Raw genomic sequence first — 130331 nt, forward strand, 5'->3', positions numbered from 1 at the left:
CACCTGCTGTGGGACACAGAGGCAGATTGTGGCCTGAAGTTACTAGGCAGAGTTAATATTTGATGGGAAGTAGATCCTTGGACTTCTTTTAAAACTGGAATGGGATGCAATATAACATTGAGCACACAGTGTGCTCCAGGCTCTATGCAGCGCGCCCACAAAATATGCTGCCTCTGCAGGCTCTCATAGGTTCAAGGAATCATTTGAACCCCATCCGTATCATGTTGTTGACATCAACGCAAATCGTTAAGAAAGAAGAGGTGTTAGTAAAGCAGTGGTCCCTTCTGTAACTTACCACGTCTTCAATCACTCCTGTAAGATTTGATGAAAAGTGAAAAGCAAATGTCAACCGAGTCCAGTGATGAGTGATAAAGCAGGGAGCAACGTTTTGCCGCTTTTTCTCCTTGGGTTTCAACATTCAGTAGAGCTTTATGAAATGGAGGCAGTGTCCATTTCTGGAGCTGTGACTAGTTCAGTAAGAATTTGGAGGGGAAGGTCACTCTGGATTGCAGAAAATTACAATCTTCTTTGTTGTCTTATTTCAGTACAGCTAGCTGAGCACCTGCTGAAGCAGCTGACCTTTTCTCTCTAACGACACTGTTTGGGGGATACCCGCCTGACTCACGCTGGCATGTCTGCACACAGTGACCTTTTCCCTTTCCTCCTTCCCCCACACACCAGTTGATTAGACCAGGGTTGAACTGACCCAAACAGGCCCAAGAAAATTCTTTATCTTAACAGTTTTGCAAGGGGAAGGAGAGTGACCCTCTGGGATTGCAGCTGGTATGGGGCGCTTAGAAAGCGGGGACCCATGAGCTGCACCGCATGACAAGCAGAGAGGCTTAAAATAGAAATACAGAAACATGAGTGCGAGTGGGCCAGAGGGGCCACCCCAGTGGCCTCGAGGACTTGGCTGGCTTCTGGATCTGGTTCTCCATCTTTGCTGTGAACTCTGCTAATCCCTCAGGTATCCTTAGAATGCATTTTGGCTTTTCAAAAGTCCGTCTGAAGTGAATTTTTATTACATGCGACCAAAAGGACCTTGACTAAAGTACTGCCAGATTGTTCTAATTACTCATGATCGTGTCCTCAGTGTGTTTGCAAAGTACCACTGAATTCTGGAGCATTCTTCTTTCGTAAACCTTCCTTGGTCATTTTGTGAATTCTCAAAATGGAATCCTAAACTCATGGAGCTAAAAGACACTCCCTCATTTATATAGGGAGGAGTTACTCAGGCCTAGGAAAAGGGGAGGTCTAAGTCCCTGTTAGAACTCAGGCCTTCCGGACCAGGGCCTCCTCTTGCTTCCCAACATCCCTCCAAAGGATAAGCACCATCCCCGCTTGTAACAACTATAATAAACCCAGAAATAGAGGACATTTCTATCAATGAGTAACATAATTAATAAGCTTCAAATGATGGGAGGGCAGTGATTATCAAAAACAGGTCAATGCTGACCACTTCTACATACAAGGCAAGATGTCTGGCCTTTGGCTGGAGCCATAAGTAGGAGTCAATCCCAGCAAAACCCTCAAGTTTACAACTTAGGAGACCCCCACTAAGAGTCACCCTAGGAGGCCACTTACAGATTAGCACCGTGGGCCTTTGCGGGGTCTCTGCTTGGGCAGGGTTGAGAGTGGTTCGGAGTCAGGAGTATGGTACTGTATGGATCTTGGGCAGGTGGGAGTGGCCACGGAGAGTGTTGGAGGGATCGGTATGAGCAGAAGCCTGGAGGGCATCCATGCTCAGGGAGAGAGAAGTTCATCTGCTTGCTTGCCTATCACACAGGGTAGTGAGTATTTCTGCCTTAGTAATTTTATGCAACTAATTTATCCTCAGCCTGTTCCCTCCAAACTGCCTGCTCTGGCACAGTGAGGGTATCTGAACTCCCCTGGAATAATGAAGCCCCTTGCCGAAGAGTGGTAGCGCACTGCTCCCAGGCACCGCTGCGGCACCTACGGGACTATTCGTGAGCACAGGCTGGGGTAGCTGGGCCCCTGGGGCCTATGTTGGGCAGGCAAGGTGCCTAGAAAAAGTGAGTTTGAGTTCAGCTCCTGGCATTTCCTTTGACTTCAGGTATGAGTCCCCCATCTTGAATGTGCCTTCAGGCTCACCCCTAAATGGTCCCAAGCTGGCCCCTGCCTGCACCACAGCAAGAGGCCTCTGCGCCATGCCCCTCGAGGACAGGCCCTCGCCGAACAGTGCCAGCCTCCACACTATGTGTAGCTCTGAGTGGCGGGCCCAGCCTTGTGTGCTCATCAGAACCCAGCGGGCTCCACCCAGACCCTAGATTTCCTCATCTTGACAAACAGCCTTTGTTCCTTCTAATGACAGAGCCCCTGGTTTAGCAAATGTTCGCGAAGTTAGAAGCATTTTAACGCTTACTAAGTGCGAGGCACTATTTACAGTGCAGGGACAGGGGAATAAAACAAACTTGTGAGCCCCCTGCCAGTTCCATTCTACCGAGGAGGTGATAAGAAGCTGGAAGCTTCCATCTATACTGTGTGCTGGGATTTTTTGACTCAAGATTGCCTTTTGAGCCTATGATTTAACACCCTTTCCTTACAAAGCCCTGCAGGAAGTCACTAGGCTTTCCCGACCCATAAAAGAGACCCACAGGCTGAAGGGGGCCCAACGAGGGGTCGCTCTGCCACGGAGCACCGGGCTGACAACAAGGAGTGGGCACCTTGACGTCTGAGGCCATCAAGCAAGTCTAAGTAGGGTAGGCTTAGCAGAGGCCAAGGATCAGTCTGAGCCCCATGGGGCTCTGTGCAGAGTTTCGGGAACTGAATTCTTAGAAACAGAAACACAAAAGCTAGTGTAAAGTCATCACATGCACGTGATATAAAATCCCAGCCTTGGAAGAACCTATTGAGCCGACTCCAAGAGGTAGTCTGCTCGTTCTGAGTTCGACTTTACCGATAATGACCGTAACCGGCACAAGCGAATGCCTACACTGTGCCAGGCGCTGGTAAGGTAAGTGCCTACTTGCCCTTGTATGAGGGGGGCGGAGGCTTCAGAGGTGGAAGAAGCGAGTCCAGGCGGTGAGACTGCCCGCTTCCCCACTGCTCTGCGCCCCCTGTAAATCGTCACGGGCTCTTCTCTCATTGTGCTGCTGTTGCTTCGTGCTGACGAAAGCCTGGCATAGATGCTCTAGGAAAACGGGATCGTGGCTTTAAAATGGAAAACACTCCATCCGTTACCTGAAAGCAGTAGTTAAACTGTCACGTGCATCAGGATCCCCTGGAGAACTTGTTAAGACATGCATTTCTGGGCCTAACCCCGTGTCTGATTTAGTAGGTCTGGGGCAAGGGCTGAGGATTCGCATTTTTAACGCCTTCCTAGATGACGCTATTCTGCTCTGGAGACCAGACGTTTGACTTTGGAGAATCACTGCCTTTAAGTCTTTTCCTGTAAATTGGGAACTGAATGTTTTCATTCCGTTATTGGAAATGCCTGTGCTACACAGAAACGCAATTTGAATCTTTGTTACTCATGATTCACCAAAACAAGCACACGCATCTCTTAGTACTTTCAGATGTCGGAGCCAAGCACCCGCAAACGCCACCCCACTGTCTCAGTCACTGGGCAGGTCTGAGACCATCGAGGCAAGTCTCCCCCTGGGGGTAAGGCCACAGGCTAGTCTCCGCCCCCTTGGTCTTGAGCTCCCACCCCTGCCCCGCCATGCGCTGTGCCTTTGCTGGGGACAGTGCACCTGACATGCTCCCTTAGGGCTGAGACTGAGCTGGCATCCCACCCAAGATGCACAATCCCTGTCTGGTCCATTTTCTTCCAGTTCTTCCCCCAGGTCCTTGATGCCGACTGCCCTCTGAGGTCTTGACCATGACTTTCCTGACCTGTCTCTCTCTCCCTTGCTGCCCTCGTTGTCAAGTCCCTCCCGTAGGACACTGGTACCTGTTCTTCCTTTCTTCCCCTCTTCCCCTTCCTCCTCCCCATTTCTTCCTTCAGCACATATTTCCTGAGGACTCGTTATATGCCTGTTCCAGTTACTGGGGGTACAAGCAGTACCCCTCCTTGCAGCCTAGAAGACAATGGTAATTCATGTGATGAGTGTTACGGGAGAGAGAGCGGGACATCTGTCGGGGGCAGTCTAGGGGGACCCCTCTTTGTGAGCCACAGACTTCCTGATCATCTCCGTCTTCCTCCAGAACATGTGCATTCTGCACGTATCTCTTTCCTCAAGATACTGTTTCTTCCCAGTCCCAACACATGCAGGCCACTCCTCCCCCTTAACCCCACAACTGGACCACGACTTCATGTTGGCACGGTTCACGACTGCCCGCTGCTGGCCAGGGCTGTGTCCATATCCTTGTTCCACATCCCCCATTGCCACATGGGGAGGCTGTGCTCTCAGCTCTGCCACCTGCCCAGCTCCAGAACACTCCTGGCTATCTTTCGCCACGTGTTTGACTCATCACCGCATCATTCCCACCCCAAGAAACCACTGTCCATGATGATGACCCACCCAGCAACCCAGCTTAGAGTTCTTTGGCCTTCCTCGTTCTCAAGAACGTATTTTACTCTTCAGTCACACCCATCACTAGATTTTGTCACCTCCTGTCAACTGCTCTACCTCTGGCTTCTCCTCACATTTTAGCCCACCATAATCCCAAACGGTGCAAGTACAGTTCTAGATTCCTCCCATTGGGATGAGTGAAAAGGGGGCGGGGCGGGGGGGGGGGGGAAGAAACCTAGTAACTATCCCAGAGGGGTATGCCCTCACTATTATAAGAGTTAGGTTTTGTAAACCAGCCTTTCAAAGAGCAATTCCAAAAGCAGTAAGTGACTACTTTCGTTGTAAGGGTTACAAACCTGCGCCTACACGATAAGTTGGGGGTGGGGCAAGAACTGCCCTCACGTGGTGACTTGGATCAAACTTTCCAATGACGATGTCAGATAAGTATTTTAAAATGCTGCAGCTCAAACAACTTGGATGCAGTTGAAGGATAATGTACTTCAAGACACTGTGGCTCTGGATATGACGAAGACGTTGATGTCCAAGATGCATGTAGAGAGTTGGAATAAAATTGTTACTTGAAATGTAAGAATGGGGGGGCAATATTTTGTATTACTGTATCATTGTATATAATGTTATTTTAAATATGCATGTGTAACTAAATAAATTAGATATTATGATTAGACATCTGCCTATTTCATCAACATTCCTAAAAGTTTAAATATCCGGATTGACCCCTTGATTTTTAACAATCTTTTCATTAGGAAAATAGGGATTTGCCTTAAATCTAAGATCACCTATATCATTAATGAACTCCCAAGTTCCTTAATTAGCATTTAACATGCTGACTGATCTAGCTGCCTAGATCTTGGAACACTAGACTTTATTTTTTTTAATTTTTACTTTTAAATATTTATTTTTGAGAGAGAGCACAAGTGGGGGAGGGGCAGAAAGCGAGGAAGACGCAGAATCCGAAGCAGGCTTCGGGTTCCGAGCTGTTAGCACAGAACTACTCGATGTGGGGCTCGAACCCACAAACAGTGAGATCATGACCTGAGCCAAAGTTGGACGCTCCACACTGGAATTTAAACCACACCTACCCCTTTCTATCCTTTGTTCAGTGGGCTTTTACCCCTCTGAGCCCGTGCCTTTGCTCAAGCAACGCCTACAACTTAAAATGCCCTTCTCTAAACTCCACATAAAGAAGTCCTCATTTCTGAAGGCTGGCTCCCTTCCTCCCCTGCCTCCTCCTCTAGAAACCTTCCCTGATGCCCTGTCCGTCTGAGTTGCTCTGAGCACATCCTCACACACCATCCAATGTGGTGTCATGGGGGGGTTGGTTCTGGGCCTGTCTCACCAGATGTGAGGAAGCTGTTCCCAGGAAAGGCCTGGGGTTGACCCCGAGGAGCATGGCTCAGGAGATGCTGGGGGGTGGGGGGCTTGCTCTAAATGAATCAGGCCCAGCTAATGGCCTTCCAGGCCTATGTGCACAGATTCAGAACCAAGTCTTCCTGTGCCTTAGGGGCTAAAGGGGGTCTCTGCTCCTGGCAAGAGGTTGATGTTGAGATACACTCGTCCGGCAATTCATAAAGTCTGACTTACAGACGCCTGAGTGTCCTGAGACCCTTCCAGGAGGTCTACATGGTCAAAATTATGTATCATAATAACACTAAAGACGTTAATCGCCCTTTGCACCGTGTGGATATTTGCACTGATAATGCAGAAACAATGGTGAAACTTCTGGAATCTTAGCAGGAATCTAGACAGTGACACCAAACTACCAGCGGTCATTGTATTCTTCACCACTGTGTGACTTGTCATTTAAAAAAAAAAAAAAAAAGCCAGTTTCCCATAAGAATGTCCTTGACGAAGCAGAAACAATTATTAGTTTTATTAAATCTCAAACACATGTTTTTCTTTTTTTTTTTTTTTTCAAACACATGTTTTTCAATCGCATGTGGGACAAAATGGGAAGTACGCATAAAGCACTTCTGCACGGTGACTATGACCGTGGCCTGCAGGACAAGCACTTAGGCAATCGTGCGACTTGTTAGCAGAACTGGCCGCTGTGGTCATGGAATATGTGAAAGACCAGACAAGCTGGTTATTCAGACTTGGGTGTTTATTTTTTTTTTTTCAAATATTTATTTATTTTGAAAGAGAGAGCACATGTGCACACACACACACACACATGAATAGAGAAGGGGCAGAGAGAGAGGGAGAATCCCAAGTAAGCTCTGTGCCAGCAGCTCAGGGCCTGACCTGGGGCTCGAACTCACAAACCATGAGATCATGACCTGAGCTGAAACCAAGAGTCTGACACCCAACAGACTCAGCCACCCAGGCGCCCCCAGAGACTTGGACATTTAAAAGGCATTTTCTCGGGCTCTGTGCTGACAGCTCAGAGCCTGGAGCCTGTTTCAGATTCTGTGTCTCTCTCTCTGCCCCCTACCCACCCCGCACCCACTCATGCTCTGTCTCTCTCTCAAAAAAATAAATAAACCTTAAAAAAATTTTTTTAATACATAAAAGGCATTTTCTGGAAAATGAATGAAGCAAGCCTTTAGGGCTTTGAGAAGACAACACTGACAGTATTTATTGCCAAGGATAAAATTTGAGTTTTCAAGCAAAATTTAGACTTTTGGAAAACCAATATTAACCACTGTGAACTTGATAGCTCACAATAGAAAGGACATTTCTATTGAGAGCTGACTAACAGATGTGATTAAAAAAAATTTTTAATGGTTTACTTATTTTTGAGAGAGAGAGAGACAGCATGAGTGGGGGAGGGGCAGAGAGAGACGGAGACACAGAATCTGAAACCGGCTCCAGGCTCTGAGCTGCCAGCACGGAGCCCGATGCGGGGCTCGAACTCACAAACCTCGAGATCATGACCTGAACCAAAGTCGGATGCTTAACTGACTGAGCCACCCAGGTACCCCTGACTTTTTTTTTTTTTTTTTTTTTTTTGATCCTGCGTGGTGAAATGTGCCAACATTTGGAAGATCTGGGTAACCCAATGAACCAACATTTTCCAAATGACGAATGCGTGAGGCACAGAAGCATGCATAGGTCAAAGATTCAAAGGGCAAGATCCACCAGGAGAGTGAGAAGGGGTTCTGAGAGGGAAAAGTTTGAGAACTGCCCTACCTGCCCGACCTCTGGCTAGTCGCAGAAGCCGCACCAGGGAGGCCAGAGCTCATCTGCCCCGAGCTACTTGCGTGAAAAAGATCCAATTCCCTGTTGCGCTGCCTCTTTGCTGTGGGATCTTCAGTATTTCCCTCACTTCTCTGGGCCCCTGTAGAAATGGAGATGATTGTTCTTCAGCAGCTGGTGGTGGCAGAGAAGGAAGCTCATCGGTTCGAGAGATATTTGGCAATGCAATGAAAAGGTGCTGCTGATGTATTATGAAGAAGAGGGTGAAGTGCTGGGTTTCTTTAGAGTATTACAGGGAAAGACCCCCTCCAATAATCTTACTTCCAAGGCTGCTCTCAGAGTCCAGACCCAGTACTTTGTGCGGGCCCTCGGTTCCTCATTAGAGGCGTCTCTGATCGTGAGGACTTATTTGAGTTGTGTAATTGCCGGCCCTGGAAAAAGGAGCTTTCCTTCTTCTCTCCCCACTGCGGAGAACTGCTGATCTGATAGCTTCGCCCAGCTCAACAGGAAATGAACATTCTGTCCCGACCGCAGGGCCCAGGGCAATCTCTTCTGCCTGCCTGAGGTCAGCCACAGAGCTGACATGCCAGGCCGCTGGGGAAGGAGGCTCGGAGAGACTGTGTGCCCTCAGCACTGCTTTGACGGGGAGCGGGGGCATTGGGAGCAGCTGGCTGTCCCGCTGACCTCCCTAAAGGCTTTGCAAGGGGAGCCTCCTCTAGAGAATTCACACGAACCTGAATGCACGAGCATCCGGAGATGAGGGAGAGAGATTCTCTCAAGAACAGTTCACTGTATTTTTTTTTTTAATATTTCTTTATTTTTGAGACAGAGAAAGACAGAGCATGAGCAGGGGAGGGGCAGAGAGAGAAGGAGACACAGAATCTGAAGCAGGCTCCGGGCTCTGAGCTGTCAGCACAGAGCCCAACGCGGGGCTCGAACTCACAAACCGCGAGATCATGACCTGAGCCGAAGTCGGACGCTTAACCGACTGAGTCACCCAGGCGCCCCTAGAACAGTTCACTTTAATCTAATTCCCAGAGGCTGTGACACAGAAATATACACCAGAGGACCAGTTTATTGATTTATTAGAAAAATTTCAGGGGCGCCTGGGTGGCTCAGTTGGTTAAGCCTCTGATTCTTGATTTTGGCTCAGGTCATGATCTCACATTTGTGGGTTTCAACCCCACATCTGCTTGGGATTCTCTCTCTCTCTCCCTCCCTCTCTCTGCCCCTCCTCTGCTCTCTCTCTCTCTCTCTTGCTCTCTCTCTCTCAAAATAAATAAATATTAAAAAAAGAAAAAGTTCAGGATACCTGGGTGGCTCAGTCAGGTGAGTGTACGACTTCGGCTCAGGTCATGATCTCAAGGTTCATGAGTTCGAGCCCCACATCTGCTTTCAGTGCAGATCCCACTTTGGACCCTCTGTCCTCATGGCTTCCCCGCCCCCCGCCGCCACCGCTCCCTTGCTTGGGCTCTTTCTCTCTCAAAAATAAAAAAAATAAAAATAAACATTAAAAACTTAAAAAAAAAAAAAAAAAGGAAAAAGTTCAATTGTCAATAAGTAAACTGGAAAGAGCATTTGACAAAACCCTACACCCTTTTGGGCAAACCAGGAATAGAGAACTTTCCTCCACTTGGACGTTTGTCCAAACCCATAGAACGTACGGCACCAAGAGTGACCCCTAACGTAAAGTATGGGCTTTGAGTAATAACGACGTGTCAATGTAAGTTTATCAGTTGTAACAAATAGCCTTCTCTGGTGTGTGTGTGGACAGTTGGAGAGGATGTGCACGTGTAGGAACAGGGCATATGTGGAAAATCTCTGCTCAGTTTCTTAAATCGAAACATAGTTGACATACCACATTGTGTCAATTTAAGGGGCACAGCATATCGATGTGACACATTTATATTGCCACATGACTGCCATCGTAGTGTTAGTTAACACGTCTGTTGTCTCAGAGGTGGTGGGAGCAACTTTTGGCTCAGTTTGGCTGCCATGATGTTGTTCTTTTGTTAAAAACCTTACAAAGGCTTCTCATCTGACCCCGGGGCGGGGCAGGGGGGGGGAAGCCTAAGTCCTTTTTTTTTTTTTTTTAATGTTTATTTATTTATTTTGGAGATAGAGAGCAAGCGGGGGAGGGGCAGAGAGAGGATCCCAAGCAGGCTCCATGCTGTCAGCGCTGAGCCCGACTTAGGGCTCGAACTCATGAACCGTGGGATCATGACCTGAGCTGAAGTCAAGAGTCTGACGCTTAACCAACGGAGTCACCCAGGGGCCCCTCAAAGTCTTTACAATGACCAATGAGACCCTATGGCCTGTTTTCTCTGTGGCGTCATCTCTAATCATCCTCCCCCTGGGTCACTAGCTCTAGCCACTCTGGGCTACACGCACTCTCCTGCCTCAGGCTTCTGCACTTGTGATTCCTTCCACTTGAAATGCTCTCCCTCTAAATATCTGCATGGATCACAGCCTCCCTCCCTCCTTCTCTTCAGGTCTTTGCTCAGATGTCACCTTCTCAGTGGAGCCATTCCTGACCATCTTTTTAAAAATTATATCCTGGGTGCTCGCTTCGGCAGCACATATACTAAAAATTATATCCTGGGACGCCTGGGTGGCTCAGTCACTTAAGCATCTGACACTTGATCTCAGCCTAGGTCTCGATTTCAGGGTCGTGAGTTCAAGTCCCGCGTTGGTCGTGAAGCCTACTTATAAATAAATAAATAAATAAATAAATAAATAAATAAATAAATAAATGAAGTAATCCTCTGTCCATATTTCCTATCTCCTTTCTTAGATTTTGTTTTCTCCTTAGTACCTATCACTAGCTAACGTCTTATTTTATTTATCCTATTTATGGCTTGTTTCCCCCACCACAGAATAAGCTTAGACACCTTGTCAGTTTCGTTCACTCATAACTACTTGTTGAATGCGTGCGTCCGGGAACTGTCCAGCGGGCTACAATGCTTGGATCACAAGATCACGACATGCCTCACCACCGCAAAGCCACGTGGGAAGTCAGAGCTTCTGGGGGTACTGAGTGCGCTGGAACCAGAGCCAAGGTCATCTGCCGACACGGGCGCGTCAGAGACACTCCCTCATGTCAAGACAACTAAAGTCTCAACCAGTATTCCCTCTCCTTTCATCGCCTCCTTGACTCCACCTTTTTATTCTTCCGAGGTTCCTAGCCCCTTTCTGACTGGCACAGGCTTTCTTCAGATATGCTCAACTTGAAGGTCTTAGGAGTCGTATTTTTTCTCTAAGACATCTCACATAGACTCTGCTGTGAGCCATCCCGCTGGTTTTGAACTTTGACTCTCAGAGCCAACCCTGTATCCACGTAGCCATCCTACAAAATGTCAATTACTCAAGCCTCCATCACGGTCGTCCCAGGTCGGGCAGCACAGCGGAGGGAAGCAGAAGGGATGACGGAGACATCACAAAACAGAGGTGCCTCCTTTAATAAGAACAAGTTGTTAACATTCCATTTTTAGGCCTTAGGAAAAGATAAATTTCAAAAAACAATTTTTACTGTTTATTTATTTTTGAGAAAGGAAGAGAGACAGAGCATGAGCAGGGGAGGGGCAGAGAGAGAGGGAGACACAGAATGCAAAGCAGGCTCCAGGCTCCGAGCTGTCAGCACAGAGCCCGACGCGGGGATCGAACTCACGAACCTTGAGATCATGGCCTGAACTGAAGTCGGATGCTTAACCAACTGAGCCACCCAGGCACCCCAATAATTTCAATATTCTTAAATAAGTAGCAGATGTCTTTTTTTTTTAATTTTTTTTTAACGTTTATTTATTTTTGAGACAGAGAGAGACAGAGCATGAACAGGGGAGGAGCAGAAAGAGAGGGAGACACAGAATCTGAAACAGGCTCCAGGCTCTGAGCTGTCAGCACAGAGCCCGACGCGGGGCTCGAACTCACAGACCGTGAGATCATGGCCTGAGCCGAAGTCGGACGCTTAACCGACCAAGCCACCCAGGCGCCCCATTAGTAGCAGATGTCTTTTAAGATTTGCTATGTTGTTCATGGCTCTGGATCCTTTTTCAATCTTTGTAATAATCTCAGAGATTTAAAAAGCACATTTGACATATTTATTATCAAGTCTATAGAAAATTATTGGTACGTCTTATTTCATCAGTTGGCATAATTTTAGGACTTTTTGTTCATCCTCAGTCCATGAGGCCAAAACATCATTTGAACAAGTTTCAGAATTTAAAAAATGAAAAGAATTAGGAGCACCTGGGTGGCTCAGTCAGTGTCTGACTTCGGCTCAGGTCATGATCTTGCGGTCCGTGGGTTCGAGCCCTGTGTCGGGCTCTGTGCTGACATCTCGGAGCCTGAAGCTTGCTTTGGATTCTGGGTCTCCCTCTCTCTCTGCCCCTCTCCCACTCATGCTCTGTCTCTCTTTCTCTCTCTCTCAAAAATAAATAAACATTTAAAAATTTTTTAAATAAATAAAGATTTAAAAGTTTACTGTAATTTTCACTTGTGTCATTAAATAATTTCCTTATTACATAATTAAACAACCAAAATTTTCCCTTGGAATTGATACCTTTTTAAAATTTCTAATAGCACACTATATCTCTTTTTCTTTCATAGATTCCCTTCCTTAGGTTTGTATGTTTAATCATTTTTATCATGTGCCTAATTAATCCAGCAGTTCTCAAACTGTGTAGTTTCAAGACCCAACATATTCACTGGATTAAAAATTAAAACTAAGGGACACCTGGCTGGCTCATTCAGTGGAGTGAGCGACTCTCGATCTCGGGGGTTGTGAGTTCAAGCCCCAGGCTGGGTGCAGAGATAACTTAAAAATAAAATCTTTTTTTAAAAACAATAAAATTAAAATTAAAACTAAGACATGCGAAATAGATTCATTCTTAATTTATTTAAAGACAATAATGAGCCCATTATAAGTGAACATAAAAAACATATTGTTATGAAAAATAAGTGTTTTCTGAAACAAATTTAGTAAGAAAAGGGATGTTTGTGCCTTTAGTGCCAACATTAATACAACATAAAAGCAACTCATATTTTCATGTTTTTAAGAAAACACATACATGGTCGGATCTCACAGAACCCCTGAAAGTGTCAGAAATATTCAGGAGTCCACACTTTGAGGACCATTGAATTGATCTATCAGCTTGTAAGATACAAGCTCTATCAGTCTATCTTGTAAAGTCCTGAGTGTTCTATTGTAATAGATAATAGATAATACGTAATTTCGCTTATTAAACCCAAACACATAAACTTTCCCACGTATTTATTATTTATTTAGCCACTCCCACTCTACAATTTTTATCCAACTCTGTAGAGCAGGATCAATAGCATTTACTGTATTTCATTCTATTTTGAAGACTCTTTTAAATGTTTATTTCAGAGAGAGTTTGGGGGAGGGGCAGAGACAGGTGGGTACAGAGGATCTGAAGCAGGTTCTGTGCTGACAGCAGAGAGCCAGATGCGGGGGTCAAACTCACAAAGTGTGAGATCATGACCTGAGCCGAAGTTGGACACTTATCCGACTGAGGCCCCCAGGCACCCGTATCTTATTTTTTAAGCCATCTCTGCACCCAACGTGGAGCTTGAACTCACAACCCCAAGATCAAGAGTCGCAGGCTCCGCTGACTGAGCCAGCCAGGCGCCCTGCCTGATAGAATTTTTTAACTCCTTTGTCATTCTAGGATAGTAACAGGCTGGCTAACAAGATCCAAGTCGTCATCCGGCTGTCATTATTTCCCTCCCTGCTCTCAGATACTATTTTTCATTCTCTCTGCTGTTTATTTGACACAGGCTCGTACATACAACATTTATCAAGGGAAGATTTAAAGTGAGTTACTTGGTTTGCAACTTTCTTGCATCACCCAGAGATCACTGAATACAGTGACTAAGCATCCAATGAAAACATCTGAAGGTTTTCTAAAACTCTGAAATGCTAGATTTTCTCCCTCTAGCATTGCACTGGGACCAGGGACACAAAACCCAATCAAGTTTTCATATGCATATTTCTCATTGAAACCATTTTTCTGGAGCACTGGCCATCAAATTAAAGATATGATTTTAAGGTGCTATTCCTGGGGGCGCCCGGGTGGCTCAGTCAGTTAAGCGCCCGACTCTTGATTTCGGCTCGGGTCATGATCTCGTGGCTTATGGGCTCAAGCCCAACATCAGGCTCCATTCTGATGGTGCAGAGCCTGCTTGGGATTCTGTCTGACCCTCTCTCTCTCTCTGCCCCTCCCCACTTGTTCTCTCTCGCTCTCTCAAAATACATAAATAAACATTAAACAAGTTTTTTTAAAAAAAGATGCGGGGCGCCTGGGTGGCTCAGTCGGCTGAGCGTCCGACTTCGGCTCAGCTCATGATCTCGCGGTATGTGAGTTCGAGCCCCGCGTCGGGCTCTGTACTGACAGCTCGGAGCCTGGAGCCTGTTTCGGATTCTGTGTCTTTCTCTCTGTTCTTCCCCTGCTCATTCTCTGTCTCTCAAAATAAATAAACATTAAAAAAAAAAAAAAAAAAAAAAACTAATAAAAAAAAGATGCTACTCCTGTTAGTGCTCCATCATTCCTAAGAACCGTTAAACAATCTTCTGAGTCTTCAATTTTGCACTCTGACTACACTATTAAAATACCCATATGTGGGGTCCGCAGCCGCATGACGGCAGGCCTGGGGGGAAATGCGCAATGCGCAATGCGCACGCGTGCTGGGGTCCCCGGCCGGCCGGCCTTGCAGATGGCTGTGGAGGATGACTTCAGGGAACGTAGAGCCAGGAGAAAGCCAAGCGGCTTCGGGGGACACCGGAGCAGTCCTTCAGCAGTGCACACCTCCGCGAATAAAGGGCTCCCTGTCTGGACCTTTACCCACCAAGCAGATGGGGCCCAGGAGTTGGATGAGGAGGAAGGCTTCCTTGGGCAGCTGGCGACCAAGGGGTTTGATGTGTTCAGGAGGATGGGAGTCTGGTCCAGGTGAGCTGCAGACATGTTCCATCACCTCCAGAGCGGACATGGGGCTGCTCTGAGAGGGGCGGCCTCCCACATCACCCAGAGAAAGTGCAGGACCAGAGCCACCACACTTAGGACAGCCAGAGAGCGGGATGAGCTCGAGGTCGAGGCAGACGGCGTGGAGGGGACGGAGGTCACAGCCGGGAATGGTGCAGCCGGGACACATGGGGTCGGCCCCCCAGCCTGCACCCTCTGGTCCAGACTCCCAGACCATCTGGTGCAGGATGGTTGGCCCATTGCTGGGAGAAGGAAATGAGTGGGGCTGCAAATGGTTTGTGCCTTTGTTTGCTAGTTGTTTTGAGACTTGCTTGTCTCATTCCTTCCCTCTCCCCCATTCCCCTGTCCAGCTCCCACCAGAGGGGGAAGAGCTTTAGGATGCTTGGTCTTGGGGTGACGGGAACTGGCTCACCACACCCCCTCGGGCCTTCATCGACTATCTGAGTGATGAGGCCAGGTTCCCCACACGGCGCCTCTTGGGTAAGAGGAAGGACGAGTGGGTGTGGGTGTGGCTGGAGTATCTTCACGCTGGTTGCCGGCGGGCAGGTGGATTTGCGAAGAAGGAACAGCCAGGGAACCAACACTCAGCCTTAGAGAGTTGACACTCCTGCTGAGTCAGGAACGTGAGGTGACCCTGCAAAGGGAAGCGAGATCGCTTGGAGATGTGAACGAAAGTAACTGTAGCATCTTCCTCTTCTCCCCGCCCCCCGGCCCCACCTGAATAGCTCTGGACCCCAGCCCAGAATTTGGAACCTCTTGGAACCTTCCTGCCCCTCAGCCTCCAGCCCTGGAATTTTTCAGGAAGTCTAACCCCTTTGCTAGGCGCTAAGCTTGGGTTCTGCCTCCTCCAGCCTCCTTCCAAACTCTTTATCCCACCCAAGTCCAGGGATGAGTACATCACTATGTAATACCTTACTATTCCACCTGTGGCTTGATCTTGGAATCAGCCTTCCGGGAGCTGAGCTTCAGAGCCCAGCCAGGGTGTAGTTTCTGGGCCCACCCTAGCAGCCTGGTACTTTTTTTTTTAAAGTTTATTTAATTGTTTTAGTAATCTCTGCTCGAACTCACGACCCCGAGATCAAGAGCCACATACTCTTCTGACTGAGCCAGCCAGGCGCCCCGCAGCCTGGTACTTCTGGACAAATAAACAGATGGACGAATGGAGCACAGCAGCACTCTGAAAGTTTCCAAAATAAACTCTTTTTTCTTAATAAAAAAAAAAAAAAAAAAGCCAAGGCAAAACAAACATACTTCTCTGGGAAACAATAGACACGTCATTGACACTGATAGAAATTTTACAGCCTGACACAGAAATTTTCCAAAACATTGTTGTCGACTTGGAGATGTGCCGTCCAGACCTCTGCGGGAGGAAGGATGTGCTGTTTAGTTGGGGAACTACGGTCTGCCTCCAGCTCTCTGCTCCTTCAGGGTCTCAGCCTGACAGCAGCCTAGATCACCTGAGCTCACAGCAGCCGGGGCAGCCCCATCAGGTGACGGGCGAGCTGGGGCATTTTGGCTCAATGCAGGTCGAGTGTGACGTTTTGTTCCAGAGCTTTCTGCTGGGGTGGCCCTGCCTGCATCCCAGTTCCCTCTTCGCCAGTGTTGTTTACAGCCCCTGCCACCACCTGTGTTAATTTCTAATAATCATCTTGCACCCCAACTCAGCGCCTATTTCTGGAGAACCCACCTGGCACACTGTTTTCTCAGGTCAGTAGGTACGTGGTCCATAAGAGGGAGCAAAGATCTAGATCACAATGATACGTTTCTGTTCTTTTTTGAAGTTCTAGTAAATGCTTCATGGCTGAAGATGTTGCATTCTGTTTTAGACCTCACAGGTCTAAAAGCTGTGTAAGTGTTTGATTAAAATTCTTTTGAAATTAAACATTTTTCATTTTCTTTATCATCACATCAATAACGTATTTCTTTTAGGAGTTTTCCTATTTCAGATGCTTTATTTGGAAAACTGACTCATGATGTTCCTTGCATTTTATCTCAGTGACATTTGCAAATATTCTTTGTTTTGCCCGTTGGCATTAACAGGATATTATGGCCATTCCTATGAAATATGTGGTTAGCTGTTTTAACTTCCAATGATTCAAATTGTGAGGACTGTCTGGGTATAACAGTTATGGCAACAGCAAAAATAAGCTACTTGATATCTTGGTTGAAATAATGAAACTGTTTTCCATTCTATCTGTCTGTCTATCTATCTATCATCTATCTACTTTTGAGGGAGAGAGAGAGAGAGAGAGAGAGAGAGAGAGAGAGAGAATCCAAAGCAGGCTCCACACTCAGCCTGGAGCTGGACGCAGGGCTCGATCCCACAACCCTGGGATCATGACCTGAGCCGAAATCAAGAGTTGGATGCTGAACCGAATGAGTCACCTAGGCACTCTGTTTTTCATTTTAGAAAGGCAAATTTTATGGGGTACCTGGGTGGCTCCGTCAGTTAAGCATCCGACTTCGGCTCAGGTCATGATCTCTCAGTTTGTGAGTTCCAGCCCTGCATCGGGCTCTGTGCTGACAGCTCAGAGCCTGGAGCCTGCTTCTGATTCTGTGTTCCTCTCTCACTCTGCCCCGCCCGCTCATTCTCTGTCTCTCTCTCTCTCTGTCATGAATAAATAAACATTAAAAAAAATTTTTTTAAGAGAAATGCAAATTTTATACTGATTCTTGCATGACATGGAAAGATGCTCCTTGACGTTGTGATATTATCAGAATATCATAAAATTCCTAGGCTGAAGTCTATTTTTGGTATAATTTCAGAAGATTTGTGTTTATGATTCAGAAGAATTGTGGTTATGCTATTTCTAAAAGCTTTAAGAAATATATCCAAATCTTGCCATCTCTTCATTTTATGGGATTATTTCCATAATTTATTATAAATTCACGCATATGTAGATATCAAAGCTCTGCACGTGAACTATACACAAGAATTTCAAAGCAGCAGCAGCAGCAAAGTAGAAACAATAGAACCAATGGGGCACCTGGGTGGCTCGGTCGTTGAGTGTGGGACTCTTGATTTCAGCTCGGGTCATGACCTTGCAGTTCGCGAGATGGAGCCCTGGGTCAAGCATCATGGAGCCTCCTGAGGATTCTCTTTCCCTCTCTCTCTGCCCCTCCCCCACTCATGCTCTCTCTCAAAATAAACAAACATTAAAAATCTTTTTTCAGCTCCTAAGATACATATTCCCGAAGAGCTATTTTTTTTTTTTAACTTTATTTAGTTTGAGAGAGACAGAGAGCACGGGTGGGGAAGGGGCAGACACAGAGAGAGAGAGAGAGAGGGAGAGAGAGAGAATCCCAAGCAGACTCTGTGCTGTCAGTGCAGAGCCCGATGCAGGGCTCAAACCCACCAACTGTGAGATCATGACCTGAGCTGAAATCAAGAGTCAGACCCTCAACAGACTGAGCTACCCAGGTGCCTCCTGAAGAGCTTTTTTTTAGGGATTTGGCACGTTAAATCCCATATCCAATTTAAATGTCCATATTTAAAGATTTACAAACAGAGAAGCTTTCAAACAGGTAAAGAGTTATCTCCAGATGAATTTTTGTGTCTCTGTGCAAACTTACTTCATTTGCTTTTAGTTTTTGAAGGCTCCAGACTTCCACAGTGTCTAACATTCACCTGGGCCAGATTTTGAAGTAGGGATAGAATGATGTAGGTGTGCACAGTAGTGAGAGCAGAGATCCAAGACCCTACATGTTCAAGGTTTGAGGAAGGGAGGGGATTCCTCTCAGAATTCCACCTGGAGGTTCTTAGGGTTTCTGGGCAGCCTTCAGGTCAGTTTTCTGGGATGGGCCCGGGGTGGGAAATGTAATTCTGGTGGTAAGGGATGACCTGAGAGCAAATACCCAAACCAAAGGGTATGGTGTGGGGTCTGAGTTTTCTATGACATTTTCTTTAAAAAAAAATGTTTTTTAATTTATTTATTTTGAGAGAGACAGAGAGAGAGAGAGAGAGAGAGAGAGAGAGAGAGAGAATGAGCGGGGGAGGGGCAGAAAGAGAGCGAGAATCCCAAGCAGGCTCCACGCAGCCAGTGCACAGAGCCCGACAGGGGGCTGGAACCCATGAAACAGTCAGATCATGACCTGAGTCAGACGCCCAACCGACTGAGCCACCCAGGCGCCTCTCTACGACATGTTCAAGCTTACTGTTTATAATATGGTCTCGTATGGCATTTCCTTGAGGAAAAGTGGACAAATCAGTTCTTGACACTTGACCTTCAATAAATAATCAGGAGGAAAAGAAAACTCCCTTAAAGCCATTCAAAGGTAAGCCTGAGGTCAAACGGGCAGGATACAGTGGTGGCTGGGGAGCAGGGCTTCTCATTACAGCCCTTGTCTACGTGCATAAACATTTCTCCGGGAAGAGGGTCCTGAGCCGTCATCAGCTTCTCACCGAAGTCAAGGGACCCCAAAAGGTGCAGAACCCCTGCCTGACACCATCTCTTCAGGGACCCCGAGGAGTAAAGGCAGAAGGGTTGGGGGAGACCTGCAGCTTGGCGGTACGACCTCCTCGGGTTTTAGAGGGGACGGGGAAGGCCGAGCTCTAGGAGATGCTCCTTTGCCCCGACCGGTTCCCTGGGGTCTACACTGCACCAGGGACGCCCCGTCCCTCCTGCAGTCAGAGTTCAAGACCCGCTTCCCCGACGCCCGCCTCCCAGCGGGCTCCAGGCTGGGGCGTGGCAGGCTGGAATCTGCTCCCAGGCCCAGCGCGAAGGCTGCAAAGGCTGCGGCGGGTTAACTAGCTGCGGTCCCAGCGGCTCGCACCCTGCTTTCCCGCCTGGGCGAGCGACTGGGGACGCGCCCTCGCGGCGGCGCCACTCCCCCGGGCGCGCGCGCACTCATTTTCCTGGCGGAGGGAGCGGGCTTCGGCGGGCGCTGCGTCCTACAAGACGTGCTGACGTCGCGGAGGGCCGGCAGTCGGCTCGGGAGCGGCCGGCGCGCGCGCGTGTGCGTTAGGCGCCGCAGCGAGGCAGGGAGGCGCGCAGGGACGGTGGTTGTGCCGGTCCTAGGGCGGCGGCTGCCACCGCAGCAGCCCCCCGAGCGGAGGGGGCCGACGCGGCCGGACGAGCTGGGGATGGGGAGGACCGGGTCCCGCACCTCTCCCGGGCGCGTGCGCGGCTCCGGGGGCGCACAGTGACGGCTGCGGCGCCGCTGGCCCGGCAAGCGCCGAGGCCGCTTCGCCAAGGGAACCTTCGGCCGGCGGCGGGCCGGGCCATGAGGAGCGGCCGGGGCCGGGCCAGGCCTCGCTGACCCCGGCCCCGCGCGGAGGCCTCCACCCCGTTTCCGCTCCGGCCTCTCGGCATGAGCGTCCGCCCGGGCCGGGGGCCGCGGCTGCCCCGGTCCGGCGGCCCGCGGGCGCGCTCAGGGCCGGCGGGCCCGCGGTGCTGATCCCGGCCCGCCGCGCTGCGCTGCCCGCCCGCCCGCTGTATGCCCCCGGGGGCGCGGCCATGGAGGTAGTGGGCGACTTCGAGTACAGCAAGAGGGACCTCGTGGGACACGGGGCCTTCGCGGTGGTCTTCCGGGGGCGGCACCGCCAGGTGAGCCCCGTCCGCCGGGGCGAGGCCGGGGTGTGTGGGCCGCGGCACCTCTGCCTGGCTGCGGCCAGGCCGGGTGGTCCCGAAACTTGGCGACGCCGCGGGCGCGGCCCCCCCACCCCCACCCCCACCCCCCGGTTTGGCTCGTCGCCCCGAGGCCTGCCATTGTGCGCGCTGTCAGTGTCGCTGGGTTTGTTTTGGTCGGGCGGGGATTGTTTTGAGGCCGAAGCCGCTAGGCAGCGCTCCACCTACCGACGGGCCGCTCGGCCTCTGATTTCCCCTGTTTGCAGAGAGCCTGGTAACCAGAATGCTCTTAGGGGCTCACCGCCGGGGCCCGGCGGGACACACGCCTTTCCACCTGAACGTGACCCGAATCTGAGTCCTAAAGGAGTGCTCGGTCCCCTCCCCAGCGCGGGGCTCGGGCGTGGAAGCACGCACCTTAGGTTTTTCCGCGCCTTGGGCTGCCAAGGCTTGTCGCCTTTGAGGTCGATAATTGCAGACCCAGCGGAAAACGGGCTTGTTTCCCGTTAGCTCGAGACTTTCTCAAACCCGGGGGTATCGCATTTCCCAGCATTGGTTCGTCTACACCCCATTCGAGCCCCGTACCACCTTCCCTTCTTGGGGTTAGATGGGCGGCTGGAAAAGATGGGCGGACGCTTCTTGTTTCAATCCAAGTAAACATGAAAGCAGGTTCCAAAAAAAAAAAAAAAATTTTTTTTTTTTAAAGCTTTTGCTGTTTCGTAAATAGGGTCACACGAGGTTTTAGAATCTAAAGAATTTGGAAGAGCACCTAGAGAGTGGAAATAATCAAAGGGGCTTGGTAGTTCTGACTGTTGGCAAGAGGCATGTTTAAGTGGGCTGATTTTGTTACTTATCAGATAGAGTAATAAAAACTGCGTTCCTTTCTTAAGAGAAAAAGCTTAAAACTCAAAAAATAATTTCAGCAGGAAGCTGAATCCTGCCAAGCTATCAAATGCCACCTTCCAGTTTATTGTCCGCATTTCTCCATAACTTTAAAGTGGTTGTAAACTGTGTTCTTTGTTTCACTTGTGGTCTTCCTATCTATTATTTTTAGTGGCTGTCTTATAAGGTACTAGTTTGTAATTTATGAAATCATCTTCCTGTTGCTGGAGGTTCAGGGTCCTTCCCATTTACCCTTTCCATTGTCTGTATATGAGTGGGCTAAAAACATCTTTGTGCTTATAGATTATACTTCTGTGAAATAATTTCCAGGAGTAACACTATTTTTCCTTTTCAGAAAACTGACTGGGAGGTGGCTATTAAAAGTATTAATAAAAAGAACTTGTCAAAATCACAAATCCTGCTTGGGAAGGAAATTAAAATCTTGAAGGTATGCTTCTTTATGTGATATTTCATAGTAGGTTAAAACCTATTTTAAATTAGTGCGTGATGACATCCTTTGTCATTTTGGTGGTTGGAGCCAAATTTGAGAATTTTCACCTGTTGCTGTCATTTTTTGAAGCGTTTGGGTACTTGGAAACTGTTTTTAAGAATAGATGTTTGTGTTCTTGGCCAGTGCTTAGAAGGGGTTCTGGGAAGGCTGATTTTAGCTTCTCCTAATTTCTTTTCCTTAGTTACTGTGTTACTGTTTGAGAAGAGGCAGGCCCTTCTTATCCATCATTTAGCTCTTCTGTTGATCCCTTTCGTGCTACATTTAAGTATTTGGGGGAGAAGGGGACTGGGGACAGTTGGAATCTTTTTTCCTTGTAAATTGAAAAGAATTACCTACCTTGCAAGTGGCCTTTTTAGATCACTCACAAGCAGTGTTATTGCAATGAGATGCTTTGAGGAAAAAAATGGTCTCCTAGTCAAATGAGTGTGGAAAATCCTGTCCACTACATACTTCTTGGAGAGTCACTCACAAAGCACTTTGCTCAGTAAAGAAAGTCTGAAAAATTGCTCAATGAAGAAACTAGTTTAGATGTATGTAACTCAGTGTTCCCCAAGCTGATAAGAACATAGACCCCTCACCTAACACTAGCTTTCATCAAAACTACTACCCTCTTAGCTCTTTGAGCTAAGAATTATGCTTCGTTTTCTTTCAGACAAATTATCTGCTCTTTAAAAGCATTTTGGAACTTATGCCTTTAGTGCTGTTAGAGTTGTATACTGAATTTAAAAGACTCCCAGAAAGTCTGCAGTCATACTACCTGTGATATTTATTTTGTAGACAAGAGTACTCCCTGTGTTAAGAGTCTAACAAATGATCGTGGTGAAGAAACATTTAGGGCCCAAGTAAAGTTTGATCAGGCACATTTCGTCTTATTTTTTCGTAAATTGAATTGTTCTAATCCAGTCATCAGAAGTGTAGTATATAGAAATTGTATGTATGTATGTGTATGTGTGTGTATACTTAATATCTATTTGCATATTGAAATGTGTTAGAACGAATATTTTAAATTCTCAATTTCCTTAACAGGAACTTCAGCACGAAAATATTGTAGCCCTCTATGATGTTCAGGTACCTTATTATTATTTTAAAATTTGCATGTCAATAAAGAACTTTTCTGTTTCATACAAATGTAAGTGAATCATAATAGAAATAGAAAACTGCCTTATTCTTGTTAGAAAGGTATATAGTTTGAGTTATATGTTTGTTAATAAATTGTTTAAAGTAGCATAGAGCGATAGGTTAAAATAATGTGCTGCATGAGTATGGTTGTACTATAGGAGTAGTGTTTTAGGTCAGGTAGAGGAATATTGATCCCAGATCTAGCATTTCTGTGATAAATGTAGAAAGGACTGTTGTGGGTTATTAAAAAATTAGAGCTTTTTTCTTATTGCAAAAGCAACATTTGCTAATTGGAGAGGTATTAGAAAATAAGTAAAACCAAGGAAACTGCATACTCATCACCCTGATATATCTGATTATCACAGTAGAGTTACACTTTATTTGGAGGTGGGAAGGCTGGGTTCTCAAGTTATCATCTAAGGCAACATTTCTATACAGACAAAATTACCCTTGGAAATCCTTTTGAAAAGCCCCAATTTGGAGAAAATTACTATTTTGGGGGGGTGGGGCACCAGGGTAAGCAGTTGGCTTATATTTAGGGGCGTATTGGGTTTTAAATACTAAAACCACTCTTCTCTAGCATGGCAGTCGGCTTGTGTGACAGCCCCAGGGATTTGAGATCTACTGAGGGGGCAGGGAGGGCAGCCAGCCGACTCAGCTTCCCCCTGGATTCTCACTTCAAAGCAGACTAGGGTGCATGATTTACGTTATTTCCTTCTTTTGTTTTTCTTAGTCTGGACAGTTGAATTCCAGTAAAGTAGATGGACATGTTATGTGATTCTGCTGTATGTGTTTCTAGCTAAAATTTTTTCTGTATACACTCGCATTACTCAAATTCATTAGTTTTATAAGGTTTTGAGTGGCTGCTATGCACCAGGCATCATTCTAAGTGTAGGAACAAAGCAGTGAGTAAAACAAAGTCCTTGCTTTCAGTGTGCTTAATTTTAGTGGGGTGGAGCGAAATGGACCGTTCTTCAACGTACTTCTTTTTTTGTGTATAGTCATTTTTCATGCAGCCATGAAATACTACGAAGTATTTAAACCCATGTTACAAGATGTGTCATTTTTTTTCCATTACAGGAAAGTGCTATGGGGATAATAGTGAAGTTCTGGACATATCTTAGATTATTTATGTTCAGTTTCTAGAATTGGAATTACCAGGGTAATTTTAAAGTTCTTGGTGTTAGAGTGTGATTACTCTCCAAAAAAATTGCAATTTAAATTTCACATACAGACTGTTGTGAGTGACTGTGGGGTGTATTTTATTACCTATTGAAATAGGTGTGACTCATTCCTTCAGCCGAGATAGAGCAGCATAGAAAGGAGAAAAAACTTGAGTCAAAACTCAACTTCTCTCACAATCCCTAGTTGAAATGTCGATTCTCCTCGGAGCTGTTTGTGTAGCCTGTCTTGGTCTTTGGAGACAGAGGGCACCAAGTGGTACAAGTCAGTGCCTGGTACAAAAATTGTTAAATAATATTAACTCTTAATATCCCATTTTTTGAGAAGCACAGAAGACCCTGTCAATTGCAGAGTAGAATTTCTTTTCAGAAGAGTGTACTTAAACTTCATTCCATTAGAAAAATATTTTTAAGTACTAGCTTTGGTTGTAGAATGAGATACTTAAGGGGAACATGTACTCAAAAACCTGAATTATCAAACAATCAGGAATATGAAGGTGACTGCATTAAAAATGTTTATATTTTATCCACTGTATATTACTGGAAATACATAAAGTTAAGACCTCTCAGTCAAGTAAGTATATTCTTGAGCATTTGACTAATGAGCGAACAGAGTCTTGATCTACTATTTTAGGTTTGCCCCCTTATAAATTTAGTTGTTTACTGTATGTTTATGGAGACAGTAGTACAGTAATTTTACCAACTTGAACATTATTTTTCCTGGCCATCAGGTTTGGAGATGTAAAATTTATGGATACATTTTTATAAATTGAGAACTTTGACATTGTTTCTAACAAATCTGGTTTCAGTTTAGATGACATTTAAAAAGCAACATATTTTCCCATTATAAAATTAATATATCCCCCTAGTTAAAATAATCATTATGAACATGAGTAAGTTCTAAAAGAAATGGCAATTCTCAGAGACACCACTGTTACATTTCTTTAGAGTCTTCAGAATACATTTATTCCTCTTTAACCATTTATAATTAGATTTTTAACCTTTTAATTGTGAGAGATTTACTAATAGAAGAGCATTTGTACATGAATGCAGCTTGTTTCATTGGACTTAATGTATTTTGGATACAGGTTCATGTCACTACAGTATTATAGGGCTAAATGATAATTTACTTAAAACCCAGTTGTGGCCATTTGGGTTGTTTGGTATTTTTTCCTGTTAGAAACAGTGCTGGAGAGAAAGTTGTGTACATATCTTTGCTCATTTGTATGAGTGTTCTTGTAGAATGAATTCCTTGTCGTGGAATTGTTTGGCCAAAGATACTACTGCATTGCCTTCCAAAAGGTTATACCAATGGCCTGTTTTTTTCCTTTTTTGACAATCTCATGGGAAGACAGTAGCTTAAGTTTTACTTTTTATTTCTTAAATCATTAGTGCATTGACCATCTTTTTTTTTCTTTAAAATTTTTTTTAATGCTTATTTATTTTTGAGAGAGAGATGGAGCATGAGCGGGGGAGGGGCAGAGAACGAGGGAGACCCAGAATCCAAAGCAGGCTCCAGGCTCTGAGCTGTCAGCACAGAGCCCTATGCCAGGCTTGACCTCATGAACTGTGAGATCATGACCTGAGCCGAAGTAGGACGCTTCACTGACTGAGCCACCCAGGCGCCCCAGTGCATTGACCATCTTTTTTTTTTTTTTTTTTTTTTTTTTAATTTTTTTTTTTAACGTTTATTTATTTTTGAGACAGAGAGAGACAGAGCATGAACAGGGGAGGAGCAGAGAGAGAGGGAGACACAGAATCCGAAACAGGCTCCAGGCTCTGAGCTGTCAACACAGAGCCTGACGCGGGGCTCGAACTCATGGACCGTGAGATCATGACCTGAGCCGAAGTCGGACGCTTAACCGACCAAGCCACCCAGGCGCCCCAACCATCTTAATGTTTTATTTGCCTTTTTATATTTCTTCTGTGGCTTTCCTGTTGCTGTTCTGTGATGCTTCTGTTGTGTTCATCTTTCTTACTGATTTCTTTGTAATTGGTATTTCTTGAGTCAGTTAATGAGGTATGCGGGAGTTAGTGGTGAACAAAACAGCAATGGCCCTCGTCCTTGTAGAGCTCACAGTATAGTGGGGAAGAGGACGTGAAGCTAATAGCCACTTACTCTAAGCGTGCCCAGTGCAGTGAGAGAGAACCGTTGAAGACCTTTGAGAGGACACCACATGGGGGCTACCCACTTTATGGGCTGGGGAAGACTTGGTGAAGAGATGATGTTTAAGCTGACTTGACAGAAGAGTGGGAGCCAGCCAGGCTGGGGCAGGTGGGAGAAGAGCAGGGAAGTGTCCCAAGCAGATGAAGCCTTCCGTGGAGAGCAGGCAGGAGGGTGAGAGCTTGAGGAGCCAGGGGAAGTGGCGAGGGGAGTGCGGGAGTGAGGGGAGGGCGGCGGCAGGCGATGCTGGCGAGGTTGGCAGGGGCCACCTCTGTTCTGAGGGCAGCGCAGGGCCATTGAAGAGTTTTAAGAGCAGGAGAGTGATACGTCTGTTTTTCAAAAGATACAGATCTTTGAAGCTTCTGGGCAAGAGGTAAGTATTGTCAGTTAGGAGTACTTTACCTGTATGATGGTCAATTGACTGGATAAAGATCCACCACTAGGTAATTTTTAGCGTAGTGGGAAAAGAGGATTCATTTAATAAATGGTGCTGGCAAAACCGAGTATCTGAGAAAGAGTAACGTTGGATCCCTGTTCTCATCATGTTCCATAACAATTTCCAAATGAATGAAAGGCTTCAATATATAAAATACCCAATAAGGACCTTAGCATAATACATAGATGACCGTATATAACCCAAGAGTTAGAAAGATTTTTTAAATCGAGATAAGAAACTCTGAAGCTGTAGAAATAGGGATATAGGGGTGCCTGGGTGACTCAGTCGGTTCACCCTCTGACCTGGTTTCGGCTCAGGTCATGACCTCAACGGTTTTGGGCGTTCGAGTCACACTCCGCTTCTGTGCTGGCAGCACGGAGCCTGCTTGGGATTCTCTCTCCCTCTGTCTCTGTTCCTCCCCTGCTCACACTGTCACCGTCTCTCTTTCTCTCTCTCTCTCAGTAAATAAATAAATAAATAAATAAATAAATAAATAAATAAATAAATAGGGAAGTAGGCACATAAAATCTTTAAAAACTTCTTTTTATGGCCAATAATACCATGAACAAATTGATAGCCATAAAAAGGAACAAACTTGATACATGCCACAGCATATGATATATTAAACATGCTTGTGGGGTGTCCCGATTGGGTGGGGGCCAGTGGTGCAGGCGGTGAAAGAATTCACCCAAGGCAGAACTACGGTGATAGAAGTTTATCGAATACAGCGCAAGGGAGCAGTGGGCAGGACGGCGAAGGAGAGACGCTGTCTCTCGCTGTCTTCGAGGATGCAGTGGTGGGGGGCTGTAGTTAGTTATAGTGAGGGAGTACGGGGACAGAGGAAGTTTTCCCTTTTTTGGTAACCGTGCCCAGTCGTGAGTAGCTCATTGGCCACTTAGGGCCTGTGGCCATTTTGAGGTGGGTCGCTTGATGAGCCTGTTTGCGTTCAGCTCGGTGGTCACCGTGGTCACTGCCTTGCTCAAGTTTCCATTGCTCAAGCTGTTGCCCAAAAGTGGCCTCTACCATGTTGAGAAAAAGAAGCCAGCCACACACAGCTACTGTTTGATTCTGTTTTGTGAGTTCCAAGAGGAGACTAGGGTGGTAGAAATCGGGGATAATACAGCAGAGGGTGCCTCTGGGGAGGTGGGGGTTGACCGCAAGGAGGATGAAGGAACTTTCTGGGGCGATGGAAATGATCTGTAGCTCGTCTGGAAGTGCAGTTACGTGAATGTATCCATTTGTCACAGCACATTGAACTGTACCCTGAAATCTCTGTGTATTAATGTGTGTACATTAGACCATAACATAATTCAAGAAAAGGCAATTGACAGATACCAGTTTGAGAAAGTATTTACAACACAACAGATAATAGGCTAATATCTGAAACATATAAATCCTCTCACAAACTGGTAAGGAAAAGATAAGCCAAAGAGACAAATTGGATATAAATTGTTGGTTCTCATAAGAGAAATAAAAATGGCTAATGTATGAAATGATACTCACGGACAAGCAGTCAGGGAAACGTAAATTAAAGTAACAGTGAGGTGCCACTTCTCACTCACCCCTTTGGCAAAATTAAAAAGTGCATTAATTCTTCCTGGTGGAATTGGGGAGGAGGTGTAAAATATGCTCATAGATCACTGGTAGAAACGTGAATCGTAAGAACATTTTTTGGCATGCTATCTGACAATATTTTGTCACCCTGTAAGAATATTCTCGACGTTGCAATCAGAATAATCCTGGTGATGTAAGTCAGGGCTTGTTAGTCCTCTGCTCAGACGGGGATTCTGCAGCGGCTCCCTGTTTTTATCAGAGTGGAAGCCGAAGTCCTTATTTGCACAGCATAACCGCGTTCTCTCTCACCCCGTCTGTCTTGTGCTTCTCTGTGCTTGCTGCCGCTTCTGATGGCTCCTGTTGCAGACCATTCTCGGGGCCCTTGTCCCTTTTTTCCTTCTCCCCAGGACCTTTCTTCCCAGATACACTGTATGGCAGATATTTCTACATGTCTGTAGTATATATAGGTATATTCCCAACCTTCTTTAGGTCTTTACCCAAACACTATGTTTTCAAAAGCTTTCTTTAGCCACCCTCAGTAAAATGAACAATCCCCTCCCCAACACTGTCTCCCCGCCCTACTGTTACAAACAGTGAGGACTTTCGCAGTTTGGAGACTTATGGGCAAATCAGGTTTAGATTAGGTGGGTGCTTTGTTATCATTTCCTGAGTTTGTAACCCGGGGCCCAAGGGTACAAGAGCGCCTGGCTCCCGGGGTCCCAAACAGACCAGGTTTGGACAAAGTCCGAAGGCAGAGAGAGGAGCGTAGGTGAAACAAGAAAGGGATTTTGATTTTCAGTGAGGCCACTACCGGGAAGACGGCGGACCAGGGTCTCAAAGACTGTCTCCAAAGTGCTGAAAATACGTCTAGGTTTACCTAAGGAAAATATGGGGCAAAGGTCACTGGGTACCTGCAGGTGGGCAGTAAAGGTCAGGTCAATCCTTGTCTTAGGGTCAATCACAGGGGGTCTTGGTGGGGTTGGGACCCCGACCCTCTTGCTTTGCCCTCCAGGGCTTTTGCCTGAGTTAAGAAGAAGAACTTTATCAATTAGAAAGTACCCACTGAGGTCTGAATGGAGGTAGTACCAGCAACCTCCTCCTTGGATTTCATTAATTGCTAGAGTGGCTCACAGGACTCAGAAAAGCATTTGACTTACTAGGGTATTGGTTTATTATAAAAGGATGTAAAAGAACATAACTCAGAAACAGCCAGACGGAAGCATAGGGTGAGGTATGTGGGGAGAGCTTTCACTCCCCACATGCCTCTGAGCTCCATCCTTTTGGAGTTTTACGGAGGCTGTGTTACGTAGCTGCACTTGATTAAATCAGTGGCCGCTGGCGATTTAACTCCGTCTCTAGCCCCTCCTCTCCCTTCCCTGGAGGTGGGATGGGGTGAGGAGGGGTTGGGCTGAAATTTCCAACTCTCTGATCCAACTGTTGGCTTCTCTGGCAAACCAGGCCCTATCCTTAGGGGACTTTCCAAAGGTCACCTCAAGAACTAACAAAAGATCCTTCCATATCTGATCCCTTAGCAGATCACAAGGATTTTCTTTTCTTTATGAGATAACCCATAGGAGTCACCTGAGGCATGGAGAATAAATCAGGAAAAGTAGCAGAGAAGTGGTGAGGGATGGGTTTTAGGAGCCAAGGATTTTTATTGAATCTTTCTCTTGCTATTTACTTAATTCTTTTGTTACTTTCTGTTTCTCCCCTTCTGATCCTGAGCATCTGAATTCTGCTGGAGAAAACACCTAGTCATGCTGTCTGATTTTTAAATTCTCTTTATTGTTTTCTAAATTACAAAAGTAATAGGGCCTGGGTGGAAAAACTATTTAAATAGTCTAGTTGTGTATTAAGTAATGAAGAGATGCCCTCTTCTGATACCTCCCCTTATTTCTTTTTCCAGAAAAAAAAACCTCCACTGTTGTGCATCCTTCAAAAGACTTTATTTTTTATTTGTTAACATCACCCCTTTGGTAAAGGAGGGATGATAATCCAACTCTTCTTACTTACAGGATGCAATGAGGCTGTCTGGTCCCATGTAACCCCAAGGAGAAATAATTCTGAGGATTGTGTTTTTACTCGAACAAATTGCTTCCCAAATTGTTTATTTCATCTACATTTTTGTATACTGGCATAGAGTTCTTCTTAAGAATACCTTCCCCCCCCCCCCCCCTTTAGGGATTTTCTATCTTATTAAAGAGTTTGAGTAGGGGAATGATAAAATGAAATTTATTATACTTAATTTTGTGGATGGAAGTTCTGGGGAGGAGTTGAGGGTGATTAGTTTCCTGATTTTAGAAAAGGAGGACAGATGTGTATTCAACTTTGGGAAACCCTCTGTGGTCTGGCTCACAGGTCTGTTGGCCTCACTTCTCAGCCTTTCTGTCCCTTTAAGTATCTCTTCAAGTTCTTCCCTGGTGCCCCAGTACCATCAGAGTTTCAGTTTGTCTGTTGAAGACTTGATTGTTTTTTCAGTTCTCTTTTCCTTTTGCTGACTCTTTCCTGGCTCTTAGAGCTAAGTGCTTCACTTGAAAGGTGTGCACTGTTTTGTACTGGAGGCCCTTAAGGAGGGGAGTGTTCAGGAGAGAATGATAGAACCAGTGGAGATTCTCACTGCTTTAAAGGTGGGCAAAAGAAGGTTTGCCTGAGAAATCAAGGATGTTAAAATATTTCTTTTGATATCTTTACATTGAGTTAGCAGTTTAGTCTCCCCTAAGGAATTACTAGTTCTCTTTTGTCTTCAGTAGTTAGGATATGGTGCCATTATCTGATTAAGCAATACTGATTTGAGATAATATTTTTGTAACTCCTACTCAAGAAGAAGAAAATTGTGTTGAAAGTTACTGGTTTAATTATATCTCAGTATTTTGGGGGATGATAGGGTATTTTGGTCTGGATTTGATCAGGTGAGATGGCTAAACCTAAGGCTGATTCACCATAGAGATGATTTCACTCGTAGAGTAGATTTTTGTTTTTACTTATGATAAAAGGAAATAAGTATTTCTTACAGATTTGCTTTTCTACCCTGCTGGAGGCTGACTGGTCTCTACTTCCTTCCTGATCATGGGAGTGCTGCTGTTCTGGGAAACCAAGTGTCTGTTCTAGGCTTGCAGCCTGGCTCTCCACGCCCGCCACCCTGCTCGGGCAGGACTGTGGTTCCTGGTTCCCCAGCAGAGAGCAGAAAGCACTGCTGTTTTTCTGAACTCCCATGTGCCTCTATGTGTGTGTGTTTGGGGGCGAGGGGGTTGCTCAAAGAATTGGGCACTAGGGGTTTGAATTTTTTGTCTAGTCCTGAGAATTAAGTGAAGTAAATCATCCCAAGTCCCTGAGTTTTTTGCAGAAAATAATTTAATTCAGATCTTGCCTGGGGCATCCAGACCCTTGGTGAACACGGTGGAACCACTTTGTGGCAGCCCCTTCTGTTCCTTGTTGCACAGAAGTGCTCTAGACCAGAAGTGCTGCGACACCAGTTTGTTATTTCTAATCTGTGTGAACTGATCCTTTATTTATAAAAGCCAATAAAAATGAATTTTTGTCAAAATGAAATAAAAAAGGACCTATGAACAGATGTCCAAAGTTTTTATTATTAGGATTAGCAGACATAAAATTATTTTATAGCTTTAAGACTTTTAAAATTTCTTTTAATTTCTATAATTATCTCATTGTGGGCTCATACCAAATAATTCACTGCTTGGCACTGGTCCTTGAACAATGCTCTGAGGGACACTGCCTTACATCTCCCTTTGTTCTCTGATAGAACCCCTTATTCTTTTTCTTTTTTTCTTTTTTCACATAGAACTCCTCATTCTTGAATTTAGGAGCTTAGTGAAGCCAAGTGCTGTTGGGAAAGGTTGTATCTTAAATCACACTTGAGCACTGTCTCAAGTTAGGGTATAGGAAGCACAATTTAAAATTTCATTAATGGGGCACTAAACGGATGTCAGTTTAGCATCCGACTTAGGCTCTGGTCATGATCTCACGGTTCATGAGTTCGAGCCCCACATCTGTGCTGACAGCACAGAGCCTGCTTGGGATTCTCTGTCCCCTCTCTCTGCCCCTCCCTGACTCATGCTTTCTCTTTCTCTCAAAATAAATAAACATTTTTCATTAACCTTGAAATATTGTTATTGAAGAATCAGGACGTCAGTGTTTGAATTACCCAAGCAACAGATCTGGAGCTATGTGAAATTTGAGAAACTTAGTAAAATTTCTTAATTCCTTAAAAATCAATCTGTTACTAAGATATGTGAGGAGAAATAATTGTCTTTTCTTTGCCACCAATTCCCAGATAATGTGATTGCCTCCATAAAAAGACTAACCAGGGGCACCTGGGTGGCTCAGTCGGTTGAGTGTCTGACTTTGGCTCAGGTCATAATCTCACGGTCTGTGAGTTCCAGCCCCGCATTGGGCTCTGTGCTGACAGCTCGGAGCCTGGAGCCTGGAGCCTGCTCCGGATTCTGTGTCCCCCTCTCTCTCTGACCTTCCCCATTCGTGCTCTGTCTCTCTCTGTCTCAAAAATAAATAAACATTAAAAAAAAAAAAAGAAATAAAATAAAAAGACTAACCATCCTGGGTCATGTATTCCAGAAATCAGATTGTGCAGTTAGTGTTGCTAGATAGGATTTTTGAGTCACTGCTTAAATCATAAACTTTTCAAAGTAGAAGCACTTCCCTGAGGACCAGAGAATCTTACCTTTTCTTTTTTTTTCTCACAAATTTACCATAGCTTTGACCAAAGGATGAATCTTTCTTTAGTTCTTTCCATAAGCAGAATTGAACTTCATGACTACGTTAGTGTTATCAAAACTTGACTTGACTTTGAGGCTGGGATGCTTAAATTACTGTGCTGGGGATTTAAAATTTCACTTACTGATAGATTTAGATTTTGTGAATTTGGGCTTCATTCTTTCCCTACTCTAAATTATATTTAATGTTTACTTTTTAGGAATTACCCAACTCTGTCTTTCTGGTGATGGAGGTAGGTAGTAATATGTGCTGTTTAATTTACTTTTGATTCCTTTTGATTAATATGTACTTTAAAATTGACAGTAGATTATTTTTACTTGAAATTTTGAATTAAACTCCATTTAGTGATTTATATTCTACTTTATAAGGAATATAAAATTTTTTGATTCCATAGTGCTTATGTTTTTCAGACTAGATTTACATTGTACACAAAGTATTTTTAATTGAAATTAACTGGTTGCAGATTGAATTAATCTTGAATCGGTTCCCTTATTTTAATTATTTTTTCTTCTATGTATCAGTACTGCAATGGTGGAGACCTGGCAGATTATTTGCAAGGTAATTTTTGTCTGTCTGTCAGTGTTCAGTGAAGATAGTACTGTGTGTGGTCTGTTGGATCCTGAGAGTTACTTCTGAAGTAATGCTGACCCTGTTCTCTGCACTTGTATAGAAACAGTCAATAAATGTTTGTGTACTTGTTTAAGTGTGGTCACTTTGCCAACCGGTTGTCATTTGTTGTGGTCTTATTCCTAAACTTTATTTGCTTCTAGGTACTTACTTTATGTGTGCCTCTTTCTGACAGTGTTTGAGAGACGAGTCCTCTCCCCGAGAGAGAAAAAAACAAATATGTAGGTTCCTTTCTTCAAAAGACTCTGCTGAGTTGCCATCAGTGGGCCTTTAGTTCCTTCTGTTTCTTTAAAAAAAAAAAAATGATGAAAACATGTATCTAAGAATGTGTTTGTTAATGAGAATCTTTCTTGTAAATTAAAAAGTTACAAAGGATTAAAGGTAACACTGAAATTATTTCGTGGCACAGAGGTGAGATTTTAGTACTAGATGGTGCTAGAAATTCTGCGTCCAGAATGTATGTACATAGGATAAAAGGTGTTCAGATCAATTGTGTCTCTCACAAGTAATTCCTAAATGGTGTTAGATGAGGCCGGCATCTACTTGTTCACTCCTTAAAATGCAAGGGAAATATGAAAAAAACAAACAAAAAAAAACCAAAAAAAAAAAAAAACAGTGAAAGGTTGATAATACCCCAACCTCTAAATAGATCAGGGGAGTTGATGGCGAAGTCACCGACATCAGTAGATACACTTGCAAAGGGTATAGACAGTTTACAAGAGCATACTAAAAATGTTCCATTTCACCTAGTAATCAAGGAGTGCAATGGCAAATTTAAAAGTCTTTAAAGTATAAAACATTGCTCACTTTCAAAAGCTGCGTGGAGATTACTAGAAACAACACTGGGAGTGTTGCCACAGGCCACGACCGGTTGGTTGGTGCGGGGTGAAGTGGCCCTGGGCCTAAGGCTCCGGAGCATCTCCTTCCTGGCCTGGACCGGGTGTGCAGGGGACAGCGACGACCCCGGGGCCGGGTGACACTGCGGATGTCACATGGGCTCTTCCGCCGGGCACAGCGGGCGAACGACAGCAAAGCTTCAACCTGACCCGGAAGATGGGGGCGGGAGAGGAGCCGAGACCCTCCTTGTCTCTGCGCCACGCCCCCCCCTCCCCGCCCTGTTAGTCCCGCGTGTTGTGTTCCTGCCCCAAGAGGAGACCACCGGGGCTCCGAGGCTGCTGCTTCTCTGGCTTCCCTCACACAGAGGTGCTACCCCGGGGGTGGGGTGGGGATGGGGGTGGTCTCCGGGGGCGGGGAGGGGGGGGGCCTACCCTGCCCTCCAGTGCTGTGGGCCCTTCCCATCAGCCTAGGGAGAGGGCTGTGCCTCTTCTAAAGCCAGCACACCTTAGGGAAGGCCCCGAGAGAGACTGGATTTGGAAGTTCCTTTTAGGGCTAGGTGATTGCTGGGAAGGGTCAGGGGGAGGAGGGAGGGAAGAAACTGGTATAAATGCCCCCCCCCCCCATTAAAAAGATTATAGTTGAAGATCCAGTGTGAGCCCTTCTGTAGTCCTCTCCTGGCTTTCCCCCTTGAAGACAATGGTTATCTGGAATTTGGTAGTTTATTCCACGTGCAGTTTGTGTTTTTGCCAAGATTCTTTTTTTCTTAATCCTCATTTGGTGTTTTATGTAAATATCCTCATTTGGTTATATATGTATATGTCAAATGTCACTTACTAATAGGACACATGAGACAGGCACTTTGGGTCACCACTGGTGGAAAGTTCAAGCTAGAAAACACCCTGCTTCTACATCCTTCTCAGTCAATGACTGTCTAGTTCCTTGATGTTCTCAGTGATCCAGATAAACGCACCTTTCCCCTGGGGTCAGATTGAGTGGCACCCTATCAGTTTAGTGCCCTCATTGGAGTATCGGTTTCCCTCACCGACAGAAGTCCTACTCGCTGATACAGGCACTGTTACTGGGGTAGGTCGCCTTGACAGCAGTTTTGTCCCTTATGTTGAACTCCATATTTGATATTCCGGAGCAGCAGTGTTAGAACAGGAGGCCCCAGAGTGAGGGGTGTATGAGCCTGAATGTCGGAGTCAGACAGGCAAGCCGCTCCTCACATCCCTTAATTGCTGTGATTTTGGTCGAGTCACTTAGCCTCCTTCTGGTGCCTCTCTGCTGTAGTTCTTACGGGAGTCCCTTGTCATTTGAAAACACTTGTAAAGGCATATAAGAGAAATCTGGACCTCAAGGAATTTTCGAGAGTTAAACTGTCCAGTATGGTAGCCACCAATCACGTGGGACTATTGAGCCAGCCTGAAGATGTGCTGTAAATGTGAATATATTGATTTTCGAACGCGTCAAGGAAGAAAATGACTGTATCTCATTAAGTATGTTGATTATAAGTTGAAATCATATTTTGGATGTTTACTTTCACCTGTTTCTTTTTACTTTTTAAAATGTGGCTACTAGAAAATGTAGAAGTTATGTATGTGGCTCACCTACTGTTTCTGTTGGGAGAGCGCTGGTCTAGAAGATCTAATGCCATTACTTCACGACACGATCATGATCATTTAATCCTTCTATTTGCTTTGTTAAGGAAAATGCTATTAACGTTTTCAAAAGCTAGAACACGGATTCTACTGATCGCAAGTTTAAAACAAATTTTAAGTTAATTATCAAGTTGTACTTCAACGTGAATTCCAGCAGAATATTGAGTGTGGCAGGAGTGGCTGAGCCTGCTCCCTCCGGGCTGACTTGCTCAAGCATTTATTTTTTTGGAAGAGTGTCGATGTTGGCCATGCCTTTAAAATAGTAAGTTTTTAACATGGGAAATACAGTTTATAGGATCGTGATGAGAAATATGCATTCCACGTTTGTAAAAATATGAATATTTACTACAGCGTGTGTTCAGAAACAGCTTATGTTAGATCATTAATCCCCTTCCCCCACCCACCCACACACAAGAACAGCGTTAGAATTTGGACTCTGAAGCAAATAAATTTTAAGTGTATTCAATTGTATGTCATGGGGCAAAAATACAAGTTCTAAGCATCTGCAATCATTTGAAGTAACAAAATGTTTCTAATCCCTAAAATGAAAATGTAAATGAATGAAACAGAAAACAAATACTGCCCATTTTAATTTTTGCAACGTAACTTAAGTAGGCATTACAAAAATAAAGCTCCACGCTCCCATCATTGGTTTGACCCACCCATTGAGATCCGGAAGAATACCCTCCATATTTTTAGCAGTGTTTATCTCTAAGGGATGGCATATGGGAGATATCACTTTTTATATGTTTTAGTGTATTTAGATTTCTTTCTTTTTTGACAGCATCAAAGAATAAAAATGGGGGATAGGTTAAGAACAGCCCTCACAGAAAAAAGTATTTGATAATTTTTTAAACCAAGAGGATATATTTTATTTGAGGGTGTTAAGGGCATAAAATGTCATTATAACGTCATTGAAATGATTTTAAAACTATAATATTTCATTTCCAAATGTAATGTTATTTTTATCTTCTTAATTGCATATGGAAAGGTCATGTGGAACACATTCTAGAGATGTAAGGCAGAAGTATGTTCACAGAGGATTTAGTAGACAGGGTCGTGGATGTTAAATCCTAATGTAGATTCCAGGAATCACACTTGGGACTTTTAGAGATCCACAGGAATAAAAAGTCTGTATTTGTGTACTGACTATGTTTGAGTACTTACTCTGTGCCAGGCTTTTTCTAAAGTCTTCATTATTAAAGGTGCTGTCTTGTTTGATGGTCACAACAGCCCCAGGTGGTTAGTCTGATTTTGGCTTTCTATAGATGAGGAAGTAGGCACAGAAGGTTCATCTTCCAGGGTCACACAGCAAGTAGGAGGAGGAGCTGGGATTTGAGCAAAGGCAGCCTGAGTCCAAACCCAGCTGTTAACCATTCCATGCTCCAGCATACACACAGACACACTTCAGGATTTCCTGAATGATGACCGCCCTCCAATAGTGTTCATTCTGTCTCTTTACAGTAGTGAAAGATACTGTGGTAGGTCAGGAGTGTTGCAGGGCAGGGGTGAGGAGGGGAGGGAGATGTGGGAACACGGATCCCTGCCTGACACCTGCAAGTGGTGGTGAGGTCCAGGTCTTATTCAAGGATTTCACCTGTCTTTAATTTGTGTTCTTGTTCATTGTTGGGAGTACATATGGACCTTTATCCCAGATATTTGGCTAGTAAGAAAGGGAACTTGACTTTTTGTCTTCTTAAGGGGAAGTACCTGTTGTGTGTGCAGTAATGTGGACACCTTCACAGTAAAAATGGGAAAGGAAGAACACCAGTGAAATGAAACGCAAATGTAAATCAGTTCTCTTTACTACAGATCGTGTAAAATGTTTGAGGTGTCTGATGTCTTTTCATAGACTTAAATTGTTAGAGTAAAAGGAAGAAAAAAAACCCTGGTTCTTTAGTCCCTCTACATTCTTAACTCGATTCTGTTGATAGAAGGTGCAGATGGTATTTGAGTTTGTGCTTAAATATTTATGCAATTCCTTTTCTACCAGCTAAGGGAACTCTCAGCGAAGATACTATTAGAGTGTTTCTGCATCAGATTGCAGCTGCCATGCGAATTCTGCACAGCAAAGGAATAATCCACAGGGATCTCAAACCACAGAACATCTTGCTGTCATACGCCAATCGCAGAAAGTCCAACGTCAGTGGTATTCGCATCAAAATAGGTAAATGGCCACATAGCGTTTTATGCAAAAGGACGTTTTTGAGACTTCGTAGTTTTGGATGATTTCAGTTCAACTTTGCAGAATGACGGGTTTTGTTGATGCACTTTGGGCATTTTTATTGGGTTCAGTGAGGTGCATTTGGATATGGGAAACTTTACATTACTGGTAGCATATGCTGAATCTTAGGACCCAGGGGCCCATGGATTCCCAGCAGCAAACCCTATCCTGCTTTTCATCAGAGGGAAGCTGATGTGTTACAGTCCTGGCAGCAATGGAATGGCACTGGTTCTTTACAACTCATGGGATTTTAACGCAAGGGATCAAAGAGACCGTTTAACTCAGCCTTTCCTTTTTGGCTCTTGTATGTCACAATTATTTCAAGCAGTTTGTAATAATAGGCATTTTTTCTTTTTTTTTCTTTTTTTTGGTAATAGTAGGTATTTTTCAAGCTTTTCTTTTTGTACAAAAAAGTACAAATATATATATATATATATATATATAATTTTTTTTTTCTTACCAGTGTTTAAAGAAATTTCTGATTTCACATGTGTTACATATGGATCTGGAGAAGGCAAAAAAAAAAAAAAAAAACCCAGTTCAAATTCTATACCTGGTGTCATATTTAGTGAGAGTTGCCTTAATGAATCATCTGTTACAATTAGCACTTTGTCTTGCAAAGCTTGGTGTTCCCTCCTTGTTTCAGGACTGGCAGGGCAGTGACTTGTTCGGCTGGTGGCCAACACTGTTTTTTAGCCTGTGGAAATTGAGGTAGCAACTTTTCTCTTTGGCAGACAGGCTTATTCAATAAGCCGCAAATCTCTCACAATTCCTTGTGCCCTCTTGTATCTTGAAGATACGATCTGTGTCAAGCATGAGTAAAAGTATCGTTTGTTTTTCTCCTTTTTATTTTGTGACACAGCGGATTTTGGGTTTGCTCGTTACCTGCATAGTAACATGATGGCCGCAACCCTGTGCGGGTCCCCAATGTACATGGTGAGTGAGGGTTTTTTTTGTCCTGACATGGCGCCATTAGCCCTGGGATTTAAGTATAATGGTAGTTTCCAAGTAAGATGGGATTTTATGTATGGTCTGACTTGTCGTTTGTAATTGCTAATAAATACTAACATTGATTATGTTACTGATAATGCTATAAGTCATCTTTTGCTTTAGCACAGTGGACCGGGGGTGCCCGGGTGGGCCAGTCAGTTAAGCATCCGACTTGGGCTTGGGTCGTTATCTTGTAGTTTGAGCCCCGCGTCGGGCTCTGTGCTGACAGCTCAGAGCCTGGAGCCTGCTTTGGATTCTGTGTCTCCCTCTCTGCCCCTCCCCTGTTCATGCTCACACTCTCTCGCTCGCTCGCTCGCTCTCAAAGATAAACATTAAAAAAAATTATTAACATAGTGGACCATAAAAGTCACTTTTACCCACTAGTTTAAATTAAAAAAGAAATTAGTTATTATGGTAGGAATTTCCTATTAGATTACACTGAAAATAAAAATTGATTAAGCATGGTCATGTTACACTTGATGTGTAATATTTGGGAAAACTTGAAAAAAAAAAACACAACCTTTTGGGGGCATTTCTTCATTTATAGGATGAACATGCTCATCTTTTGCATGTTATTTCTCTTGACAAGATCCCTGTGTCAGAAGGTTTTTCAGGGCGCTGGGTGGCTCAGTCAGTTAAGCATCTGATTCTTGATTTCAGCTCAGGTCATGATCTCACGGTTCATGGGTTTGAGCCCCAGTGAAGAGTCTGCTTGGGATTCTCTCTCTCTTCCTCTCGCCCCTCCCCTCTCCTCAAAATAAATAAATAAATAAATAAACAAACAAATAAATAAATAAATAAACGGTATTTCAATTAGTGTTACACTTAAAGCTGAAAATTCTTAGTTCTCCCCTTTATCTTTTCATATGGATGTTGTCAGGTCTGATAGGGGAAGGCTATGAAACTTCTGAACTAATGTGAAGCATCAGGCCTGGAAATAGCTTAATTCTGGGCCTTCAGAATTTTGCAAAGTACATCAGTGTGCCTATCTTAATTCAAAATTTAAAATGGGTTTGTGTTCAATGAGGATTTCCTCTAATCTAAATCAACTCTGAGATTAAGGAACTAGTAATCAAAGTTAAAATCTTTTTTAAATTAGATTGACTTTCTTGATCATAATTTTACTGCTTATCCAATAAACTTTATCATTTAATGTCACTTAAAAGTGAGTTTGTACTTCTTGAGTATGAAATGCGTTCAGGCTTGAACCATAGCCTTGAGGATGGAGAGAGTGCTTGGGCCAGTTCTTGAAGGGAGTCGACTCAGTGAGAAGCATACTAGGCACGACAAATAAAAATGGTACACGTGGAAAAGGAAGTTTCACTGCTTTAGGTATATTTGACATTTCTATTTAACATTTGTCCAGATTGATGGTATTTTTAAAAAGCAACATCTAGTGAGAGGTGGGAACAGAGCTGTGCAAAGCAAAAGAGAAAACGTCTTTGCTTTTTAGACAGTCCTTTAACCGTGTTTTCATGATAGTTTGTATATTGTTTTAAAAGCTTTCAAATGACAGGAAAAAACTTGTGTCCCTATTGTCCACATTTAACAAAGTTAACATTTGGCCCTGTTTGTCTTGATCTTTTTTTTTTTTTTTCCTAGAAAGAAGGAAAATAGTTCAGAAACAGTCCAAGTCCTTTATATCTTTCCCTCTTTCCATTTTCCACTCTCCTATCCCAGAAGTAGCCTCTGTCTTGTAGTTGGTGTGTGTTTTTATTACAAACTTAATGCTCTTACTGTATTGCTGTCCATGGTAATATATAGAAGTGTTTGTTTCTATAAATTGCTTCTTTTCATGCCACATTGTTTTTGCGATTTACCAGGAAATCCCAATGTATGAATGTGGTTTAAGTTCACTGCAGGATCGTCTGATCAGGGAAATGTCACAATGTGATCTTATTTCAGTAGTTCTGTTAGGAGCATGACCTTTACCAGTTAATTAATTTATGCATATTAATTATATAAATAACATAATGCATGTGTGTGGAATGTTTCTATCCCCAGGCTCCTGAGGTTATTATGTCTCAACATTATGATGCTAAGGCAGACCTGTGGAGCATAGGAACGGTGATATATCAATGCCTAGTTGGAAAGCCACCTTTTCAGGTAGCCTGACTTCTTACTTATGTGCTTAATTTGGGGATCTTCTCATTTTGCAGTTGCCTCTGACTTCTAAAACGGGGAATACTTTGAAAGCAGTGTTTTGGGTTCCCTTGTGACTTAGTTTGATTTTCTTACAGGCAGAAACTGCTACAGTGAGCTAGAATGTCTTTTGCTTTTCATTTTTTTTTTTTTTTTTTTTTTTTTTTTACCTGCTTTCCCTTTGTACCTGGCCTGAGCATAAAGCCTGTTGTATGTTTACAAGCTGATGAAAACTAGCCAGGGTCCGGACTAACAGCCTGGTGGGAAATGGGGGTGAACAGTGATGTCAGCGCTTCCTGTTTGGCTTGGTTTGGGGGTCCTGCACTCCCAGGTGAGGGCTGGGCCTGGTCTGGGAAGGTAACTGGAAACTGTCTTCAGCTCTCTATTGCCACCACTGCTGGGTGAGAGAGAGTTAGTTGTTCAGCCTTTATGGAAATTATTTTGGGTTTTTCTTCCCACCCCACCCCCATATCCTGTCAAAAAGAGGCCCTCTAGAACTCATCATGACGACCCCTCCTGAGTTCATAATTGCCCAGTTTCAAAGAGGTTTTTTGAATCTGAAAACTGCAGCAAAGTAAAATTATATGTCCAAAATGGTGTTGAATAGTGACACAGCCAGTTTAGACACTTAACTTTCTCAGTCTGGTTTCTCACGTACGGGCAGCTTCACTAAGCCAGCAGCTCTTGTTCTGAGGGTCCTTCCTGTTGCTGTGGAGGGACTAAAAGTTAGAGGTAGGTATACTTTGTTCTCTCCCTTGAACCCCTGACAGTCCTAAGGTAAAATATACCTTGATTTTTACACAACAAAACTGTACCTGTTTGATAATGTAACCTCCAGAATAGTGACTCTTAACTTTTTCTAAGTTTCAGGCTCCTCTAGGGGGCTGAACTCAGAAAAGAGACATTATGCCTGGATATGCAGAATTTGCACCCAATTTTAGAGGTTTTTAGGTTCCTAGTGCCCATCTGTGGTTCCTTTAGCAATCCATGACTTTCAGGTTCAGAGTCTATGTTCTTTGGCAAGAATATGAGTATGGATCACATGATCTGAAATTTTTGCCCCCATTATTTAGGAAATAAAACCTTTTTTTTTTTTTTTTTTTAACAGGCCAATAGTCCTCAAGACTTAAGGATGTTTTATGAAAAAAATAGGAGCTTAATGCCTAGGTATGTGTTTCGGTTACACTGGGTTTTATTGTCTGTGAATACAATGTCAAGTGAACTCTGTGCTTTATGTGTTTCCATGCGCTTGTGTGCTTTATCTTTTTCTTATTGGATTTTGGGAGGCTGGATTATTTCTCACTTGCATTTGTTTAAGCCATGCCCTCTTCCAGACAGAATTGGAGGTGGCTCCTTTTCTAACAGAGAACTCTAGCAGATATTAGTGCCAAGCTAAAGTGGTGTTAAACTCCAGGCTGCCCTTGTGAAGTGCTTTATCGCTGCCCACATTCAAACAAATAATATTGAGAAGCACAGTGCAGGGATCTTCCCAGACGGATGCTTTTTCTCAAAGACAGTTGCTTAGTGCTTTGGTTTTTGTTTCTGTTTTTCTCCTGTAAGAAATGTGGTTTTACGGCAATCATCTTCATATGAAATGTAGTATTTGTGAAAGTGCATTTGCCTTTTCCTTTATCATAATGAAGGCCAAGGTCATATAGCGAGTATGTATAAACTCATCACTTAGATCCTTTTTTTTTTTTCCTTTTTCCCAGTATTCCCAGAGAAACATCACCTTATTTGGCTAATCTCCTCTTGGGTTTGCTTCAGAGAAACCAAAAAGACAGAATGGACTTTGGTAAGTAATATTTTCAAATTTTGTATTTCTGTGTATCCTAAAAAGATTTTGAGAAGATGCTATGGAATTTTCAGAAGAAAATTAAAGTCAATTTCTTTCTTTCTCTTTGTCTTTTTTCTTTCACTTATTTTATAAATATTTTTTGAGCGCTTGCTATGTTCTAGGTACAGGAAATAGAGTAATAAAGAAAATCCCTGTCCTCATGTAGCATATATTCTCTTGGGGGGAGGCAGACAGATGATAAACCATAATTATAAACCATATAGAAGGTGATAAGTGCTGTGGAGAAAAAGAAGGAAGAGAACGGTGTTGGGGAAGGGATGGAGATTTGAAATAAGGCAGCCAATGAAGCCCTTTCTGAGAAAGTGGCCTTTGAATAAAGACTTGATTGATGGATGGCAGGATAGTGAGCTAGTGGGCCGTGGGCGGTGTGCATATCTGTGGGAAGAGCTTTCCAGGCGGAGTGAACAGCCAGTACAAATGCCTGGAGCTGGGAGTGTGGCTTGTAGACTGGAGGAACAGTCAGAAGGCCAGTTAAAGACTGGGGCTTTCGCTCAGTGTGCTGGGGAGGGTTTGAGCAGAGGAGTAATGGGATCTGACTGATGTTTTCAAGTGGCTCGTTCTGGTTGCTTGTTTTGAACTCTGGTGAAGGGTGTGGAGGTAGCCCGAGGACCGACGAGGGAGGCCAGTCTGGAGACGGCAGTTGCTCACTTAGGCTGGGATAATAACAGCAGAAGTGGTGAGGAGTCCGTTGACTACTGGATCTTTTTGGAGGTAGAAGCAGCAGTGTTTACAGATGAATTGGGTGTGCGGTGTGAGAGAGAGAGAGAGGACTCCAAGAGGACTCCAGGGTTTCTGGCCTGAGCACGTGAAGGAATGGAGTTGTTGGTTACAGACACAGGAGCAGGATATGGGGCAAATCAGGACTTGGGGTTGACCGTGTTAAAGTGAAGATACGCATTTGTGTAACTGTAGACGTCAGAAGGCACTTGGCATTCAGAGGACAGGTCTAGGCTGAGGGTATACTTGGGAGAAGGTCTGGGAGGAAGGAGAAGAGAAACACTCCATAATCCTGGTCGAAAAGTCGCTGGCCTCAAAGATGGAGTTTAGGGAGACAGGGAGGGGCAGCTCCGTGTTAGTGACCCTTGTGAACATGTGCTCTGTGGCCGCTTGGTTCTCACCGTGGTCTTAGGAGAGCAGCTGTGGGTGCTCCATGGAGGCTATGATTTTAGATTTTTAGACTTTTAAAAAAAAAATTTTTTTTTAATGTTTATTTTTGACAGAGAGAGAGAGAGAGAGAAGAGAGAATGAGTGGGGGAGGGGCAGAAAGAGAGAGAGACGCAGAATCCAAAGCAGGCCCCAGGCTCTGAGCTGTCAGCACAGAGCCTGACCTGGGGCTTGAACGCACAGACCGCGAGATCATGACCCGAGCTGAAGTCGGACGCTCAACCGACTGAGCCCCTAGCTTTTTAGACTCTTAAGGCAAAGCTTCTACCATTGATTTTGAGCCTTTCTTCTTTTATAATCTAATCACTGAAGCTAAAACTTTAAGTATTTTAAGTTAACACAGTCTATTTTCAAATAATATTTTACCACCTCTTGTGTGATGAAAGAACTTGGAAAGCTTAACACTGTAGGCATTATCCAGTTCTTGAAGCTTTTGAAAGGAAATTTTTCCCTGAAATTGTTTGGGTCTCAGGTTCTCTTTGGGGCACAGTTTGTTAACTTGTTCTTATCAATGTAAACATGTAAAAGATTGTCTTTTCAATCTTGTTCTTAGCAGTCATGTGTAAAAACAGCATGACTCAAATTTAAATGTCAGACCAGAAAAGCCATAAAACATGTTCAGTGAAAATGCTTATTAAATTAACCTTGACCTTGATGTTTTTAGGGAAAAAAAAGTGTTTGATTTTTCCTGTAATAATTAGTCGTAATAGTAATAGCGATTTGCAAAAACTTATTCCAGAATTTTGGTCTGTTAATGTGTATTGTGGAAGTCTACAAAGTCTTCTTGATAAGACAGACCAGGGTTTGAAATCTAGTCTCTAAACTTACTAGCTCTTTGACATTAGAGAAGATACATGGCCTTTATGTGCTTTAATTTCCTTATCCATACAGGAAGGTAATGCCTTGCATTAAGTTTGTGTGGATTCAATGACCTGCTATGTGAAACATTGTCCTAGCATATGTTCTTAGTAGACAGTGGCTCTAATAGTTTCCATATAGGGGAAGAGAAGAAATAGCTTGAATATGTATTAAAGTTTTGTGAAGTTGGAGTTAAATATCAGCAATCTACTTGGTAGATATTTTTATCTTTCAGATGGAGAAGTGAAATTGAGAGTTGCTCTATAACCATGAGAAATGTGGGTCAATAGTGAAACAATATGTTCATGGATAATAGTTTTAAAATTATAGATTATAGGGGCGCCTGGTGGCTCATTCAGTTAAGCGTCCAACTCGTGATTTCAGCCCAGGTCATGATCTCACAGTGAGATCAAGCCCCGTGTCAGGCTCCGTGCTGACAGCTGACAGCTTGGAGCCTGCTTGGGATTCTCTCTCTCCTCTCTCTGCTCCTCCCCTGCTTGTGCTCTCTCAGTCCCTCAAAATAAATAAATCAACTTAAAAAAAACGATAGATTATATTAATATTTATATACTTTCCATACCATGACAATTGATTTGGAATGCGGTTTCGGAGTGTTTGCATTCAGTTTTTTTTTTTAATCTTTTCTATTTCATCCCTATTATGTCCATTGTAAAAATCAGCATAAAAAATCTTATGTGGCAAACTATAATTTATATATATGTATATTAATGATTGTTCTGAAAGTGATCTCAGGTAGGGGCATCTGGGTGGCTCAGTTGGTTATGCGCCTGACTTCGGCTCAGGTCATGATCTCGTATTTCGTGGGTTCCAGCCCCGCGTCGGGCTCTGTGCTGACAGCTCGGAGCCTGGAGCCTGCTTCTGATTCTGGGTCTCCCTCTCTTTCTGCCCCTGCGCCACTCACACTCTGTCTCTCTCAAAAATAAATAAACATTTTTTAAAAATCTTAAAAACGAACTCAGAAAACTCACGTTTTCCTTCAAAAGCTTCCACATTTGCTTGGCAAGTCTCGTAACTGATAATTTACTCTGAGTGGCTTTTGGCGATGCTTTGCAGCAGGACTCATGGGACCCGTCAGAGTAGAAGGAAGATACGTTAGATCCTGAGTTAAGCTTCTCCTGGTCTTGTATTGCCTCTTTTCGACCTCCATGCTGGTACCGTGCTGCTCTCCTTGTCTGCTCTGTGAGATGTAATAGCACACAGGTCTGGGACTTCATGACAGATGAGATTTTCTTTGTGGGTTTTTAAAGAAATAATGAAACACTCTAAACACGTACAAAAATAAAATAACTAAACTGAAATAACAAACTGCCGTGTACTCACCTGCTTATTTATCTTTATCTAATTAGCAGGCTTGTGTCGGTTTTGTCCTTGGCGGATAGCCAGAGAAATTAAATCAAACCTAGAGTTTTTAAAAAAATATGAAGCCAGCTGCAGGAATCTCTCTTCTGAGATAGAAGGATAGGATTTGTTGCATAAATCAGCTGCCTGGATTGCCTCTTGGGACAGTTTACAACAGCCGTGCTTCGTACACATGCTTAGGAAGGAAAGGCCTGCTCACAGCCGTCCGTGGGGATGCTGCTTGAGGACAGCATGTGTCAGGAAACGTGTCTGCTTCGGTAGCTCAGGGCTTCCCGTGTTGGTAGTGGGTGTTTTGAGAATTCAAATTACTCTTCTTAATTTTTCACTGATTAAGAGTTACTTATAATCTGATCATTTTTATAGATGAGTTATAAAAATAATATGCTTTTACACTGAAAGAGATAGAGGCTACATGAAGAAGTTAATGATAATTATGATCGAAGAGACACTCTGTTAAATTCTTTGACAAAGGTTTAACCTGTCTGCTAGTCAGCATCAGTTTAAAGGCTGTATTCTCCTATTTCCCTACAGAAGCATTTTTCAACCATCCTTTTCTTGAGCAAGTTCCGGTGAAAAAATGTGAGTACCCATTTTTTTGCATTTTTACTTGAAGAGTAAATGCAGACTTAAGGAAAAAGTAGTGTTTTGTGTTACAAAATTAATTTCATTGTGCTTCTCAAGATTTCATTGAGCTTTTCTTAAATACCCATAGCTGTATTTATTTAATCACAGTTGTTTGTCCCAAATCTGGGTGGAAACAGTTTTAGTAGTTGCTGCATTTTCAGTTTTATCCATGGGAGGTGTAATAAGTTGGTGAGTGTGAATTTGGGGTCAACATGAAGGTGTAGTAGGGTTTTTTTGGTTTTTTTGTTTTTTAATTATTTATTTATTAAAAAAAAATTTTAACGTTTATTTATTTTTGAGACAGAGAAAGACAGAGCATGAATGGGGGAGGTTCAGAGAGGAGACACAGAATCTGAAACAGGCTCCAGGCTCTGAGCTGTCAGCACAGAGCCCGACGCGGGGCTCGAACTCACAGACCATGAGATCATGACCTGAGCCGAAGTCGGACGCTTAACCGACTGAGCCACCCAGGCGCCCCTACATTTATTTATTTTTGAGAAACAGAGAGATAAAGCGTGAGCGGGGGAGGGGCAGAGAGAGAGAGAAGGAGACACAGAATCTGGAGCAGGCTCTGGGCTCTGAGCAAGCTGTCAGCACAGAGCCCGATGCGGGGCTCGAACCTGCAAACTGTGAGGTCATGAAGTGAGCTGAAGTTGGACGCTCAGCCGACCGAGCCACCCAGACGCCCCGAAGCTGTAGTGGTTTTGACAGGTTTTCTGTTAGACAAGCCGTGTAACTGCCGTACAGAGTGACGTCTGTCTTCATCCGTGTCTCTTCCCCCAGCCTGCCCGGTCCCGGTGCCCGTGTATGCTGGCTCTGTGTCCGGCAGCTCCTGTGGCAGCTCCCCGTCTTGTCGTTTTGCCTCTCCCCCGGTAAGCTTTGCTTTCATTAACGGTAATTTTCAGTTAGTGCTGTTGCATCTGTCCACACCTAAGCCTACAGGTACGCTGTGGATGACCTTTTTATGTGTCGTGTTTACTGGGGCAACTGAGGTTTGGGGAAAGAGCATTATTGTTGAGTCAAATAGAGCTAGATGTGGATCTCTGCCCTTATGTAGCTATGTAAGCTGCAGCAAGGAATGTCAGCTCTCTGGGCCACTTGCCTCTGAACAGCGGGTACAGTACTCTCACCTCGTGCCTTAGGGGGTTGGAAAAAATGATCATTGCAAAGGGTACCTATTATAGGTAGATAGGTAATGTTTATTTTATCTGAGTGTCATGACACCAGCTGGGGAGTTACTGTATCTAGGATTTCCAGTGGCGGTGAGTGCACTTTCCGCGGACCCGGACCCCCACAGTGGCGGCTGCCAGCCCTTCAAGACCTGCTCCCCACTGGCCTCCTCTTCCTCCTGGGCCCCCTGGCCATTTCTCCCACGGTTGTCTTTCCTCCAACCTAAGTGCTTCTTCTAGACCCTGAGAGCTTCTGCTCACTACATCTTCCTACTCCACTCTCCCAGGGTTTTACTTTGCCCTTTTCTGACCCTTGCCCCAAATCTCTGTTGCAGTGTGGGTTGTGACCTTGAGGCTTTTCCATAAGCTGAAGGTCCAAGGGCTCTTGTGTCAGCTATTGTGAATATTTTCCAGATTAGCCTGGCAGACATGAATTTCTTGAATTCTGCTGGCAGAGCGTGGGGCAGTTGTAAAAGGAGATGATTGTGTAATTAGTGGGTTCCACTCAGAGGTTTAAGAGCATGGGGCTTGGGACTTCTATACTCCTTACTTGCCACAGTTAACCAGGACAAATGACTTAAACTCTCTTAGCCACGTTTCTCATATGTAAAGTGAGTGTAATTTACCTATTTCGTAGAGTTTTTTAAGGATAAATGAGCAAACACACTTTTACTACACTGTCTGGTACATAGTAAATACTCTGTGGCAACTAATGTTATTATTCTTTTCAAGGAAAACCTAATAGCCCCTTAGCTAGAGCAGATGCCAAGCAGCCGATCTCAAAAAGATGAGTCCTAAAACTGACAAAAAAACCTTTCTGCATAACCCTGCAGACGTAAGCCAAGTAGAAAAAGCAGATGGGCTAATAAGACTTACATTATATTTCCATGAATTGAAAAAACCTCGAGTGGGTGGGGGGAACCCAAGAGGAAAAAAAGAAGACTGTTGTGTATTTCCTACTTCAGTCGGGAGTATAAGAAAACACTGCTTTGGAGTGACTGGGGAGAAGTGTGGAGGAAGTACTGACATGGAAAGACAGCTGGCGTTATTTGGAGCTGGTCACAGCTGCTGCTTGCTCACCCTTCACTTTGGGCAGGTCAGTTCCAGGGCTGAGCCGTGGCTCCCTCATCTGTAGCGCAGGCTTCATTGCGCTTTGCCTCAAGAGCAGGCGTAGTGAGTAGTTGATAAACTGTAGCTATTATTATGAAGTCTGCATTTGATACAGTGTGATACATAATGTGAAAAGCAAAGTTTAGGCTTGAGAAAGGAACCGCAAGGAAGAATCTGATTATGGGAGAGATGTGGGAGAGTAAGAATAAAGGAGCCTGTTTGTGGAACGACCAGGGAATGAGAGAGAGGGGTTCCAGTAGGAGGGACATTGAATTGGAAATTGCTTTGACTGGAGAGAGCAAGTTGGGTTTTTTGGTTTTTTGTTTTTTTTTTTAGGGGGGTGGCATTGAAAGGGAGAGCCTACAGAGCTAGCTTGGCTGTTAGGGAAGAGATGGAGTGTTAACAGCAGTGAGGACACACAGGAGGGAGAGAAGAGGCATATTTAGATCCTACAAACTGTGGTGGAAAAAACATTTAGAAGGCCTTTATTAGAAGCTAATGCTTGAAGTGAAAGTAAAAAGGAAAGCTGGGGAATAAAAGGAAATCAAGAGTGTTTCTGTATAATTTCCAGATAGCGAGATCAGAAAATGGGATGGTTTAGGGAACCTGGACGGCTCGGTTGGTGGAGCATGCGAGTCTTAATCTCTGAGTTGTGAGTTCAAGGCCTCCTTTGGGTGTGGAGCCTGCTTAGAAAAAGAGAAAAAAGAAAGAAAGAAAATGGGATGGTTTAACAAGCCTTGCTTTGAATGTAATCTGACAAAAGTAAGATTATTTCCTACGTGCATCCTTCCTACGGCTGGAGTTGATTCTCATACTCAGGGCTGATACACACAGACATGTACACACAACATTCTCTTTTTCACCTTCTCACACAAATATCCAGCTGCTGCTTTACTCTAGAGAAATCTTTTTTTTTAATGTTTATTTGAGAGAGAGTGCTTGCGTGCGAGTGGGGGAGGGGCAGAGAGAGAGAGGGAAAGAGAGAGTCCCAAGCTGTCAGCGCAGAGCCCGACATGGGGCTCAATCTCATTACAGCGAGATCACGACCCAAGCCGATATAAGGAGTCGGATGCTTGACTGACTGAGCCCCCCAGGCGCCCCCCAGGGAAACCTCAGAAAGGCAGAAAAACAAAAAACAAAATGAATAATTGGTCTTTCAGTTACAATGCTGACTATGGGTTAAGTGTTATTTAGGTGATATTTCTTGAGTGTTTATTGGTTTCATAATATTTATTAAATGTCTACTTTGTGTAAGGTTCTGGTTGATACTAATGGAGGAGACAGTCAGGTCCCTTACATTAAGGAGCTTTTAGTTTAGTTGTGTGGAGAGGAGGCCGGGAAATGGGTCACTGTTAGAAGCGTGTGTGTGTGTCTCTTTACTGCGTGTGGGAACACGAATGAGGAGCATCACGTCAGAGCAGCAACTGAGAAGGGCTGCTGGGGAGGGCAGGGAGCGGCTGCATTTTGGAGAAAGACGTAGCAAGGTGCAGTAGTGAAAGAATGGTTTCGTAAGTAGAGGAGTCCCTGTTCGTGAAGTCACGGAAGCACGGCCCACTGAAGGAACTCTGTAGGCCCCCCTCCCCCCCATACCCACTTTAATTTAAATTTGTTAGAACGAAGTGAAACTTAAAACTTTGTTCCTTAGTCACGTTCAGTAGCCATCGATAGCTAGTAGATCTGTAACATGCTGGACAGCTCAGATGTAGACCGTCTCCCTCATCGCCGGAAGTGCTGTGGACAAGGCTTCCCTGAGCAGTCCAGACTGGTGGATGCCGAGAGCGGTGGTGGCGAGGGGAGGTGGACGTAGTGCTAGAGAGGCAGGGAGATGCTGCGTCTTGACAGGGTGTGGCTGCGGTGAGCCTTCTGAACGGAGGTGTGATGCGACCCGCTGTGTGCTTTAGCCAGATTCTCCTAAAAGCAGGGTGGAGGACTGGATTTGAGACTGGTAGAGAGTAGAGTGGTCTCTCTGGTAGAGGAAGGAGAACAACCGCAGACTGTTGCACCTTTCTTGGTTTTTTTTTGTTTTTTGTTTTTTGTTTTTTTTCCTGAGAATGAGGGCCTGAGCTAAGGGGAAGGTGGGACCAGGTAAGAGAAAGGTAGTCTGCAGAGCTTGGAATTGCTTGAACTGGGGACTGAACGGATGGATGATGAAGTCGCTGGGTGTGGGAGTGTGTGTGTGTGGGGGGGTGCTCTGGAGAGTAAAGGTGGTGAGTTGGTCCATCGCTCACTGGAGATATCCAGGCTGCAGAGGTGAGGTGGTACTTGAAGGCAGGAGGGTGAGAGTGGTCACTGGGTGAGGCTAAGCATGTGAGGAGTAGAGGGTCCAGACTGGCACCTTGGGGAACTCCAGACTCTACTCGTCTCCTTTAAGGGACAGATGAGAAGCGGGTGTCCACAAAACAGATGGAGAAGTAGGGGGAAAAGCAGGGTCACTGAATGAAGGGGTAGAGGGGCGCCTGGGTGGCTCAGTCGGTTGAGCGACCGACTTCGGCTCAGGTCATGATCTCACAGTTTGTGAGTTCAAGCCCCACGTCGGGCTCTTCGCTGACAGCTCAGAGCCTGGAGCCTGCTTCGGATTCTGTGTCTCCCTCTCTCTCTGCCCCTCCCCCACCTATGCTGTGTCTCTCTCTGTCTCTCAAAAATAAATAAATGAAAAAAAAATTTTTTTTTAAATAAAAAAAAATGAAGGGGTAGAGTGTCAAGAATGGTCTGCAGGGCAAGTGTAACGTAGCTCGGATAAATTAAGGAAGAGAGCGAGAGTTCACATGACTTGGCAATGGGGAGGTCATGATGAGCCTAATAAAGACCATTTTATTGGACAGTTGAAGGTAGAAAGTGGATTATGGTGGGTTGAGGGATACATACGAGGTGAGGAATGAGTCCATGAAGATTGATAATTTCAAGAGATACTGTTAAAAAGTAGTCAGAGAAGATGGTAATTAAGCAGGCTGCAGGGATTTGAGACGTGACAAAATGAAACGTGTTCATGTGCAGAGAGGAAAAGGGAGAGGGTGAGTGTCGGGCAGAGGGGAGTTGGTCTTGGTCTCTGAGGAGGTGAGGAGGTGGAGGGGAATAGAATTAGAGCACAGGTGGAGAAGCGAGGAGATCTCTTCCACTCAGATGTTGTGGGTGCAGATAATATTACAAATGCAGGGAAGAAAGTGAGAAAGTTCCCGCCTAAACCATTGGAAAGAAATTATGGAGTTAAATACTTAGAATCACATCTCAACTTGACCGCTTTTTAGTTGTATGATCTTGGGCAAATTTCCTAAACTTCTGAGTTGTGTGTGTGTGTGTGTGTGTGTGTGTGTGTGTGTGTGTGTGTGTACATGTATATCTCTATATCTCTATATTATATATAAATGGGTTTCAGAACATGATTGGAGTTAAGTAACACATGGAAAGCTCTTAACAGTGTCTAGCCCACAGTGACGATCAGTAGTGTAAGTCTCTACGTTGTCCCTTCTCTTTATTACCTTGACACATAAGGTCTCTCTAAAAAGTGATGCGATTGTATGTCATGTGTTTGTCTCTCTCTCTCTGTCTCTCTGTCTCTCTCTCTCACGCACACACATGCACACAGTAGGAGATTTGAGACAGCTTTCATTGCACAGTGACATTCAAAGAGCCCTTGCAGTGAATTGGTTTAAGACATGGGTTTAAGTTTAAAGGACATTGTGGTATTTTTCCTTTTCTTACATAGAAACAGAGGTTAAACAGGGTAATAGGGGACTTAACACAATAAGTTAGGAAGTTCATTGTTTTAGGAAACCATTGTATCATCAAGACATTTAATTAGAGGTATCACTAGAGTCCTTGAACTAGGCAACTGCTAAAAGGTATATAGCTGCTTACATCTAAGTCTTTGCTTAAATGTATCTGATAGGCTTTTCTTCCTTTCTTTTCCTACCCCCAACAAAAGAGAAACCAAAGGAATGTAGCCACCACCTGTAAGGCTTTCCAAATCTTTCTGTGAGTGTAAGTGAACCTCTAGGCTTGAATGCAGTTATCCTTATTGATTTCTTTACTTTTTGACGTAACATGCTCTCTTGCTTTCCTGTTTATAATGTTTTCTTCATCATAGGTTTAAAACTTTTTCAAGTCGTGCAGGATGTCATTAACCTAGAGTCTCTGCGTTTTAGTCATTAAGTGAACAGTTATTAAGTGTCTGCTTTGCTAGGCCAAGAGCCGAAACTGGGGATGTTGAGATGATAAACACGCACCTCGGAAATTGCAGGAGAAGCAGACATGTACATGATAAGTGGTATGATATATTTTTAAGTATCATTTTTGGAGAACATTTGAGAAGTCTTTATGCAAAGACACTTTAAAACTGTGCTTTTCTAAGGGAGAGATTTTCCAAAGAGAGGTTTTTTTGCAATTTTAGGCTGGAATTGAACTTTAGGCCCACTTTTATGAAGACAGTATTCCTTAGTCTTGTGGCTGTTCTGACGTGCATTGTATTATTAGGCCAGTTTTAATTTTCTGTTGTTCATTTTAGTCCCTTCCAGATATGCAGCATATTCAGGAAGAGAACTTATCCTCCCCACCGTTGGGTCCTCCCAACTGTCTGCAAGTGTCCAAAGATTCTGCCAGCACTAGTAGCAAGAACTCTTCCTGTGATACGGATGACTTTGTTTTGGTTCCACACAGCATCTCGTCAGACCACTCATGTGAGAACCTTTTCTGCTTGTACACGTTACATACTTCTTACTTGGCTAGACTCACATTTATTTTCAACCTTTATATCACGCTCTCTTGTGTAGGGGGCCCTTTCAAACGGTCACGTTATTTAGTGGCTGGAATTCCCAGAGTTATGTACCCACCTTCCTAAAATCTGCTCAGGCACCTCCCATAAAGCAGTAACTTTGGATTCTGAAGGTAGATGGAAAGTTTACAGGAGACGGTAGAAACAAATAGAAAAGCCAGCAGACCAAGGGAAAGTAAATCTAAGGAAAGGAACGAAAGGAACTCCTCTTTTGCAAGACAGCCTGAGAGTCAAGGGAGTCTAAAGTCAATCTGGATGCCCTTCGGAAGATCCTGGCGTAAGGTCGGGGATGAGTTTTGTAAATGTATAGGAAGAATTTTTATAAAGGAAGCAGAATCCAAGTTGGCTAAATATAGTCAGGGCTCTAATGGAATAATTAAGGGCACCAGAAAACCTACAAAAAAGAGACTTAGACAAAACAAAAAGGGAACAATAGTCTGGTTGTGAAGGACCTGGATCAGAAAAACTAGAAATTGGATTACTTTGCTACTTAAATAGTCTCAGGTTGACTGTGTGTGGGAACAGGTGGTTGGAGAAGTTGGTATCCAGAGGTCTCTTTAATCATTTGTCAAATACTGATTTAACAGCTGCTGTGTCAGGCACCATGCTAGCTGCTGTGAAGACCGCCAGAGCAAGCGCACTTTAGCATTTATTTTATGGACACCGCAGCAGGAGTAGATGACAATTTACGATCAGTGCTCTCCCACCTCAGAGTTCCCTTTCAAAGATCGTCCAGCATACATTGGGGGTTTTATTTTATTTTATTTTTTTAAAGTAAATAAACCTTAAACATGATGAAATATTTCAAACAGGAAGTAACACAGCAGATACTCCAATCACCACCATGCTAATTTTATTTATGTCAACATTTTGCCGTTTTGTTTTAGATGTCCTTTTTTAAAGATAAAAATGCTGTAGGTACAGCTAAAGTCCTTGTCCTTATTCTAGTCTTGCCATAGGTAAATTCTTTGTGTCGATTTTTTTTTTATACTTCCACATATGCCAGGATCTGTAAATAACATACGGTATTCTTGTGTTTATACAGTTTTTAAGTAAATAGTATAAAGAAGCTTTCTATAGTTTGTTTTTTTATGCATGGTTTTGCTACAAAGCTAGATATATATATATATATCTAGGTGTGTGTCTAGTTCATTTTAATATCTGAATCTCACGGTACAACTAAACCACCATTTGTCTATTTCTGTGCTGATGGTTACCTGGATTATTTATGTCTTTTCCCTATTCAGAATGTATTATAACAGATGTCCTTGGATCAGAGTTCCTTCCACATGGATACTTCAGAAATTTTCAACCTCAAATCTACAAAATATTGGTTCACACAAGTTGTAGCCAGTCAATAGCCTCTGCCATGCTGCCCCTAATGGTATAATGGTACCTTCTAAAGAAAAGTCTTTACCTGGAATTCATTTTTGTAGATGGAATAAAGTAGGGATCCCATTATTGAATATTCTGTCCTTTCTCTACTGATAGGCAATTCCAGATTTGTCATAATCAGGTTTATATAAAGGATTAAGGGTTTTTTTTTAAGGTTTTCTGTCCCATTGGTCTATTTGTCTATATTATAAATCATTTTTAAATTTCATTTATTTAATTAAAAAAAAATTTTTTTTTAACGTTTATTTATTTTTGACACAGAGAGAGACAGAGCATGAACGGGGGAGGGTCAGAGAGAGAGAGGGAGACACAGAATCTGAAGCAGGCTCCAGGCTCTGAGCTTTCAGCACAGAGCCCAACGCGGGGCTTGAACTCACGGACCGCGAGATCATGACCTGAGCCGAAGTCGGACGCTTAACCGACTGAGCCACCCAGGCGCCCCACATTTATTTAATTTTTAAATAAATCATTTTTAAATTCATGCGTGTGTGTGTGTGTGTGAGGTAGCGGGGAGAGATTGTGGAGAGGGGTGATGATAGCATTCTTGTATTCTTTGGAATCACTTTGGCTATTCTTGGCCCCCTTTATGCCCATGTAGTTTAAATTTGGCTTGACAAATCCTACAAAAAACCATTTGGGGATTTTTATGGGAATTGTGTTGATTTTATAACACCTATTGAGAGGCAGTAAATGATCTTTACAATATTGAATTGTCAAATCAAGAGTATGTGTTTCTCCTTAACATGTTTTGATACATATTTATATTTTCCTACATAAAGGGCCTTCACATCTTTTGTTTTATTCTGGTTACCTTTGTTTTTTGTGCTTGTGTGAATATATGAAAACCTTTTTTTTCAAAACTGCTTCTGTTGAAGTCTTTGTGCCTCTAAACCTCAGAGGTCATTTCTTGGTCTTCATCTTTTTGATGTACTTACAGCGTGTGTTATAGTTGGCCACACCCTTCTTTTCAATTGCTAAAAATTTGTTATTTTGAAACGTACATATATTTTTTTCAAAGATTTCATTTTTTTAGAGTAGTTTTAGGTTTATAAGAAAATTGAGAGGAAGATGCAGGTTTCCCCCACACCTCCTGCCTACCTCACCAGAACAGTACATTTGTCACTGAGGATGAGCCTACGTTGACATATCACAGTCACCCAAAGTCCACAGTCTACTTAGAATTCATTCTTGTTGTACATCCTGTGGATTTGGAGAAAGGTGTAATGGCACGTTTCCATCATTATAATATACAGAGCATTTCTACTGCCCTAAAAATCTTCCATGCTCCTCACGTACTCCTTGGAAACCATTAATCCCTTTGTCTGTATAGTTTTATATCACAGTTTATCCATTTACCTTTTGAAGGATATTTTAGTTGCTTCCAAGCTTTGACAATGAAGAATAAAACTACTATAAACATCCGTGTGCATGTTTTTGTGTGAACATAAGTGTGCAACTCCTTTGGATAAATACCAAAGAGCATGACTCCTGGCTGGTATGGTAAGATCACGTTCCGTTTTGTCAGAAAACACCAAACTGTCTTCCAAAGTGGCTGCGCCATTTTGCATTCCTATCAGCAGTAAATGGGAGTTCCTGTTGCCTCATTACCCCCACTACCATTTAGTGCTGTCAGTGTTCCAGGATTGTGCTGTTCTGATAGGTGTGCAGTGGTGTCTTGTTTTAATTTGCACTTCTCTGATGACGTGGTGTGCAGCATCTTTTCGTATGCTTATTCACTATCCATATATCTTCTTTGGTGAGGTGTCTCTTAAGATCTTTGGTCCCTTTTTGTTATCTTTTTGTTGAACTTTGGTTTGGTTTGGTTTTTTGTTTTGTTTTTGTTTTTCATTTTACTGATGGAATTTATTTATTTATTTATTTAATTTTCAAATTTACACCCAAGTTCATTAGCATATAGTGTAATAATGATTTCAGGAGTAGATTGCAGTGATTCGTCCCCTATGTATGACACCCAGTGCTCATCCCAACAAGTGTCTTCCTTAATGCCCCTTCCCCATTTAGCCCATCCCCCCACCCACAACCCCTTCTGCAACCCTTAGTTTGTTCTGTGTATTTAAGAGTCTCTTATTTTCTCTCCTTCCTTGTTTTTGTATTAGTTTTGCTTCCCTTCCCTTATGTTCATCTGTTTTGTATCTTAAATTCCTCATATGAGTGAAGTCCTATGATATTTGTCTTTCTCTGACTAATTTCGCTTAGCACAATACCCTCTAGTTCCATCCACGTAGTTGCAAATGGCAAGATTTCATTCTTTTTGATTGCCAAGTGATACTCCATTGTATATATATATACACCACATCTTCTTTATGCATTCATCCGTCGGTGGACATTTGGGCTCTTTCCATACTTTGGCTATTGTCGATAGTGTTGCTGTGAAAGGGGGTACATGTGCCCCTTTGAAACAACACACCTGTATCCTTTCGATAAATACCTAGTAGTGCAATTGCTGGATCGTAGGGTAGTTCTAGTTTTAATTTTTTGAGGAACCTCCATTCTGTTTTCCAGACTGGCTGCACCAGTTTGCATTCCCATTTCTATTGAGCTTTAAGAGCTCTTTGTATGTTTGGGATAACAGTCCTTTATCAGATGTGTCTTTTGCAAATATTTTTGTCCAGTCTATGGGTATCTTTCATTTTCTTGATGTTGTCTTTCACAGTGGTTGTTTTCAATTTCGATAAGTTAAAATTAATCATTAAATTTAATGATTAGTTAAATTATTTAAATCAATTTATTTCTTTCATGGATTGTGTTTCATGTTGGTATCATGACACCCAAGGTCCTCTAGGTTTTCTCCTATGTTATCTTCTACAATATTTGTAGTTTTTTGTTTTACATTTAGGTCTGTGGCCCATTTTGAGTTAATTTTGTTTGAAAGATGTAAGGTCTATATCTAGATTCTTTTTTTTGTTCTGTGGATGTCTGATTGTTCTAGCACCATTTGTTGAAGACTGTTTCTGCTCCATTGTATTGTCTTTTCTCTTCTGTCAAAGATCAGTTGATTATATTTATGGGGTCTATTTCTGGTCTCCCTATTCTGTTCCGTTGATCTGTTTGTTCTTTTACTAATACAACAGCGTCTTGATTAGTGTAGTTTTATAGTAAGTCTTGAAGTTGGGTAGCGTCAGTCCTCCAACTTTGTTCTTCTCATTCAGTATTGTGTTGGCTATTACGGGTCTTTTGCCTTTTCCATTTAAACTTTAGAATTAGTTCGTCAATGTCCACAAAACAACTTGCTGGGATTTTGACTGGGATTGTATTGAATCTATAGATCAAGTTGGGAAGAACTGACATGTGGACAATATTAAGTCTTCCTAACATAGAGTATCTCTCCATCTATTTAGTTCTTCTTTGATTTTATTCATTCATCAGAGTTTTGTAGTTTTCCTCATACAGATCTTGTATGTATTTTATTAGATTTATACTAAATATTTTCATTTTATGGGGGGCCGATGGAAATGGTGGTGTGCTGGGGTGCCTGGGTGGCGCAGTTGGTTGAGCGTCCAACTTTGGCTCAGGTCATCATCTCGTGGTTGACTTGTTCGAGCCCCACGTCGGGCTCTGTGCTGACAGCTCGGAGCCTGGAGCCTGCTTCCGATTCTGTGTCTTCCTCTCTCTCTCTCTCTGCCCCTCCCCTGCTCATGCTCTGTCTCTCTCTGTTTCAAAAATAAATAAACATTAAAAAACATTTTTTTTAAATGCTGGTGTGCTTTCAATTTCAAATTTTAGTTGTTTATTACCGAGATAGAGGAAAGCAATTTATTTTTTTTAATATTAACCTTGTATCCTGCAGCTTTGCTTTAATCACTTATTAGTTTGGGAGAGTGTGTGTGTGTTGTCAATTCTTTGAGTTTGTTTTTTTTTTACATAAATAATCATGTCACCTGCAAGCAATAGTTTTATGTCTACCTTACCCAGCTGTATACATTTCATTTCCTTTTCTTGACTTATTGCATTAACAGGGACTTCCAGTGCAGTGTTGAAGGAGTGGTAAAAAAGGACATCTTTCACAGATTATATGAAACTGTAATAACCACAGTCCACAAAAAATCAGTGGGGGGAAAAAAAGAAAAAGGATGTCCTTATCTTCTTACCTGATCTTAGTGGGAAAGCTTGGAATTTCTCACCATGTAGTATGATGTTAGCAGTAGCTTTTTGTAGATTTTTTTTTATCAAGTTGAAACAGTTCTCCTCCATTCCTAGTTTACCAAGAGTTTTTATTATGAATGGTTATTGGATTTTGTCAAATGCTTTTTCTGTGATTTTCCTTTTTAGTCTATTAATGTGATTACATTAATTTTAGAATGTTGAGCCAGCCTTGCATACCTGGGATAAATTCCATTTGGTTATGGTGTATATTTCTTTTTATACATTGTTGGATTCAATTTGCTAATGTTTTGTTGGAGATTTTTCTGGGTACTGATGGCCTTATAGAATGAATTAGGAAATACTGTCTCTGCTTCTATCCTCTGAAAGGAGATTGAAGATAAAGATTTGGTATAATTTCTTCCTTAAATGTTTGGTAAGAGTTCACCAGAGAACTCATGTGGGCCTGATGCTTTCTGGTTTGGAAGGTTATTAATTACTGACTCAATTTCTTTAATAGAAATAGGCCTTTATTCAAATTGCGTGTTTCTTCCTGAGTGAGTTTTGGCAGATCGTGTCTTTCACAGAATTGGTCCATTTCGTCTAGGCTGTCAAGTTTGTGGACATAGAGTTGTGCATAGTATCCCTTTATTATCCTTTTAATTTCAGTGGGATCTCTAGTGGTGTCCCTTCTTTCATTAGTGATATTAGTCATTTGTATCCTCTCTCTGTTTCTTAGTTATCCTAGAAGCTTATTGATTGTTGTGTTTTCAAATTCATTTAGTTCAAAATATTTTTAAATTTCTCTCGAGATTTCTTCTTTGACCAATTTGTTTTTAGAAGTGTGTTTTTAATCCCCCTGTTTTTTGGGATTTTCCAATTATCTTTCTGTTACTGATTGTTAGTTTATTTCTCTTATGGTCTGAGAATAGACATTGCCTGATTTCTGTTTTTTTAAATTTGTTAAGGTATGTTTTATGGCCCAGAATGTAGTCTATCTTGCTGAATGTTCCATGTGAGTTTAAAAACAATATGTACTCTGCTGTTGTCGGATGAAGTTGTCTGTAGATGCCAATTATATCTAGGTGATTGGCGGCGTTATTGAGTTCAACTATGTCCTTATTGATTTTCTGCCTGCTGGAGCTGTCCTTTAAAAAACATTTTTTTTAAGTTTATTTGTTTATTTTGAGAGAGAGCATGAGCAAGGAAAGAGCAGAGAAAGAGAGAGAATCTCAAGCAGGCTCTGACGCTGTCAGTGCAGAGCCTGATGCAGGACTCAAACTCACGAAACTATGAGATCATGACCTGAGCTGGAATCAAGAGTCTGATGCTTGGGGCGCCTGGGTGGCTCAGTCAGTTAAGCGTCCAGCTTCGGCTCAGGTCATGATCTCACGGTTTGTGGGCTCGAGCCCTGCGTCAGGCTCTGTGCTGACAGCTCAGAGCCTGGAGCCTGCTTCGGATTCTGAGTCTCCCTCTCTCTCTGCCCCTCCCCTACTCATGCCCTGTCTGTCTGTCTGTCTGTCTGTCTCTCTCTCAAAAATAAACATTAAAAAAAAAAAAAAGGTCAGGTGCTTAACCAGCTGAGCCACCCAGGTGCCCCTGGATCTGTCCATTTTTGAGGGAGGGGTGTTGAAGTCTCCCAACTATGATAGTGGTTTCACCTATTTCTCCTTGTAAGTTTTTGCCTTACATAGTTTGATGCTCTGTTGTTATGGGCATGCGTACCTGTTGAGTAAGAATTATTATGTCTTCTTGGAGGATCTATGTTTATGTAAACATAAATGTATCACTGTGTAATGCCCTTTTTTATTCCTGATAACTTTGAAGTCTGCTGTGTTGGAGATTAAAGCTATTCCTGCTTTCTTTTGATTAGCGTTAGCATGGTCTATTTTTGTCTACCCATCTACTTTTTTAATCTATGTGTGTTTATATTTAAAGTGAGTTTCTTGTAGACAACATATAATGGGGTTGTGTATTTTAATCCAGTCTGAAATCTGTCTTTTAATAGGTGTATTTAGCCCATTGACATTAAAAGGGTTATTGATATAGATTAATATCTAACATATTTGTTAACTGTTTTCTATTCATCATCCTTGTTCTTTGTTCTATTTTTGTCTTCCACTCTTTCTGCCTTTCGTGGGTTTAATTTTTTTTTTTTTAATGTTTATTTATTTTTGAGAGAGACAGAGACAGAATGTGAGTGGGCTAGGGGCAGAGAGAGAGGGAGACACAGAAGCAGAAGCAGGCTCCAGGCTCTGAGCTGTCAGCACAGAGCCCGACGCGGGGCTCGAACTCACGAGCTGTGAGATCATGACCTGAGCTGAAGTCGGACGCTCAACTGACTGAGCCACCCAGGCGCCCCTGCCTTTTGTGGGTTTAATTGAGCATTTATTACTCTATTTTTCTTTCCTTAGCATATCAATTATACTTTTTACTTTTTTTTAGTGGTTGTCCTAGAGTTTGCAATATACGTTTGTAACTAATCCAGGCCCACTTTCAAATAAACTGTATCACTTCATGGGTAATGTGAAGTACCTTATAATAATAAAATCCTCATTCCTTCCTGCCATCCCTTGTATCATTGCTGTCATTCATTCCAGTTAAATATAAGCATATGTAAGCATATACATATATACATAAGACATAAACATTTAGCATACATAACTGAATATGCTGATGCTATTATTTTGTCAGCAAATCCCCTCAATTTTTATTTGGGAAAGTCTTTATTTTTCTTTCACTTTTTTAAAAAGTTTATTTATTTATTTTGAGAGAGAAAGAGAGCAAGCGTGAACTAGGGAGGAGCAAAGAGAGAGGAGATAGAGAATCCCAAGCAGGCTCCATGCTGACAGCATGGAGCCTGACTTGGGGCTTGATCCCACGAACCATGAGATCATGACCTGAGTCAGAATCAAGAGTGAGCCACCCAGGAACCCCTTTCCTTCACTTTTGAAGAATAATTTTGCAGGGTACAGAATTCTAAGTTGGTGGTTTACTTCTCTCAACACTTTAAGTCACTTGACTCTCTTCTTGCATGATTACTGAGAAGTCAATGTGATTCTTTTTATTTTTATTTGTTTTTTATTTTTTTAAATTTACATCCAAATTAGTTAGCATATAGTGCAACAATGATTTCAGGAGTAGATTCCTTAGTGTCCCTTACCCATTGAACCCATCCTCCCACCCATGATCCCTCCAGTAACCCTCAATTTGTTCTCCATATTTATGAGTTTCTTCTGTTTTGTCCCCCTCCATGTTTTTATATTATTTTTCTTTCCCTTCCCTTATGTTCACCTGTTCTGTGTCTTAAAGTCCTCATATGAGTGAAGTCCTATGATTTTTGTCTTTGTCTGACCAATTTCACCTAGCATAATACCCTCCGGTTCCATCCACGTAGTTGCAAATGGCAAGATTTCATCCTTTTTGATTGCTGAATAATACTCCATTGTGTGTGTGTGTGTGTGTGTGTGTGCGCGCGCGTGTGTGTGTATATGTATATGTGTGTGTGTACTCCATTGTGTGTGTGTATATGTGTGTGTATATGTATATGTATATGTGTATACACACATACACCACAGCTTCTTTATCCTTTCATCCATCAATGGACATTTGGGCTCTTTCCATACTTTGCCTATTGTCAATAGTGCTGCTAGAAACATGGGGGTGCATGTGTCCCTTCGAAACAGCACACCTGGGGGCGCCTGGGTGGCGCAGTCGGTTAAGCGTCCGACTTCAGCCAGGTCACGATCTCGCGGTCTGTGAGTTCGAGCCCCGCGTCAGGCTCTGGGCTGATGGCTCGGAGCCTGGAGCCTGCTTCCGATTCTGTGTCTCCCTCTCTCTCTGCCCCTCCCCCATTCATGCTCTGTCTCTCTCTGTCCCAAAAATAAATAAAAAACGTTGAAAAAAATTTAAAAAAAAAAAAAAAAAAAAAAAAAAAAAGCGAAACAGCACACCTGTATCCCGTGGATAAATGCCTAGTAGTGCAATTGCTGGGATGTAGGGTAGTTCTATTTTTAGTTTTTTGAGGAACCTCCAGACTGTCTTCCAGAGTGGCTGCACCAGCTTGCATTCCCATCAATGTGATTCTTATCTTTGTTTGTAAGTATGGCTTTTTCTTTAGCTTCTTGCAGAATTCTTTTTTCTTTACTTTTGATTTTCTGTAATTTGAAAATGATATGCCTAGGTGTAGTTGTTTTGGGCATTTATCCTGCTTGGAGTTCTTTGAGCTTCCTGAATCTGACATTCATTTAGGGAAATTCTGAATCATTATCGTTTGAGATATTTCTCTCTGTTTCTTTTGTTCTTTCTTCTCTTTCTGGTAATCCCATTACACATGTTACACCTGTTGTAGTTGTCCCACAGACTTTGGATATTCTGTTGATTTTTTTAAAAGTCTTTGTTCTATTCTGTTTGTTTTTCAGTTTTTGAGGATTCTGTCCATATGTTGTTCTTTCCTCAGCTGTGTCCAGTGCACTAATAAGCCTATCACAGGCAATCTTCATTTCCATTACAGTGCTTTTTAATCTCTAGTGTTTCTTTTTGGTTCTTTGTTAGTATGTCCATCTTTTTTTTATGTTGCTTATGTGTTTTCGCATGCTGTCTACCTTTTCCATTAGGGCCTTTAGCATATTAATCATAGTTTTAAATTTCCAGTCTGATAGTTCTTTTCTTTTTAAAGATATTTTAAAATGTTTTTTATTTAGTTTGAGAGAGAGAGAGAGAGAGATAAAGAGGGTGGAGGGGCAGAGAGAGAGAATCCCAATCAGGCTTCATGCTGTCAGCGCAGAGCCCGATGTGGGGCTCGATGCCACCAACGGTGAGATCATGACCTGAGCGGAAATCAAGAGTCAGACACTTAATCAACTGAGTCACCCAGGTGCCCCTCCAGCCTGATACTTCTAACATCCCTGCCAAGTCTGGTTCTGATGCTTGCTCTGTCTCTTCAAACTGTGTTTTGTTTGGTTTGTTTTTTTTTGCCTTTTGGTTGGTATGCCTTGTGACTTTTTCTTGATAGTCCTACATGATGTACTGGGTAAAAGGAACTGCTGTAAGTAGGCCTTTCAGTAAGTAGGAGGGGAAGTAAGTAGTAGGCCTGTATGTAGAGGTGTTCTGTAGCCCTGTGATTAGGTCTCAGTCTTTCAGTGAGCCTAGGTCTCTGCTCTGTGGGCATAAGTGTTTCCCAGTTTCTTTTTCTTCCTGCCTTAGGTGGGACCGGATGGCCGTAGGGGCCTGGAGTTGGGCATTTCCCTGCCCCCAGGTCCGCTAGGCTCTGCTTAAGTGGTTTCCCCTGAGGGCAGGCCTTGTTCCGAACAGAATGCTCAGACCTATTTAAAAATGGTCTCTCTTCCATTATCTCAGCAGAAGCAGGAGGGGATTTTTCTCTGGTATTTGCTGTGAGCTTCTGACTTCCTGGAGGTAAATCTGGCAATATTGTGAGCCTCCCTATGACTAGATCCTCCTGGAGTTTTTAACTCTTGAGAGTTGTCCACAGTGATCCTCTAGCAAATTATCAGTCATGGTTCATGTTTTGCCACCCCAGCTCTATTTCCTCAAGAATTCTGCTGGTGAATCTTCTCTCAGATAAGCCACAAGTCCCTGTGTTTGCCTGTCTGTCTCTCTAATCCTAGGGCATCGGTTTGCCCTTTGTCCTTCTCTCTCTTTTGGATCCAAGAAGAATTTTTTTTTAATGTTTATTTATTTTTGAGAGAGAGAGACAGAGACAGAGACAGAGTGAGAGTGGGGGAGGGGCAGAGAGAGAGGGAGACACAGAATCCAAAGCAGGCTCCAGGCTCTGAGCTGTCAGCCCAGAGCCCAAGGGTGGGGGGGTGGCTCGAACATATAAACGGTGAGATCATGACCTGAGCTGAAGTTGGACGCTTAACTGATTGAACCACCCCACCCAGGCGCCCACCAAGAAGAATTGTTGATTGTTCAGTCTGTTCAACTTTTTACTTGTTGGGTTGGAATGGCAACTTCCAGGCTTCTTACATGTGAGACTGGGAAGCGGAAGTCCTCATATAAGATTTTTAAAACATCTATGTGATTTAAATAAATAAATAAATAAATAAATAAATAAATAAATAACATGTATACGATTTAAAAGTAATAACACAAGACAAATACCTGAGTACAGTCCTCTGATTTTCCTATCTCTTGTTAGATTTTACATTTTTTTGTCTTATTGCTCTAATTTTATGGAAATTTCCTTGATGTTTTCTTTCACTGAGTTTTTCATTTATGTTCTCATGTTTTAATTTTCAGAAGCTTCCCTCCTCCCTTTGAGAATTGTTCTTATTTCAGGGTGCAATATTTTGTTTTATCCGAGGACATTAATTATGTATACATCTTTTAACCTTTCCCTGGAAAATATTTCTTTTTTTTTTTTATCTCCCCCAGGTTGTTTGGGAATCTGTTTTTCAGATTGGATTTCCCTCCTTGGATGTTTGGTGGTTGTTGTGTACTCATAATTAAGAGTGGAAAATTAGAACATTGTTTGAAAGCTTTGTAAGTGGTGGGTCTTAGGGACACGATATGGCTGAGTCCTTGACTTGCCTTGGAATGCTTCCCTTTTGGAGGGCCATTCACATCTCCCAGAGAAGACTCCCTGATACAATATGGGGGAACCTCTGCTGGCTAAGGATTCTGTCTTCTTGGGTCTCCTAAATCAAATGAGGCTTATATCAACTTTATAGCTTCTAAGTTTTTGTGGCTGTTGACTTTTCTTTTTGCCCTTGTGAGTTTAGGCTCTTCTCTTTTCTCTCCCTCCCCAATGTGGTATCAAGATAACGATATAATTACTAAAATCTTTTTATGGGAGGTGCCTGGCTGGCTCCATGGGTAGAGATTGTGACTCTTAATCTCAGGGTCAAGAGTTCAAGCCCCACATGGGGCATGAAGACTACTTAACAAAAGAAAACAGAACAAAACAAAAACTCTTTCTGTGGGTCTTTTTGTCCTTAGGATAATCTCATTAGGGATGTCCAATCAAATTACTGAGCTTTAAAGTCACTTGAAAGAATTCCCTTCTGGTGACAATACAGATATGTTGATATATGGTTATGAATGGCAAAACATTATCGTGGTTTGCTTTTGATTTCTAGGGATATTTTTTCTTTTGATTTTATTTTGTTTCATAATTATGTATGGTTCCAAACTCAAAGCTACAAAATGAAGTGCACTTAGTGAAAAGTAGCTTCTATCTCTACCCCATCTGCCCTGTTCCCTCCCACGTGGGCAGCTATTTTCTTTAAAATAGATACCTTGCTTCCTCACTTCTCTTTATTCTCTTACCGTGATTTATTTTCCTTTATATTTCTTATCATGCCTGACACTATTACCTTCTTTCACTGATAGAATGTAAGCTCAAGAGAGCAGGGACTTGAGATGTGCTAAAGTAAATACATTTCTCAAATCTTATTTAGGGCCATTCAAAGGGATATTTGTGTTGATTTTTCCCCCCTTTTGAGTATAGATTAGCTGTGTACTTTTTAAAAAATTGTATTATTTGCTGTGTCATATCAACACATTAATTATGCCTTTACAGCCATTTATTTATTTATTTATTTATTTATTTATTTATTTAAAGTTTATTTCTTTTGAGAGAGGAAGAATGTGTGAGTGGTGGAGGGGTAGAGAGAGGAGGAGAGAGAGAGAATCTCCTCACTGTCAGTGCAGAGCCTGACTCAGGGCTTGAACTCACAAACCATGAGATCATGACCTGAGCTGAAATCAAGAGTCGGATGCTTAACCAGCTGAGCCACCCAGGCGCCCCACGTTTACGGCCATTTAAAATCACACAGGCAATGTGATAGAGTGGACATACCAGTGACAAGGAGTGAGGGGCCCCTGCATCTGAGCCCAGCTCTGTTCCCACATACAGATGATGTAGGAGTAGGTGACGACGGCCTGTGGCATGTGCTGCCGTGTCTGAGAGGCCCCAGCTTCCACGTCTCGCTCAACAACCATTCAGGACACAGGAGTGTTTGTTATGCAGGAGGATGGGGGTGCTTCAACTCTGGTGTGAACTAGACTTTGTTTGCAGTCCGTTGTGCTAGAAGGTGACATGTGTGTTCTGAAAATTACCACAGTCTGAAAAAATTGCTCAGTAAAAACCGCCGAGTTTATGGGCAAATTGGAATTGGAGGCATAATACTCCAGACATTGGTGAGTGAGATGTTAAAAAGAACACGATCGAAACGTTAGCACAGTTTTCCCGTGCGTGTTAGATGGTGGACAAATACATAACACTGAAATAAATATGACACTTTACCTCGTAAAGACCGGATTGTTTCTAGAAACGGGCGTTGAAGCGCCGCGGGCTGTGAATTCAGCTGGGTGCAGCGTCTTCGGTGTTTCTCCTCGAGGTTTTTACCTGCTTTTACTCATGGAGGAAGCTGCAACATAAGCAAGTGATCATTTTGTGTCGTGCTCAGATTTTTCCTAATGATCATGTTGGAACAAGTTACGTCTCGTGAGCAGATGGTAGAGCAGAACTGACTGTATTTTCCTCTCTCTCCCTTAGATGACATGCCAATGGGAGCTGCTGGCAAGCGTGCTTCAAACGAGTTCTTGGTGTGTGCAGGGTATGTTTACGTATATTAAATGAAAAGATTGCTCTCGTTTTGAGTTTTGTGAGGAAAGTTAGGGGACTTTGACTGTGTTCCTGATTCTTAAAATTTAGTTTCACAATGTGTCGTTTTTGGTAAACAAAGTTTAAATTGTGGCAAAACACGTGAAATCTGTCATCTTGGCCGTATTTAAGCTTACAGTGTAGTAGCGTTAAGTACATTCACGATGTGGTGCAACCACTCTCCGGAACTTTTGCGTCTTGCAAAAGTCAAACCCAGTACTCATCATGTAATAGCCTTCCCCATTTCTCCCATCCCTAGGCACTGGTAACTACCATTCTGCTCTCTGTTTCTATGGATGTGACTATTTTATAGACCTCAAAAAAGTAGGATATACAACACGTGTCTTTTTGTGACTGGCTTCATTCAGTCATCATAATATCCTCAAGGTTCATCCATGTTAAAGCATGTGTCAGAATTTCCTTTTTAAGGCTGAATCATATTCCATTCTACACACATACCGTATTTTCTTTATCCATTCTTCTCTCAACGGACAATTGTATTTCTTCTACCCCTTGGCTATTGTGAATACTTCTGCTATAAATGTGAATGTGCAGATACCTGTTTGAGACCCTGCTTTCAGTTATGTTGGATATATACGCAACAGTGGGGTTGCTGGATTCATATCATATTAGAAGTGTTTGTGGAGCTGCCGTACTGTTTTCCTCCGCGGTTGTACCATTTTACATTCCTACCAACAGTGTACAAGGGTTCTGGTTTCTCTACATCTTCAGTAGCACTTGTTACTTCTTTTTTTGGGTGTGAGGTAATAGCTCATTGTGGTTTTGATTTGCAATTCTGTTAATGATTAGTGGTTTTGAGTGTCTTTTCATATACTTGTTGGCCATTTGTATGTCATTGGTTGTTGAGTTGTAGGAGTTCTTTATATATTTTGGATATTAACCCTTTATCAGATATATGATTTACAGATATTTTCTCCCATTCCAAAGATTGTTTTTCCAGTCCTTTGAGCATAGAAGTTTTAGAATTTTATGTAGTCTCATTTGTCTATTTTGTGTGTGTGTGTGTGTGTGTGTGTGTGTGTGTGTGTGTGTGTGTTTGGTGTCATATTCAAGAAATCATTGCCTAATCCAATGTCATGAAGCTTTTCTCCTATGTTTTCTTCTAGGAGTTATTGTATTGTATTTTAGAGACCAAGCAGGAGAGAAGGGTGGGGCGGGGGGCGGGGGGGCAGAGAGAGACTCTTAAGCAGGCTCCATGCTCAGTGTGGATCCCAACATGGGGCTCGATCCCACAACCCTGGGATTGTGACCTTCGCCGAAATTAAGAGTCAGGTGCTCAACTGACTGAGCCACCCAGGTGCCCCACTGAATGTATTAGTTCTAAAGGTTTTTTGTGTGTGAAATCTTTAGGATGTTCTACATTGAAGATCATGTTTCCATGAACAAAAATAATTTTACTTTTTCCATTCAAATTTGAATGCCTTATATTTCTTTTTTTGTGCCTAATTGCTCTGGCTAAGAGTTGAATAGAAATGATGAGAGCAGGCATCCTTGTCTTGTTCCTGATCATAGAGAAAAGGCTTTCAGTCTTTAACCATTGAGTATGATGTTAATTGTGGGCTTTTTATATATGGTATTTATTATGTTGAGGTAATTTTTTTCAATTCCTAGTTTGTAATGCTTTTTTAAAAATTGTTTTTGTTTAGAGAGAGAGAGCACACGAGCTGGGGAGAGGAGCAGAGGGACGGAGAGAGAGAGAATCTTAAGCAGGCTCCACGTTTAGCATGGAGCCCAGTGAGGGGCTCAATCTTAGGACCCTGGGATCATGACCTGAGCTGGAAGAGTCAGATACTCGACCAGCTGAGCCCCCCAGGCACCCCTGTTGAATGCATTTTGTCATGAAAGGATGTTGGGATTTTGTCAAATGCTTTTTCTGCATAAATTGAGATAGTCCTGTGGTTTCTGTCCTTTCTATTGATGTAGGTGTGTTATAAATCACATTTGGTCATGATTTATGATCCTTTTAATGTGTTGTTGAATTTGGTTTGCTAATATTTTGTTAAGGATTTTTGCATCAAATTTCATAGGGGAAGTTGTGCTGTAGTTTTTTTGTTTTTGTTTTTGTAGTATCTGCGTGTGGTTTGGTATTAGGATAATGCTGAACTCATGGAATGAGTTTGGGAGTATTTCCTCCTCTTCAATATTTTGGAAGAGTTTGAGATGTTGATGTTCTTTCTTTCTTTCTTTCTTTCTTTCTTTCTTTCTTTCATTTATTTAATTTTTGAGAGAGAGACTGAATGAAAGTGTGGGAGGGGCAGAGAGAAGGAGACACAGAATCAGAAGCAGGCTCCAGGCTCTGACCTGTCAGCACAGAGCCCCATGGGGGGCTCGAACTCACAAACCATGAGATCATGACCTGAGCCGAAGTCCAACGTTTAACCAACTGAGCCACCCGTGCACCCCTGATGTTCTTTAAATGTTGGGTAGAATTCACCAGTGAAAGTCTTAGGCTTTTTTTGGTGTTGGAAGGTTTTTGATTACTGATCAAGTCTCCTTAGTTATGGGTCTGTTCAGATTTTCTCGTTCTTTATCATCCAGTCTTGGTAGCCTGTGTGTGTGTAGAAATTTATACATTTCTTCAGGTTATCCAGCTTGTTGACAAGTATTTTGCAATTTCTTAAGATTTGTTTTGTGACCTAATGTGTGGTCTATCCTGGAGAGCGTTTCGTGTATCCCTGAGAAGAACGGATGTTCTTCTGTTGGTGGGAGGAGTGCTTGGTGTATGTCAACAAGATCCAGTTGGTCTAGAGTGTCGTTCAAGCCCTGGTTCTTTATTGATCTTTTATCTGGTTGTTCTATCCATTATTGAAAGTGGGGGTACAGCTATTATTATGGAATTATCTATTTCTCCCTTCAATTCTGTCAGTATTTGCTTGATCTATTTGGGAGAGCTGATGTTTGGTGCATAAATATTTATGATTGTTATATTTTTCTGGTTAAGTGACTCTTTAATCATTATACATTATGTCCTTTTTTGTATCTTGTAACAGTGTTTGACTGAAAGTCTTTTTTGTCTGATATTATAGCTGTGCCTGCTCTCTTCTGGTTACCATTTGCATGGGATATTCTTTCACTTTCAGCCTAATAGGGGAAGATAGATTACTGTCATTTTGTTACTTTTATGTATGTCTTGAGGCTTTTTGGTCCCTCATTTCCTCTCTTGCTACCTTTCTTTGTGTTTTGTTCTTGTTGTAGTGACATGCTTCAGTTCACATTTCCTATCGTGTGTATTCTATAGATATATTCTTTGTGATTACTATTGGGACTACATGAAATATCCTAACAGTTACAACAATCTCATTTAACTGATAACTTCAGTTGCCTACAAAAACTCTACTCCTGGGGCGCCTGGGTGACTCAGTTCGTTAAGTGTCCGACTTCAGCTCAGGTCATGATCCCACAGTCTGTGAGTTCGAGCCCCGCATCAGGCTCTGTGCTGACAGCTCGGAGCCTGGAGCCTGCTTCGGATTCTGTGTCTCCCTCTCTCTCTGCCCCTCCCCTGCTCTCTCTCTCTCTCTCTCTCTCTCTTTCTCTCTCTCACACTCTCTCTCTCTCTCTCTCAAAAATAAATAAACATTAAAAAAATATTTAAAAAAACCCTCCTAATGGAGAGTATGGGAGTACACTACCCCCCATTTATGTTATTGATGTCACAAATGGCATCTTTATATGTTCCTTTTTCTTGTAAATTTTTTTAATGTTTTTGAGAGAGAGAGAGAGAGCACGAGTAGGGGAGGGGCAGAGAGGAAGACAGAATATGAAGCAGATTCCAGGCTCTGAGCTGTCAGCGCAGAGCCGGATGTGGGGCTCAAACCCACAATCTGTGAGATCATGAGCTGAGCCAAAGTCAGACATTTAGTCAACTGAGCCACTCAGGCACCCCATGTGTTTCTAATAATATCATAGATTTATGGGCTTTGGGGTACTTTTGTCTCTTACATTGTATAGAAGAATTGGGGCATGCTGATCTTAAAGGAGAGGGGAAAATAGTGATAGCAGGACTACATAATGGCTCTGAAAGCTTCTCTTCTGTCATCGGTCTGTTTCCCTCTGGTGTGAGAACAGCATGTCCTAACTGGGAGCTGTTCTTTCAACCTACCTCCCAGGATTTGTGGCAGGAGTGCCCACACCAGGGAGTATAGAAATGGGTCCAGAGAGAGGTAGTGAGTATTTTGGAAACAAAAAACAAAAAAAAACACTCTACCATAAGATATTAAGTGCAGGTGAAAACAGAAATTACTAAAAATACATTGAAATTATGCTGTATGCAAAAATAAAATGGTTTGATGCAGGTATAAGACATATTGTTTGTGAAGTCGTTAAAACTTTGCACCTCCGTATCCCAAACTGTCATCTCATATGCCAGTCTATGCAATGTTGGTAGTAGTAGGTCTCATTCTTCCTCAGAGCCTCACTTTTGTTGAAAGTAGTTTGAAATATTTAACCTAAGTCTTTCCGGGAAAATTTCTGACCCCTAGATAAAAATGACTCATTTCCGTAAAATAGAAGTGTATTGTATTTTGGGCAGCCTGCTTAGTCTTTCTAGTATTCCATGCAGGTCAAACGTGACTTTGCACATAGAGAGTCCTCTGAACTGCTTTACTTAGTGGGGGTGGGGAGGCTGTGCTGGAGACTCAGGGCATGCATAGACCTTCCCTCTCCTCATCCTGGGCTTAGGGAGTCAAGTAATGGTTAAATATTGATATTAATATAAAGCTAGACAGAAATTTGGCTTCAGTGGTCTTAGCTAGCTGGTGCTCTGGGGATTTCTCCTGGGAAGACTTTGTAGACTGAGCAGGTCTGCTTGAAGGTTCTGTCCAGAGACTGTCGGAGACCACATTTCCAGAACACCTGTCATGGCTGCTTATCTCCTCATATGCTGGGAGAGGATTGCTTAGGATTCCCTGAGAGAGGTGCTTTGAATTATGTATGAAGTTGCTCAATTTATATCATAGGGCACTCTTACTCAGCTTCTAATTTCCCTTTGGTGAAAAGATATTAGAACTTGACGATGTATATGTTAAAAGAAATTCCCAGATGTACTTGCTTCACTAAGTCTTTACTAACTCATTGAATTGAGACAGTAGGAAGACGACATTTGTTCATTCACATTCTGATCTGATGGCCGTGCTGGCTGTTGTCTTACTGAGGAACTTAGGCTCTCAGGCTTGTGCGAGCTCTGGGTTGCAGGCACCACAGTTGGTTAATGAAGTCTTATAAACCTGTTTAGTTTCCACTAGTAGAAGTTTTTGGTTTTGTTTTGTTTCATTTTCAGGTTGTAGGTAAACTTCACAATCAGATATATAGATATTAAAAACACACATTATTGTATTTAAAAGATACTTAACATTATGCTTGACACTAATGTATGTGTCAACTGTACTTCAAGATGGATGGATGGATGGATGGATGGATAAATGAATACACGACAATGAGAATTACCTAAATGGAAAAATAGAGTGAGCTTATAGACAAAAAGCTAGAAACAACAGTCCTGACTGTAGCGTGGTTCACACTAAAGGTTTAGTTTTCTTGCAAGATGAGAAGTCAAAATAAATAGCTGTTGTCTTCGTTTCTTTGGCTCAAGGAAGTTGTCTCCAATTCTTTTGGCCTGTTGTTCATAGTTCAAAGGTAGTTGCTGAAGCTCCGGCAAGCATACCCACAGTCCAGGCAGGAGGAAGGAGGAAGAGTGGATCGAAGACTTCCACTTACATCTCATTGACCAGGAAAGATATATGACTACTCATGGCTGCAAAGGAGTCTGGGATGTGTCATAATTTCACTGAGCAAATTGCCATCTTCCATAAAATTTGAGTTCTGCTAGTCAGAAAGAGTGGGTGAATGGATATTGGAGAAAGCAACTAACATCTCTATTAGAGATGAGATTTTATTTAAATATGAAATGCTCTAATATTTCAAAAGCTCTAAAGTGACACTTTAGATGAATATCATATTGTTTGTTAGATAAGTATACAGTCTCTTGATATCTGTAATATTGTAATTTGAGAAAAAGTATTAGATTCATGTGGCTTTTTTGGACTTATAGGAGGACAGAAAAATGAAATAAATCACCTTTTAAGGCCCGGCATTGTCCCTGATGTGTCAAGACAGGTTGCAAATTGAATTGAAAGTCATCCAAGGACATCCTGTTTCTGAATTTATGAAAATCAAGGGGAGAGGCTGTTACAGAAACCCAGTACTAACACCTCACCATGTGGGCCTCAGATCAATAATGTGCTTTGAGAGTTGTACAGTGTTATTTGCAATCTTTTTAAAAGTCAGAAGTTCTTTGGGAATGCTTACTGCATTCATAACTTTTGTAAACATTCCTGTCATCTTTGCTCATGAACTTCCTGTTCTTTCACCCAGCATATTTTCCTAGAAATATTTTTTTTCTCTCACATAATAAAGAATAGCAGAATGTGAGCAGATGAAACTGAGTTTTGCCAACCTACGGACATTTCCTATTGTCGTAGAGGAATGTTTTTCCAGTTTTTGTTAGAATTCTTCGTCCTCAATAAGCATCTGAATGTCTGGAGAGTCTTTTAAATGACTAATGTGATTTTCTGTGCCTTATTTTTTGAGATGATCATTTTTTATTCACATAGAAGCGATCGTTTGGCCCCTTCTAGAATCTTCTCTAAATATCACCAATGTGTCAAATGAAAGAAAAACAGGCTTACTTGGATCTCTTGCCTTTTTCAATAAATTACGGTTGCAGGCAGTGCCAGCCTACCGTGTCCCCTCACAGTGAGACAGCACCAATTCCGGTCCCTACTCAGATAAGGAATTATCAGCGCATAGAGCAGAATCTTACATCTACTGCCAGCTCTGGCACAAATCTGCACGGTTCTCCAAGGTAAGCTAGTGTTCTCTTTTCTTCCTTTTCTTTTAAAAAATGTGTTGTTATTATTCAAAGATCTGTTACTTTCCGGGGCGCCTGGCCGGCTCAACTGGTGGAGCATGCGACTCTTGATCCGGGGGTTGTCAGTTCAAGCCTCATGCTGGGTGTGAAGATTACTTAAAATTAAAATCTTTAAAAAAAAAAAAATTGTATCCTTAGAAATAGGAAAGAGACTGCATCCATAAATTGGTACAAAATGTTTTTGAAAATAATCAAAATCAAAAAGACCTCTTGGATGTTATAAAATATAACTGAAATAGATAAAAATAAATGTTGGAAGACAAAGTTGAGGCCGTATCTGAAATAGGTGAATCAAATAAAGCAGGTGGAAACTATGAATAAAATATATTCTTCAGGGGTGCCTGGGTGGCTCAGTTGCTTAAATGTCTCTTTCTCTCTCTCTCTTTTTTTAATGTTTATTTTTGAGAGAGGGCAAGCGTGAGCCTGGCGGGGCAGAGAGAGAGAGACAGAGGATCTGAAGTGGGCTCTGTGCTGACAGTGGTGAGCCTGATGCAGGGCTCGGACTCAGGAGCCACCAGATCATGACCTGAGCCAAAGTCGGATGCTCAACCAGCTGAGCTACCCAGGCACCCCAGATGTCTGTCTCTTGATCTCAGTTCAGATCTTGATCTCAGGGTCATGAGTTCAAGCCCCACACTGGGCTCCACACTGGGCATGGAGCTTACTTAAAAACAAAAAAAAAGAAAAAATCTTCAAGTGTTAATTAATGTAGGCATTCCAGAAAGAACAAGTAAAATGGTGAAGAAGAAAATTCCAGGAAATAATCAAGAGAAAGTTTTCCAGGATTGGAGAACACAAGATTTTAGGTTAAAAGGGCCCACCTAGTGTAGAGCTCAGTGAATGGAAGAAGATTCGTAGGATGTAAACTGAGAAAACTTCTACAAAGAGCATTTTGGCAGTATCTGTGAAGATTATTAACGGATGTATCTTTTGAACCCAGCACTCTAACTTCTGGCAATTCATTCTATGGATATACAGTCCTTGCCTGTGTATGAAATTACATATACACAGGTCGTTAATTGTTACAATAGCAAAGGATGAGAAGTAAGCCAAGTTCCCACCAGTAAGTGACTGCTGTAAGGTCCACCTGTGACAACAGAGCACCTTCCATAAAAAGAGGAAGGAAGCTCTCTGTGCACTAAGGTAGAAACATTTCCAAGGTATTTTATAAAATGAAAAAAGCAAAGTGATAACAGGATTAGCAGTGGTTTTCAAAGTGTGGTTCATGTGTGGCTTCCTTCCAGAAGGTCCATGAGGTCAAACCTGTTTTCATGATACTGGGACATCGTTTGCTTTCTCTCACTGTGTGGACATGCACTGATAGTGCAAAAGCAATGACGTGCAAATTGCTGGTGCCTTAAAATGCATCACGGTGGTGGCACCCAACCACACTGTGAGTTTTTGTATATTTTACCAGCAGCACTGTGGTACCAAGGAATGTCTTTAATGAAGCCTCCAAAGTTATTATTTCTCTTTGGCAATCGCCACCTCGAGTGGCATGTGGGCATAAAGCACTGATGCAGCAGATTGGAGGAGTTCTCTTAAGGAGAAGCTCTCGCGTGATTCAGTTGCAAGCTGAACCATAGCCCCTTTTTCACGGAGCGCCGTGTTTTCGTGAAAGAGCAACTGACAGACTCCAGCTGTGGGCGTCTGGCGGCTCGTGAGCCAAGTCTGCCACCACCTGGAAAATAAGTATCGTGAAACGTGAGCTCTTGAGCAAAAATTAGAGTTTTTGAAAACTCTTGATTCACTGCTGTGATCTTGACAGCTTCTGCTATGCCTTGACAGCCACTTCTGTTAAGGTTTGTGGTGATATTTTGGTACGAATGTGACTTTTTGATGCCCTGTGATGTGGTCGACATTTGGAATATCAACCAACATTTTTCAAGTGACCGAATGTTTAAAAACCGTGCATAGATAAAATATCCAGTCCAGGGGCTCCTGGGTGGCTTAGTTGGTTGAGCGTCCAACTTCGGCTCAGGTCGTGATCTCGTGGTTCGTGAGTTCGAGCTCCGTGTCGGGCTCAAAAAAACAAGGTCCAGTCCAAGTACAAGGGACTTTGCAAAAGATTAGAGTCTAATGTAATGGAGTACAAGATTTCATTGAAGTAGTTTCAGATTCTACATTGCAGCTAATCTTTTTTAAATGTCCATTTGCTGAGTTTTGGTATAGTATCAAAGATGAGCATCACAATTATTTGAAAAGGCTACCAAAATATTCCTCCTTTTTTTGAGGAGGAAGGCTGTATAAGGCTGTATTTTCTTCACGTACATCCCCTCATATGTACTGTGTTACATTAAAGATTGAATGCAAAAACAAGTATGAGAATCCAACTGTCTTCTATTGAGCCAGACATAAGAGATCTGAAAAAATGTAAAACAATGCCATGCTTCTCATGAATGTATTTTATTTGGAAGATATAATTAATTTTCATAACCTTATGTTACATGTCATAAGTTTGTTACTTTTAATGAATTACTAGTTACAAAATTTTTTCAGTTTTAACTTCTCATACAGTAAATATCAATAGGTATAAGTTGCATGAACAAAAACTCTGGGATATTCAGTAATTTTTAGGAGTATAAAGGGAACCTCAAACCAAAAAAATTGAAAATAGTTAAATCAAGATGGAAGTAAGATTTTATTTTCAGTCTGTTTGCTTGTGTGTAAATTAAGGAATTCTGGAAGGATATGTTAGAAACTGGAAATAATGGTAACCTTTGGAGTAGGATTGAGGAAATGTTGAGGATCAGGCAGACAGGGTACAGGATGGGAGGGAGACTTCGCGCCATGTAATTTTATACATTTTACATTTGTTCCATGTGACCACACCATATATTTTAAAAAATTCTGGGTAGCTCGGTTGGTTAAGCGTCTGACTCTTGGTTCCAGCTCAGGTCATGATCTCACAGTTTCATGAGTCCGAGCCCCACGTCGGGCTCTGTGCTGACGGCGTGGAACCTACTTGAGACTCTCTCTCTGCCCCTCCCCCACTTGCTCTGTCTCCGTCTCTCTCAAAAAAACAAACTTTTAAAAAAGAAAATTCTATTCCATGGCAGATTGTCAGGAAGTTTTAGGGAAAAAAAACAAAACAAAACAAAACAAAACAAGACAGAAATAGAGTCCTAGAACCTGCCAGAGAGGGCACAATTTTGTTTTTCTTTTCAGATCTGCAGCGGTACGAAGGTCTAACACCAGCCCTATGGGCTTCCTCCGGCTGGGATCCTGCTCCCCGGCACCAGCAGACACAGTGCAGACAGTTGGACGGAGACTCTCCACTGGGTCTTCCAGACCTTATTCACCTTCCCCTTTGGGTAAGGAGAGCAAAGCTGTGTTTTCAACTTTTTTTATTCGCTGTGACAAATCTGACGGGACGCTCTTTACGCCAGTCGTGATGGTGGCTCGCGACGACAGTGACTCTCAGCTGATGGGGAGCCATATCCTTCCCCCAGCTGCACCCTACACCTGGCCCCCGCCTGAGCATCTCTGTGTAAATTTGTTAGGACCGCTACTGGAAATGTAATAATAAATGAATCTCAAAGGTAAAAAGTCTCTCCATTGGGTTTGGGCTGTAAACACACAACATCGGAAACCCTAGAGGAAAGTACATGAAACGCCTGCCCACTTAGCCCTCCGATTTACAGGATTAGAAGACAATAGTGTACCTTGCGTGCCGGCTCGTGTTCTCCAGAGGCCTCCCGGCTCTGGGAGGAAGATGGTAGCGGCTTCGTTATGGATCTCTCCACCTCTCGTGGAAACCGTACGCAGGGCAAGGGGAATGCTAGAACGAGCAGGGACGCAGCAGCAGCAACAAACCAAAAAACGAACCTTAAACCACGGTTTCGGGGGAATCGAGAGAGAAAGTGCTCCGACTTCAGAATATAAGCAAGAGGGGCCAAAGCCGCTGAGATGGCAGAGTGCGCGAGAGACCTCACCGGTGTGGTGGGGAGGGGAGGGGCAGGGGATGCCCAGAGGGCCCGGCAACAGGTCTTAAGGCCTCATGGTGTAGATCCCAAACTTGCCCCCGCCCCTGCCCCGCAAGGTGTATGAATGCATTTATATCTTTTTTACTTCTAAAAGAAGAGGGCCCCACCCTCAGGCAAAGCTGCTGGAGTGAGAGTGAGGGCACGTGAGGAAATTTCAGGAGGAGGCGGAGTGAGAAGGATGGAAGTGGTGCCCAGGAGCCCTGATTCCAAAAAACGCAAAACCATAATGATAATGTTTTTAAAAATTTATTTCTCCACCTCACCTGCAATGGTTTTGAAGCTGTTTCTTAGCTGAAAAATCTTCCCCAGACAAAATCCTGGCCCTCCTTCACCCCCTCGGCAGCGCTTGGGGGCCCTTCAGGGTCTCCAGAGACGAGGTCCAAGCCTTATGCTTGCACTCAAGGAAAAGGCCCTTCCTCGGGACCTAAGTGTCGCCTGCCCACCTAGCTACCGGGTCAGTGCCTTTTTGTTTTTATAGACCCATGTCTCCTGTCTGCTTAAACTCCCTGGGCCTTCTCAGCGCTTCCTCCTGTTAGTTTGGGTTCTCAGAGGTGGATGCAGAGAAGGTAGCTGCAGGGACGTGCCAGAGTGACTCGGGAGATACCTGTGATGGAACGGGGGTCGGGGGCAGCAGGAATCTGGGGGAGCCCCTTCAGATCACCTTGCAGATCTGACTCCTGGGAGGGGGAGAGGAAGCTAGGAGGCGTGGGCGGGGGCGTCTTGACTAGGGTGAGCTCTCGGAACCTTTTAGCCAGGCCCAAGGGGCGTCCCCAGACACTGCATTGTCCAGGTTCCCTGACCTGCTGGAATGGCCTGAATTAGTGCCTCGCCCACATGCGGTGGTTGTCTGGGAGCAGCCCTGGGGAACTGGCCTTGTCAGGAGCCTCAGGGATGGGGTGGGTGCAGAGGGACAGCAGCTGGGCTGTGAGTCAGCTGCGCCCCCTGCGGCCCCACCCGCCTCAAACACTGCAAGCTCTTGGTACTTCTCTGTCTTAAGTGACCTACCTGTTACAGGCTTTAATTTGTTTACGTGGCTTCCTTCCCTGGCGATCTTGTTTCAAGGCAGAGTATATGGTAGCGTGCCCAGCACCCAGCACATGGGTCGCTCAGTAAGTGTCAGCAGAAATAAATCTCTGCCTAATCAAATTTTGTGAACTATGATGTACTGTGCAATTTGTGCGTGTGTTACCTGTTTCCGTCCTTCGTTGGTTTTGAATCCTTTCTCCTTTTCCCCATTTGCCCGTTCGTAGTTGGTACCATTCCTGAGCAATTTAGTCAGTGCTGCTGTGGGCATCCTCAGGGTCACGAATCCAGGAGTAGAAACTCATCAGGTAGGAAATATATTTGCTGTACTAATAATTTTAATCCTGTTGTAAGTGGATTTGTGTTATGTTTCTCTAGTCTTATCAAAAGAATAGAACGGGCATGAAATATTTTATCTGTTATCCTACTGTTTAGAATCTTGGTCTAATATGTTTTAGCGTTATCATCCAATCCACAAAGTATTTCTCTTTGGGTAGATGATTCTTTTATGAAAGTAAGTCTTAGAAACTAAGTAACTGAGCTAAATTTTGGTCATTGTCACAAAGATCATGAAAGTCAATCTAGAAAATGAAATTTCATTGTTTTGATTACTACTATTCTTGATAAGAGCTACCTGAGATAAACAGGAAATAGAGATGTTTATTTGCTTTATTATATAATATGTATATGCCCGAAAAGATGTGTGTAAATCACACTTTTGTAAGTCAAGTTTTATTGTATGTGCATTTGAAGAGTTGGCCAATTAAAGGAATCCTGTGGTACTTAGAATCTCACTCTTTTCTTAGTTTTTCATATTTTGTGTTTCCCTAAAAATAAGTCTTAGGTAACTTTCTCCAAATCATAACATTTTGCTGTTAATTTTATTTACTTGCGTGTATATATGTGTACATACGTACACGTGGGTACGTATACGTGCATATACACACACACACTAGGAGTGGGCAGCAGCAGCAAAAGCTCTAATTTCTTTTTGCGAAGATGATGGTTATGGGTCACCAAGGAGATTTATAGATCCTTAGCATTATTGGTGGTAGTGTGGCTTGCAAGAAGCGCCAAAGAATTTGTAACTGAAGCTCCAGGCTTACGTAGCAGACCTTAAATTGGCCACAACAAGGTTTGTGTGGGGAATTCTCTTGCTGCTGCCAACTGTTTACCATATCAAAACCCTATTTCGGGGCACCTGGCCGGCTCAGGGGCTTGAGCATCTGACTCTTGATTTCAGCTCAGGTCATGATCTCATGGTTCGTGGGATCAAGCCCCACATCAGGCCCTATTCTGACAGCCTGGAGCCTGCTTGACATTCTCTCTCTTCTCTCTCTCTGCCCTTCCCCTGCTCATGCTCATATGTGTGTGCTCGCTCTCTCAAAGAAAACCCCAAAAAGATCCTATTGATATGGTGTGCTCTTGATAAGGTGTGCCCTCAAGAGGCAAGAATCTGTGGACAAGTGTTTTCTTTGTAGAGAATATGGACTCTTTAGGTTATAAGTGAATTTCACTAATGAAACTGATAAAAAATGAATTATCCATAAAAAAATGAATTAGCTTGTTATTTTTAGACAAGTAAAATAAAATCCTAGAAAACTGTATTATCTAATTTTATATATAGATTTCCCCATATCTAAAGGGTTATTCTGGGTTGCTTTGAAAAGTTTCTTTTAGCTGCTACGTGAGAAAAGAGAATAATTACATTGGTATCCCCAAAGTATATATTCATATAAAGAGTAGAAATCATTTTGTTCAATATAGGTTTTTGTAGTTTTCATTAACTTTAACAATTTATGATATAGTTCTCTTTTGTGCTAATCAGACTATACATTCATCTGAGTTATTTGCTAGCTGCTGATAAAAACAGCTAACATACCCATCATCAACTTCTGTCTCCTGAGAATCCCAATGACTGTGGGCTTGTTACTGTTTTGTAAAAGATGCTTGAAAATAGTCTCTTGCCAAATAAACAGTTTTTTAAATAGCTCCTGAAAAATATGACATTTGTTAGAATTCTCACTTTAAGAATTGTCTTCTTAACCGTTAAGTTTTGCCCCACGCTTTGGGTGAACATTGGCTGCGTTCTTGGCAGGTTCTCCAGTGCCACAGGCCCAGTCACCACAGTCTCTCCTGTTGGGTGCTAGATTGCAGAGCGCCCCTACCCTCACTGACATCTACCAGAACAAGCAGAAACTCAGAAAGCAGCACTCGGACCCTGTGTGCCCATCCCACACTGGGGTTGGGTACAGCTACTCACCTCAGCCCAGTCGGCCTGGTGGCCTTGGAACCTCTCCCACCAAGCACATGGGGTCCTCTCCTCGGAGTTCAGACTGGCTCTTTAAAACTCCTTTACCAACAATCATTGGCTCTCCTACTAAGGTATGTTTGTTAAACTCTTTTGTCAGTGTTAGGACTTTGTTAAATTAGCGTTTGTTAAATGGAGCATCGAGTGCCGGATGTTGAGCCAAGGTTCAACAGTAGACCACAAGAGAAATTGAAATAGAGAATTCCATTCCTCTGTCTTGGCAGACGTACCTGGCATGCCTCGAGAGGCCACACGGGGACGTCAAGGCAGGTGCAGACGGAGAGAGACAGGACCTGGGGCACATGCCTTTATTAGGGTTCATGGATCGAGTTCTTTGGGGTTCCTGGGCTAAATTGGTCAATTCAAACCAAAAGAATGAGATTCTGGTAAGCTCCACAGGAGTCTTATCTATGGGACATATAAGGGGAAAGCCTGGGGGAGACTTTTGACGACCAGGGCTGTCGGAGGAGTCCTATCCAGAACTTACATTTCCTTGTGACTGTGCAAACCGCTGTCTAGGCCACAAGCTTACATGAGGGGCTCAAGGTCATTTAAGGTCCTGCAGGCCATATGGCCACACAAATTGAATGCAGAGGCAGCAATACTGTGGAGTAGCCCAGTTGAACTCTTGACAGTAGGTCATGAGCTAGTGTATAGTATAGTTAAGTACAGTAGTCCTTACCCCCAGGGGATATGTTCCAAGACCCTCAGTGGACAGCTGAAACCACAGATAGTACTAAACCCTATATACACTATTTTTTTCTTATGTACACATACTTACGATAAAGTTAAATTTATAAATTAGGCACAATAAGAGATTAATAATAGCTAATAACAAAAGAGAACAGTTACATATGCTGCAATAAGAGTTATATGAATGTGATATCTCTCTCTCTCTCTCTCTCTCTCTCTCTCTCTCTCTCTCTCAGAATACCATACTGTGGTCACTACAGTGAGATGTGATGATGTGAGATGATAAAATGCCTGTGTGTTGAGATGAAGTGAGGTCAGTGATATAGTGCTATGATGCAGTGTTAGGCTACTGCTGACCTTCTGATGATACCTCAACAGGAGGATCATCTATTCCAGACCAAGGTTGACCGCGGAAAACGAAACCACAGATAGGGAGACTCCTGTACACTAGGGAAAAGCTTCGTGGTGAAAACAACTGCAATTTAATGAACACTTGCTGGGTGCCAGGCACAGTCTTAGTTTAGGCACAGTCTAAAGCCACTTTACTTCCCGAATGCTTTATACACATGATCCTACTTAATCCCAGAGAAAGGAAATTGAGGGTACAGGGTATGAACCAACTGTCCAGGAGTGGAAGAGCCAGTGTGTGAACCTGGGTCTGACTTGTGCTTCTGAGCGCCGCACCGCGCAGCCTGACAACCCTGAATGCTGCCCGCATGGTAGTAACTCGCTTCCACATGTTTCTTCCTCAGACCACAGCTCCTTTCAAAATACCTAAAACACAAGCGTCTTCCAACCTGCTAGCCTTGGTTACTCGTCATGGGCCTTCTGAAGGGCAGTCTAAAGATGGGAGTGACCCACGGGAATGCTCTCATTGTCTCTTAGTACAAGGAAGTGAGAGGCAGAAGTCTGAGCAGCAGAACAAGGCAGTGTTTGGCAGGTAAAAGACAGCATTTCCTTCCAGCCTTTGATATGAAAACTGTAATGGTACATATATTTCTGGTATAAAGACAACCAGACCAAATTGGGTTAGTAGCTGGTTTATGCCACACGGTTGACAATATGAACTGTGTACCCTTAGAATCTCTGAAAACCTACAGGTGCTTCCTGCAACTGTGAATACAGAGCTCTCACTGAATTTCCTGAATGTTCTATCTCTGCTTTTTGTTTATTTCAGTTATTGAAGTTCATCTCTGCCTTGAATTGTTTGGTATCTATTTTTTGTCTCCTTCTTCTCTGACTTCCCATTAACCCTTTTGTGGCTTGGCTTAAATCCCCCTTATTATTTAAATGTCTGGATTTTTAAAGGATACTTTTCCGTTATTAACACCATTCTTCTTTTTAGGTCTGTCAGTACTGGGAAATTATCAGATCAACAAGTAAAGATGCCTTTAGGTGGACATCAGGGCAGCACGGACAGCTTAAATACAGAACGACCAATGGATATAGGTAAGACAAATGTGGTTTCTTTTTAGGCAGGTAATTTGTGAGTGCATGCGTTGGTTTCCTGTAATTGCTGCCACAGATTACCACAAGCGTGTAGCTTAAAACAACATAAATGTGTTATCGTACATTTCTGGAGGTCAGAGGTCTGCAGTGGGTCTTACTGGGCTAAAATCAGTGTGTTGACAAGGCTGCATTTCTTCCGGAGGCTCTAGGGGAGAATGCATGTCCTTGCCTTTTCCAGCATCTAGAGACTGCCCTCAGTCCTTGCTTGGATCCCTTCCCATTGGGGACCAGTCTAGACTCTGACCTTCTGCCTCCCTATTCTACCTTTAATGGATGCTTGTGATTACATTGGACCCACTGGATAATCCAGGATAATCCCTTTATTCTAAGGCCAGCCGATTAGCAATTTCGGTTCTGTCTGCAACTTTAATTACCCTTTGCCATTTAACGTAACCTACTTATGGTTTCCAGGCATTAGGACTTGGCCATCTTTGGCTGTGTAGGAGGCCAAGAGAAAGTAATGATTTCACCTGTCTGCTTCTGTTGACTCTTCATGAACCTACTGACCCAGATTTCTTCACCCACTCCTGTCATTTCATCTTCTTTCTCAGCACAACAAGATAGGGGCTCGTTAGGTATCTTGATGATCAACAGGTAGGAGTTAGAAGGAATTCTGGCCCAAGATTGGGTTATGTTGGTAGGATAATACTGGCCAAAGTGAGCTTAAATACACATATGCTCTTGAGCATTTCTTCTACTGTGAGTAGATCCTATAAAAAACGTAGGTCACTGAGATCCCCTGGCCTTTTCATAGTTGTTTCAGGGACTGTTGTGTCCACAGACTCACCTCTAGATTACTTGGACTGCTTGTCAAAAAAATAAAAACAAAGGGCAGGTTGCAGACCATAACCCAGACTTTTTAATTACATTTTCTGGGAATGGATTCTAGGATTCTGTATTTTTAATGAGCTCCCCACGTGATTATTATATACACTTAAATTTGAGAATCACTGTTGTAATCTCTTTGTTCTGGTTTTCTCTAGAATTTTTTTATTGACTCTCCCATTAGGAGAAGGAAATATTTCCAAAGAAGGAAATATCTGGATCATCAGATATCTGATTGAACATGGTTTCTAATCCAAAGAGAATGCTCCACTCTTTTCTTGCTTGCATGGTTTCTGAAGAGAAGTCCGATGTAATTCTTACCTTGTTCCTCTATAGGTGAGGTGTTTTTTCTTTGGCTTCTTTCAAGATTTTTTGCTTTGTCTTGATTCTCTGTAGTTTGAATATGATAGGTCTAGGTGTCATTTTTTTGGTACTCATCTTGGTGTTCTCTGAGCTCCCTGGGATCTGTGGTTTGGTCTGTCATTACTGCTTCATATATTTCTTCTATTCCTTTCCCTTTTTCTTCCCCTCTGATATTCTCATCATGTGTATGTTATACTTTTGTGGTTGTCCTACAGTTCTTGAATATTCTGTTTTTGTTTTGTTGTTCATTCTTCTTTGTATTTGCTTTCCAATTTTGGAAGTTCATATTGACGTATCTTTAAGCTAACCGATTCTCTCCTCAGCCATGTCCATCTACTGATGAGCTCATCAAATGCATTATTCATTTCTGTTTTGATGATTTTGATGTATAATGTGTCCTTTTGATTCTTTTGTAGAGTTTCCATAAACTCTCTGCTTATATTATCCATCTATTCTTACATGTTGTTTGCTTTTTCCATTAGAGTCCTTAGCATATTAATCACAGTTATTTTAAACTTCTAATCTGATCATTCTAATCTGCTATTTGTGAGTCTGGTTCTGATGGTTACCCTGTCTCATCAAACTAGTTTTAGCTTTTAGCTTCTCTTTTAATTTTTGTGTGTGTGAAAGCCTGACATGATATATTGGATGAAAGGAATTGAGTTAAATAGTATGAGGTTTTTCATTTTTCTGGCTAGGAGTTAGGCTATGCTTAGTGTTTCCTGTACCTGTAGGTGTCAGGCTAAACTTTTCTCTGCTGTTTTTGAGTTTCCCTAGATACCCTTCCTTAAATAACATCCGACCCTTGGCTAACTGTATATTTTCTCCTAAGAGTTTTATATCTTAGCTCTTACATTTAGATCTGTGATCTGCTTTGACCTATTTCTTGTCAAATAGGTCTTGTCAAATAGGATGATGTGATGTAGGAGTCCAACTTCATTCTTTTGTGTGTGGATATTCAGTGGTTCCTGCACTATTTATTGAAAACATTATTCTCTCTTCCATTGAATTGTTTTGCCAGCCTTGTAAAAAAAATCTATTGACTATAAATGAATTTATTTCTGGACTCTTTATTATATCAATCTATATGTCTGTTATTATGCTGGTACCATACTGCCTTGATTACTATAGCTTTATAGTAACCAAGGAAATGTGAGTCCTCCCCCTTTGTTCTTTTCCAAGATTGTTTTGGTTATCCTGGGTCCTTGAGTTTCCAATATGAATATTAGCATCCCCTGCTAAGATGAAATTTTTCCCTTGATTCACATGCTTTAACATATGAAAATCAATTAAGGTAATACATAACACTCAATATGCTAGGAATAGAAGTGAGTTTACTCACCTGATAAACCCACAACTAACATCATACTTAATGGTGAAAGACTGAATGCTTTTCCCCCAAGATCAAGAACAAGACAAAGATATTTGCTGTCATCACTTCCATTTACATCGCATCAGTGGCTTTTGCCAGGGCAACTTGGCAAAAATGACTACAACAATACAACAAACAAACAAAACACCCAGCTTGGAAAGGAAGAAATAAAATCACCTCTATTCACAGATGGCGTGATCCTGTATATAGAAAATCCCAAGTAATCCACTAAAAAACTATTTGAACTAATAAATAAATTCGGTAGCATGACAGGGTATAAGACCAATATCCAAAAATCCACTGTATTTCTTAGACACTGGCAAGAAACAATCTGAAAATGACATTAAAAAAACAATTCTATGTAAGATACCATCAGAAATAAAACACTTAGGGGGCTCCTGGGTGGCTCAGTTGGTTGAGAGTCCGACTTCAGCTCAGGTCACAATCTCACAGTTGGTGGGTTCGAGCCCCGCATCAGGCTCTGTGCTGACTGCTTGCTCAGAGCCTGGAGCCTGCTTCGGATTCTGTGTCTCCTCCTCTCTCTGCCCCTCCCCCGCTCACGCTTTGTCTCACTCTGTTTCTCAAAAATAAATAAATGCAAAAAAAAATTTTTTTTAAATACTTAGAAATAAATTGAATAAAAGGATAAAACTTTTATTCTGAAAGTTACAAAGCACTGATAAAATAAATTAAAGAAGACCTAAATATGGAAAGAAACCCATGTTTACAGATCAGAAGACTTACTCCCCAATTGATCTATAGATTGAATGAAACCCCTGTATGTGACAGGTCATTTTTCTCTTGCTGCTCCCAAAGTTGTCTCCTCATCTTCAGTTTTTGCTGTTTTACTCTGATGTATCTGGGTGTGGATTTCTTTGACTTTATCTTACTTTGAGTCTGTTGAGCTTCTTGGATATACAGATTCATGTTTTTCTTCAAACCTGAGAAATTTTCAGCCACTATTTACTTGGATTTTTTTTTTTTTTTTTTTTTTTTTTTGTCTCTCCTCTCCTCCTGGTGCTTCCATCATGCATATAATACACATTATGCATAGGTACCCATAATGGTGTCTCATAGCTCTTTGAGATTCTTTTCTCTTTTCTCCTGATGCTTCAGATTGCACAGTCTCTGTAGGTTTATCTTCAAGCTCATGGATTTTTTTCTTCTGCCAATTCAGATCTGCTGTTGAACCCCTGTAGTGAATTTTTAATTTCACTTATTCTTTTTAACTCCTGAATTTGCATTTGGGGTTTTTCTTAATAATTTCTCTTTGTATTGATATTATTTATTTGAGGAGACATTAATGTCATACTTTAAATTTTTTTTCTTGGGGCGTGTGTGGCTCAGTTGGTTAAGCGTCCGACTCTTGATTTTGGCTCAGGTCATGATCTCACAGTCATGAGATCAAGCCCTGCGTTGGGCCCTGTGCTGGGTATGGAGCCTGCTTAAGATTCTCAATCTCTGTCATCCTCTGCCCCTCCCCAGTTTGCACATGCTCTCTCTCAAAAACATTTTTTTTCTTGAGTATAGTTGACATACAATGTTACATTAGTTTTGGATATACAACATAGCAATTCAACATCTCTATACATTACGCTCTGGTCACCATAAGTGTAACTACCATCGGTCACCATAAATGCTATTACAATATCATTGACTCTCTTCCTTATGCTGTACCTTTTATTCCCATGACTTACTCATTCCGTAACTGGAAGCCTGTATCTCCCACTCCCCTTCACCCATTTTGCCTTTCCCCCTACCCTCCCCTTCTGGCAACCATCAGTTTGTTCTTTGTATTTGTAGGTCTGATTCTTCCTTTTTGTTTATTCGTTTTGTTTTTCGGGTTCCACATATGAATAAGATCATTTGGTGTTGTCTTTCTCTGTCTGACTTGTTTCATTTAGGCAAAATACCCTCCAGGTACATCCATGTTGTCACAGATGGCAAGATGCCAATCCTTTTTTATGGATGCATAGCATTCCACTGTATAGATAACACACACACACACCATTGTCTTTATCTAGCCATCTGTTGATGGACACTTATGTTGCTTCCATATCTTTGCTATTATAAATAATGCTACAGTAAACATAGGGGTGCATATATCTTTTTGGTTTAAAAAAATTTTTTTTAATATTTATTTATCTTTGAGAGAGAGTGAGCATGGACAGGGGAGGGGCAGAGAGAGAGGGAGACAGGGAATCTGAAGCAGTTTCCGCACTGTCAGCACAAAGCCCCACGTGGGGCTCCATCCCACGAACTGTGAGGTCATGACCTGAGCCAAAGTTGGACACTCAACTAAGCCACCCAGGTGGCCCACATAAATCTTTTTGAATGAGTGTTTTCATTTTGCTTGGGAAAATACCTAGGGGTGGAATTATTGGACCATAGGGTAATTGTATTTTTAATTTTTTGAGGAATCTTCATACCGTTTTCCACAGTGGCTGCACCAGTTGACATTTCCACCAGCAGGGCGTGAGGGTGCCTTTTTCTCCACGTCCTCACCAACACTTGTTATTTCTTGCATTTTTTTTTTTTTTTATTTTAGCCATTCTGACAAGTGTAAAGTTTTCCTTTACTTTTTAAAGTATGGTTTCCTTTAGTTATTTGAAGATGTTTAAAAGTGCTCCTTGGAAGTCGGCTAATTTTGACATTTGAGCCCTCTCAAGGGCAGTTTCTGTTTATTTTTCTTCATGTGTGTGGTCACTCTTTTTTTTTTTTAATTGTTTCTTAACGTTTATTTATTTTTGAGAGACAGAAAGAGTACGAGTGGGGGAGGGACAGAGAGAAAGAGGGAGAGGGAGACAGAACCCGAAGCAGGCTCCAGGCTCTGAGCTGTCAGCATAGAGTCCAACGTGGGGCTCAAACCCACAAACCGCAAGGTCATGACCTGAGCCAAAGTCGGACGCCCAACCGACTGAGCTTCCCAGGCGCCCTATGTGTGGTCACTCTTTACTGTTTATTTGCACATATCACATTTTTATTGTTGAAAACCAGACATTTTATATAATAGTTCTGTAGCAGTTCTGAATTCTGACTCCTCCAGTCCCTTACCCTTTGGCTTGTTGTTTTGGGCTTAATGTGTTTAGTCTTGTCTGGACTCTTCCCGTGAAATCTGTAGGCCTGGTAGTGTGAACCCTCTGGCGTCGGTCTTCGGAGAGCAAGCTTTGGCCATGTGTACACTTGCCCTGGGATGACGGTGGCTTTGACGGGGCTCTCTTCCACTCTTTCTTTGGTCTCTCAGGCTCTCCCTCTGTCGGTACCACAGCCAACTGGTGGGCCCTGCGGCTTGCCCTCCGAGGGCTCTATTTTTGACAAATTGTGGTGGATGTGAATTGTTCCGGTCTTGTCTGATTAAATCCTGGCCCTTTTGCAGAAGGAGTCTTTGAAGCCAGTCTTCTTTCAGCCTCGTTCTGACCACAGGAGGGCTCTTCTTAGCTGTCTCCCTCCCTGGTTCTCTCTATTAACCTTCTAGATGGTCTGTTTGGCAGCTTGTTGCTCTCATGGAGCCAGCAGCCTCCTCATTTGTTTATCACCAAAATCTTCATTGTTTTTGACAGTGCACTCAGAGAACTTTCTCGTGATCTGTTTCAAATAAAGTCCATTTCCTTGGGGAGGATTTCAGAATTCTTCGTTCCGTGTCTCCACCACCGTGGAAAATCCTGGGCACCCTTCTCTAGAGCTGGGTATGAGGATGCTGGCCCATTTCTTTCAGAGTGACTCCCTTGCTTTGTGACCTGGGTGCTGGGTGGGCTGGAAGCCTCTGGTCTTTTTGGCTTGCCTCTCTCTACAGGCCCGAGACCTCTGCTCGACAAGTGAACCGAGGTGAGGGCAGTAAAGCTCTAGCATTTCATCTACGCGCCCCGGTTCCACCCTCGGAGTGGGGGCTGGGTGGAGACACGGGTTCTTACCGAGATGTGGTAGATATTCTCGAATAAATGTTTCATTTCCTGCATGCCCTCAGGACATTTTGCAGCCGCTTTGAGCGGTTGTTTTTTGAGAAGTAATTTCCACCAGTTACGGTCGTGTCACCGAGGAGCAGGTCTGCGATGCCCCTCACACACAGCCCCTTCTGGGAGTGATTGCTCTGTGGGCTCTCTGCCAAAAGTCAGTCACTGGTTGTTGGGACCGTTTTTGGAAATAGCTCTTTTGAAAGAGCATATTATGTCTCGTTCTCCTTCACAAATAGATTTAAATTTGTAGGTTGTGTAAGTTCTACATGAATATACGTTCTGATTTCGGTCCGAGTTAGTGGATGTGAGACAGGTTTTTCTCCTTAAACAATATTTAGGCAGAAAATGCATATTTGATTATTTTTATTCTCTTTTTCTTTTCCATCTTCCACATGAACTTTATTGTCAGCATTTGAAATTGCACATTTCTCTAATCATGAAATTTCCTTTTCTGAAAATAAAAACATAAGCCCTTAAGAAACAATAGGATCATTGGCCCTTAAAATATACCCATGATTATCTTTAAATACATGTATACCCAATAAAATAAAATCATAACAATGTTACAGAAAGAGAGTATCTGTGTCGTTTCGTACATCTCCTGTGACAATAGGTGCTATTTAATTGATTCCCACTTACTGTTCCCTTACTCCCTAGAAGATTTTCATGAACTCTCTGTTCTGTTAATTAGATGCTTCAAGTTTGTCATGCTCTGTTGTGGATCACGGACACTGATGGCAATTTTTTTCTGTGTCTGGTTCAGTGTTTCTACTTTTAAATTTGTGATTTGCCTCCATCCCGTGACCTCAGAAATGTAATGTTTTCGAGATGCTTGGATGTGAAAAAGCTTTGGATGACTTCTGTTCATTCGCCTTAGTTTGGTGGAGAGGGACTTTTCTCCTCATCTTCCTTTAGCCCACGCTAAGCCCATCAGGCCCCTCCGACGTTGGACCCACCTCACACCCCCCTGACAGACACACGGCTGCAGTTCCAAGGCGTGTGCTTCGACTCCACTCTCTCCCTCTTTTCAAGCTCTTACTCTGTGGAGACTCCTGTTCTTCCTTCAGCTCTACCTCACATTTTTATTCTAAGTACTTGGTTTCCACTTTTTCAAATGACCCTCAACAGGCATGACTGCAGGTCACATACTCTGGAAGTTCACGGAAGTGACTCTGCATCCAAGGCTTTGGGGTAAAGAAGATTCACAGCTGTGAAGAGATTACTATAAAACACTATTAGTGGAGACCTACGTTGCATTTCTGATTTTAAGAGTAATAAATGCTTATTGAAAAAAAAAACCCTGATATAAAAGTACAGGTCTCCCTATAATCCCAGCCCCCAAAAGAAACACTATCAAAACGATGTAACATCTTGTGACCTTTTCACCGTAGCCCCCGCAGGAGCTTGTGGTGTGGTACTGGCACCTCCCATAGGAACAGCAGCAAGTTCCAGGGCTGTCCTGTTCACTGTAGGATCTCCTCCACACAGTGCCACGGCCCCCACTTGTACCCATATGGTCCTTCGAACGAGAACAACCTCAGGTGAAGCATCGTCTTATTATGATTTTGGCTAGTGTTGGGAGCACAGTGTTCTGTTGATGGCTTAATGGTGTGACTGAGCAAGTCCCTTGACCTCTCTGGACTTCAGTTTCTTTACCAATGACATGGAGATCATCATTGTCTTTACCTTAAAGGGTTGTAAGGTATGAATGGGACCTTATTTGTGGGAGGGGGAGACTTGATAAAATAAAAGTACTGTATATTTACAACTGCGATATTATAGCGATACGATCGAAGTGTGACTTCTCCATGATGAAGCAGCTATGCCTATATGGTGCTTCTTAGCTTATATTAAAGGCTTAATTTAGTACGGTTAGTACATTTTTTGAAATGGTAGATGGTTGTTTGTCTTTGCTTTGTCCTTTTAGAAACCTGAGTCTTACCTTTTTTGTACCTTGGGCCCCAGTCTTTGCACTGAATCCTGTCTGCATTGAGATAGGTCAATAGATTGGTTTTATCATCCTCCATACTCTACACGTAGGTCGTTAATACCCTAAATGAAGAAAGCACTTAGATCGGACTTGAAATGAGTTCTCATTTGACATCATCTTCTATATTGGACCGTGGGTTCTCTGAGTTCTCTTACACTGAGTAAGTGACCGATCACCATGTCAGCAGATCCGTAAGCAAAGGATTGTAAACAGATAACGAGAGAGGAGGTAGAGCCAACGATCTTGTTCTTCGGATTATTAGAAGTATTAAGTAATAATAAAATACAATTTGCAGAAAGTAACGTTTTTTACCTGTTAACTAAGCCAACACTAAAAGACTGACGCCCAGCGTTGCTGAAGGTTGGCGGGATCGGTGCGCTGCCTCACAGCTACTGCCGTAGGAGGCCGTGAGGCGGTTGTCCCCAAGGCTGTAAAAGCGGGGGTCACATTTGCTCTGTGGAAATCCCATTCCTGTTTACACCAGCACTTGGGAGTATTGATCACAAACGAGCCTTTCAGAGGAAGGAAACGCTTTGGATTCCATTATAGTGTTATTTGTGATACAAAAATCAGAAATGGTATCAATCTTCCGATAATCGTTACCTATAAAAATTTAGTGAACTGCTCTGCACCGACCGCGTGTTGCAGTAAAGACTACGGAGCAACAGGGAGAGATGTGCATGTCACAGATTAGTTTAAAACGAGCCATGATGATGTCTATGGAATGTGCGTATAAAAGAAGAACGGAGGGGAACTTGGAAAACTAAAACCCAGGGGGTCGGTGCCTTTTCTTTTAACATTTCCTTTGTTCCTTGGATGGTGGGAGCAGGCGCTCACTGCGGGCCCTGCGCCGCATGTCCTGTTCTCTTGCAGCGGGCTCCAGCGGCTCCGGAGGCTCCCTGTGCTCCGCCAGCGGCCGCGCGTGCGTGGGCTCCCCGCCAGGGCCGTGCTCGGGGTCCTCCCCTCCGGGAGCGGAGGCGGCTCCCGGCCTGAGATACATGCCTTATGGTGCTTCACCCCCCAGCCTAGAGGGGCTCATCACCTTTGAAGCCCCTGAACTGCCAGAGGAGACACTGATGGAGGTAGAGAAGAGACCCCTGTGGCGTGTCGCTGTAATGTCGAGAGCATGGAAGAAGGTTCTAGCAATGAGGAAAGGGCAGAATACACAAAAGTTCTGAAGCTTTTTCTTCTCTTTAACTCACCTTGTCCTTTTCTCCTTGAAAAACATTGCTGATGTGTTTTTAGAGTAACGTTAACAGTGACACTCATCCAGAACAAGCATTGGTTGAGAGGAAGTGACACATGGAGATTTTTTTTTTAATCTGAAGTTTATTTGCTAGTTATGGGATTTGTAAAGCACAGTCTTTGTCCTGAAACCGTAACTTTTTATTCTCACCGCTTGCTTTTCTTCGTAAGATAAAAGCAATACACTTAGGCTTATGAAATAATAAAGCATAATGCCAGATTAGTCGCACTGCCAAGCAAATGCTCACATTTGTAGACCAGCACCCTCCCTCGGTGGAGCCAGTTCCACAGGGAAAAACGCAGCCTAATCTGAAGCATGCTGAACACACGTTCAGAACGACAGAAGTTAATTTTGCGACTCCAAAGACTGTGCCAGTTCAGTTCCTCAGACTCGACTCCAGGACAGCACCCAGTGGCCTACACTGTGTCCTCAGTCCCTGATTACAATGCTAACTTAGCTAGCATTTCAAATTAAAATGATCAGTTCTCCGGGCCGACAGAGAACAAATTCTCTCTCCATGCTGGACCTCCAACTAACGTTTTTATTTTGCATGAATGAGAATTAAATATTTCACATAAAAGTTATAAAATGTTGCATGCAAAATTTAGTAGTGATTTTGGAGTAGTTCTAGTCGTGATTTTGAAAATATGTACAATGCAGTCCTAAGATTGGGAAAGCAGTTTTCAGAGTTTTTTCAGTTTCCATCAAATTAGACACAAATTGTGTTCTAATACATTTTCCAGTGTATTGGAATGTACAGTCCAATATGCTGTCAGAGAGCAGAGAGACTTTCAAAAGTTAATTGGTTTATTCTCCTTTTTCTAGGAAAATGATTCTCCTTTTTTCATCATAGAAGGAGAATGAGAAGCTTAGTCTTATTTGAGCTTTCAAAAAACATTTATAGCTAAAAGCACATCTCAAAACAACATTAATTTAGGGTGCCTGGGTTGCTCAGCCTTGGCTAAAGTCATGATCTCAGGGTTTGTGAGTTCAAGCCCTGCATTGGGTGAGCACGAGCCTTGCTTTGGGTGAGCCTCACTTCTCTCCCTTTCCTTCTCTCTCTCTCTCATTTTCTCTCTCTGCCCCTCATGGGACTCTCTCTCTCTCTCTCTCTGTCTGTCTCTCTCTCTCTCCCTCTCCCTCCCCCTCCCTCCCTCTCTGCCCCTGGTTCACTTGGGCCCTCTCAAAAAAAAAAACAAAAAAACAAAAACCCACATTACTTTTAGAATGCTCATTTTTTAAAGCATGCTATTATGTCTGTACTCCCCTCTTTAAGTGAACAGCTCACAGAAATTTAGAGCTTTGGTATTAGGAGTGACTGTGAACTGAAAACTCACCAGAAATTAAAATAAAACATCTCTGGAACTCTAGGTCAGTAGAATTTACTAAACTAGCAAGAAGGGTGGTTTAGTGTAAAGAATATCCTTAAAATCCTGATGCTTATTTGGTCATGTTTTTGTCTCAAGTATGTTGATTTAATTGTTTAGTTTTGGGGTTGTGCTTGTCTTTGTTTTGTTTTTCTGGTAAAACACAGTGACCTCATTCCTTTGACACTTAATTTTGGGGCTGCTCTCATACATACACACAAACACATGCGCATACCCACATTTGGTTTCACCTGTGTTTATTTTCTTACTAGTCTTCTGGAATTTAAAAATCTTCGTCTGTTTTGCTCATTCTGATATTCATAAGTATAGAAAAACATTAGCGCCGGCCATGGCTTATATACAGGAAAGAGTACACGCCTCCTCTTCACTGAAAGTTTCTAAGACAAATTGGCTTTGCCACAGCGAGAACACACAGACGCCTTACGCCACCTCAGTGTGATGCTGATGTTCACCGAGTGCGTGCTGGACCTGACAGCCGCGCGGGGAGGAGACCCGGAGCTGTGCGCGTCCGCTGTCTCATCCGCCGTCTCCTTGTACCAGATCCAGGAGAGCGTGGTCGTGGACCAGATCAGCCAACTAAGCAAAGACTGGGGGTAGGTGCTCCCCAGCCATTCACTTCCAGATCCTCCATGCTTTCTGTAAATTCACGTCTGAGACGGAGACCTTGTCGCACGCCGAGATCACATCCCATCTCAGGGCTTCAAGGGAGCCCCGAGTTGTTCCGTTGTGCGAGATCTCACTACATGAGCCAAGACTTGAAGATTCCGTAACCCTAGCGTTGCCTTCTCTTTGTGTCTTACCCTGTCGAAGGTATTTGGCGATAAAGGGATCGTACTGATTTTTCTTTGAGGAGACCTGTTGTATTCAAAGCACACACACATCTTTTTCATGAACCTTCTTCCTCCCAGAGTTACTTGTGCATTAAAATATATCCAGGAGAACGATACTCCTTTAGAAATGCTGTTTTAATGGTGACCTGACGAGTAGAGAGCTGAGTCTGGCATGTGGGTCCCAGGATAACACTCTGCTGTCTTCTGGGCACAGGCGGGTGGAGCAGCTGGTGTTGTACATGAAGGCGGCACAGCTTCTAGCCGCGTCGCTGCATCTCGCCAAAGCCCAGGTCAAGTCCGGGAAACTGAGCCCATCCACGGCCGTGAAACAAGGTATGGGTGGGTGTGACGGTCCTCGAGCTGCTCCTTTCCCCTTTGCACTGAGAGTTTGGGATGAGTAATCCCTGTGTTGGTAAATATTCGTAGGGGTGCCTGGGTGGCTCAGTCGGTTGAGCATCAGACTCATGATTTCAGCTCAGGTCATGATGTCACGGTTTATGGGATCGAGCCCCAAGTCAGGCTCTGTGCTGACAGCTCAGAGCCTGCTTGGGATTCTCCCTCCCCCTCTCCCCTCCCCTCTCTCTCTCTCTCCCCCTCTCCCTCTCTCCCTCCCTCCCTCTCTCTCTCTCTCCCCCCCCTCCCCCCACCCCTCCCTCTCTCTCTCTCTCTCTCAAAATAAATAGATAATAATTTTTAAAAAACATTTAAAGATTCTTAACTGGGGAAAGATTCTGATTTTTCTGTTTTTTGTTTTTGCCATTTAATTCATACAGGGACAGTTGGAAGTGCTTTTCTGAACCGGAAGAGAACACATGAAAGAATCTGATTTCTGGTCTTTTTTGTTTTTTAATGTTTATTTTTGAGAGTGGGGGGAGGGGCAGAGAGGGGGTGGAAAACACAGAATCTGAAGCAGGCTCCAGGGTCTGCGCTGTCAGCACAGAGCCCGACGTGGGGTTCAAACGCATGAACTGTGGGATCATGACCGGGGTCGAAGTTGGACGCTTAATCGACTGAGCCACCCACCCCAACCCCGGTCATTTTTGTCAGTGATCATTTAATGTCACTTTCCTTAAATCAGCAGGAAAGGTGCACGTCACTGTGACTTTACTTGTGGAGGAAAAATAAAATTCTCATCTCAACTTCTTTTCAGTTGTCAAGAATTTGAATGAACGATACAAATTCTGCATCACCATGTGCAAGAAACTTACGGAAGAGCTGACTCGCTTCTTCTCTGACAAACAGAGATTTATTGATGAAATCAGCAGCGTGACTGCAGAGAAACTCATCTATAATTGTGCTGTAGAAATGGTAACCCTTTCTACGGTTTAACATTATTTAAGAGTATCTTTTGAGTTGAATACCTGCTTGACCTTATCGTTTTAAAAAGAGTTTGTGCCCTTGACTGCTCCCAAGTCCCAAACACGGTGATAGCCTCTTACTAAAGGAGGACTTGGACTTCATGAGCACAGGTGACACATTGAATAACGTTGGTTACCGCATTTGGTGAAGTGTTATTGTACCTCCTAAAAATTGCTAACCTTAGGCATGATCTAATCTTCTTATACTTTGCATCTAAACGCTTTGGCTGGATCTGTTTCTGCATTTTGTGCTGTCTAAGAAATTCTGGCATAATAAAACATTAGGAAAAATACCGCTCTGTTTACCAGTCCTCAAAAGTCCACGTGCCCAGATTCCACTTACTGACCTTACTGAAGTATAGACACAAAGTAAAATCTGCCTTTCAAATTATTTGGGTCTACTATTGGAAATAATTTGTTTCTATCTCATGGGGGAAAAGTTGCTCTGAAGTAGTGATGAAATTAGAGACTGTTAGTTAAGTAGTTTAGTGGGGGAAAAAATTATTGAGCAATCTTATTTTTGCCACATTAACATAATAAATCTACCTCCTCCCCCCAGAATATGTCTACTTTGAATTGTACGGTTATGTTACCCTTGGCCTTATTCCGCAAGCCATTATCAAAAGTCAAATGAAAATGACTTTGGAGTATAAACTGTTGATAAGCAGAACATACATTATTTTGCCCTAAACTATTGATATGAATAATAGGCATTGCATCACTCTATACCGGTTTGAGACTTCATATGATAAATTATTTTTAAAACTTGGGGCCAAGAAAAATGTCCTCTCCTGAGGAGTTTGGCTGTTCTTCCTTTTCTGATAACAAGAGCAGCGTAACTTGAATAAGTCCCTCCTTTTGCCCCGGCTGCACAGCAAACTTCGTGTCATTAGCACCATGTTTAGTTATTTCTTCATCCTTTTCAGAATGGATTTTCTGTACCCATTTTATTTGTTTTATTGTAAGTGGCTCTCAAGTATTTTTTGAAAGAAACAGATATCGGCAAGTACACATCAGGATACTGGGTTACTGGCAGTCCCGGCTTTTAATGACTGAAGAGAATGTTAAAGAACAAAATTCAGCCAAGTAAAATTGAAGATCTAATTGGCTTTTGTGAAATGATTCATGCATCAGGCAGCATTTCATCTAGCAAGTAGAGGAGAGCTTTACTGAGCTAAATAAAACAAAGGTGTTTGAAGGGAGAAGGGGGTAGTAAAAAAGAGGAAAGGAATTCGTTAGCAAGGAATGCGTTGTTTAGGCAAAGTTGCCCTTCTAAGGGAAACTGAAGTGGGGAAGGAAGGGGTCAATCAGTAAATTTCCTAGTGCTGACCAGGAAATGCCATGTTGACTGGTTCGAGGTTACATACCTGGGGTATTGGAACTGCAGTCAGGTGAGGTATTATGTCCTGGCTTACTGACTTGGCCTAAGTGGTGCCATTTTGGGCCTGTCGTCTACTTTTTAACAAGGAAATCAGAATACCATTGAGAAGACTTCTCAAATAGTCATGACCTGTGCATAATACTACAGTCTCCTCTTTCTGGAAAGCCCCTGCCCACCTTTCTCATCACCTCTACTCCTTTATGACTCAGCCTACACACCACTTCCTGGAGGCTTTCCCTAATCTCCGCGTGCCACGGGGCGGTTAGATGTGCCCGGTATGTGTTCCGTCCCATCTCGGGGCTTCCTCCTACACAGCCACGTGTCTCGTGGAATGAGCAAGCCATGTTGTCAGGCCTGTGTGTCCCTCCAGACTGTGAGTTCTCCTTCGTGGTATGTGCAGCGCTTGGCACTTGTAAACACCCCTGAGTGAATGGGCGACTACGCCAGAAAGTTCTTTGGCTAAAGGAAGCTATTAAATGACTTTTACCACCATTTAATTATCTTATTATAACAAAATCTACCTTAATGAAATGTCAGGTTGCCCTAGTGTCAGAGTATATGTTTACAATAAACTTTTTAGTGTAGCCGTAGAAGAGCCAATTTAGAAGTATAAATGTTGAGTCATGAATCTCTCTGAGTACGGGATTATGTTTGAAGGCGAAGTAACTTTCATCGAGAAGCTCCTTTACGCTGCTCATCTGATGAGTCTTATGAGTAAGTTTTGTATAGTTTGGTAGATTATATCATCTCGTCAAAATGTGTTAGATATCGTTTAAAGCTGCATTGCCCAGATGGATGTGTATTTTCGTGGAAAAGTTGAGAATCTCCTTGCTCTTGCTGACTTGGCTTCAGGTTCAGTCTGCAGCCCTGGATGAGATGTTTCAGCAGACAGAAGATATTGTTTATCGCTATCATAAGGCAGCCCTTCTTTTGGAAGGCCTAACGAAGATCCTCCAGGACCCTGCAGATATTGAAAACGTACATAAATGTAAGTGGACTTGGAAAGTGGTGTGTTATTGATTGCAGCGGAGTTGCCTCCTACGGGTGCAGCAGGAAGAGCTTGGAGTTTGGAGTCGTACTGCCTGGGTTTGAATCTTGGCTTTCCAACTTTGGGCAAGTCATTGATTCTTACTGCGGTCTGCTGCTGCTTCTAAAAGATGAGAGAGTTGTTTGAGGAACGGAGATCGTGCTTATAATGTAATGATTGATGGCTTTTGATTTTTATACCGCATTACCGTGTTGGAAGATGTGTGTTTGTGTATGTAGAGAACTCCGTTTTTGTTAAATAATAATACATGCAACTATTTTAAGCCCTGTGGGCTTCAGCGCAGAGCCTGCTTCGGATCCTGTCTCTCCCCCCTCTCTGCCCCTCCCCCACTAGTGCTCTCTCTCCTCTCAAAAATTGTGAAAGAAAAAAAAAAAAAAAAGAACTTTATGAAGATCCTACGTACCCCAGATCTGGTATAGACAACAGAGTGGAGATTTAGAGAGTGCCAGGATGATGATACCATTTGTGGAGTATAAGCCCTGGTGTTTGAGGAGGGGCTTGGGAGCATATGTGGTCACACCACATTTTGAAGAGCCTCAAGGGGACTGCAATTCTAAAATTATGTGCAGTTGTGAGCAAGCTAGCTATTAAAACCTAAATTTTCTTTATTTGACGTGCTAACCTACATTTTGCTCCTGTGCATCACTGAGCTAGACATGATATCTAAACAATTATCAGGCAGAAAGAAGAAAAAATCTTCAGAATGGTTCACTTTGGGGCAAAGATAGAACAGAGACAAGGATGTAGGTGGAAAGTGGTTTTGTTTTTGTTTTTGTTTTTGTTTTTGTTTTTGTTTTTTTTTCATTTGTTCTGCCCTTGGTTTTGAAAACAGAAATGACTTTTGCTCTGAATTTACTTTATTTCTAGATAAAACTAGTATTGAGAGAAGATTGTCAGCACTCTGCTGTAGCACCGCGACCCTGTGAGCGGCAGCCGGTCCGGCCCCTGGACCAGTGGTGGAATTGAGGAGAGAAGTTTGGGATGACAGCTCGGGTTCTGGTTCCCCATCTCCAGGAAACCGTAGTTTCTCACCTGGTGACTACCAAAGAGCAAGGAGTGACTTCACAAAGGAAGAACAATCCAAAACTACATACTTGTAGGAAATCTGCCTTATCGGAGACGACACCCCTTCCCCTTTTCTTTGTAGAAGCAGCAGCAAGAGTATTCCACTTGGCTCTCAGTTCGAACCTGGTAAATAAACGTACCTTAGAAATAGAACTATCAGTGCAGTTATTCTTAAAGACGATTAAGAGGGGAACAAAATGAGTGGCTCTTTACTCGTTCATCAGAGCAATGTGTGAAATCCCATGTATTTACTGAGGTATAAAAGTAAAAAGAAAAAAAAAAATCTACATCTCATCCGGGCAGTTTGATATCTGGGGTAGGTTTGTCTAAATCTGAGCACGCATCCTTAAACAGCTCAGGAGGAAATAGCTTAAGAACCAGCTGAAAGAAGGCTCTTGGAAGAAATTGTGAAATCTTCCATCTGATCTAATATGGACACATGTTACTCTTCCAAAATCTTTCATATTGCACTAATTTATTAAAACAACTGTGCATTGGATTTTGCAATTTAAAACTAACTGAGGCACAATGGACTCGTTTAAAATATTTTACTTGATTATATTCTATACACACACCCTTTCCAGAATTCACATGTAATGTCTAGTGGACTTTTAAACGGTAAAAACTTGTGTTCATGTGGACCGTTGCATTTTTTTAACCTGTTCATCCACACGTAACAGATTTTCTCAGTGGTATTTTTGAGTTGCTGGTCGTTTGCCTTTGGTTTTATTTTTTACCGTGCATGCAGAATGTGCATTGACGCCTGTGATCTCTACGTTTACTAAAGGCTAGGTTTATTTGGGCAGTATTAGAAAGAGTATCAATCGGGAGACTCTCAAGAATTTTAGCCGGGCCACAACAAAGTTGGCGACCTAAAGGCTTGTTAGTGATGTGGAGTTTCTACGTGAAGTTAGTGGAAAATGAGGTTTGTTTTCTCTTAGGAAAATGGGCAGCTCTCTCTCCAGCCTAATGTGTATTTTTCACGTTAATCCTGGCAGTTCACCAGATAGCTAGTCACCAGATAGCTAGACGTGGAGAATGCGGGCAGTTAACATCCTTCCAGGAAACGTTCCTACGTCGTGTATTGTTTGATTTCTTTTACTCACCTGCTTGAATACTTGAATAAACATTCTCCACTTTTAATCCTTATATCTTTATCCTTTTAGATAATATAATCTGAACTCTGACAAATTGCACAGAAGCTCTTTGGCATTAATCTAACTTTAACGTACTGATAAAGACAAACAAAAACATGGTTTTTCTTTTACTTTGACGAAGTAATGTAATTTTTACCTTATTTATCTGTATGAAATTCCAGCACTTAATTTGAACATTTATTTATATGATGTTTGTATTTTTAGGTCTTTAATACAGTGTTTCTACCTCCCGTTTGTAACTGCATATGCATTATTCTTGAAACTAGGTAAAACTCACTGAATTGTTGTGTAATAGCCTTTTTATTATTGCCTGTACAGATGTATATTGAGGTAAAATAAAAGTGACAAAGTGTTTCTGGGGCCAAGCTGGGTCCGTATTACGTGGCTTGTCAAGCCAGCTCCTTCCTCAGTGAGTTTGGAGGCTTGGTCGCTCATATCCTTTGTCCTGCCCCAAGATTTCCGATGCTCGGGGACTGTCAACGCAGGCTGCCAGGCATGTAGACTACGTGATGAGGACTCCTGCGCCTCCCTGCGGGGGTGACGAGCACTGGTATTAGGGACACTCTAGTTTGTGTAATTTCTTCAAGCATACCGAGCAGTTTCATTCACCTTCTCGTAGTTATCAGCCGCGTTCTCTCAGTAGATCGTCCAAGGGGCTGGGTTCCTTCTGGCCCCTCCACCCTGTCCTTTATTTTTTTATTTTTTTTATTTTTTTCTTTAAACAGGATGAAACAGGTTCTCAGCAAGTAAGTGATGTGTCTGAAGTCAGGTAACTAGTGAGGTAGTTAAGCCATGCTTTGTGACTTCCAAGTTCATTCTTCCTCCTCTTGTATAATAAAGGTCCGTCTTGTGATAGATGCTGTGTGTGAAACCGTGAAGTCTGAACAGCAAAGAACAAACTGTAAACTCATGAATAACGGTTCTGATTCTACTTCCATTTTCAAGGCCGGTTGTTTTCAGAGATCTTGCCTTGATTATAGCAATAATAAATGCTTTATGTTTCCACGAGTATTTTTTAATTCCGTATCATCTGTTTCATACGCTAGAAATGGGCCAGTCTGCACACCCATGGGTTGACACCCGTATTGAAGGCATAACGTGGGAAGTTACTGAGCACACGCATGTAAACAGAGGCCTGCTCGGTGAATTTGCTAACCAGCTCTTCCCGCTGGAAGAGTTTGCCTTTATAACGGCACCTCTGTCCTGGACCTAACGGTTCCCACAGTCCACGCGCCCTTATCCCCACCCAGAGGAACAGTCGAGGCAGCAATGGTCTTGTTTCTGCCGGAGCCCTGGAGAGGAGCTTCCTGGCAGGGCTGGGTCCTCCTCAGTCTCCACAGGGCCACAAGGGAGAAGCTGAGCGGGGACATAGTGGACATGAAGCCATTGACTCAGGTATCTAGGAAGGCCTTGAGGTGACAGAAGTGATTGCAGGACGACCTCCCACGCGTGGAGTCTCTACAGACCGTCTTAAATCCTTTCTGAGATAAAGTGCGGTGTGTGGCTCCAGGAGGGTTGCCTGCTGGTGTCGGCGACAGCGAGGATCTGCTCGGGGAGCGTGATGTCCTCCCTCCACCGAGAGGTGCGTTTTCGAAGCGTCTGTGCCCATCTCCACGCGGCCCTGAGACGGTTCACCTCTGGGGCCCGGACCCGTGAATCTTCAGCCACGGAAGCTCTCGGGACCTGCTCGCGTCTCTTCCTTGTTTATCAAAGCCCTTGTGAGACGACTGCCTGTGGGAGAGTGTCAAGACGGTGTTTTCCTTACCAGAGTCAGAGGTAACCGCCTCAGAACCGATCCACCTAGAAAAGCGTGGCCCTGGGGCGCCTGGGTGGCGCAGTCGGTTAAGCGTCCGACTTCAGCCAGGTCACGATCTCGCGGTCCGTGAGTTCGAGCCCCGTGTCAGGCTCTGGGCTGATGGCTCGGAGCCTGGAGCCTGTTTCCCATTCTGTGTCTCCCTCTCTCTCTGCCCCTCCCCCGTTCATGCTCTGTCTCTCTCTGTCCCAAAAATAAATAAAAAGCGTTGAAAAAAAAAAAAAAAAAAAAAAAAAGAAAAGCGTGGCCCTCCGGGAAACTGACAATCAGCCCCGAAAATCTCCGCTTTTGCGGAGGGGGCAGAGCCAAACAGGAAGGGTCAGTGTGAATTCAGGGACCAGACTGTGGTAGAGACAGGAACGGGGGCCGGGAGCCTGCTGTCCCCGCCGCTGCAGGCACACTGACCCCGCGGAGGCCGCACAGACCAGGGCCCTGGGCGCGCATGTCTGCCCCCTGCAAGCGGAACTCACCTATGGGCTCCCCCTTTTCACGGAGGGTCTCTTAGCCCAGTTTTCAACGGGCCATGTGGATTTTGTCGTTCAGTGTGTTCCCAGGGTGCCTCCGGGAGTGGATCTGAGCCGAGGAGGCTGCTTCCTGGAGCCCCGCACCTGCTCCTTCCCTTGGCACAGAGGCTCCTTTGATGTCTGCACTCGGGAGACAGGCGGTGGGCCTCTCCTGGGCGAGGCTGCCTGGCGCACGGTCGTGGACCGCCCCACGCTGCGTGCCCTCCTCTGAGACGGTCCTGACCTTCCCAGAGTTTGCTTCCATCACTAGGAGAGGCCAGCCGAGCACTTGTTTGCTGAAAGCTTCACTCTGCCTCCTCGGCGTGGTGGTCCCCCGGGTCCCAGACTCCAGCTGCCCCGTGCAGAGCTGTGTGTCCAGAGGGCAAGGGCGCAGAGCTCAGAGAGTGGGGTGCGGATGAGACAGGTTAGTGAGCACGAAGTTCGAGCCGTTCCGGGGACGTGCGTATCCTCAGCGAAGCTCGCTGTTGGACTGGCGGCGCTCCACGGCTCCCCGCTGTGTTGTTTTGGGGAGGGGTGGAGAACAGCCTGTGTTTGTTTGGGGCAAGGCCTGGATTTAGGGCTCCCTGGAACCACGTTTGCTCTAGCCGGACAGCTTCTGAAAGGACTTGCCTCCTTCCCTGGCTGGCCCGCCCGGCAAGCTGCGTTCAGACATCCTTTATTTACCCTTTTCGGTCAATCTGGCAGTTACGGTGAAGTGTTTGTATCGAGCTAACATTTATGTGATCGGCATATCAACCCTTACTTGCCTCATTTTACCGACGGAGAAACAGACTTGGAGAGTAATCCCCGCTCCGAAAGAAAAGCCCTGAGGCCAGGTAGTGGCGGACGGAAGCAGGGGTTTGGACTGCTGGGCTGGGGAGCCTGGCTGTGGGGGAGCCCTCCTCCCCCTGTGATGTGCTTAGCGCCCCAAACCTGCTCACCCGCACGTCCTTGTAACACCTCTCTGGTGATGTCCAGGAAGAGGGGGGAAAAGTAGAGTTCTGTGCCATTTGGACCCGTCTTCTGCCTAGCAGAAGGCAGCCGATTTCGAGAACGGGTGGAGTCAACAGCTCTGTGCAGCCCCTCTTGGGCCTGGGGCTGGAGCCCGAGAACAGTGGGTTTCAGAAACCACCCTTGAACCTCCCAGTGAAAGGGCGCCTATGACGTATCAATAAACTTGAGCATTTGATTGACCCACTTTGCAGTTTCCCTGTTTGGTCTTACCTGTGCCGGTGAGCTCGAACCGCAGGTGCAGCACCAGGTGGGAGAAACCTCAATCCGGGTTTGTCCAGGGGACCCCACCCCCACCCCGACACGCACACAGCCCTGGCCGAGTCCTGGGACCAGTTCTTTTGTTGATGGAAGCAGAAACCCTTTCCCCAGGAACTCCTTGGTCTGCCCCCACTGCGGCCAAGCGGCCCCACGCCCTCACCTGGGCCCCGTCCAGCGTGGAGTTCACACTACGCCAGCCCCTCCACCAGGAGGAGCGTAGCCCACAGGGTTTTCTCTTGTTTGTCTCAAACCGCCAAGGCCCCAACCCATTTTCTCACCTTCCTGTCCTGCCCTCCCCATCTCGGTGATGAGGGTCCTGTGCCCCTGGGGCAGGGCTCCCCTCACTCCCCTCCCCGCAAGGAGAGGCTGGGGAGGAAGACAGGCTATTTTTCAGTTCCAGCTAGCGGGTTTCTGTAAAGATGACGGGTAAATGGATTGCACGCTCTAGAAATACGCCCAGTGATGGTTCCTTTAGGAACCCGCATAAGGAGCAGAAGGTGCGGGCAGCCGAGCTGGTATGGAATGTCTTAAACTGAGAGTGGAAAGTAGACACAGTTTCTAGTGGAAACCCAGAATATTTTGAGCGTGAGGTTTTTCTTCTTAATCCCCTTTACTATGAAGACAAAACAGCCCTGTGTCATTTTTTTTTTTTTAAGTTTGGTTATTTTTGATAGGGAGGGAGGGAGGGGCAGAGAGAGAACCTCAAGCAGGCTTCACACTGTCAGCACAGAGCCAGACACGGGGCTTGAACTCACCAACCGTGAAATCCGCCCTGATCTGAAATCAAGAGTCGGACGCTTAACCCACTGAGCCACCCAGGCGCCCCAGCCCTGTGTTGTTTTTTAAACAAGGTTCTTTAAGTCTAGGAAAACTCCAAGAAGCAAATCACAACTAGGGAAAGTATTTGCCGTAAATACAACAGATGAAGGGAGGTGACGGTGAGGGAAAGGCTAGTAGAAAATCAGGAAATTCCCTTTCCTCCTGATCCACCCCCCACCCCTCCGCACCGTCCCCAGTCAGAGGCCTGATGGGAGCAGCAGAACAGATGAGCCGCAGGCCGAGCAGGCCAAGGCTCCCAACAGATGTTCTGAGTCACCCAGCTCAGGAGAGGGAAATGGACCCACGAGGCCTTGGGGTCCTCTCCCCCAGACGCGTGTTTCTGTGTCTCCTTCCCACGTGCCCTGACTATGACACGGGCCTCGCTTTCCTCGCCTGTGAGGCAGAGATGGTGAGAGAACTTGCCTCTCAAGCTTATCATGAGGATTAAACAAAATCATACGTGCAGTGCTCACACCCTTTCCTGACACATGGTGAGCCCTGAATAAACACCAGGTGGCGGGATCAGTGGCAGTCACAGCAGGATTAGAGCCAGGGCCGAGGCCCGAGGGCCTGGCTGTATCTTCCCCACTGACCACTGGGACACGGGGCAGGACTCACTTCTGTCCTCCCCCCCCACCACTTGTGTGCTGTACTCTTTCTCACATCTGGGTTTTTTTTTTTTTTTTTGGAGACCCGAGCTCTTCTTTCCACGGAGAATGCACCGGAACAACATTGCTTAGACAGGGGCTCCTGGGTGGCTCGGTCGGTTAAGCATCCAACTCTTGCTTTCAGCTCAGGTCATGATCTCACGGTTGGTTAGTTCAAGCCTCCCCCCACCCCCACCCCGTTGGGCTCTGTGCTGGCAGCACGGAGCCTTCTGGGGATTCTCTCTCTCCTCTGTCTCTCGCTGCCCCTCCCGACTCTCTCTCTCTCTCTCTCAAAATACATAAATAAACTTAAAAAACAAAACAAAAAACCACATCGCTTAGGCAAGCCGATCGGAGCGCACATCGACGTTAGCTCGCTAACAAGTCGGCAGCTGACCAAGTCATGTCGGTTCAGAAAGGATAGGAAAACCGGTGTATGTGGGGGAAACAGGATGCTTGTTACATAAGCAGCTTATTGTAAAGACCACCGTTTCCTTTCACGTGGTCATAGAAACATCATACGTTCCTCCATAACATGCTAACTGAGGAAATCTGGGACAGGGCGGCCCGAGATACCAGGTGTTCACGCACTTTCTGTACAGGACTAAAGGGTATTTCTGGCTTCGGGGGCTAAGCAGTCTCTTGCAGCTAGCGGCCCCCTGCCATTGGACGCCGAAAAGCAGCCGTAGACTGCGCACGGGCGAACATGGCTATGTTCCAGTAAAAACTTTATATGCAATTTTCGAGTGTCAAGTCCTACTCCTTTTTTTTTTTTTTTTTTTTTTTTACTTTTTCTATCCATTTAAAAATGTAAAACCCTTGGGGCGCCTGGGTGCTCAGTCAGTTAAGCATCCAACTTCAGCCCAGGTCATGATCTCACAGTTCATGAGTTCGAGCCCCACGTCAGGCTCTGTGCTGTCGGCTCAGGGCCTGGAGCCTGCTTCGGATTCTGTGTCTCCCTCTCTCTCTGCTCCTCCCCTGATCACGCTGTCTCTCAAAAAATAAAACCTTACCAAAAAAAGATTAAAAAAAGAAACCTGCTAAAACAGTTTTTGTGGGGAAGGTGCCCTTTGCGCAATGGCACTTAGCGTGCATTTAATAAATGGTGGTAGTTTTGCTTTTACTACTAAAAATATGCAATGCTATGCTCTCTTGGGCGGGGCTGGAGGTCCTGTTCCAGAAACAGCTGCCTGGAGTTGTTCTAAATGCTAAAGTTAGCATCCATTCCCGGACCCATGCCAGGGAGCCTCTCCGTGGGCCTCAGCTCTCAGCATGGAGCATGGGCACGCCGACTTCACAAAACCAAGCCCCAGTTTCTTGTTGTAGGGCTGATCCTGAAAGGTTTCAGCTCTATTTTCTTGATGTGTTTAAAATGTGAAATAAATGTGTGCACGTAAATTAAAACAAATAATTCCCTATGAAATCATGAGTCTATGGATCTCCGTGGCCCACAGCTCAGCAGGGCCACCTCAGGCCTTCTCTGGCCTTGGAGAAGGAACTTGTGACAGAGTCAGATTCCCCCTCTCCCACTGGTCCCCCATGAGGCCTTCCATGGCTGTCTCCTTCCCTCAGCCCAGGCTGAGGTTCCCCCCATCTCCACCATGTGTCCCGACCCCAGCAGACAGAGGGTGCTCACGCACAGGAATGAGGCTTCCTGGGTGCCTACGGGGGCCCTGGGATGGGTCTGGGTTCCCCACTTCACCTAGAGAGAGAGAGAGAGAGAGAGGAAGAGAGACAAGGGAGTCCTGGTAGAGTGGACAGTAAGGTAACACCTTGCCAAGGGTCATGGACCCCTTTGAGAGCCCCAGGAAAACCTCAGAGAAGGTACACAAGCTCGCAAGGACAAAGCTCAGAGAACTCTCTTGGTACTTTCCAGAAGCCCAGCTCCCTTGCTAAGGGAGGCAGTGAGGTGAGTCCTCAGCATATTCGCCCCTCCCCCGACCAGGAAACTCTTGCCCCAAAGAGTCTCTCAATCTCTTCCTGGTTCTGGCCCCAAAAGAGAGACAGAGAGTCCTGGGGTGTGGGGGTGGGGGGCTGCCCTTACTTCTCCCTCTGACTTCTTTTTTCTTTAAAACAATTTTTTTTTTTGCATGTTTATTTATTTTTGAGAGAGAGAGAGAAACAGTGAGGGAGACAGAGAATCTGAAGCAGGCTCCAGGCTCCGAGCTGTCAGCACAGAGCCCGATGCGGGGCTTAAACCCACAAACCGTGAGATCCTGACCTGAGCCAAAGTCGGACGCTCAACCGACAGCCACACAGGTGCCCCTCCTCCCTCTGACTTCTGCCCCTCACCTCTATCTCAGCCAGGCAGTGGAGGCTCGTGTGTGAGATCAGCCCCGGATGGGCCTTTGTAGGTACGAAAGACCAGGCCCCCAGCCAACCAGGATATAGAAGACAAAGGCCCAAATTGTTCTATCATTGGATTTAGGGGTAAAGGCCTAGAATTTAGGGAACAAGGGTCTGACGTAAGGCATGGAGGGTCTAGGGAAGGAGTTCCCTCTGCTGTGAGATGTTTCCTATGTCAGAAGCTGACGGATACATTTCAAGGAACTATTTTGAGAGGGAGAGAGAGAATCCCAAGCAGATTCCATGCTGTTGGCACAGAGCCAGACGTGGGGCTGGATTCCACAAGAGATCATGACCTAAGCATAAACCAAGAGTCAGATGCTTAATCGACTGAGCCACCCAGGCGCCCCTGAAATTATTGTATTTATATTCTTATTTATTCTTCTACTCACCTCTCTAAAATGTCAGCTTTCGAAAGCCAGGAATCTTCCTGTCTTGTTAATTGTGTCCCTAGGACAGTGCCCGGCCAATAGCAGACACCCAGCGAGTATTTGTGATGATAATCGTGCTGCTGGCCGATCTATATGCATTCCATGTGCCAGCCACGGTCGTAAGAATCTTACGTACATGAACTGATGTCAACCTCAGAGCCGGCACCGTGATCAAACTGCACTACAGAGACGTTACTCAACTTGCTGATTTCTCCCAGGCGGTAAGTGCCTGAGTCAGGACCTATCTCAGGCAGGCTTCCTCCCTTGCACCCCGTCCCCAAATGCAAAGAGAGCCTGATGAGTCTGCTTATGTGTGCATACCGTTTTACGCACGTCTGTGCACATGTGAGCAAGGAGGGGACTCCATCCCATGATGGAACGTAGGCTCACAGGCACCATCACTGTGTGACCGCAGGTCAGAGCATGTGTGGAAAATGAAGGGGGGCGGTATGTTGAGGTGGGTCATCTTACAGCCTATAAAGGGTTTTTTTTTTGTTTTTTTTTGTTTTTTTTTTTAATTTTTTTTTCAACGTTTTTTATTTATTTTTGGGACAGAGAGAGACAGAGCATGAACGGGGGAGGGGCAGAGAGAGAGGGAGACACAGAATCGGAAACAGGCTCCAGGCTCCGAGCCATCAGCCCAGAGCCCGACGCGGGGCTCGAACTCACAGACCGCGAGATCGTGACCTGGCTGAAGTCGGACGCTTAACCGACTGCGCCACCCAGGCGCCCCCAGCCTATAAAGGGTTTTAAGTAGAGGGTGTGGCTGATTAAATTGGCAGGTTGGAAAAAAGATCGGAGGGGGCACCAATGGATACAGGGACACCAACTGAAACTTATTCAAATGAGAATTGAAATCAACATGACGTAGAGACGAATACGACGGAGGCGTGTGTCAGGTAGGGTTCTCCTTCGCTAGAAATAGTGTGTGCGTTAGTTTTTGCTGTGTCACAAATCACCCTAAAACTTAATGGCTTAAAACAATGAACATGTACGACTTCTCAAAATTCTTCAGTCCAGTTGGGTAGTTCTTCTGATCTGGTTCAGCATGGCTGTTGCTCTGTGGTTCAGGATGGCCTCACTTGTGTTTGTAGGTTTGCTTGATCTTTAGCTGGGGTAGCAGGGATGATTTGGCCATCTGTCAGTCATCATCTGGAAGGCTAGCTCAGCCCCGTTTATGTCACAGTATCCCATGGACCTGAGACACCAAGCTGCAGGGTTCTTGCACTCTTCAAGCCCCTACTCAGCCATATTTGGGGTTTTTTTGTTTATTTAAAAAAAATGTTTTACATTTATTTATTTTTGAGAGACAGAGCACAAGTGGGGAGGGACAGAGAGAGAGGGAGACACAGAATCCGAAGCAGGCTCCAGGCTCTGAGCTGTCAGCACAGAGCCCGATGCGGGGCTCGAACTCACAAACCGTGAGATCATGACCTGAGCCGAACTGGGATCCTTAACCGAATGAGCCACCCGGGCGCCCCTGAACCATATTTGTTAATGTCGCATTGGTCAAGTCCAGATTCAAGGGCGGAGAAATAGACTTTGCAATGACATATCGCAAAACCACGTGAACACGGCTATGGGAAGAATTCCTGTGGCCATTTTTGTAAGCTACCACAAGCAGAAACGACTCTGGCTGATTTAAGCAAAAAGGAATTTGGAAAAAAAAAAAAAAGTGACTGGGAAAAGAATTTGGGGAAGGCCTGCAGAACCGGGAACAAAATCAGAAATCAGGTCACGCAGAACTGGTATAGGAAGGACATCATTGCATTGCCTTAATCCTGCATCCACTGCTGCTCTGGGAGTTTGATCTTGTGACAGCCGCTGCTGCTGGTGTCAGAGAGGAAGACCCCGGAGGCCCCCACTTTGCTCCTCCTTTAAGATCTTGTGTGGTTCTGTCGCATTGGTGGAGCTCTATCCCGTGCAAGACCCTGTTTGCGGGGTGGACAGAGCCTTAAGCAACATGCCTGGCCATCTTTGAATGGCTGGAGAAGAGGGGTCTGAGCTAAGGGTATACGTGAACACGTGGGTGGTGGTGAATGGCTTTGCTGAGTGGTCAGGGTCAAGAAGAAGCAAGATTGAGAAACTGGAGTTGAGATCTGGGGACCAGGCATGTGGATGACCTGGGAAGTGGGCACACAGTGTTGTATTTCATACCAATGGCCACCAGAGGGGGCACTAGGCAAACCAGGTAGACAGGATGTCTTGTCCTGGGAAGGTCTACCAGCCTGTCCATGGCCCACAACAAGTAGGCCATGGTGACAGAGTTGGAGGCCATCCACCGGCCTCGAAGGCTATATTTGCTAATGTGCAACCTACCAGCAGCAGAGGCCAATGCCGACCTCACTGTGCTACCGCTCTCTCGTGAGACCAGCCAGACTGGTCCCGATACATTCCATAAAGGCTGGTCCTCAGATGGTCCTGCAGAAGCCAGCAGCCAGGGTCTAGGGGTCCCATACTCAGCAGCACATCCTTGCACTGACTCTCTTCCTTCCCTGTCTCACTCAGGCTCCTCTGGAACCACACACCCCAGCGAAGTCCCTGGATGCACGACGAGCCTTTATCTCCGACTCTGCTTTTTGGGATACCCAGGCCAACACTGTGCTTGGAACGTCCCCCAAAGATAGAGGGCCAAGGGCTACTCAGCAGTCCCTCCAGCACGACCTGTGGGAGAACTTTTATACATACCTCCTGAAGCCGGGGGAACATTCTAGAAGGGTGTCTGATACCTGAAAAGTCACATGGCCAAGAGTTCATAACTGGCCATCGGCTGTCAAACACTTTGTAGGGCCCAAGGATGTGTGGGAGTGTCTCAAAGGAGTTGTGTCGGCCGGGGGCCTGATAGGAAGAGCTGGGGGCCTGCGTTGGTTGATGTGAAGGGGACCCTGGTGGAAAAACTGGAGGTTTTCCATCACAGGCTCAGACCAGGGGGAAGAGTACAGCTAGTCACTGGACAGATGGAGTCTCCTGTGTCAGGCGAAGCCAGGACAGCAGACCCTGGGGTAGAGAGAGTACAGGAAGGCTCTCCAAAATCTACCACTTGAAAGAGAAAGTTTTCGACATCTGCCACAGCCAGAGGAACCCTCCCTCCGACTGTGCAGACGAGAAAGCTTTCCCTGACCGCTTCCCCATCTTCACTCCTCAACCCTGGTGAGGCCGGAGGTCACCAAGACATGGAGGAGAAAGAGGATGAGCGAGGTGAGGATGAGCGAGGTGGGACAGCTGAGAAGTGACCCGTTTCCCCCCAGGGCGTCTGTAGTTGAGGGGCAGCGGGCGTGCCCAGCTCAGAATGACCATCGACCACAAACAACGAAGAGGACGTGAGGATCGCTCCGGCCTGACATTTTCCTGACCGGCTGGACTTGGATAGTTAGGCAAGATCAGAGGGCACGGGAATGTGGTGGAACTCGCCCCGGAAAGACCTAGCCCCACAGATCGGCGGGGAAAGAGGAAGAGTGGGTTTTCAGCAGCACAGCATGAGACCGCCCCCCCGTCCACTGTGTGGACCACCTGCTGGGTGGCCTCCCATCTGCTGGAAGAAACGTGGTGGGAATGTGGGATCCCGGACCCCTCGCGCCCTGCCAGTGGCGACGTGAACTGGTGCAGCCACTGTGAAACACAATATGGCAGCTGCTCAAAAAATGAAACATAGACTCGCTGGACGGTCCAGGAATTCCACTTCTGGGTACGCACCCCAACGAATTAAAAGCAGAGACATGAAAAGATGATTTCTAGGCCGGTGTTCGCAGCAGCATTAATCACAGTGGCTAAAGCATGGAAGTGCCCCACGCGTCCAGCGACGGATGAATGGGTACAGTGGTACGTTGGAGTGTGTTCAATCTTAAAGGGGAAGGAAACTGACACCTGCTAAGACATGGCTAAACCTTGAGCACAACATGCTGGCTGGAATCACCCAGTCACGAAAGGACAGATACTACATTATTCCACCGGGGACGGAGTGTCAGATCTGCGGGACGAAGAGTTCTGGAGATGGAGGGGGGTGACGGTGACACAACAGAGCCACAGAATGTACCCTTGAAATGGTTAAGATGATAAATTTTATGTCCGGCGTATTTACCGGTTGCACCCCCCCCCCCCCCACCGCCCCGCCGGGGGTGCGTGTACCTGGAGAACTAGGGTGTTTGTTTGTCTGAGCTGGTCCCAGACAGGCACCATCAGTTGTGAGAACAAAACTTACCTTTTCCTATTGTCCTAGTTTTCACAGTAAAAGTAAATAGGTAAAAGTCTGAAGGAGGCGCGTGATAGTGGGAGGCAACATTGGAGCGGAAGGGAGGCCAGTGCAGTGAGATCCAAGAACAGAGAGGCCCTGGGGCTGAGCGGTAAGTGACCACAGTGAGGGGGACGGAGCCAGATCCCCATGCAGTGGCCCAGGGTTTTGGAAATGGGACTGCACAGGAGCGGGGGAGTGGATTTGTGAGGGAGAGAAGACTGATGTGGTCTGGAACCCCCCATGAGGGGTCCAGAGGAGCCCTGCCCACTCCTGGAGCCTGAGGTCAGGGACTCAGGAGGAAAAACTGCCCCCGGGGAGGACCCCAGAGGCCACATTCCTTGTCCTTAGGGGCAAACCGGATTTCCAGTTCAGCCAGGGAGGAGCGGAGCTGTGCTTTCCAGAAGGTCCCGGGGAGGGGTCTGGACAGATGGGGGGCAGGGGGCTGGGCAGGTGCAGGGTGGTGGAGGGGCCAGGCCAGGGGCGCGGATACTGGCCGTGATGGAGGCTGGTGGATATTTTCTCTCTTCCTTCCCTCCTCTTCCTCCTCCTCCGGTTTTCAGGAGGAGAGACGAGGGCAGTGTGTAGACAAGCAGAACAGAGAGAGGTAGATGGAGAGGGAGGAACGGGGTCCCTGATGCAGGCTTGAAGCTGGTCCCTATATCTCCCCCCGCCCCCACTCCCTGGATGAAGGTGGTTTGCCTTGGGTTGTACTTTGCAGCACAGCCTGGTCAACACGTGTCCTTCTAAACATTCTATGGCTCCCTATTGCTCCCGGCCCTGCAGAGCTCACCAAACCGCTCTGGGCTCCCTGAAAAGATGTGGCCTGTAGTGCCCCGCCCCCAGCTTTGTCCCTTGAGGTGCCCTCACTGTCCGGAGCCCCTTCCCTGACACCCCACTCCACACCGAGGCTAGGCTTCTCGCCTCCTGCCCGACAGAGTCCCTCCTGCCACCCCCAGCGCTGCCCCGGGGCGCCTCACCTTGCCCTCCCCCAGTGACTCCTCTCCAGATTGCCTCGGATTCTTGACTGGGGCCCCCAGTTCCTGCCTCTACTGTGAGAGCTTGTTGAGAACCGAGTTTATCCCCAAGGTCCTGGCCCGCGGTGGGAGGCTGGGAAGTGCTCGCTGCCTTGATGGACGTGCACAGCCCCCTTCTGCTCTTGGCCACTTCTCTCTCTCAACATCCTAGGAACGGACAGAGGAAGACCCCCTCCCCCTTTTTATTTTATAAGTACTTTGTGTTCATTGCAAAAACCTCTTAAAATACAAATAAGCAGAAGAGAGAACAAACCTCCCATAAACCCAGAGATTACAGTAACATCTCAGTTTGTCTTGCCCAGTTTATTTTTCCTGCCTGTACCCAAAATCTTTAACAAAAATGGGATGACAGAAAATGTACAATTTTAAGATTTGCTTCTCTCCTATATGACTACATGATGAACATCTACCCTCTAAAATTTTTTTTAAATTTTTTTTGGAGAGAGAGAGACACCAAGTATGAGTGGGGAAGGGGCAGAGAAAGGGGGAGACACAGAATCCGAAGCAGGCTCCAGGCTCTGAGTTGTCAGCACAGAGCCTGACGTGGGGCTCGAACTCACGAACCGTGGGATCATGACCTGAGCTGAAGTCAGATGCTCAACCGACTGAGCCACCCAGGCGCCCCTGAACATCTACCCTTTTAAAAAAAAATTTTTAATGTTTATTTTTGAGAAAGAGAGGGGGGGGGAGAGAGAGAGGGAGGGAGAGAATGAGTGGGGGAGAGGCAGAGAGAGAGGGAGACAGAGAGTCCAAAGCAGGCTCCAGGCTCCAAGCTGTCAGCACAGAGCCCGACGTGGGTCTCGAACCCACGGACTGTGAGATCATGACCTAAGCTGAAGTCACACGCTTAACCGAGTCACCCAGGTGCCCCTACGTTTGTCTTCTTTACGGCAGTGAAAATACTCTGTATGATACGACAGTAGTGAATCCCTGTCGTAATTTGTCCAAACCCGTAGAATGTACAACACCAAGAGTGAGCCGTAATATAAACTATGGGCCTTGGGTGATGGTGATGTGCCCATGTAGGCTCATCAGTTGTAGCAAATGTCCCACGCTGCTGGGGGACATTGATAGTTGGGGAGGCTATGCGTGGGGGTGGGGGTTGGGAGTAAATGGGAAACTTCTGTACCTTCCCTTCAATTTTGCTGTGTCTAAAATGGCTCTAAAAACCGGTTTTAATTTTACAAATGAAACATAAGCCACCTGCGTGGCTCAGTCGGTTGAACATCCGACTCTTGATTCTGGCTCAGGTGGTGATCTCGCGGTCTTGAGATCGAGCCCTGGGCTGGGCTCTGCCCTGGGTTGGGCTCTGCCCTGGGTGGGGAACCTGCTTAAGATCCTCTCTCTCCCTCTCTCTCTTTGCCCCTCCCCTGCTCATGCTCTGTCTCTCTGTCTCTGTCTCTGTCTCTCTCTCTCCAAAATGAATAAATGTTAAAAAAGAATGTAGGAAAAGAAAAAATTTTAAAGAAATTAAATACATTGAAAGCCAGCTGTGCCCTCTATCTAAGCTTCTCCCCCTCTCCCCCCCCCCCCCCAGATGTCTTCACTGTCCTGATTTGGCTTTATCATCCTCCACACACGCCTTTGGGCAAGTGCAGCGTTAGCCACGCAAGGCTGGGGCTGGTTTGCACCGGATGTGTGCTGGGACCACTTCATCTGACCTTGGCACATCTCTCCGTCTTGGGTTTTCTGTGTTTTCTTGTGGCTCTGGTTGTCCATTCAGCCCCCGGGAACCTCCGCCCTTGTCACCCCAGCTACTTTGGTCTGCCTTCCCTGCTGGGTGGGAGCTCTGTGACAGCAAGGGCCCTCTCTGCCTCTTATTATTTTTTTTACCACTATGGCTCCTGCGCCTGGCACCCCGGGGGAGCCCACTAAATGGTGTGGGTGGTTTGTTGCATGACTGGGTCCCTATGAGTGGGTTTAAAAACATTTTTTTTTTATTGCGGTTAAATATACATGACACAAAGGTTGCCATCTTCACCGTTAAAAAACATTTTATTTTATTTTATTTTTGGAGAGAAAGAGAGAGCAGCGGAGGGGCAGAGAGAGAGAGGGAGAACGAGAATCCCAGGCAGGTTCCACACCACCAACGTGGAGCCCGATGTGGGGCTCGAACTCACGAACCGTGAGATCATGGCCTGAGCCGAAATCAAGAGTCGGATGCTTAACCGACTGAGCCACCCAGGGGCCCTCATCCTCACCATTTTTAAGCATACACTTCAACAGTATTAAGTGCATTCACATTGTTATGTAACCAACCCGGCATCTACCCACAACACCCCTTCTAGCTTCCCAGATGGAAACTGTCCCCATTGAACACTCTCCCCCTTCCACCCCTGCCCCCGGCAACACCATGCTACCTCCTGTCTCCGTGAATCTGACCACTGTAGGTCCCTCATGGAAGCCGAATCATAGTATGTGTCCCGCGGCTGGCTGATCTCACCCAGCACAATGTGCTCAAGGTTCATCCGCGTTGTCCGTGCGTATCCACGCGCGTGGCAGATTTCCTTCCTTTTTAAGGCTTGAGAACACTCCATTGTTTGTGCATCGTGCAGATGGTTCGACGAGGACCATGCGCCGGGTAGGTGTCTCGTGGTCCCGAGAGCAGCTGCCTGCCCTCCCCGGTGCAGGTGGAAATGGTGTGAGCTCCAGTGTGGGAGTCATCTGTGGGACTCACCAGCCCTCCAAGCCCCACCAAAGACCCCAGGGCTGCAGTGTCCCATTCCCGTGGGTTCTGACCCTGTGTCCCCACGGAGACCTCGCGGCCGGGGTGAGGGGGCAGAACTGGCTCCAATGTCTCCTCCAGCATCTCTCTGCCACGTAATACAGAAAACCGGAAATTGGAGCATCTGTAAGAGTTGGGGAGTCATGAGCCTAAAGGGAAGGGACTGTGGCCTTTTTCCTTCCTCCCCACCATCCCCCCGCGTCCCCAGGCCAACCAAGCGGGGCTTCAAGAGAGTCACTGATAGAGACCGGGGTGCCTGGAAAGAAGGGGGCCGGCAAATCCTCGCCCCTTGGGACATATCCTCATGCAGGAGACTTGCTGAGCTCCCCTCTGTGTCATCCGAGCTGGCTGAGCGAGAAAAAAAAGGACCAGAGCGAAGTCAGGGCAAAGGTGGGGTGGCGGCACGGTGAACACGTGTGTGTTTCCTCTGAGCTAACTGCTTGCCAGGTTAACCATCTTGCGGGTGCCAGGGGAGCTGCTAGCTGGGTGAGGGGACCCCTGTGGGAAGCGATGTGGAGGGTGGGGAGGGGCAGGAGCTATGAGGGGCAGGAAAAATCTCTCCCTTTCCTGGGAACTATGCAGTGGGCGAGTGCCACAGGGGCTCTCGCGAGTCAGTGTGGATTATCTGCCCACGGAGGGAGGGCGTCAGGAACACCAGCTGAGTAGAAAGACTTCGCTCCGAGTCCATTTTTCCCCTGCCAGCCCCAGCTCCCAGGGGCAAAGGGACTCAGGAGACATGGGTTGGGAGGGAGAGCGAGACCCTCACTCCTTCCTCGGGGCCAGACCTGAGCCAGGAGGGAGAGTATTCACGGGGATCAAAGTGTTAAATTAGTCTGGACTGAGCTTCTGCTACCGGAAATTAACCAGGAAGCGAAGGGAGCTGCTTGGAATGTTTGAAGGGATGTATAATAAAGATCTGACAGAGCACAGTCGGAGGCACTGATTGAAAACAAATTCAAAAAACCATTTTGTATTCCTGTCTCACTTGGTCCCAACACTAGTCTAAAATTAAAAGTACAAAACTCTCCAAAGGGTACAGATGTTGGGGAGGCAGAAAGTAAGATCAACCTAAATGTCACAACCAAGGCCTGGGGGTCCAGGGAGAGGGGGTAGGAAGGGAAAGGATCTAGAGATTCTGTCTTGGGACAGGAGAAGGACAGAGCGGCTTAGAGGGGAGAACAGTTGGAATTTTGCTTTCAAATAATTGTAGAAAAATATGCATCTGTTAGGAGAGCAGGGAAGAAGGAAGGGGACCGTCAGTGCTGTGGGAAGCTTATAAATTAACAAGGAGAAAGGGAAGGAATAGTAACCATCTGAGAGGAGAGAACAATGTAAATAGTAAACGTAAAGGAAGTGGAAAGAATAATATCAAGGATTTCGGTCATTACACTACGTCAGAATGGTACCTAAAACAAACCCTAGCTAAACGTTATTTATAAGAAATGCACGCAAAACAGCAGGATAAATAAAGGCTGGAAATAATGAGGTGCAGAGAGACACAAATAAAAGTAAGGCCGGACCAGTAATATAAACATCAGATAAGGTGGACACTAAGGTGAAGACCTATGAAGATGAAAAGCAAAAGTTATAAAGACCAAAGTGTCACAAACCCATAGGAACTAAGCAACATGTGTTTAAACACACAAAGCAAAAGTACCAGAATAAGTATCAATCCTTGAACAGCAGTGCGTTTACAGTGAGAGGTTTCAATACACATCTCTCAGAATTAGGCTCAGTAAATAAAAAAGGATTGATATGCAGGAGTGGTCAATAAATCTGATTTAATAGGTGAGGATTCTTACCTCTATGAAGAGAAAACATACTTCCTATTCATGTGTCCCTGTAACTGCTGCAGAAATGATCTATTTGACCACAAAGAAAACCTGAACCAGTGCAGAAAAGCCAAGAAAAAGGCCACATTTTTATCCTAATCTGGTGAAATCAGATCAGTAAATAATAAAGAGGTGATGACTACACTATTAACTATTTTGATATGAGGAAACACACTTCTAGATAATACTTAAAGAGGACATCAAGAAGGAAATTGAATTAAAAACTACTGGAAAGCATTGGAAATAAGGATGCTTCATTCCCAAACCTCTGGGACACAGCAAAACCACATTCAGTGGAAAATCAAACTTAAATGTCTTTAGTCTTAAAACAGGAAGACAAAAATAAGGACCTACTTGCTCAGTCTAAGTACCAAAAGAAATCAGGAAGTTGGAATTGGTAAAGACACAAAGACAAATTAGTGAATTAGAACAGCAGATCTGTACTGACATTCATATTTCTATTAGGGAGAATAAGCGTGTGTTAATTGGTTTTTGCAAGCCCCAATGCACAGAAAAAGCCAAGCTCACCATGACTTGCATTTTCCTTGGTGAAGGAAAAATGAAATAGAAATGTACAAGGTTAAGCATGAGAAAGGAGACATAAGCACAGATTCAGGAGAGAGTAAAAGAATTTTAAGGAAACATATTCAACACGATGGCAACAGGTTTGAAAACCTGGAGGAAGTGGATGGTGCAGAAAGGTATGAACCCCTTGGGGTTCCTGGGTGGCTCAGTCGGTTGAGCGGTTGAGCGTCAGACTTCAGCTCGGGTCATGATCTCACAGTTTGTGAGTTCGATCCCCGCTCTCTCGAACACTCTGTCCCCTCCCTCTCTGCAGCTCCCCCGCTTGCTCTCAAAAATAAATAAAACATTAAAAAAAAAAAAGAAGGGTATGAACCTTGGTGGGGGCGGGGCACTGAAGTCAGATGCCCTGGGTGACACCTAGATCTGTCACTTACTAGCTGTGGGACCTTATAATAGTTCCTACTTCTTAGGTGGCTGGGAGGATTAATGGGCTAATACATGGAAAGTGCATCTGGTAAGGACTCCGTAAGTGCTGTTGTTACCGCTGGTGGTGTTTTCGTTAAATGGTGACGGCACACAGGCTCTCCAGTTGAAAGAAGATAAACGTGGATTTGCATCTTCAAATGTAGAATAAATCCTTGATGGGCTCGGAGTAGATAATAAAATAATCAAACTCTTACAAGAACATCTAGGGAGTTAGATGAACAACCTAGGATTGGAGAGGAGCCTCCTCACCCAGGCTAATACGGAAATGTTCTAGTTGGCCATATAAAAACTTTTGGATAGCAAAAGGTACCCTGACTGCAGTCCACAGACAAATGACAGATTGAGGGAAATACTTGTAACTCAGATGGCTATGATACACAGAGCGCTTAAACACTGACAGGGAAAACACAAAACAGGGCAGAAGAAATGGGCCAAGGGAGGGCAGGACCCGGGGCGTGAGCACGGATTGCCAGTGCATGTGTGGGAACCGCCCCAGCTCACCTGCAGGCAGGAAACACGGACCCGGGGAGCACAGAGAAAGCACTTTGCACACATCAGGCTGACCCGCTCTGACAGCTTTGCTGGCCCGAAACGGGGCTGCCTTTGTGAGAGGCCATCTGGCAACACCTATGGACTTGAAAAATGCAAATATTCCTGGGCATCTATTACAAAGAAACGAAAACACCAGTGCCCACAAACTGGAAGCAAAGTGGTTTCCCATCCACAGGGAACATTGTGGCCACATGCATATTAAGCATTATGAAAATGACTATCAACCAGCCACAGGAATGGACAGAATGGGGTCCCGAGGTCCCAGCTGCCATGGAGGGATGTGTCCACAAACCACTGAGTGGCAACGGAAGATGCGGAAATGTGTGTTTGATCAGAACCCCCCCCCCCCTTTTTTTTTTTTGAAGCAATAGCGGCTCCCTGTGAGTCATGCCCATTTACATGGACATCCTGTGTTACATAAGCGTTGAGAAAAGCACAGGGCTGGTCACGGGGTGCTGATATCGAGGGGGACGCAAGCCCAGGAGGTGTGAAAGAAAAAGACTACCCTAAAAAATATAGTCTCATCTCCTTTATGCGTGTTTGTGGAATTACCGTGTGCGATTCCTGGGCAGAAATAAAAGGGAAAGTTTCTTGACAGTTTTCCAGGGAACATTGCACTTCGTGTGTGATGGGGATGCACTCGGTCTGTTTGCTAATTACGGGGTGTGGCTCCCCAGCCCGGAGGGGCAGGAGCTCTGAGGCCCCAGCGCCCTGGAGAGCCCCCCACCCCCACCCCGCGTGTGCAGGTGTCTCCCTTCCAGGAGGAGGGCGGTGGCTCCGAGGCGGGCTGTGCCCAGGTCTCCATGACTTGGCACTTTTGCACTTGGGGGTCCCGTGGGAGCCGCCCCCTCCAGCAGCGCGCCCCCTGCCTGCTGCGCCACCAGGGCTGCTCGGCGGCCCTGGCTCGGCCAGGCTTCCTGGGTGCTCCCTGGGTGCTCCCTGAGAGCCCTCACAGCCGGAAGGCGAGGATCAGGGTGACAGGAGGGGGGCCCTACGGTGCCCTCGTGGGTTCCTTCTTGCTCCCACCGACTCCCTGCAAACCGGCAGCTTCTCCCACCCAAGGCACGGCGATGAGCGGCAGATAGAGACACGAAGAGGGACCCGGAGACCTTCCCTACATATTCCCAGGAGGTGCACCTGCAGCTGCGGGGAGCACTGGGCTGGGCACTTCTCTCATTCCCCCCAACGGGGAGAGTCTGTAAACAGTAGCTGCCTGAGAAAAACCAGTGTCCTCTTGTGGCTCACCATCGGGCATTTAAGACTGGTTGGCCAGAAACAGGGGGCCTGGCGAGTGCAGGGATTGGAGGGGAGCCAGGAAAGGGGAGCCCTAGGTCAGAAATGATGTGCAGCTGGGGGGAAGCCTGGCCCACCCCATCCCTCATCATCCTGGCTCCAGCCAAGCCCCGGCAGTCAGCCCTCTAGGTCAGCAAGTGTCGCTCTTGGTGCCTCATCCTCAAGTTTACCCTCCTGCCCTGCCGGCTGGAGGGGTGCTACAGCTGGATCTCAGTGCGGGGGGGTGGGGGGGTGACCTTCATGGACACCAGGAGGGTATCCACAGGGCAGTGGGGAGAGCTCACTGCAGGAATTGAGAGGGAAGGCTTGTGTATGGGTGGCAAGGCAGAGGAACGGAGCCCGCCCTGAGGCTGAAGGGTCTATACCAAGGTGCCCAGAGGCAAAGACCTAGCGATATACAGTTGATCCTTGGACATCGGCGGTGGAAGGCATGGGTGGTTGGTGGTTAGGGGCACCATCCACCCCCAACCCCTGCAATGGAAAATCCCTGTATAACTTATGACTCCACAAATAACCTAACTAACAGCCTGCTGTTGCCCGGAAGCCTTACCGATAACCTAAACGATCAGTTAATACGTATATTGTATGTTATATATAGTACATATTGTATTCTTATGATAAAGTAAGCCAGAGAAAAGAAAATGTATTAAGAAAATCATAAGGGAGAAAAAATCATTCACAGTACTGTAATTTTTTTAATGTTTATTTATTTATTTTTGAGAGGTTATGCGTGCAGGGAAGGGGCAGAGAGAGAGAGGGACAATCCCGAGTAGGCTCTGTACTTCAGCACAGAGCCCGATGTGGGGCTTGACCTCAGGAACTGTGAGATCATGACCTGAGCTGAAATTAAGAGACGCTTAACCGACGGAGCCACACAGGTGCCCTGCGAGTTTTCAATTTACAGAAGATGTTAGTTCTAGAGAGTTCCCGTATAGTCTGCACTCGGATCCCCTGTTGTTAATGTTTCACTAGTGGATTCTATTGTCACAAGTAATGAACCAATGTTGGTGCATTCCTATTAACTGAACTCCATGCTTGATTTGGATTTCTTCGGGGAAGACCACAGAGGTGAAGGGGCCATTTTCTTTCTTTCTCTCTCTCTTTTTCTTTCTTTCTTTCTTTCTTTCTTTCTTTCTTCCTCCTTCCTTCCTTCCTTTTTCCTTCCTTCCTTCCTTCTTCCTTCCTTCCTTCCTTCCTTCCTTCCTTCCTTCTTCTTTCTTTCTTTCTTTCTTTCTTTCACCTTCCTTCCTTCCTTCCTCCTTTATTTCTTCCTTCCTTCCTTCCTTCCTTCTTCCTTCCTTCCTCTTTCTTTCTTCCTTCCTTCCTTCCTTCCTTCTTCCTTCTTTCTTTCTTTCTTTCCTTCTTTCTTTCTTTCTTTCATTCATTCTTTCTTTCTTTTTAATATTTATTTATTTTGGGGAGAGCACAAGCATGGGAGAGGCAGAGAGACGGGGACAGAGGACCCGAAGTGGGCCCTGCGCTGACAGGCTGACAGCCGAGAGCCTGATGTGGGGCTCAAACTCACAAACTGCGAGATCATGACCTGACCGAAGTCGGATGCTCAACTGGCTGAGCCATCCAGGCGCCCCAAGAAGTGCTCTTTTTCATCACGCCATATCCAGGCAACATGCTGCCATCATGACTCATCGCTGATGATGTTGACCTTGACCCCCTGGTGAGGTGGTGTTCATTGGGTTTCTCCATGTAGAGCCAACTCTCCTGACCTGTCCACACTGTCCTCTTTGGAAGGAAGTCACTACACGTCCTACACTTAGGGAAAGGGGATTATGTACCACCTGCTTCAGAGGGCATTACCTATATACATTATTTTGAATACTTCTATAAAGGAGATTCCAAAAGGGTTTTCTTTCTTTTTTCTTTTTTTGCCCTTTATTTTATTTATTTATTTTTATGTTTGTTAGTTTATTTATTTATTTATTTATTTATTTTAATATGAAATTTATTGTCAAATTGGTTTCCATACAACACCCAGTGCTCATCCCAAAAGGTGCCCTCCTCAATACCCATCATCCACCCTCCCCTCCCTCCCACCCCCCATCAACCCTCAGTTTGTTCTCAGTTTTTAAGAGTCTCTTATGGTTTGGCTCCCTCCCCCTCTAACTTTTTTTTTTCCTTCCCCTCCCCCATGGTCTTCTGTTAAGCTTCTCAGGATCCATATAAGAGTGAAAACATACGGTATCTGTCTTTCTCTGTATGGCTTATTTCACTTAGCATCACACTCTCCAGTTCCATCCACGTTGCTACAAAGGGCCATATTTCATTCTTTCTCATTGCCACATAGTACTCCATTGTGTATATAAACCACAATTTCTTTATCCATTCATCAGTTGATGGACATTTAGGCTCTTTCCATAATTTGGCTATTGTTGAGAGTGCTGCTGTAAACATTGGGGTACAAGTGCCCCTTTGCATCAGCATTCCTGTATCCCTTGGGTAAATTCCTAGCAGTGCTGTTGCTGGGTCATAGGGTAGATCTATTTTTAATTTTTTGAGGAACCTCCACACTGTTTTCCAGAGTGGATTTTCAATTCATCTTCCTATTTCTTAGAGTGAAGATACTGAATGTAATACAAATACTTGAATAGCTTTATTGAGACATAATTCAACATCATATTTTTCACCCATTTAACTGTACCATTCAGTGTTTTTTAGTTTTTTTTGTGCACCCATCATCATTATCTAATCATAAACATTTTTGGTTCCCTTGAAAAAAATTCTCATCCCCCGCCCCCTGCTCCAATCCCCTTCCTCAGCCCTAGGCTGCCCCTGGTCTACTTTTTTGGCTGTAAATTTGTCTTTCCTGGATGTGTCATATGAATGGAATCTGATAGTATGTAGTCTTGTGGGACTGGCTTTTTTCACTTAGCATATCGTTTACAAGACACATCCACGATTAGCATATCGTTTACAAGACACATCCACAATCGTAAGATGCATCAGAACTTCATTGCTTCTTATGGCTGAACATTATTCCATTGTACAGATAGACCACGTCTGTTTATCACTGATCACTGATGGGCATTTGGGTTGTTTCTCTTTTTTGGCTCTTATGAATAATGCCGCTGTAAACATTCTCGTAGAAGTTCCCCTGTGGACGTATGTTTTCATTTCTCTTGGGTATACACCTGGGAGTAGAATTGCAGGATCCTATGGAAATTCTATGCTTTCCTCTTTGAGGAAATTCCAGACCGTTTTCCAAGCGGCTACGCTCCCTTCCAGTCCCACCAGCAAGGTAGGAGCGTTCCTGTTTCTCCGTATTCCCATCGACATTTGTTACTGTCTTTGTTGAGGGTGTAGACTGTACTGAGTCAACACTTCCATACAACACCCAGTGCTCATCCCAAGTGCGCGCCTTAACCCCCATCTTCTATTTCACCCATCCCTGCCCCCCACCCCGCTCAGCTCCCCTCTGGTGACCATCGGTTTTTTATAGATAAGAGTCTGTTTCTTGGTTTACCTCTCTCTCTCTCTTTTTCCTCCCTTTGCTCACTTGTGTTGTTTCTTAAATTCCACATATAAGTGAAATCACGGTGTTGGTCTTTCTCTGACTGACTTACTTCACTTAGCCTAATGCACTCTAGCTCCATCCACGTTGTCGCAAATGGCAAGACTGTATTCTTTTTGATGGTTGGGTAATACTCCATCTTCTTTTTGATGGTTGGGTAATACTCCATCCTGTATATACACCACATCTGTATCCATTCATCAGCCGATGGACACCTGGGCTACATCCATAGTTTGGCAGCTGTGGATAATGCTGCTATAGATATCAGGGTGCACGTATCCCTTTGAAATAGTATTTTTGTATCCTTTGGGTAAATACCTAGTAGTGGAAGTGCTGGGTTGTAGGGTAGTTCGAGTTTTAACTTTTTGAGGAATTTCCATACTGTTTTCCCAAGTGGCCCTGCATCACTTTGTTATTTTCTGTCTTTGAGAAAGAAAGATAGCCATCCTAGCGGGTTTAAAGTGGTATTTCATTGTAGTTTTATTTGTATTTCCTTAATGACTAATAATGACAAGCATCTTTTCATGGATTAATTCGTTCTTCGTATACTGTTTTTGGAGAAATGTTTGTTCAAATCTTTTGCCCATATTTTTTTGAGTTTATTTGTTTATTTTGAGAGAGACAGCGTAAGTAGGAGAGGGGCAGAGAGAGAGAGGGAGGGAGAGAATCCCCAGCAGGCTCCACACTGTCAGCACAGAGCCCGATGCGGGGCTCAAACTTACGAAACCGCGAAATCACGACCTGAGCCAAAACCAAGAGTCGGATGCTTAACCAAATGAGCCACCCAGGTGCCCCTCCTTTGCCCATTTTAAAATTGGTTTGGGGCTCCTGGGTGGCTCAGTCGGTTGAGCGTCCGACTTCGGCTCAGGTCATGATTTCACAGTCTGTGAGTTCAAGCCCTGCATCGGGCTCTGTGCTGATGGCTCAGAGCCTGGAGCCTGCTTCCGATTCTGTGTCTCTCTCTCTCTCTCTGCCCCTTCCCTGCTCATGCTCTGTCTCTCTCTGTCACAAAAATAAATAAAAACATTAAGAAAAAAAAATTTTTTTTTTAAATTGGTTTGTCTTTTTATTATTGAGTTATAATAGTTCTTTATATATTCTGACATAAATCCCTTTACCAGATATATGATTTTCAATTATATTCTCTTATTCTGTGGGTTTTCTCTTCAGTTTTTTTGATGGTATACCTTATAACACAGAAGTTTTTAATTTTGATGTGATCCGGTTATCTATTTTTTCTTTGATCATTTGTGCTTTTGGTGATGTATCTAAGAAATCATGGCCTAACCCAAGAACGTGAAGCTTTGCTCCTATATTTTCTTGTAGAAGTTTTCTATTTTTATGTTTAGGTCAATGAACCATTCGGAGTTCATTTTTGTATATGATGTGAGGTAAGGGTTCAATTTCATTCTTTTGTATGGGGATGTCCAGTCATCCCAGCCCCATTTGTTAGAAAGACCCTTCTTTCTCATCACATTGTCTTGGCACCTGCGTCAAAAAGCAACTGACCATAACTGTAAGGGTTTATTTCTGGACTCCTGGTTCTATTCCATAGATCTATATGTCTATGCACTTTGGTACCTGAACTATGAGTTCAAGCCCTGGTTCTGCCCCCTATGAGCTGTGACAGCCTGGACAAGGTTTTTGGCTTTTTTTTTTCTAACACTTTATTTTATTTTTTGAGAGACAGAGTATGAGCAGGGGAGGGCCAGAGAGAGAGGGAGACACAGAATCCAAAGCAGGCTCCGGGCTCTGAGCTGTCAGCACAGAGCCTGACGCGGGTCTCGAACCCACGAATGCGAGATCATGACCTGAACTGAAGTTGGATGCTCAACCCACTGAGCCACCCAGGTGTCCCCGGAGGAGAGTTCTTATGAGCCTTTGTTCCCCCTTCTATAAAATGGGGATAATAACACCTTTCTTGTCGAATTATGATTAAAGGTATCATGAGCTCGGTCCATGGCATACACTAAGTGCTCAATAAATGGTGGCTATGGTGATCATAAGCAGCCTCAGGGCTGACATGACACTGGCCATTGTCTAATAATTTCATGTTTACCACTGAAACAGTTTATTTGCCCCTTAGAACAATTTCCCTTTTTTTTAGTTTATTTATTGTGAGAGAGAAAGAGGAGGGGGAGGGGCAGAGAGAGAGGGAGACACAGAATCTGAAGCAGGCTTCAGGCTCTGAGCTGTCAGCACAGAGCCTGACACAGGGCTTGAACTTGGGAACAGCGGGGTCATGACCTGAGCCAAAGTCAGATGCTTAACCAAATGAGCCACCCAGGCACCCCTTCCCACCTGTTCTTAAAAAGAAAGTGGGTTTTCCCTTCCAAAAGCTATTCTAACCTAATTGCTCCTTGAAAGTTAAGCAATGTAACTTTTAAGCTGGTTTTCTCATTCATCCAAAAATGTTTTGCCAGCTTTAGGAGGGTTTGTTGAAAATCACCTTGTAAAGGAGTGATAATTTCTCTCAATCTTTGCTTAGATCCTGCCCAGCCCCACCTGCTGATTTGGGATGGTTTGGTATATTGACCTGTTTCCATTATTTTCTAGGTCTTCCTATATGCCATTCACTGTGGATATGATATTGAAAAATAGTTGAAACCACTGCTTTCATGGAAATTTGAGTCTGTAGGGGGACAAGGAACAAAGAAAAATAATCTGCAAATAATCACAGGAACAAATATATGATTGCAAGTTGTGGCAGGTTCCTGGGAGTAAGGAAGGTATTATTGGGGGGTAGGGGTGGGTCAGAGAAGCTGAGGTCTGAACAGGAACAAGAGTTACCCTGGTGCAGAGTGGAAGGGGGAGTGTTCCAGGGAGAGAGACTATCATGTGCAAAGGCCCTGAGGCAGCAAATTGCGTGGCCCATTCAGGAACTGCCCATGGACTGGAATTCAGTGAAAATGTTGGAAACCGGTACAAAATGAGGCTGGTGAGGCATCCAGGAGTCAGACTGTGCAGGTCTCAAAGGCCAGGGAAGGTTTTTTTTTCCCTAAGAGTAGTAGAAAGCCACTGAAGGATGTCAATGGGGGGAAAATATGCTCAAGTCTTCATTGCCCAAGGGCCCTTTTGTCGATATTTGGAGAAGGGACCACAGAGAGGTGATCAGGGACTCAGTAAAACAAACAGGTGGCAGTAGCTCCAGAGAGAGAGAGAGAGAGATTGAGAGAGAGAGACAGAGAGAGAGAGAGTGTGTGTGTGTGTGTGTGTGTGTGTGTGTGTGTGTGTGACAATCTGGGCAAGTATGAGGCATTGGGATGGACCATCAGGGCAAAGATTAAAACCTTTAACCCTTAAAAAGTAAAAACCATGCATCTGCAACATTGTGACAACCCAAGCTTATGCCGGAACTGAAACTCTTCACTAACAAAAATCTAGAGATTTTGTCTTCCATGGATTTAAACAAGTTTCAAGGCTCCAGGACGAGGGCTGCTTTATATCATCTATCTATCTATCTATCTATCTATAACTTATTTATTTATTTAGAGAGAGAGAGAGCACGAGCAGGGGAGGGTCAGAGAGA

The 130331-nt window shown here is 44.2% G+C and overlaps 1 protein-coding gene and 1 long non-coding RNA gene across 5 annotated transcripts; both read left to right on the forward strand.

Annotated features, from left to right (window-relative positions):
- The first annotated feature begins 20020 nt into the window (after positions 1–20020).
- Positions 20021–103622, forward strand: ULK2 (unc-51 like autophagy activating kinase 2). Of its 4 annotated transcripts, XM_042917330.1 has the most exons (27): positions 20021–20175; positions 21431–21523; positions 22613–22654; positions 32989–33021; positions 33311–33347; positions 37905–38078; positions 38998–39071; positions 41130–41231; positions 42376–42434; positions 42980–43062; positions 47059–47106; positions 47935–48023; positions 53932–54103; positions 68216–68276; positions 75066–75203; positions 78438–78583; positions 80506–80586; positions 82377–82663; positions 84035–84222; positions 84628–84731; positions 92696–92845; positions 94168–94376; positions 96331–96521; positions 96973–97091; positions 97909–98066; positions 100350–100485; positions 101413–103622. In XM_042917330.1, exons 1-27 carry the CDS (start codon positions 20086–20088, stop codon positions 101469–101471), a joined length of 3123 nt encoding a protein of 1040 aa, XP_042773264.1. In that variant the 5' UTR covers positions 20021–20085; the 3' UTR covers positions 101472–103622. The 4 variants fall into 4 exon arrangements, with proteins under 4 accessions (XP_042773264.1, XP_042773266.1, XP_042773265.1 ...); XM_042917332.1 differs by lacking the exon at positions 92696–92845; XM_042917331.1 differs by lacking the exon at positions 75066–75203.
- Positions 103623–104831: 1209 nt separating this feature from the next.
- Positions 104832–113797, forward strand: LOC122207283. The gene is made up of 4 exons (XR_006196757.1): positions 104832–105919; positions 110622–110819; positions 111381–111497; positions 113107–113797. It is a non-coding gene; the product is annotated as an uncharacterized LOC122207283 (long non-coding RNA).
- Positions 113798–130331: the final 16534 nt, after the last annotated feature.

Source organism: Panthera leo, chromosome E1 (assembly GCF_018350215.1).
Source record: "Panthera leo isolate Ple1 chromosome E1, P.leo_Ple1_pat1.1, whole genome shotgun sequence".
Lineage (NCBI taxonomy): Eukaryota > Metazoa > Chordata > Mammalia > Carnivora > Felidae > Panthera > Panthera leo.

Bases quoted from the DNA above. Each gene is read 5' to 3' on its own strand.
- ULK2 (XM_042917330.1), top strand. From the start codon at position 20,086: ATGGAGGTAGTGGGCGACTTCGAGTACAGCAAGAGGGACCTCGTGGGA. The intron at 33,022-33,310 runs GTAGGTAGTAAT...TCTATGTATCAG, and splicing joins CTGTCTTTCTGGTGATGGAG to TACTGCAATGGTGGAGACCT. The intron at 75,204-78,437 runs GTAAGCTAGTGT...TTTTCTTTTCAG, and splicing joins AATCTGCACGGTTCTCCAAG to ATCTGCAGCGGTACGAAGGT.